The sequence below is a fragment of the Pelophylax lessonae genome (genome assembly GCF_965119305.1).
Source record: "Pelophylax lessonae genome assembly, chromosome: 3".
Classification (NCBI taxonomy): Eukaryota; Metazoa; Chordata; class Amphibia; order Anura; family Ranidae; genus Pelophylax; species Pelophylax lessonae.
The window spans coordinates 44,875,737-45,015,266 of record NC_138770.1 but is presented as its reverse complement, the minus strand read 5'-3'; the positions used below and the strand labels follow the sequence as shown (position 1 = coordinate 45,015,266).

At 45.5% G+C, this 139,530-nt stretch overlaps 1 protein-coding gene across 3 annotated transcripts; it reads right to left on the bottom strand.

The window, feature by feature from the left end:
* Nucleotides 1-51,912: 51,912 nt before the first annotated feature.
* Nucleotides 51,913-127,794, bottom strand: FNDC4 (fibronectin type III domain containing 4). 3 transcript variants are annotated; one of them, XM_082251193.1, is made up of 8 exons: nucleotides 127,670-127,794; nucleotides 94,112-94,416; nucleotides 77,475-77,590; nucleotides 64,393-64,597; nucleotides 61,037-61,129; nucleotides 55,591-55,721; nucleotides 53,724-55,398; nucleotides 51,913-52,731 (listed from the first exon to the last, which is right to left on the bottom strand). In XM_082251193.1, exons 2-7 carry the CDS (start codon nucleotides 94,251-94,253, stop codon nucleotides 55,363-55,365), a joined length of 723 nt encoding a protein of 240 aa, XP_082107319.1. In that variant the 5' UTR covers nucleotides 94,254-94,416; nucleotides 127,670-127,794; the 3' UTR covers nucleotides 51,913-52,731; nucleotides 53,724-55,362. The 3 variants fall into 3 exon arrangements, with proteins under 3 accessions (XP_082107319.1, XP_082107321.1, XP_082107320.1); XM_082251195.1 differs by having other exon boundaries at nucleotides 53,724-55,395; XM_082251194.1 differs by having other exon boundaries at nucleotides 61,037-61,126.
* Between the last annotated feature and the right edge of the window lie 11,736 nt (nucleotides 127,795-139,530).

Here is a 139,530-nt window from a genome sequence, read left to right as displayed (position 1 = left end):
CCATGATGAACTATGGAGTTTTACAGGCCCCAAACTGTGACTGTAAATGGGCCCCCCTATAATGCTGCTTTCACACTGAAGTCCTGCTGTTTACCCACACCCCGGGTGCAGCACAGTGCAGCACAGTGCAGCACAGTGCAGCAGCAGCTTTCCTGTGGCTTAGCTGCACTGAGCCATTCTTCTGACTTCTATTACATTTTGTGGATGTAGTGCACTTTCTGAAAGCTTCTCGGCCTTTTGGATAAGATCAAGTGTGGTATCTGTTCTTATCAGTTGGTATGGACCTCAGCTAGTACCAGTATGACCAAAACCCGGAGCGCTCTAAGTATTGAGGTATGGGGAGTAGGTCATCTGGGAAAGCATGTGGGGACCGCCGCCTTCTGATTCGAATGGGTTGAACTGTCCTAACCAGTTTGAAGGGAGCAGGAAAGCCGGTCTGACTGGGTGGCCGGTGGAACTGCTCCTGGATGTAATGGGCTGAGGAACAGGATGGCGAGGGGAGGGCTTTCTCTCCTGGGTTTTGATCTGGCCTTGCAAAAGGCCTGTCCCCAGTGGAAGGTAAGCTCTCTCTAAGCTGTCCAGGTTCTGAGGTCTGCTGGTGGGGATAGGCTACACTTGGTCTGGCCGGGGGCTGAGATAGAAAAAGCCCGTGGTGTAAGTGCCCCTGGGGTGGCAGCCCAGGGGTGCCTTAATTCTCACTGGTGAGGGGCAGCTCGCCTTGAGTTTTTCGGCACTTTGGTCACTGCACCATGCACACCTTTTTCGCACCTGCCTCTTTGGCCAGGCCTTTTGGCTTAGACCAGAGGAAATTTTTATTCCTGGCCAAAAGGCCTGCCTTGGTACCTCACATGGCACCAGAGCACTTACCTCCACTTCCCCTTCCCCCACCTTTTTGTTTGTGTGTTTTTATTTCTTTGTAGTTTGTCACCTGCACTATCACCTTTTTTCCTTTGCACGACTTGGAGGGTATGGGTCCTCGGGCCCAGCCTTGAGTCTTGGGAGGGGGGTGGATATGGCCTTCTGGCTTAGGTTGCCTTCTCTCATGGGGTCTCCCTTCGGGGGAGCCCCACCTAGTACTTGGGGTGGGCTGTTTCGGCAGTCCCCCTGGAGAACGGGGTCTGTCTGGTTTCGGCCAGACAGACCATAGGAAGTACCTTAAATCCCTGTCAGGAGTCTTGCGCCCCGGGGGATCGAGGTTAGGGTCCTACCTCTTTGGAGGGAAGACCATTTTCGCACACTCTGTGCACTTTTTGTGTTTCCACATTTGCGTGTGTGCACTTTTTTATGCACCGGGTGTAAGTCTTTTGAGTGTGTTTCACACGCCACGGGCTCAAAGAAAAAAAAAAAATTCTGAAAGCTGCATTCAGGAGTTTTGGTGCGCTTTCAGAAAGTGCACCAAACCTGCAGGATATAATAGAAGTCTATGGCCCAGTGCAGGAAACCTGCAGGAAAGCCTGCAAAGCAGCCTGATAACCATTGCAAAAGTATGGCCATTGCTCATATATGCCCATTGCAAAACTATGATAATATGCCCATTGCTAAACTATGATATTTAGGTTTATCAAATTAAATATCTTTAATCAATTATCTTTCACTTTCTGCTGGCTGTTGGAAAGGTTCCTGTCCCAGGCGCAGTGATACCAAATGCACTTCACCTGGGACAAGAGCCGGTGCTAAAGAGCAGTGGTCTCCAAGCTGCGGCCCTTTGCTCGCTTTTATTTGGCCCTTGGGGCACTATTTCATCCACTGATACAAGCAATGGGGCATAATTCCCCCCACTGACCCCAACGAAGGGGCCCAGTTTCTTCCAATGACACCAGCAATTGGGCACAATTCCTTCCAATGACACCAACAATGGGGCACAATTTCTCCCAAAGACACCAATGATGGGGGCACAATTTCTCCCAATGACACCAACATTGGGGACCAATAACCCAAATGATAAGGTACAATTCCTCCCAATGACACCAACAATGGGGCACAATTTCTCCCAAAGACACCAATGATGGGGCACAATTTCTCCCAATGACACCAACATTGGGGACCAATGACACAAATGATAAGGTACAATTCCTTCCAATGACACCAACAATGGGGCACAATTTCTCCCAAAGACACCAATGATGGGGCACAATTTCTCCCAATGACACCAACATTGGGGACCAATGACACAAATGATAAGGTACAATTCCTTCCAATGACACCAACAATGGGGCACAATTTCTCCCAAAGACACCAATGATGGGGGCACAATTTCTCCCAATGACACCAACATTGGGGACCAATGACACAAATGATAAGGTACAATTCCTTCTAATGACACCAACAATGGGGCACAATTTCTCCCAAAGACACCAATGATGGGGCACAATTTCTCCCAATGACACCAACATTGGGGACCAATGACACAAATGATAAGGTACAATTCCTTCCAATGACACCAACAATGGGGCACAATTTCTCCCAAAGACACCAATGATGGGGCACAATTCCTCCCAATGACATCAATGATGGGGCACAATTCCTCCCAATGACATCAACGATGGGGCACAATTCCTCCCAATGACATCAACGATGGGGCACAATTCCTCCCAATGACACCAATGATGGGGCACAATTCCTCCCAATAACATCAATGATGGGCCACTATTCCTCCCATTTACACCAACAATAGGGCACAGTTCCTCTCATTGACACCAAAGATGAGGCATTGTTTTTCCAACTGACTTCAGGAACTTTTCTACTCCCACTAGCCACAGTCCAGCCCCCCCTAAAGTCTGAAGGACAGTAAACTGGCCCTTTGTTTATACATTTTGGAGACCCCTGCTATGGAGAAAGCATTGGCTTATGCGGCTCCTGCTCCCTCAACAGCTACTTGCATCCTCCGGTGTTGGCTTAATCTACTGTGATGCTCTGGGATGGCGGGTTGGGAACCCACGATCTGGGCTTGCTGACCCACCATCCCAGAGCAGGAGGTTGTGGACCACATCAAAGGACCACATGTGGCCCATAGGCCACTCGTTGAGCACCCCTGTTTTAAGCCCAGTTGCACATTTTACGTTTCATTATTGGGATGCAGTCAGACTGCATTAAAAATAAAGCGGGCTGAGATGACCCCTGCAGTGTCACCACTACTGTGCTCCAAATTAACAGTGCTCAAGCTCGTTGCTGTGGGAGTGTGAATGTTGGTTATTGGAGCACAGTAGTTGGTGACTGTTCAGGGGGCATTGGGCCACTGGAGAACCAGTCCAGTACTCTCAGTTACAACAGTCTGGATCTCTAGCATAAGGAGAAAAATATACAGAGCCACTATCCCTTCCCTTTAAGCCCCACTATGTCTACCTGCACACAGCCCTCCCAAGATGTCACCACCATTTAACTTCCACCTACAAAACGTGTCAGCCATACCTGTTGGGGATCTGATGGCTGAACGTTGCATGCCGTGATAGAGCAGCATAGGAATTAACTTCAAACCAACAACGATTGTTTTGGTTTGTCACAAACGATTGGTTTGTCATTGTTAGAAGACAAGCTGGAATATGGTTAGCAATTGCTCCCTTTTCTCCAAGGATGGCACTTTTATCACTGACCCAGACCTAGGAGAAACTCCAGTAGAAAAGTCATGGCAGGTCCTGAGAGGGCGCTGATCAAGGCAGGAAAGATGTTGAAATGTCTTTGTGTGGGTTTCCTTTCAGTGGTTCCTCTACCAGATCTCAGGATGTTCTACCACGATCAATGGGACCTTCACCATTTATGATCTGTGGTCCATTAAGATCTCATGACTTGTGTATACAGATGGCCCTTCTACATGGACTTAAGATGTCCAACCATTATCAGTTAGACCTTCATCAGTTCTAATCTGAGGTTCATCATACTGACTTATGATAGCATGGTAACTTTTGCACTAACGTTTATCTGATCTCTGGATCTGGTGCTATGGTAGCTTATGCTTCTACTTCAGATTTTTATGAGGATAAAAATAATTCTTGTTACTTGAATCAGGAGATACAGGGAATATTTTGCACTTTTTGTATACCTGGCTGTTACCACTGTGAACTATGAATGGGTGGAAGTGGATGATAATGTTTTTGTCCAGCTGAGGGAGGAATCTTAGAAGTTCTGGGCATGATGGGATCTTCTTGCACTCGTTACAATGTATCTAAACCCAAAAACATAATATATTCCACGTCCTTGGATGTGGTGACTGCATTTGATTTCTATTTCAGGCTTTTTAATTTATTCGCTGTCTTCCATTCATAGAGTGCTTTTCATTGATGGAAGCTATAGTAAAGCTTTCGTGCATTTAAGAGGGAGGAGGAAAGGGCAGGCATAGGGGTTAATTTACTAAAGTCAAATAAACTGTGCACTTTGCAAAATGCAGTTGCGCTCTGCACGTACATTTGCTCCCCTGCTTAGTAAATGAGCAGAAGCTCTGCTGACGTCCATCATCCAATCATGTGCAAGCAAAAATTCTGTTTTTTTTTATTTTACCTACTTTAAAATGTTGGATACCAGCTCTGTTGGACAGCATATCTTTGGTTGGACAGGTGTCTTAACCACTTTACCGCTGCTCACTAGAGCTCTACTGTGGCAAAGTGGCTCGTTATCGTCTGGCAACGTAGACCTACGTCGCCAGACACTCCCCTTTCTCGGCGGCGCACGCGCGCCGCCGGAGGCTCGCTCCCGCTGTATTCAGTCACAGCGGGAGTCGGGCGAGGGGAGGAGCGGCGGTGATCACTGCCACTCTTCCCAGATCGTCGGGGAATCGAGTCTGGAGATCCTCCCGCTTGTGTAAACAAAGCGGGCGGATCTCCTAAGTGACAGGCAGGGTCAGATTGCAGGGTTCAGCATAGCTGAACCTGCGATCTGTCCCTGTGTCACTCAGTCCCCTCCCCCCACACACGTCAGTAAGCACCAGGCATACATTTAACCCCTTGATCACCAATAAAAGTTAACCCCTTCCCTGCCAGTGTCATTTTTACAGTAACAGTGCATATTTATAGCACTGATTACTGTAGTAATGTCACTGGTACCCCCAAAAGTGTCAAAAATGTCAGTCAAGGGTCCGATCTGTCCGCCGCAATGTCGCAGTCCCGCAAAAAAAAAAATCGCAGATCGCCGCCATTACTCGTTAAAAAAAAAACACCAAAAACGACAGAAATCTTTCCCTTAGTTAGTAAACGCAATAACTTTTGCGCAAACCAATCAAAATACGCTTATTGTGATTTTTTTTTTTACCAAAAATATGTAGCAGAAAACAAATTGGCCTAAACTGATAAACATTTTTGATTTTTACATTTTTTGGGGGGGAATTTCATATAAAAAAATGTGAAAAATATTGTTATTTTTTCAAAATTGACGCTCTTTTTTTGTTTATAGCGCAAAAAGTAAAAATCGCACAGATGATCAAATACCACCAAAAGAAAGCTCTGTTTGTGGGAATAAAAGGACGTACATTTAGTTTGGGTACGGCGTTGCATGACCGCGCAATTGTCAGTTAAAGTCGCACAGTGCCGAATCGCAAAAAGTGGCCCAGACGTAAGACAGCAAAATCCTCCGGTGGTAAAGTGGTTAAGGGCCAGGAAATAGCCTGGAATAGAATAGAACATGTCCTTGTCCTTTAGTCCAGGAGTTGCCTATCTCTCAGCTATTGCATGAGAATTATGAGTCTGTGGACATCCTTCTAGGCAGCCCCTCTTTTCTGGTCTCTTCCTAGGCTGTCTCAGTGATACACTTTATTTGTGGGACAAGTTGTCCATGTTCCTGGGCACACTGTGATGACCCAATCCTGAACCCCTGAAGATCTAGTAGTTCTGGTATGGTGGTCTTCCACCACTCGAATCAAAGTTCTTACCTTTACACCACAGGAAAATTTACGTCTCCGAGTCGATATCCTGCTGTTTTAATGAAATGTTGTTACTTCTAAATTGTTGGATCAATCCCTTTGTCAGTCCAGGTCTATTTGCATAACAATACAGCAATGGTGTGCTACAAACCTGTAAGAACAGAAGATCTTACTGCATGAAGAGAGGTAGTTCAGATCCTGGCCTGGACAGGACCTTTCATTTCTAGTCCTGTTCCTTATGCTCGATTCAGGTGTATAAAATTGATGGGTAGGCTTCCCCAACTGGTTATATTTGGACTGGGGGAGCATGCTATACACCTGAATGCCTTACAGGACCTGTGTTGCAGGTGGAGGATGGCATATGGGGACCCTCTGATACCCTGGTTCAAATGTCTACTGAACCGGTTTTCTTCCAGGTGCAGGAATTCTCTGACGCTAGCTGTGACGCTAGCTGTGACGCTGTGACGTCAGGAATTCTCTGACGTTAGCTGTGACGCTAGCTGTGACGCTGTGACGTCAGGAATTCTCTGACGCTAGCTCTGGTGAGTCGGGATGCTGGGATCTAGGGTTTTCCACCTTTAACATTTCTTCTTTGCTTCTTCAAGGCTTTCTGGTGATATGGATTGATCCAGGAGAATGTGCTTCACAGACCCAGGGAGGCTCCTGACTGTTGCTTCATGGGCATCAGATCATTTGATGCAAGGAATTGGGAACATCTCTAAATCTTTGCTTTTACAATGCTCATGCATAGGAAGGATATTCCTGAATTTCACCACAAGGGTTTCTTCTCTCTTGCAGATAGCCTTGGATGGAGCTCACGTTATAGCACTATCAAGTCTGGACCATTACTTGCTATTAGATTAGAATGCTTACCTTTTGTCTCTTGTGTCACCTTGCGGTGGGTTCTCGTGTTTTTTTTTCTCATTTGTCCCTTGTGCTTCCATGAGATCCTAACTTTAGTTCACTCCGTATTCTCAACAACTGCCATTTGGACTACTTGGAGGCTTCTTCCTTTCACCTTCAAGGGGTTCTTTGGTAGGTCCTGTCTTTGTAGATGAGAGTCTGACCCACCAGCCTTTCCAGATGTGGTCTCCTATTCCCTTGGGCCTGGGATGGGATCAGATAAGTTAAGGCCTAGGCCTTCATCTGATCTTCTCTTTATCCGGGACATCATTTTTTTGGCTCCTCTTTCTGTCTCCACTTGTCCAATAGGAACTTCTTTTTCTCTGTCAGCGATGTTGGGCCTTTATCCCTCAGCTACTGACACTTTGTGTTGGGCAACCTGAATGGAATCTGTTGAGTCATTCTGTTCTCATTCCACCTTTTGAGTGGTTCAGGTAACCAGCTCAAAGCTGGATCCTATGATCAGTTTGTTCCTTTTCCTATTGAGACTTTGTTCATTGTGAGAGTCTCTTGATCCTCAGTTCTCTATGCTAGGCTGCCACCTTATATTTTTGTTCCACCGTATAGTGGTTGTGGCCTTATCTGATACTTGCTTTGGATGTAGGATCCTGCAGGGGGCTCATTGAGCTGCAGGCAGTCCCCAGTGTCAGTGATGCCTGTACACTGTAGGGGGGAATCCTGCAGACTCTGATGTAAAGGGGAACTCTGAGGACACTAATTTAAGGAGGAATGCCAGGAAAGCTGATGTGGGGGTGGGGGTAGTGGTGACCACAGAACACCTTTCGTAGAGTGGATACATTAAGGTAAGGGGGAGTTACTGATATAAGGGGGAACCTTTATATTAGTGCCCCCCCTTAACTTAGTGTATTCACTTCAAGTCCCCCTTACATCAGTCCCCCCCCCCAGACTTTGTGTGGCCTGGACAGCTGGAGCTGTCCTTAAACTGCCTCCTCCATAGGACTAAACAAAAAAGAGGGGGGGATTTCTGCACTAAAAAATGAATGATGTGAATAAAATAGTGATGAGATAAAATAAAGCTGCTAACACTTGATCAACAGACAGTGATCCCAAATCATAAATAAAACAAAATAGTGTAGCACTAAATCATATAAATATATCACATGTGAATGCAATAAATAATATAAAAATTCAATATACAAAGTATATAATATACACAAAGGTCTATATATACAACCAATAAGCAAATAATGATATGTGATAAAAGTCCAAGGAAATCCAGAAGTGAAGAAAAAAGTCCCAATAAACAATATGTGCAAAATCTAGACGACGTCTATTGATGACGAAACGCGTCAGTGGTACAAGACGCAACGTCAACACGCCCCCTTCCGTGCCAGCCTTTGCTTCTCATCTGCAGTGAAGAAAAAAGTCCCAATAAACAATATGTCCAAAATCATCCAAAAAGAAGCTTGTTTGAAAACACTTCTCTTGTGACAACCATGGGAAAGTGAGTAGGGGACACCACAGTGCGGTAATATATGAGGCTGCTTACCAGAGCGATATGGCCAATCAAATTAATGAAATGGCCTCACAAGCATATGAAACAGGATAAACTCCTGAAGCACCTCGGAAGTCCGGTCCTCACGGTACACTCAAATGGCCAAACAGATGCGGGTATGTGTGGAAAATATATAATAGAGACCATAGCGTAATCCCGTAAACAATCCAACAAAGTTTATTTAAAATACAACTTACAATCTGTCCAAAACAAACAAGCACATATGAGAGATGCAGGGCTGTAGATCAGATCCGCGGCGTCCCGCGTCCTCACTGCAGATGAGGCTGGCACGGAAGGGGGGCGTGTTGACGTTGCGTCTGGTACCACCAACGCGTTTCGTCATCAATAGACGTCGTCTAGATTTTGCACATATTTTTTATTGGGACTTTTTTCTTCACTTCTGGATTTCCTTGGACTTTTATCACATATCATTATTTGCTTATCGGTTGTATATATAGACCTTGGTTATTCACTTTGTATATCGAATTTTTATATTATTTATTGCATTCACATCCTCCATAGGACTGCTCGGGTGCAAGGCAGTGGGGACACTGAGGTCAGGCTCAGTCAGGCCACGGACGCCTCCTTGTCCTAGCACTCCTGCTTCTGCCCCTGAGGCTCAATCAGATCATGGTCCGGGTGATCGTCCTCATCTGCTCGTTAATCCTTCCTCTCCATTCTGGACTCCAGTCAGACAGTCCGCCCCCAACTCGGGAATCCCTCTCTCAGCTCCTCCTCTTACAATTTGTTAAAGGCACCAAGTGGGCGCCAGGATATCACTGTGCCACCGCCCGAACCTGCCCTGCTTCTGAACTGTGCATGTGCAGTTTTGAAGCTGGCCAACAGCCATGTTTTTTACAGGCAGCCGCTGTCCCTAACAAACATTTACAGACAGTGTAGAGAGTGGCCGATTATTACAAACTGTCCGTAAATTCACAGACGGCAGCTCTGCCCATTGTTTTGTTGTTCATGAGCCTATTTGCATTTATTTTTCTCTGTTGCCCACTCCTCAGTTGGACTACTTTTAAAGGTATTGAAGGTGAAGGACTTCTGTGTCCCTTAAAGCGGAGTTCCGGGCACAAAATCGACCTAATCGATTTTGTGCCCATCCGCTGCCTCTTCTTCACCTGAAAAGGAATTGGATAGTTAGGTATATATTTTTTTTTTACTCACCTTGTAATTGTAGATAGAAATACTCACCTATTCTCCACTTCCTCCCTCTGTGGCCGCGGCCCGCGCCGTCACTTCCGGTTTGCAATGATTCCTGGGAGCTGAACGTCATCGCTCCCAGGAATAAATGCGACGGCACCGGCCCTGCTCGTCACTTCCGGGGCGACGCTTCCCTGCTAAACAGTTTCTGGGCATGCCTAGAAGCTGTGGAGGAATGCGGCGCCGCACCGGAAGTGACGAGAGGGGCCAGTGAAGGCGCATTCTGGGAGAAGAAGACACGGAAGAGGTCGCAGAAGAGGATCGCGCTGGCTTCAGCTGCCCACAACAGAGATGGCAACGCTGTAGAAGAAATTTTATAAGTGAGTATTTCTTCTTGCAGGTAAGTGCGAACCGGGACAGATCAGAGGCTATCCATTGTGGAATGTACTAGCCCTGACTGTCCCGGGGGTATGTTTATTGAAAAACTGTTTTTGTGCCCGGAACTCCGCTTTAAGGATGAGAAAGTATTTCGGATTTTTGTACTCACTGTAAAATCCCTTTTCTTGGACTCCATTGAGGGACACAGACACCACCACTCAGCATTTACGATAATGCTTTTGCTGCTGCTTTGCTACAAAATTGAGGCATGTTGGTAGTAGGATAGGTCATCCTGGGCTGGCCTACAATTTTCTTTTGTCAGTGTCCAATCCTTCTGGAGGTGGCAGTATAACCTGACGTTGAATGGCTTCTTGTGTCCCTCAATGGGCTAGAAAGATTATATGGTAATACAAAAAAAAAATCTAGTTTTCTTTATTTTGCGTTAATTATACTAATCCCCTCATTCCACCATGTAATTGAGATGAACAAAGGCAGGCATGTAAAAAGTTCAGCCATGGCTCTCTCCATAGAGACAGTGAGGAAATGAGTGTAGGACATGAAGAGACAAGAAGTGTGTCATTTGCAGGATCATCAGGTGCAAATAAAGGGAAAAACCCAATGCAACCACTACTTCTAATGACGTTAAAATAAATTACATTTCCATTTTTTGGGGTTTACATACAATTTAAAGTACACCTTTACTTCATTTTACATATAAGGCCTGCTTAAGTGGACCTGTCACCCGGGTACACTTTTGGGAACGGACACTACAAGCCGCCTGCTATCTACAATTACTAGGTGCAAAAGCCTCTTCTTTGCACTCCACTGATTTTGTTTCCACCCATGGCTAAGCTGGTTGGAAGTTGACCTTGTGGCTAAGCTCTAACCATTGTCATCTCTGTCAATGAAGGAGGATTTTTCTTAGCTGGAAGAGCGCAACTTTAAAGAAGTATCACATCAGGTTTTTCTTAATCTGCTCTGTTCCCCAATGCACAGACAGAGTGCATGTAGTACTACGTCCCATCTCCCTAGGTGTTGTCCAAGGCTAGCTGTGGGGTCAGAAAGAGCGCCCCTCCTCCCAGGGGCAGACTGGCAACTTTCGGCCCAGGGGGCAAGTACAAACCAGAGGCCCATGGTGCAGTGACTCAGCCCCCCTCCCACTCCCCCTCTGCCCGTTCTGCTCCTTACCCCCATTCCAGGCTGAAGTCCTGCTCGAGGTACTCTCTACTCCCCGCCGGCTGAATCCGGGTTCCAAACCTGGCCAGCAGGGGCGGTTGGGGGGAGCTGGGACATCTCGGTTGGGGCTGGCCAGGGGAGAGGAGTCTCCAGTGGGGCATGGAACCTGGCCTCTGCTCAGACAGTTTAAAACATCTATGCTGGGGAGGGAGGCCTGCGCTCTGTCCTTGTCTTCAACCCGCACTCAGTAGGTCCGTGGCGGGGACTTTTTACTTCTCTTCACCAGAAATCCTTTAGGCATGTCTGGGGCAGAAGTGCAGCCTTTTTACAGGGCATCGGAGAGGCCCAGGGGGCAATTGCCCCCCTGCCCCCTGGCCCAGTCCTCCCCTGCCTCCTCCATTCATGGCCGTCCAACAACAGAGCTAGCAAGGAGACCGCAGTTTTGATGGATGCCGTTTGTTTTGCATCTCCAATCCCTTTCCCGATAGCCTGGAACATTTTTACTGACAAGCTCTCCTGCCCCCTGCATTCCCCATGAGTTGCTTGTCTCGGACAAGTGTCTGAAGCCAGAGAAAAGTGCCCTCTGTCAGAACATCCATCTCCTTGCTAGCTACGTTGTCTGATTGCCATGGAGGGAGGAAAGGAGTTTTGTCTGATCTTAAGACTACCTCTAGACAGCACATACAGTGCATTGCGAAAGTATTCGGCCCCCTTGAACTTTTCGACCTTTTGCCACATTTCAGGCTTCAAACATAAAGATATAAAACTGTAATTTTTTTTGGAAGAATCAACAACAAGTGGGACACAATCATGAAGTGGAACGAAATTTATTGGATATTTCAAACTTTTTTAACAAATAAAAAACTGAAAAATTGGGCGTGCAAAATTATTCAGCCCCTTTACTTTCAGTGCAGCAAACTCTCTCCAGAAGTTCAGTGAGGATCTCTGAATGATCCGATGTTGACCTAAATGACTAATGATGATAAATAGAATCCACCTGTGTGTAATCAAGTCTCCGTATAAATGCACCTGCACTGTGAGTGCCAGTTCACACTACCGTCGTTCCGACTTCGGGGGCGACCTGTGAAGTCGCGTGCAGCGCGACTTCGGCTCGACTTGCACGGACTTCATAAAATGAATGTCCATGCAAGTCGCTCCAGGTCGCCCCGAAGTCGTACAGGACCCTTTTTCTAAGTCGGAGCGACTTGTGTCGCTCCACTCCTATTAGAACGGGTCCTGTAGCAGTCAATGGACCGCGACAGTGCGCGACTTGTCAGGCTGACCAAGTCGCCTGACAAGTCGTTCTAGTGTGAATGGACACTGATAGTCTCAGAGAGCATCATGAAGAACAAGGAACACACCAGGCAGGTCCGAGATACTGTTGTGGAGAAGTTTAAAGCCGGATTTGGATACAAAAAGATTTACCAAGCTTTAAACATCCCAAGGAGCACTGTGCAAGCGATAATATTGAAATGGAAGGAGTATCAGACCACTGCAAATCTACAAAGACCTGGCTTCGTTCAGCTCATACAAGGAGAAGACTGATCAGAGATGAAGCCAAGAGGCCCATGATCACTCTGGATGAACTGCAGAGATCTACAGCTGAGGTGGGAGACTCTGTCCATAGGACAACAATCAGTCGTATACTGCACAAATCTGGCCTTTATGGAAGAGTGGCAAGAAGAAAGCCATTTCTTAACCACTTAAGCCCCGGAAGATTTTACCCCCTTCCTGACCAGGGGGTTTTTTGCGATCTTTTATTGTGTGACTTTAATGGACAATTGCGCGGTCGTGCGACGCTGTACCTAAACAAATTCCACGTCCTTTTTTTCCCACAAACAGAGCTTTCTTTTGGTGGTATTTGATCACCTGTGCGATTTTTTGATCATGCGCTATAAACAAAAAAAGAGCGTAAATTTTGCAAAAATAACAATATTTTTCACTTTTTTTTATATGAAATTCCCCCCCCCCCCCCCAAAAAAAATTTAAAAATCTAAATTTTTTAACATTTTCGGCCAATTTGTTCTATGCTACATATGTTTGGTTAAAAAAAAAAATCTCAAAAAGCGTATTTTGATTGGTTTGCGCAAAAGTTATCGCGTTTACTAACAAAGGGAAAGATTTCTGTCATTTTTGGTGTTTTTTTTTAACGAGTAATGGCGGCGATCTGCGATTTTTTTTTTGCGGGACTGCGACATTGCGGCGGACAGATCGGACCCTTGACTGACATTTTTGACACTTTTGGGGGTACCAGTGACATTACTGCAGTAATCAGTGCTATACATATGCACTGTTACTGTAAAAATGACACTGGCAGGGAAGGGGTTAACCGTATTGGACAGGGAGGGGTTAAGTGTGTCCTAGGGGCGTGATTCTAACTGTAGTGGGACAATGCTATTGGTGTAAAAACAAAGATCAACGGTTCTACATAGTAGAACCGTCTGATCTCCATTTTTACACAGGGGAGAATGACAGGCGGCTTGTTTACATAAGCCGCTCCGCCTTTCTCCCGCTGTACCGGCGATCGTAGTGTGACCGGCGGACATCGGGTCCGCCGGTCACACGCCCGCACTCCTCCGTGAACGAGCCGAGGTGGGCGCGCGCTCGCGCGCTATTGGCTCAAAACCCGGTGACAGGCGAGCAACGTAGATCTACGTCACTCTGCCTGGCCGGGGCTGACTGCCGCAGTAAATATACTGTGCGCAGTCGGCAACTGGTTAAAGATATCCATACTGTAAGTAGATGGAAGAAAGTTCTACATGTAGTTGGTCCTCCTGGGGAACAGAACACATTTATAAAAATTATATTAAGGCTTCTTTAATATTGGAGAAGGTTAGGTCCTAGTAACAAACAAACTAAATCAGAGAGGGGCATGGAAGAGGCTTTCTGGCTTATAAATGTTGTAGTCCAATCTTGGGAAGGACTTTTTAGTAGTTTAAAATGGAGCACAGGTTGACTTTTGCTGGATTTGGGTCACGACTGTATGATATTATGAAAGCATCGGTGTGCATCAGATGGGAATGCCGCCTGAGATTCATATTATCGGATATGGTTTGTTGGTGGGACTGGCAGAACTGAGCAAGTCCAATTATTTGTTTTCCTTTGTTCCCAATCTACTGAATTATACTGATCGTATCTCAATTTCCACTGTAATTATGCTGCAATGTATATTTTATCTTCACCATCATTAATTCTTGTAAACCGTTTTATCTGTATCCCAGAAAATCAATAAATATATTTAAAACTGAGAATAATCGCCTCCTGTGTAATTTTCTGTCTGTGCAGATCATACTGCTGTTATGTCCACATGGTGCTAATTAACAATACTACAGTTCCCTGAAAAAGTATTCATACCCCTTGAAATATTCCACACTTTGTCATGTTACAACCAAAAACGTAAATGTATTTTATTGCGATTTTATGTGTGTGATAAACCAACACAAAGTGGCACATAGTTATGAAGTGGAAGGAAAATGATAAATGGTTTTCAAACATTTTTACAAATAAATATGTGAAAAGTGTGGCTGCATTTGTATTCAGCCCCCGAGTCAATACTTTGTAGAACCACCCTTCGCTGCAATTACAGCTGCAAGTCTTTTTGGGGATGTCTCTACCAGCTTTGCACATCTAGAGAGTTACATTTTGCCCATTCTTCTTTGCAAAATAGCTCAAGATCTGTCAGATTGGATAGAGAGAGCGTCTGTGATCAGCAATTTTCAAGTCTTGCTACAGATTCTCAATTGGATTTAGGTCTGGACTTTGACTGGGCCATTCTAACACATAAATATGCTTTGATCTAAACCATGGGTGTCCAACCTTTTGTCTTCTCTGGGCCACATTGAGTGTAGAGACATTTTCTCGGGCCACATATATACTATAGTTAAGGTATACAAGTAATAAAATGCCGCCGCGCCCTTCCCGCGTGGCCGCACCCCCCGCACTAATTTAACACAACTAGAGGATGATCAAATGGAATCAGTATACGGAGGTTTACTTCTTCTATTAAAGGAACACTCTAACCACCATGACCACTTCAGTGATTTGAAGTGGTCATGGTGTTGGAGTCAGAAACACTGCACATGCTCACATCCCCCCCCCCCCCCTCCGAGGCAGCCTCTGCCTACCGTTAGTTGGAAGCCACTATGGCCATGCCCCGACCTGACTTCCTTCCTCCCCAGCAAAAAAAAAATTGTCAGGGGGCAGTGGGCCGCATTGCCTGTGGTTCCGGGCCGCATGTGGCCCCCGGGCCGCAGGTTGGACATGCCTGATCTAAACCAAGGGTCTTCAAACTATGGCCCTCCAGCTGTTCAGGAACAATAATTCCCATCATGCCTAGTCATGTCTGTGAATCTCAGAGTCTTACAATGCCTCATGGGATGTGTAGTTCCGCAACAGCTGGAGGACCATAGTTTGAGGATCCCTGATCTAAACCATTAAATTTTAGCTCTGGCTGTATATTTAGCGTCGTTGTCCTGCTGGAAGGTGAACCTCCGCCCCAGTCTGAAGTCTTTTGCAGACTCTAACAGGTTTTCTTCTCAGATTGCCCTGTATTTGGCTCCATCCATCTTCCCATCAACTCTGACCAGCTTCCCTGTCCCTGCTGAAGAAGGACATCCCCTCAAGATGATGATGCCGCCACCATGTGTCACGGTGGGGATGGTGTGTTCAGGGTGATGTGCAGTGTTATTTTCCTGCCACACATAATGTTTTGCTTTTAGGCCAAAAATTTCAATTTTGGTCTCATGTGAGCAGAGCGCCTTCTTCTACATGTTTGCTGTGTTCCCCACGTGGCTTCTCACAAAATGCAAACGGGACTTCTTTTGGCTTTCTTTCATCAATGGCTTTCTTCTTGCCACTCTTCCATAAAGGGCAGATTTGTGGAGTGCACGACTAATAGTTGTCCTGTGGACAGATTCTCCCACCTGAGCTGTGGATCTCTGCAGCTCCTCCAGAGTTACCATGAGCCTATTGGCTGCTTCTCTGATGAATGCTCTCCTTGCCTGGCCGGTCAGTTTAGGTGGACGGCCATGTCTTGGTAGGTTTGCAGTTGTGCCATACTCTTTCCATTTTTTGGCTGATGGATTGAACAGTGCTCCATGGGATGTTCAAAGCTTGTCATATTTTTAATAACCTAACCCTGCTTTAAACTTCTCTACAACTTTATCCCTGACCTGTCTGGTGTGTTCCTTGGCCCTTCATGATGCTGTTTGTTTACTAAGGTTCTCTAATAAACCTCGGAGGGCTTCACTAAACAGCTGTATTTATAATGAGATTAAATTACACACAGGTGGACCCCATTTTCTAATTAGGTGACTTCTGAAGGCAATTGGTTCCACTAGATTTTAGTTAGGGGTATCAGAGTAAAGGGGGCTGAATACAAATGTACGCCGCACTTTTCAGATATTTATTTGTAAAAATATTTGAAAACATTTATCATTTTCCTTCCACTTCACAATTATGTGCCACTTTGTGTTGGTTTATCACACAGAATCCCAATAAAATACATTTTTCCTTTTGGGGTGTAACATGACACAATGTGGAAAATTTTAAGGGGTATGAATACTTTTTCAAAGCATTGTATATCTTCACATAATGCAGTGGGGTCTCTGGATAAGCAAAGTAAACCTGTCCCCAGCCAGCATGCTGCTATATCAGTGTTTCTTTCCATTGAACACCAATTTAGGGTGCATTCTTCTCATTGACCACCAATGTAAGGGACATTCTCCCACTCACCTTCAATGTAAGGAGCATTCTTCTCACCGATCCCTAATGCAAGGAGCATTCTTCCCACCGATCCCCAATGTAAGGGACATTCTTCCCAATTTTGTTTATTAAAAGTCTTGCAATCAATAAGCATAAAATCAATATACATAAATATATACATATTTACATGAAAAGGGGGGAAAAAAAAATACATAGCAAATTCTGCTCTCAAATAAAGACTGCCTTTACAGCAAAAACAAAACTCACATCATGAAACACATCATTACCGGGAAAAATAATCTTAATAAGACTCACACCACCACACCAGACATCAAACCTGCGAGGTCAAGAAACAAAACCACTCCCATTATGCATGCAGCCCTTCTTCAAAAATGAAGATATTAACTAACAAAAGCTAAGGGCGTGAAAGAAATAGCATAGGAAAAAAGCTTTTCACCCAGAGATGGACAGTTCACCAAAAGCAGGTCTGATATTCCTCCACGCCCTTATCCAGACCGCTCGAGGCTCCCTGCCCTTCTCAAGACCCCGAATCTTCCCAACCTCACCCAGAATATCGTACACCACCACCTCGACAGGGAGGACTTTCTTCCGCAGGGTAATCTGGCACCGTGCATTCCACGTGAAGTAACGGACAACTATACTAACTAGAAAAAGTGTATCCAAATCAAAATCCCAGCGAGTCGGGAATGCCCCGTACACCCACTCCGCATAACTCATGCGATAGAGAAAGGGGATGCCTAGAGCCCTCCCCACCCTTTTATACACCTCTATGTTAAAGGGACACTGGAGCAAAAAGTGGTCCATAGACTCCACTTTACCAACACACTCCGCTCTAGGACAATCCCGATCATCCACAGGGCGATGCTTCAGGTTCCCTCTCACATAGAGCCTTCCGTGGAAAGCGAGCCAGGCTTGATCCCTAAACTTCAAAGGGATTCTTCCTAAGTTAATTAAACGCAACCCCTCCCTCATTACGGGGCCTGGGCAATCCCTTAAGGTCAGCGACACACTGAAAGCAGAGCCCAAAATCCTCTTCTCCAGAAGCTTTCTGGGGAGGGACTTGATATCCCCCACTGTCACCTGCCACTGCCTAAGTATTTTCAGACACGGGGCAACATAAGCCGGAAGCTTGCCATGTCGGACTCTCAGACTTTTCACTGGCCCGCCATCTTCCCAGCATCGCAGAAAAGGCCTAAACCAAGATTGAAAAATACCCACCCATCCCGGCGGGGTCTCTGCTAACATATTACCAAGATTATACTTTAAAAAAAGCAGAGAAAAGAAAACTATAGGGTTGACCATTCCTAGACCACCCTCCCGCCTGGACAGGTAAGTTACATTGCGTTTGATCAGGTTCAGCCTATTTCCCCATAACAGTTGGAAAAAGCAGCTGTACACCCTTGCATAGAGAGATTCCGGCAAGATACAGACAAAGCTGACATATAAAAAGATTGGGATCAGGTAAGTTTTAATCAAGTCAACCCTTTCCCTCAAGGAAAGTTTCCATTTCTTCCAGCTTGCCACCTTGGCATTGGCATTCAACAACCTGCTTTCCCAATTTCGATGACCATAGTCACCAGGACCAAATTTGATGCCCAACACTTTAATTTCCTGCTGGGGCTCTGGGAAGGCATCCGGAAGTTCGAAGCTTTCACCCTCCTCACCCATCCAGAAAACTTCACTCTTTTCATGATTGATTTTAGAGCCAGAAGCCTCAGTGTACTGCTCTATCACAGAGACCACCTCCTGCGCCTCCTCCATCCCAGAGATAATAACAGACACATCATCGGCATAGGCCACGACCTTCAAAGGCGGCACACCAGCAATGCCCAAAGGCACCCCACACAACGATCCACTCTCTAACCTTCTTATGAAGGGGTCGATTGCGAATACATATAGCAGGGGGCTCAAAGGACACCCCTGGCGCACACCAGAGCCAACCTCAAAAGGCCGTCCAACCCAACCATTAACAAGTGGGAAGCTCTCAGCCCCTTTATATAATGTTTTCAGCCAATCAATAAACCTCCCCTGCAGGCCGTATCTACCAAGTAGCAAATACAGGTACTCATGATTGACTCGATCAAAAGCCTTCGCCTGATCCAATGCCAGCAAGTACTTTCTCCATCCAGCAGCCCTGCATCGCTCCAAAGCCTCCCGGACAGCTAAAATTGCTGAAAAGGTACTTCTGCCCTGGACCGAGCAGTGCTGATGATTGGACAACAAATCGCCTGCTACTGACGACAAGCGCCAAAAAAGAATCTTCGCCAAGATCTTTCTATCAACATTGAGAAGACTGATGGGGCGCCAGTTCTCAATTATTGAGGGGTCTTTACCTTTTGACAGAAGAATCACAGCGGATTGCCTCATGGAGGGAGGGAGAGAACCCTCTTCTAAACAGCTGTTATAAACCTCCGCTAAAAAGGGAGCCAGAATGGACTTAAAACACTTGTAAAATTCAGCTGTCAACCCATCTGGCCCAGGCGACTTTTTGGTAGCCAGCTTCTCTATAGCACGAACTACCTCATCCGCTGAAATTGGTTCTGTCAAATCCATCAAAGGCAATGTATCATTTCCCAATCCTGGAGTAGAATCCAGAAAGCTTTCCATCCTGTCCCGACTAAGGTCCTTTCTTCCCAGAAGGTCTGCGTAATATGACCTGAAGATCTCCAGGATCCCTGATCTGGACTTCACCAGGGAACCCGTACTATCCCTCAGACCTATGACCGTCTTAACTGCTATGCCTTGCTTACAGTTCTGGTAAGGATCAGGCGAGTGATATTTCCCATAATCTCTCTCCAGAACCAAGGAGGCATGCCGGTCGTATTGACACTTCCTAAGAAGAAGCTTTACCTCCGAGATCTCCCCTGGATCTCCTCCATACGAGACAAGACTATCAAGCTTCCTCCGCAAATGCTGGTAGGCAATATACATACCAAGCTGCTTCTTCTTACTTATGGCCTTGAAAAGTCCAATCGCCCTTTGTTTCACAAGCTCCCACCACTCTGACTTACTGCTGCAAAAGTCCAGAATAGAAACCTGTGCCTGAAAAAAATCCTCAAAGGATTGTCTTACCTCTACATCTTCCAGGAGAGCCGAATTCAGTTTCCAGGTACCCCTTCCCCTGGGTGGAGTGTCCGAGGCATTCAGAGTCACAGACAGCATACAGTGGTCAGAGAACTCCACCGCCCTCAACTCAGGAGCCGAGAAAGCAGAGTTCTCCTTTAAAAAAAACCTGTCTATCCTACTCTGACTATTCCCTCTCTGAAACGTGAATCCCGTGCTGCCAGGGCAGTGCTTAATGTGCACATCTACCAGGCCTGCTTGTCTAACCATATCTCTAAGAAAAACGCTATCATAACCCAGCCTGTCTATGGAGACCCCCCTGTCTTCAGGCCTAATTATGGTGTTAAAGTCACCTCCAAAGACAACCTGCTGGGATGTAAAAAGGAAGGGCTTGATCTTTGTGAAGAGGCATTTCCTGTCCCATTTTGACTGCGGTCCATAGATATTGATGAGGCGCAGGTCCTGCCCCCTAACAGAGACGTCTAAGACCATGCATCTCCCCATTTCTACCTCAATTATCCGCCGGCACGTTACCATATCGGTTTTAAAAAGAACCGCAACTCCGCTGCAAGGCTCAGCCGCAAGAGACCAAAAGGAGGGACCACATCTCCACTCCCTTTTTGCTAGATGGACATCGGCCAAAGTATTGAGCCAGGTCTCTTGCAAAAATAAAATCTCAGCATCAAACTCACTGAGCAAAAATAAGGCAATATCACGAGCTCTTGCAGATTTCACGCTGGCGACATTAATGGTCGCCACCTTTATCAGAGCGGGCACTGCCATCAGGATGATTGGGGTAGTCGTTTCTTAACCTCCACCACACTCTCATCACCCGAAACAGCTCTCTTTACACTATGTGACTCCCCCTCATCCATAGATGATAAAGAAGTGGATAAATCGGATACTAACTCCTCCCCTGATAAAACCGAAAATGTGTTGCCAAGAGGAACCCCTCCTGGCTCTAACTGTAAGGAGGAAACGACCGCTTTACTGGTTTTCCTCTTTTTCTTTTTCTTCCTCCTTGTCCTCTCCCACCCCTCCTCATCCGAATCCTCCACAACAGAGGGTGAGACATGGGACATGGACACCCCTCCCTCAACCCCATCGACCCCACCACCATCCAGCACCCCTGCACCCTCTTGGCCGCGTTTGCGGTGTCGAGAGACAGGGACTGGAGGTGGAGTAGGCCGAGGGGGAAGATCCACTATACCCGCCCCCCCAGCAGCTTCCGCTAGTCTGGAGGATCTACGCACAGTAGATGTAGGAACAACAGGAGGGACAGACTCAGGGACCACATCACTAGGGGAAACAAAATCTGACACAACAGACACAGGAAGGACAGACTCAGGGACCACCTCACTAGGGGAAACAGAATCTGACACAACAGACACAGGAGGGGCAACAACAATTTCCTCTCTAACTTCAGCTGCTTCATCTTCTTTATCAAGCCTCTGCAGCTCAGTCTCCAATCCTGGCAAGTTATGCAGTGCCTCTGGGCACTGGCTATATGGATGACCCAGCTGCTGGCACAAATTGCACCGAATCTGGGTGCATTCTCTGGCCAAATGGCCTAAATCCTGGCACAGTGAGCACTTCTTGTGGGTGCAGGACGATGCAAAGTGGCCTTTATCACCACATTTATTGCACACCTTAGGCTGACCTTGGTAGAAAATGGTCAGCCTATCCCTACCCAGAAAGGCTGAGCAGGGAAGGTGCTGAACTACATCGCCCAGCACCCCCAATTTTAGTGACACTGTCCAGGCCCCTGTCCATATCCCATGCTCATCAAGGACCTTCCGCAGTGGAGTGAGGACCTCGCCATATCGGCGTAGCCATACTAATAAATCAGCCTCTGGTATGGATTCGTTACGCACCAAGATGGTCACCGACTTTATCAGAGGCTGTCTTGAAATCACCTTTGGCACCAAACCACTCCACTGCTGAAGGCCCTTGCACCTCCTAAATCTCTCCCAAAAGAGATCCAAACTCTCAGGTTTCACAAACGACAAATCAAATTCATAACTTCCCACCGGGCAAATCAAAGCAAAAATGTCACAGGCTTTAAACCCCATTTCCAAGACCAACTCGGCCACTCTCCCCCTTACTGGCGGCGTTCCATCGCCCTCCCACCGCAACTGAACCACATTCCTCCTCCTATACCCACTAACCAACCCCCCAACAAACCTCCTTGAATTGCGATTACTAACCAAATCCCCACCACCCACCCTGGTGCGACTCCCCAAAGCTGAAGCATAGCTTCCAACATTCCTCCCAGCAGAAAATCCATCAGTTTGTTTTGAAACATCCGACACAGACATAACAGATAACGATTGTACAGATCCGGGATTGATCTGTACAATCGATAAATCTTTCCTCTGCTGAGCAGGGGAAGAAATGTCATTTCTATTTTTCCCAGCAATATTATCCCCTTCACCACCACCCACCACATTCATTGCTTTATGATTATTGTCATTTTTAATACTTGCTGGGATATTTGTTGTCTTCACAGCAGAATCCATAGTTGGTGCTGCACTGGTAAGAGTTTCAGCTGTCATCTTCTCTTCCACTGGGACAGGGTTTTCAGCTGTGGAAATGGAATTCAGTTCTAGCACAGCAGCAGGTAAAACACTGCAGGTAACTTCCATGGCTGCTTCCATTCCAAAAACAGCAGCATGCTGATCCCCTCCCCCACCAGCAATCAGCCCTGAAACACTGGGAAGCTCTGGTGAAAGTGAAACAGACTCCTTGGAGCTGGCAGCCATTTTGCTTTCAGAGGGACTACTGGTCTCAGCCAGACCAGCAAAATCCATGTCTGGGGTGTCAGATGCAGGTCCATCCACATTCACCTGATGGTCCGGGGATTTCACGGTCAGGGATTTTCCCTGCATGTCTGTACTGGTTGTGTTCACAGCAGAATCTCCAATAGGTAGCTGTAGGCAAAGCTCCTTCTCACCTGGGACACCATCCACTACAGCAGGTGGGGCAGACATGTTGGATGGCAGCATGGTATACCGGGATTTCTCCACCAGTACTGGCTTTGCTGGTTTGTATCTCCTCTGCCCATCCACAGGGATTTCTGATGGATCATCAGTGAATGCAAACTTATCTGCTCTCAGGGGGGACTCCATCTCCTGGATAAATGTCAGGGATCCATGCCCACTCTCAACCCCCTGGCTGGTTGCCGCTGGCGATTCCCAGTTCTGGCATGGGGGGAGAGGTGCAGAGGCAGATGGAGCCTGGTCATCCATTAACTGAGGCTGCTGATCCACAGAACTTGCTGATGCTTGGCTGGCAAATCTCCTCTCATTATCAAATTTTTCTTTAAACACTCCGCTTCTATCTTTCAACTTTTCCAGTAATAAAGATTGTTTCTTTACCTTATCTTCCAATTCCTGTAGCTCAGGCTTCATGGCTGTGCGATTTTTACTCCAGGCCTGGCAGTATTTGGCTCTGAAGGATTTATGTTCAGCCTTCAAAACTTTAAGTTTTTCTTCAGCTCTCCCAATCGCCCTAAAACGATTGATAACCTTCTGGCTGAAGACATCCGCATCCTCACCAGGGCCTGGACCCACAGACAGGTCCTCCACCTCCTCCTCACTAGGCCCCGTGTCATCAGGGGGATCCCTCCCAGGGCCTCCCCCAGGATCAGGCATTGTTCCTGGGCCAAGCTAGCAAGCAAGGCCCAGGCTTGAAAAGGGCTGGTTCTCTGAGAGAGCTCTTTGGGTGTGTCCTCCTCCTTCTTCCCACTGACCACCAATGTAAGGGACATTCTCCCACTCACCTTCAATGTAAGGAGCATTCTTCTCACCGATCCCCAATGTAAGGAGCATTCTTCCCACCGATCCCCAATGTAAGGGACATTCTTCCCACCGATCACCAATGTAAGGAACATTCTTCCCACCGATCACCAATGTAAGGGACATTCTTCCCACCGATCACCAATGTAAGGGACATTCTTCCCACTGACCACCAATGTAAGGAACATTCTTCCCACTGACCACCAATGTAAGGAGCATTCCTCCCACTAATCACCAATGTAAGGAACATTCTTCCCACTGACCACCAATGTAAGGGACATTCTTCCCACTGACCACCAATGTAAGGAGCATTCCTCCCACTAATCACCAATGTAAGTAACATTCTTCCCACTGACCACCAATGTAAGGGACATTCTTCCCACTGACCACCAATGTAAGGAGCATTTTCCCCACGACCACCAATGTAAGGAACATTCTTCCCACTGACCACCAATGTAAGGAGCATTCCTCCCACTAATCACCAATGTAAGGAACATTCTTCCCACTAATCACCAATGTAAGGAACATTCTTCCCAATTTTGTTTATTAAAAGTCTTGCAATCAATAAGCATAAAATCAATATACATAAATAAATATATACATATTTACATGAAAAGGGGGGAAAAAAAAAAATACATAGCAAATTCTGCTCTCAAATAAAGACTGCCTTTACAGCAAAAACAAAACTCACATCATGAAACACATCATTACCGGGAAAAATAATCTTAATAAGACTCACACCACCACACCAGACATCAAACCTGCGAGGTCAAGAAACAAAACCACTCCCATTATGCATGCAGCCCTTCTTCAAAAATGAAGATATTAACTAACAAAAGCTAAGGGCGTGAAAGAAATAGCATAGGAAAAAAGCTTTTCACCCAGAGATGGACAGTTCACCAAAAGCAGGTCTGATATTCCTCCACGCCCTTATCCAGACCGCTCGAGGCTCCCTGCCCTTCTCAAGACCCCGAATCTTCCCAACCTCACCCAGAATATCGTACACCACCACCTCGACAGGGAGGACTTTCTTCCGCAGGGTAATCTGGCACCGTGCATTCCACGTGAAGTAACGGACAACTATACTAACTAGAAAAAGTGTATCCAAATCAAAATCCCAGCGAGTCGGGAATGCCCCGTACACCCACTCCGCATAACTCATGCGATAGAGAAAGGGGATGCCTAGAGCCCTCCCCACCCTTTTATACACCTCTATGTTAAAGGGACACTGGAGCAAAAAGTGGTCCATAGACTCCACTTTACCAACACACTCCGCTCTAGGACAATCCCGATCATCCACAGGGCGATGCTTCAGGTTCCCTCTCACATAGAGCCTTCCGTGGAAAGCGAGCCAGGCTTGATCCCTAAACTTCAAAGGGATTCTTCCTAAGTTAATTAAACGCAACCCCTCCCTCATTACGGGGCCTGGGCAATCCCTTAAGGTCAGCGACACACTGAAAGCAGAGCCCAAAATCCTCTTCTCCAGAAGCTTTCTGGGGAGGGACTTGATATCCCCCACTGTCACCTGCCACTGCCTAAGTATTTTCAGACACGGGGCAACATAAGCCGGAAGCTTGCCATGTCGGACTCTCAGACTTTTCACTGGCCCGCCATCTTCCCAGCATCGCAGAAAAGGCCTAAACCAAGATTGAAAAATACCCACCCATCCCGGCGGGGTCTCTGCTAACATATTACCAAGATTATACTTTAAAAAAAGCAGAGAAAAGAAAACTATAGGGTTGACCATTCCTAGACCACCCTCCCGCCTGGACAGGTAAGTTACATTGCGTTTGATCAGGTTCAGCCTATTTCCCCATAACAGTTGGAAAAAGCAGCTGTACACCCTTGCATAGAGAGATTCCGGCAAGATACAGACAAAGCTGACATATAAAAAGATTGGGATCAGGTAAGTTTTAATCAAGTCAACCCTTTCCCTCAAGGAAAGTTTCCATTTCTTCCAGCTTGCCACCTTGGCATTGGCATTCAACAACCTGCTTTCCCAATTTCGATGACCATAGTCACCAGGACCAAATTTGATGCCCAACACTTTAATTTCCTGCTGGGGCTCTGGGAAGGCATCCGGAAGTTCGAAGCTTTCACCCTCCTCACCCATCCAGAAAACTTCACTCTTTTCATGATTGATTTTAGAGCCAGAAGCCTCAGTGTACTGCTCTATCACAGAGACCACCTCCTGCGCCTCCTCCATCCCAGAGATAATAACAGACACATCATCGGCATAGGCCACGACCTTCAAAGGCGGCACACCAGCAATGCCCAAAGGCACCCCACACAACGATCCACTCTCTAACCTTCTTATGAAGGGGTCGATTGCGAATACATATAGCAGGGGGCTCAAAGGACACCCCTGGCGCACACCAGAGCCAACCTCAAAAGGCCGTCCAACCCAACCATTAACAAGTGGGAAGCTCTCAGCCCCTTTATATAATGTTTTCAGCCAATCAATAAACCTCCCCTGCAGGCCGTATCTACCAAGTAGCAAATACAGGTACTCATGATTGACTCGATCAAAAGCCTTCGCCTGATCCAATGCCAGCAAGTACTTTCTCCATCCAGCAGCCCTGCATCGCTCCAAAGCCTCCCGGACAGCTAAAATTGCTGAAAAGGTACTTCTGCCCTGGACCGAGCAGTGCTGATGATTGGACAACAAATCGCCTGCTACTGACGACAAGCGCCAAAAAAGAATCTTCGCCAAGATCTTTCTATCAACATTGAGAAGACTGATGGGGCGCCAGTTCTCAATTATTGAGGGGTCTTTACCTTTTGACAGAAGAATCACAGCGGATTGCCTCATGGAGGGAGGGAGAGAACCCTCTTCTAAACAGCTGTTATAAACCTCCGCTAAAAAGGGAGCCAGAATGGACTTAAAACACTTGTAAAATTCAGCTGTCAACCCATCTGGCCCAGGCGACTTTTTGGTAGCCAGCTTCTCTATAGCACGAACTACCTCATCCGCTGAAATTGGTTCTGTCAAATCCATCAAAGGCAATGTATCATTTCCCAATCCTGGAGTAGAATCCAGAAAGCTTTCCATCCTGTCCCGACTAAGGTCCTTTCTTCCCAGAAGGTCTGCGTAATATGACCTGAAGATCTCCAGGATCCCTGATCTGGACTTCACCAGGGAACCCGTACTATCCCTCAGACCTATGACCGTCTTAACTGCTATGCCTTGCTTACAGTTCTGGTAAGGATCAGGCGAGTGATATTTCCCATAATCTCTCTCCAGAACCAAGGAGGCATGCCGGTCGTATTGACACTTCCTAAGAAGAAGCTTTACCTCCGAGATCTCCCCTGGATCTCCTCCATACGAGACAAGACGATCAAGCTTCCTCCGCAAATGCTGGTAGGCAATATACATACCAAGCTGCTTCTTCTTACTTATGGCCTTGAAAAGTCCAATCGCCCTTTGTTTCACAAGCTCCCACCACTCTGACTTACTGCTGCAAAAGTCCAGAATAGAAACCTGTGCCTGAAAAAAATCCTCAAAGGATTGTCTTACCTCTACATCTTCCAGGAGAGCCGAATTCAGTTTCCAGGTACCCCTTCCCCTGGGTGGAGTGTCCGAGGCATTCAGAGTCACAGACAGCATACAGTGGTCAGAGAACTCCACCGCCCTCAACTCAGGAGCCGAGAAAGCAGAGTTCTCCTTTAAAAAAAACCTGTCTATCCTACTCTGACTATTCCCTCTCTGAAACGTGAATCCCGTGCTGCCAGGGCAGTGCTTAATGTGCACATCTACCAGGCCTGCTTGTCTAACCATATCTCTAAGAAAAACGCTATCATAACCCAGCCTGTCTATGGAGACCCTCCTGTCTTCAGGCCTAATTATGGTGTTAAAGTCACCTCCAAAGACAACCTGCTGGGATGTAAAAAGGAAGGGCTTGATCTTTGTGAAGAGGCATTTCCTGTCCCATTTTGACTGCGGTCCATAGATATTGATGAGGCGCAGGTCCTGCCCCCTAACAGAGACGTCTAAGACCATGCATCTCCCCATTTCTACCTCAATTATCCGCCGGCACGTTACCATATCGGTTTTAAAAAGAACCGCAACTCCGCTGCAAGGCTCAGCCGCAAGAGACCAAAAGGAGGGACCACATCTCCACTCCCTTTTTGCTAGATGGACATCGGCCAAAGTATTGAGCCAGGTCTCTTGCAAAAATAAAATCTCAGCATCAAACTCACTGAGCAAAAATAAGGCAATATCACGAGCTCTTGCAGATTTCACGCTGGCGACATTAATGGTCGCCACCTTTATCAGAGCGGGCACTGCCATCAGGATGATTGGGGTAGTCGTTTCTTAACCTCCACCACACTCTCATCACCCGAAACAGCTCTCTTTACACTATGTGACTCCCCCTCATCCATAGATGATAAAGAAGTGGATAAATCGGATACTAACTCCTCCCCTGATAAAACCGAAAATGTGTTGCCAAGAGGAACCCCTCCTGGCTCTAACTGTAAGGAGGAAACGACCGCTTTACTGGTTTTCCTCTTTTTCTTTTTCTTCCTCCTTGTCCTCTCCCACCCCTCCTCATCCGAATCCTCCACAAAAGAGGGTGAGACATGGGACATGGACACCCCTCCCTCAACCCCATCGACCCCACCACCATCCAGCACCCCTGCACCCTCTTGGCCGCGTTTGCGGTGTCGAGAGACAGGGACTGGAGGTGGAGTAGGCCGAGGGGGAAGATCCACTATACCCGCCCCCCCAGCAGCTTCCGCTAGTCTGGAGGATCTACGCACAGTAGATGTAGGAACAACAGGAGGGACAGACTCAGGGACCACATCACTAGGGGAAACAAAATCTGACACAACAGACACAGGAAGGACAGACTCAGGGACCACCTCACTAGGGGAAACAGAATCTGACACAACAGACACAGGAGGGGCAACAACAATTTCCTCTCTAACTTCAGCTGCTTCATCTTCTTTATCAAGCCTCTGCAGCTCAGTCTCCAATCCTGGCAAGTTATGCAGTGCCTCTGGGCACTGGCTATATGGATGACCCAGCTGCTGGCACAAATTGCACCGAATCTGGGTGCATTCTCTGGCCAAATGGCCTAAATCCTGGCACAGTGAGCACTTCTTGTGGGTGCAGGACGATGCAAAGTGGCCTTTATCACCACATTTATTACATACCTTAGGCTGACCTTGGTAGAAAATGGTCAGCCTATCCCTACCCAGAAAGGCTGAGCAGGGAAGGTGCTGAACTACATCGCCCAGCACCCCCAATTTTAGTGACACTGTCCAGGCCCCTGTCCATATCCCATGCTCATCAAGGACCTTCCGCAGTGGAGTGAGGACCTCGCCATATCGGCGTAGCCATACTAATAAATCAGCCTCTGGTATGGATTCGTTACGCACCAAGATGGTCACCGACTTTATCAGAGGCTGTCTTGAAATCACCTTTGGCACCAAACCACTCCACTGCTGAAGGCCCTTGCACCTCCTAAATCTCTCCCAAAAGAGATCCAAACTCTCAGGTTTCACAAACGACAAATCAAATTCATAACTTCCCACCGGGCAAATCAAAGCAAAAATGTCACAGGCTTTAAACCCCATTTCCAAGACCAACTCGGCCACTCTCCCCCTTACTGGCGGCGTTCCATCGCCCTCCCACCGCAACTGTACCACATTCCTCCTCCTATACCCACTAACCAACCCCCCAACAAACCTCCTTGAATTGCGATTACTAACCAAATCCCCACCACCCACCCTGGTGCGACTCCCCAAAGCTGAAGCATAGCTTCCAACATTCCTCCCAGCAGAAAATCCATCAGTTTGTTTTGAAACATCCGACACAGACATAACAGATAACGATTGTACAGATCCGGGATTGATCTGTACAATCGATAAATCTTTCCTCTGCTGAGCAGGGGGAGAAATGTCATTTCTATTTTTCCCAGCAATATTATCCCCTTCACCACCACCCACCACATTCATTGCTTTATGATTATTGTCATTTTTAATACTTGCTGGGATATTTGTTGTCTTCACAGCAGAATCCATAGTTGGTGCTGCACTGGTAAGAGTTTCAGCTGTCATCTTCTCTTCCACTGGGACAGGGTTTTCAGCTGTGGAAATGGAATTCAGTTCTAGCACAGCAGCAGGTAAAACACTGCAGGTAACTTCCATGGCTGCTTCCATTCCAAAAACAGCAGCATGCTGATCCCCTCCCCCACCAGCAATCAGCCCTGAAACACTGGGAAGCTCTGGTGAAAGTGAAACAGACTCCTTGGAGCTGGCAGCCATTTTGCTTTCAGAGGGACTACTGGTCTCAGCCAGACCAGCAAAATCCATGTCTGGGGTGTCAGATGCAGGTCCATCCACATTCACCTGATGGTCCGGGGATTTCACGGTCAGGGATTTTCCCTGCATGTCTGTACTGGTTGTGTTCACAGCAGAATCTCCAATAGGTAGCTGTAGGCAAAGCTCCTTCTCACCTGGGACACCATCCACTACAGCAGGTGGGGCAGACATGTTGGATGGCAGCATGGTATACTGGGATTTCTCCACCAGTACTGGCTTTGCTGGTTTGTATCTCCTCTGCCCATCCACAGGGATTTCTGATGGATCATCAGTGAATGCAAACTTATCTGCTCTCAGGGGGGACTCCATCTCCTGGATAAATGTCAGGGATCCATGCCCACTCTCAACCCCCTGGCTGGTTGCCGCTGGCGATTCCCAGTTCTGGCATGGGGGGAGAGGTGCAGAGGCAGATGGAGCCTGGTCATCCATTAACTGAGGCTGCTGATCCACAGAACTTGCTGATGCTTGGCTGGCAAATCTCCTCTCATTATCAAATTTTTCTTTAAACACTCCGCTTCTATCTTTCAACTTTTCCAGTAATAAAGATTGTTTCTTTACCTTATCTTCCAATTCCTGTAGCTCAGGCTTCATGGCTGTGCGATTTTTACTCCAGGCCTGGCAGTATTTGGCTCTGAAGGATTTATGTTCAGCCTTCAAAACTTTAAGTTTTTCTTCAGCTCTCCCAATCGCCCTAAAACGATTGATAACCTTCTGGCTGAAGACATCCGCATTCTCACCAGGGCCTGGACCCACAGACAGGTCCTCCACCTCCTCCTCACTAGGCCCCGTGTCATCAGGGGGATCCCTCCCAGGGCCTCCCCCAGGATCAGGCATTGTTCCTGGGCCAAGCTAGCAAGCAAGGCCCAGGCTTGAAAAGGGCTGGTTCTCTGAGAGAGCTCTTTGGGTGTGTCCTCCTCCTTCTTCCCACCGACCACCAATGTAAGGGACATTCTTCCCACTGACCACCAATGTAAGGAGCATTCTTCCCACCGACCACCAATGTAAGGAGCATTCCTCCCACTGACCACCAATGTAAGGGACATTCTTCCCACTGACCACCAATGTAAGGAACATTCTTCCCACTGATCACCAATGTAAGGAACATTCTTCCCACTGACCACCAATGTAAGGAACATTCTTCCCACTGATCACCAATATAAGGAGCATTCTTCTCACTGATCACCAATGTAAGGAGCATTCTTCCCTCTGACCACCAATGTAAGGGACATTCTCCCACTGACCTTCAATGTAAGGAGCATTCCACAAACTGAGGGGAGTATTCTTCCCACTGACCACTAATGTAAGGAAAACATTCTTCTCACTGACCACCAATGTAAGGGACATTCTTCCCACTGATCACCAATGTAAGGGACATTCTTCCCACTGATCACCAATGTAAGGGACATTCTTCCTACTGATCACCAATGTAAGGGACATTCTTCTCACTGACCACCAATGTAAGGAACATTCTTCTCACTGACCACCAATGTAAGGAACATTCTTCCCACTGATCACCAATGTAAGGGACATTCTTCCCACTGATCACCAATGTAAGGGACATTCTTCCTACTGATCACCAATGTAAGGAACATTCTTCCCAATTTTGTTTATTAAAAGTCTTGCAATCAATAAGCATAAAATCAATATACATAAATAAATATATACATATTTACATGAAAAGGGGGGAAAAAAAAAATACATAGCAAATTCTGCTCTCAAATAAAGACTGCCTTTACAGCAAAAACAAAACTCACATCATGAAACACATCATTACCGGAAAAAATTATCTTAATAAGACTCACACCACCACACCAGACATCAAACCTGCGAGGTCAAGAAACAAAACCACTCCCATTATGCATGCAGCCCTTCTTCAAAAATGAAGATATTAACTAACAAAAGCTAAGGGCGTGAAAGAAATAGCATAGGAAAAAAGCTTTTCACCCAGAGATGGACAGTTCACCAAAAGCAGGTCTGATATTCCTCCACGCCCTTATCCAGACCGCTCGAGGCTCCCTGCCCTTCTCAAGACCCCGAATCTTCCCAACCTCACCCAGAATATCGTACACCACCACCTCGACAGGGAGGACTTTCTTCCGCAGGGTAATCTGGCACCGTGCATTCCACGTGAAGTAACGGACAACTATACTAACTAGAAAAAGTGTATCCAAATCAAAATCCCAGCGAGTCGGGAATGCCCCGTACACCCACTCCGCATAACTCATGCGATAGAGAAAGGGGATGCCTAGAGCCCTCCCCACCCTTTTATACACCTCTATGTTAAAGGGACACTGGAGCAAAAAGTGGTCCATAGACTCCACTTTACCAACACACTCCGCTCTAGGACAATCCCGATCATCCACAGGGCGATGCTTCAGGTTCCCTCTCACATAGAGCCTTCCATGGAAAGCGAGCCAGGCTTGATCCCTAAACTTCAAAGGGATTCTTCCTAAGTTAATTAAACGCAACCCCTCCCTCATTACGGGGCCTGGGCAATCCCTTAAGGTCAGCGACACACTGAAAGCAGAGCCCAAAATCCTCTTCTCCAGAAGCTTTCTGGGGAGGGACTTGATATCCCCCACTGTCACCTGCCACTGCCTAAGTATTTTCAGACACGGGGCAACATAAGCCGGAAGCTTGCCATGTCGGACTCTCAGACTTTTCACTGGCCCGCCATCTTCCCAGCATCGCAGAAAAGGCCTAAACCAAGATTGAAAAATACCCACCCATCCCGGCGGGGTCTCTGCTAACATATTACCAAGATTATACTTTAAAAAAAGCAGAGAAAAGAAAACTATAGGGTTGACCATTCCTAGACCACCCTCCCGCCTGGACAGGTAAGTTACATTGCGTTTGATCAGGTTCAGCCTATTTCCCCATAACAGTTGGAAAAAGCAGCTGTACACCCTTGCATAGAGAGATTCCGGCAAGATACAGACAAAGCTGACATATAAAAAGATTGGGATCAGGTAAGTTTTAATCAAGTCAACCCTTTCCCTCAAGGAAAGTTTCCATTTCTTCCAGCTTGCCACCTTGGCATTGGCATTCAACAACCTGCTTTCCCAATTTCGATGACCATAGTCACCAGGACCAAATTTGATGCCCAACACTTTAATTTCCTGCTGGGGCTCTGGGAAGGCATCCGGAAGTTCGAAGCTTTCACCCTCCTCACCCATCCAGAAAACTTCACTCTTTTCATGATTGATTTTAGAGCCAGAAGCCTCAGTGTACTGCTCTATCACAGAGACCACCTCCTGCGCCTCCTCCATCCCAGAGATAATAACAGACACATCATCGGCATAGGCCACGACCTTCAAAGGTGGCACACCAGCAATGCCCAAAGGCACCCCACACAACGATCCACTCTCTAACCTTCTTATGAAGGGGTCGATTGCGAATACATATAGCAGGGGGCTCAAAGGACACCCCTGGCGCACCCCAGAGCCAACCTCAAAAGGCCGTCCAACCCAACCATTAACAAGTGGGAAGCTCTCAGCCCCTTTATATAATGTTTTCAGCCAATCAATAAACCTCCCCTGCAGGCCGTATCTACCAAGTAGCAAATACAGGTACTCATGATTGACTCGATCAAAAGCCTTCGCCTGATCCAATGCCAGCAAGTACTTTCTCCATCCAGCAGCCCTGCATCGCTCCAAAGCCTCCCGGACAGCTAAAATTGCTGAAAAGGTACTTCTGCCCTGGACCGAGCAGTGCTGATGATTGGACAACAAATCGCCTGCTACTGACGACAAGCGCCAAAAAAGAATCTTCGCCAAGATCTTTCTATCAACATTGAGAAGACTGATGGGGCGCCAGTTCTCAATTATTGAGGGGTCTTTACCTTTTGACAGAAGAATCACAGCGGATTGCCTCATGGAGGGAGGGAGAGAACCCTCATCTAAACAGCTGTTATAAACCTCCGTTAAAAAGGGAGCCAGAATGGACTTAAAACACTTGTAAAATTCAGCTGTCAACCCATCTGGCCCAGGCGACTTTTTGGTAGCCAGCTTCTCTATAGCACGAACTACCTCATCCGCTGAAATTGGTTCTGTCAAATCCATCAAAGGCAATGTATCATTTCCCAATCCTGGAGTAGAATCCAGAAAGCTTTCCATCCTGTCCCGACTAAGGTCCTTTCTTCCCAGAAGGTCTGCGTAATATGACCTGAAGATCTCCAGGATCCCTGATCTGGACTTCACCAGGGAACCCGTACTATCCCTCAGACCTATGACCGTCTTAACTGCTATGCCTTGCTTACAGTTCTGGTAAGGATCAGGCGAGTGATATTTCCCATAATCTCTCTCCAGAACCAAGGAGGCATGCCGGTCGTATTGACACTTCCTAAGAAGAAGCTTTACCTCCGAGATCTCCCCTGGATCTCCTCCATACGAGACAAGACGATCAAGCTTCCTCCGCAAATGCTGGTAGGCAATATACATACCAAGCTGCTTCTTCTTACTTATGGCCTTGAAAAGTCCAATCGCCCTTTGTTTCACAAGCTCCCACCACTCTGACTTACTGCTGCAAAAGTCCAGAATAGAAACCTGTGCCTGAAAAAAATCCTCAAAGGATTGTCTTACCTCTTCATCTTCCAGGAGAGCCGAATTCAGTTTCCAGGTACCCCTTCCCCTGGGTGGAGTGTCCGAGGCATTCAGAGTCACAGACAGCATACAGTGGTCAGAGAACTCCACCGCCCTCAACTCAGGAGCCGAGAAAGCAGAGTTCTCCTTTAAAAAAAACCTATCTATCCTACTCTGACTATTCCCTCTCTGAAACGTGAATCCCGTGCTGCCAGGGCAGTGCTTAATGTGCACATCTACCAGGCCTGCTTGTCTAACCATATCTCTAAGAAAAACGCTATCATAACCCAGCCTGTCTATGGAGACCCTCCTGTCTTCAGGCCTAATTATGGTGTTAAAGTCACCTCCAAAGACAACCTGCTGGGATGTAAAAAGGAAGGGCTTGATCTTTGTGAAGAGGCATTTCCTGTCCCATTTTGACTGCGGTCCATAGATATTGATCAGGCGCAGGTCCTGCCCCCTAACAGAGACGTCTAAGACCATGCATCTCCCCATTTCTACCTCAATTATCCGCCGGCACGTTACCATATCGGTTTTAAAAAGAACCGCAACTCCGCTGCAAGGCTCAGCCGCAAGAGACCAAAAGGAGGGACCGCATCTCCACTCCCTTTTTGCTAGATGGACATCGGCCAAAGTATTGAGCCAGGTCTCTTGCAAAAATAAAATCTCAGCATCAAACTCACTGAGCAAAAATAAGGCAATATCACGAGCTCTTGCAGATTTCACGCTGGCGACATTAATGGTCGCCACCTTTATCAGAGCGGGCACTGCCATCAGGATGATTGGGGTAGTCGTTTCTTAACCTCCACCACACTCTCATCACCCGAAACAGCTCTCTTTACACTATGTGACTCCCCCTCATCCATAGATGATAAACAAATAGATAAATCCGACACCAACTCCTCCCCTGATAAAACCGAAAATGTGTTGCCAAGAGGAACCCCTCCTGGCTCTAACTGTAAGGAAGAAACGACCACTTTACTGGTCTTCCTCTTCTTCTTTTTCTTCCTCTTTGTCCTCTCCCACCCCTCCTCATCCGAATCCTCCACAACAGAGGGTGAGACATGGGACATGGACACCCCTCCCTCAACCCCATCGACCCCACCACCATCCAGCACCCCTGCACCCTCTTGGCCGCGTTTGCGGTGTCGAGAGACAGGGACTGGAGGTGGAGTAGGCCGAGGGGGAAGATCCACTATACCCGCCCCCCCAGCAGCTTCCGCTAGTCTGGAGGATCTACGCACAGTAGATGTAGGAACAACCACAGGAGGGACAGACTCAGGGACCACATCACCAGGGGAAACAAAATCTGACACAACAGACACAGGAAGGACAGACTCAGGGACCACATCACCAGGGGAAACAGAATCTGACACAACAGACACAGGAGGGGCAGCAACAATTTCCTCTCTAACTTCAGCTGCTTCATCTTCTTTATCAAGCCTCTGCAGCTCAGTCTCCAATCCTGGCAAGTTATGCAGTGCCTCTGGGCACTGGCTATATGGATGACCCAGCTGCTGGCACAAATTGCACCGAATCTGGGTGCATTCTCTGGCCAAATGGCCTAAATCCTGGCACAGTGAGCACTTCTTGTGGGTGCAGGACGATGCAAAGTGGCCTTTATCACCACATTTATTGCACACCTTAGGCTGACCTTGGTAGAAAATGGTCAGCCTATCCCTACCCAGAAAGGCTGAGCAGGGAAGGTGCTGAACTACATCGCCCAGCACCCCCAATTTTAGTGACACTGTCCAGGCCCCTGTCCATATCCCATGCTCATCAAGGACCTTCCGCAGTGGAGTGAGGACCTCGCCATATCGGCGTAGCCATACTAATAAATCAGCCTCTGGTATGGATTCGTTACGCACCAAAATGGTCACTGATTTTATCAGAGGCTGCCTTGAGATCACTTTTGGCACCAAACCACTCCACTGCTGAAGGCCCTTGCACCTCCTAAATCTCTCCCAGAAGAGATCCAAACTTTCAGGTTTTACAAACGACAAATCAAATTCATAACTCCCCACCGGGCAAATTAAAGCAAAAATATCACAGACTTTAAACCCCATTTCCAAAATCAACTCAGCCACCCTCCCCCTTACTGGTGGAGTTCCATCCCCCACCCACCTCAACTGTACCACATTCCTCCTCCTATACCCACCAAACCTCCCTGAATTTTGACCAATAACAGAATTCCCACCACCCACCCTGGTGTGACTCCCCAAAGCTGAAGCATAGCTTCCAACATTCCTCCCAGCAGAAAATCCATCAGTTTTTTTTAAATTATCTGACACACACTTAGCAGATAACGATTGCACAGATTCGGGATTGATCTGTGCAATCGAATCTTTCCTCTGCTGAGCAGGAGGAGAAATGTCATTTTTATTTTTCCCAGCATTACTAACCCCTTCACCACCACCCACCACATTCATTGCTTTAACATTAATGTCATTTTTTATACTTGCTGGGATATTTATTATTGCTGTTGTCTTCACAGCAGAATCCATAGCTGCTGCACTGGTAAAAACTCCAGCTGTCATCTCCTCTTCCACTAGGACAGGGTTTTCAGCTGTGGAAATAGCATTCTGTTTTAACACAGCAGCAGGTAAAGCATTGCAGGATATTTCCATTGCTACTTCAATTCCACTTCCAGAACCATGTTGATCCCCTCCCCCATCAGCACTCAGCTGGTCAATCAGCACTGGAAGACTGGGAGGCTCAGGTGAACATGAAGCAGGCTCTTTGGAGCTGGCAGCCATTTTGCTTGCCGTGGGACTACTGGTCTCAGCCAGACCAGCAAAATCCATGCCTGGGGTGTTTAATGCAGGTCCATCCACATTCATCTGATGGTCCGGGGATTCCACGGTCAGGGATTTTCCTTGCATGTCTGTCGGTTTCTCCACAGCGGTAACTCCCATAGGTAGCTGTATGCAGAGCTCCTTCTCACCTGGGACACCATCCACTACAGCAGATGGGGCAGACATGTTGGATGGCAGCATGGTGTACTGAGATTTCTCCACCATTACTGGCTTTGCTGGCCTGTATCTCCTCTGCCCATCCTCAGGGATTTCTGATGGATCATCAGAAAAGACAAACTTGTCTGCTTTCAGGGGTGACTCCATCTGCTGGATGAATGTCAGGGATCCATGTCCACTCTCAACCCCCTGGCTGGTTGCCGCTGGTGATTCCCAGTTCTGGCATGGGGGGAGAGGTGCAGAGGCAGATGGAGCCTGGTCATCCATTAACTGAGCCTGCTGATCCACAGAACTTGCTGATGCTTGGCTGGTAAAACGCCTCTCATTGTCAAACTTTTCTTTAAATGCTCCACTTCTATCTTTCAGCCTTTCCAATAATAAAGATTGTTCCTTTACCTTTTCTTCCAATTCCTGTAACTCAGGCTTCATGGCTGTGCGATTTTTACTCCAGGCCTGGAAATACTTGGTTTTGAAGGATTTGTGTTCAGCCTTCAAAACTTTAAGATTTTCTTCCGCTCTCCCAATCGCCCTAAAACGATTGATAACCTTCTGGCTGAAGACATCCGCATTCTCACCAGGGCCTGGACCCACAGACAGGTCCTCCACCTCCTCCTCACTAGGCCCTGTGTCATCAGGGGGATCCCTCCCAGGGCCTCCCCCAGGATCAGGCATTGTTCCTGGGCCAAGCTAGCAAGCAAGGCCCAGGCTTGAAAAAAGGCTGGATCTCACAGAGAGCTCCTTGGGTGTGTCCTCCTCCTTCTTCCCACTGACCACCAATGTAAGGAGCATTCTTCCCACTGACCACCAATGTAAGGAACATTCTTCCTACTCACCACCAAAGTAGGGAGCATTTTTTCCCACAGACCATCAGTCTAAGAGGCATTTTTTCCCACTGACCACCAATGTAAGGAACATTCTTGCCACAGACTACCACTGTAAAATACACTCTTCCCAATGGCCACCAATGTAAGAGGTATTCTTTCAACTGACCACAATGAGCTGTAGATATAGTAATTATTGGCACAAATTCTCTAGGACCTTTTCAGGGGTTCATTAATATTAAAATGGTTGAGAAAGGCCAACCTAGATTAAATGAGCATTAAACCCATAGGGGGAGGGGGGCATGCCAATGTTACTTTTATAGGATGACTGGAGTTTCCATACTCTCTGGATCTCCAGTCTTTTCCTCCCCTAGCTCATTGATCCAGTGATACTGCACCATTCCTCTTTATCGTTCCAGCTACTTCCTGTGAACCCAGGGTGTCATGGCTCCACCACCACTCTAGGCTCACTGGAGGATGCTACAGAGAGCAGTGCCATGTCAATGAGGGCCAGCTCATACCTTTACAGTTTAGGTGCAGTGCAATGTGGTGCATTTTACAAGAATTACCATTGAACTCTATGTAACCAAAATCACACTGGTGTGCTTAGGGTCTAAGTTGTGCCACTCTTTGCAGTAGCTAGGATCCTTCCACCACCAGAGGAGGAAAAGGATGAAAAGCACCTGTGACTTCACTGGACCAAAGACACTCCAGAAAAGCTATGTTTAGAATTCTTTAGGTAGTGCTCCAAGGAGGTTGAAGATCTTGAGCATTAAAAGAAACCTTTACTAAGTTGAGTGCAATTGGCTTACTATGCATCAACCTTTTTTCTTTAGCACCGTCATGGGCCTCATTGGGGCATGGGCAGCCCCCGTATTCCATCATTAATTCAAACCTTATTGGGCATACATTCAGAGGGTAAGTGACACAGCACAGATTTAGGAAGTGGTGCCAACAATCCCACATTGGATGGATTCAGCAGATTCTAGAACATGTGTAGGAGGTTCCCCCTGCCCTCACGACCCTAATAATTTACTAATCTTAAACAAGAAATATGAACTTTTACCTTGCATCCTTCAGGTCCCAGGTAACTTACTCACCAGCTAGTTAGAAATAATGAAGGCCCTGGAACTGCATCAGTGCTGGTATGTTTCAGTCTTTTAAAGTGGACCTAGTGAACGGTTGGCTTTAGCAGTGCTTCTGAATTTCACCCTGAACAATGGATTTGGGTGTTTTTCTAACCGTTCTATGTGTAAACCATCCACACACCAAGGAACACCATCCTCCCCTACACAGCATCTGGTATTTGATGTGGAATATAGCATGGTAGGGGTGACAGCAGGTTACAGCATGGGAAGGTGGAAACTTAAAGCTGTGGCTATGACAATGGGAAGGTTGAAGCCTAGTACGGAACTATGGATGATCATCCATAGTTCCATTTCAGGCTTCCATGTTCCCATCATCAATAGTTCCATACTAAGCTTCCATGTTCCCATCATCAATAGTTCCATACTAAGCTTCCATGTTCCCATCATCAATAGTTCCATACTAAGCTTCCATGTTCCCACGATTTGTAGTTTCATATCAAGCGTCCACCTTCCTATCATTCGTAGTTCCATACCAAGCTTCCACCTTCCCATCATTTGTAGTTCCATAGCAAGCTCCCACCTTCCAAACATCCGTAGTTCCATACCAAGCTCCCACCTTCCCATCATTTGTAGTTCCATAGCAAGCTCCCACCTTCCAAACATCCGTAGTTCCATACCAAGCTCCCACCTTCCCATCATACGTAGTTCCATACCAAGCTCCCACCTTCCCATCATTTGTAGTTCCATACCAAGCTCCCACCTTCCCATCATTTGTAGTTCCATACCAAGCTCCCACCTTCCCATCATTTGTAGTTCCATACCAAGCTCTCACCTTCCCATCATTCGTAGTTCCATACCAAGCTTCCACCTTCCCATCATTTGTAGTTCCATACCAAGCTCTCACCTTCCCATCATTCGTAGTTCCATACCAAGCTTCCACCTTCCCATCATTTGTAGTTCCATAGCAAGCTCCCACCTTCCAAACATCCGTAGTTCCATACCAAGCTCCCACCTTCCCATCATTTGTAGTTCCATACCAAGCTCCCACCTTCCCATCATTTGTAGTTCCATACCAAGCTCTCACCTTCCCATCATTCGTAGTTCCATACCAAGCTTCCACCTTCCCATCATTTGTAGTTCCATACCAAGCTCCCACCTTCCCATCATTTGTAGTTCCATACCAAGCTCCCACCTTCCCATCATTTGTAGTTCCATACCAAGCTCCCACCTTCCCATCATTTGTAGTTCCATACCAAGCTCCCACCTTCCCATCATTTGTAGTTCCATACTAAGCACCCACCTTCCTATCATTCGTAGTTCCATACCAAGCTTTAACCTTCCCATCATTTGGAGTTCCATACCAAGCTCCCACCTTCCCATCATTTATAGTTCCATACCAAGCTCCCACCTTCCCATCATTTATAGTTCCATACCAAGCACCCACCTCCCCATCATTTGTAGTTCCATACCAAGCTCTCACCTTCCCATCATTTATAGTTCCATACCAAGCACCCACCTTCCTATCATTCGTATTTCCATACCAAGCACCCACCTCCCCATCATTTGTAGTTCCATACCAAGCTCTCACCTTCCCATCATTTATAGTTCCATACCAAGCACCCACCTCCCCATCATTTGTAGTTCCATACCAAGCTCTCACCTTCCCATCATTTGGAGTTCCATACCAAGCTCCCACCTTCCTATCATTCGTAGTTCCATACCAAGCACCCACCTTCCCATCATTTATAGTTCCATACCAAGCACCCACCTCCCCATCATTTGTAGTTCCATACCAAGCTCTCACCTTCCCATCATTTATAGTTCCATACCAAGCACCCACCTCCCCATCATTTGTAGTTCCATACCAAGCTCCTACCTTCCCATCATCCGTAGTTCCATACCAAGCTCCTACCAGTGAAATTTCAGTTTCTCTTGGTTCCATAAAGGTTCAGTGTGTTGGCACATTGTACTCCTTCCATGGACTAACAATATTCCAGGACAGTGCCGATATTGCACTTTAATGTTGGAGGGCAGGCAGCACTTCCTACAGCTGTGATAAAGAGACCCTGTCATAACTGCTGCCCTATCCTGACATCCAGTAACATTGCTAGTTCCTGGACAGCCATACCTGTGTTACGCTGCAGAGATAGGGCTCTGCCCTGGAACTAGCACCTCTTTCTGCAGTCAGCCTCCAGTGTTTGGTGGAAGCTCTGTCTGTGACAGATAATGGCTCTTCCGACAAGTTCCCTTAAAACCTTCTGACATATCAGGCTAAGTTGGAGTGTCTGGTGGAATGACAGAGGAGGGAGGAAAAAAGAGTGACATAGACTCCTACCTTTAGCTGTGACAGCGACATATTTCATGCACTGGGTGTCAGGAGTAGGGTAGGCAACTGGAGATCAGACAGTTCAAGTGGCAGGGTTGTGACTTGCATAAAAATAAGTACAAATTCAGAAAATGGAAGTCATATTATTCAGTGCACAGAAGGAGAAAGCCTGCTAGAGGCAGGAAGAAGCTGCCATAAGTGCTTATTATTGCACTGGAATGTCTTTCTAAAGTGAACCTGTCTCTAGAAAGTTACATAGTTAGTGAGGTTGAAAAAAGACATCAGTCCATTCAGTTCAACCTATGATGTGTGTGTGTTTGCTGTTAACCGTACATTGTATACCCCTGTATGTTGTACATTGTATACCCCTGTATGTTGTACATTGTATACCCCTGTATGTTGTGGTCTCTAAGGTGCCCATCTAATAGATTTTTGAAACTATCAATGCTCCCTGCTGATATGACTGCTTGTGGAAGAGAATTCCACATCCTCATCTCACAGTGAAGAACCCCCTGCGTATTTTAAGGTTAAACCGCCTTTCCTCTAGTTTTAGTGAGTGGCCACGTGTCTTATTGTATCTCCTTTCTATGAATAGTTTGTTCCTTATGCTAGGGTCGCCAGTACAGTATTTGTACATTGATATCATATCCCCCCTCAATCGTCTCTTCTCCAGAGAGAATAAGTTTAGTGCTTGTGGTCTTTCCTCATAGCTGATGTCCTCCATTCCCCTTATTATTTTTGTTGCCCTTCTCTGGACTCTTTCCAGTTCCTGAGGACCGGTGCCCAGAACTGGACAGCATACTCCAGATGTGGCCGGACCAGAGTCTTGTAGAGTGGGAGAATAATCTCTTTATTTCTGGAGTGAATCCCCTTTTTTATACATGCCAGTATTCTGTTGGCTTTGCTTGCAGCGGCTTGGCATTGCATGCCACTGCCAAGCCTGTTGTCTACCAGTACCCCCAGGTCCTTTTCCATCGTAGACTCACCCAGAGGTTCCCCCCCTAGTGAGTAGCTTGCTTTCTGGTTTCTGGCACCCAGGTGCATTACTTTACATTTTTCAACATTAAACCTCATCTGCCATGTAGTTGCCCACCCCATTATTAAGGTGTTGTATAAATGAGAAATTGTAGGAATAAAGCTGGCTCTGCACCCTGATGGCTCCCCTTCTTTGTCTGTGGAAAATCCATCATGAGGTGACCCCTTGGCCTTGTATGCAAATACTGACTTGCTTCCAAACAACCCACAATGCAGTGAAGATCCCTCAATTCAGAGTCATCCATGTTGCTTTTGGGCCAGGCCGCTCTGGAACATCTATGGATAGAATCTTGTGATGCTTCTTTATACAACATTGTGAAATGTGTTCTTTTAAGCCAGATCTCCCAGCAAACAACCAGTTGTAGGTGAAGGAAGATATGGTGGTTGACAGGGCCTGCCCTATCTTGGGTCCCACTGGGTCCATTGGACCCAGGCAGCACTTGGAGAGGGGCAGCAAATTGACTCCCAATATTTTTTTTTTCAGCAGTTTTGTGTGTTATCAGTTTGCGGTTATGGGTGGCATTTCCCCATCTTATACTGCCACCCATAGTGCAAACTGATGAGCATGAGGAAGCAGAGTGTCTCCTCCGGGGAACTTCCCTCGGGTGATGACATCAAACATCAGTGCACTCCATCTCATGTAGGGAAGGCTGGATCTTCTAGGCCGGTGGGAACTGCAGACACAGGAGGACTGAGGACAGACAGTTGGTGTTTGGTGGACCGGTCCAGTAGTGAGTTATGGAAGAAGATAACAGTATATATAATATTTTCTAAAGGTTATATTTATATAAAATAATGGACGTGGGGGCCTTTTGTTGGGCGTGACTTTTTTTGAAGGGGGCCAGCATTTCATTCTAAGACCCAGGCAGCACAATGTCTTGGGCCAGCCCTGGTGGTTGAACAATAAAACAGCACGTGGGGTCATCACAAGATTCCGTGTGTGTCTTTAATAATGTGGACTATCTGGTGTGGTCAGTTCTTCTGTGGTAGCTGTAGCAGAAACACCCGTTGGTATGTGGGTGTGATGGCATTTATTCATACTGTTGCATCATTATGCCAAAATGAGGCATAATGGTCCCTTAAGATCAAATTATAGCCTACCTGTTGTGTAGGAGATGGCATCCCTGGCAACATCCTTCAGTTTACCACACTGGGGGGTTCTAGCTTTCGTGAGGCGTGTGGAGGGATGCCAGGGAGGTGCAGTGTTTAGAAGCAATGAGTGTGTGACTAGTGCACGACAGGACAACAAATTCTACACACAAGCTACGTAAAATGTTGTTCGGTTTATAAGACAACAGTCTGACATTATTGTATCATAGAGCATAACAAAGAGGCAAAAATAACACAGAACTGGGCAAAGTTTCAACATCAGACATTTGGCCGTTCCATTAAAACATGAGGGCAGAAGAACAGACACAAAGAAAGCGACTGAAGATTGCATGAACAGAAAGAAGCCGAAAAAAAAAACAAAAAAAACAATCAAAAAGGCTAAACAGATAAGGAAGGAATGGATGATTATGACTGAAAAAAAGTGATGTGGTCTATTATGCCTCGTTTCCACTGAGGGGAACGGTTCGGGTCGGTACAGTTTGGAAGGGTTAGAATGGTCCGGCCTATTCAGGTGAGCGTTTCCACTGCAAGTCGGACCGCCAGGGGCCATGTGGGGCTTACACCAAATGCCTTTTGACGTGAGCATTGAGGTTTTCCTGTCCGCCAATCAGTGGAATGTATCGTGTGATGCCAGTAGCTCCGCCCTACCATTTCCTATGGCCCTACATCTGAAGGAGGACCAGGAATGGTGCGGTTTGGTTCGGTTGTATGGGCCACTTTCATAATGGAAACACTCAAAATAGCGTATCGTACCGAACTGACCCGAACCGATCCACTCAGTGGAAACGAGACATTAGAGGATGAATAGGGAGGAAACCAGAGGTAGAGCTCAGCAGGAGGAGGGGTACAGTGGTGGGGAATGAGTTTCAGACTACAATGAGTAATACTGGTATGGATTTAAGAGAGATCAAAAAAGGGAAGATTACTTTTATAGTGAGACAGTTTTGGAGAACATTGAAGGACAGTATATAGGTATAAGGATGGCGGAAAGATGGACATTTGGTATTGGATTATAGATGATAAGAAGGTGGGAGCTTGGTATGGAACTAGGGATGATAGGAAGGTAAGGGATTAGTACAGAGCTAAATATAATGGGAAGGTGAGGGATTAGTATTGAACTACAGATGGTAGGAAGGTGGGAGCTTGGTAAAGAACTAGGTTTTAACTGGATGGACTGGGGTCTTTATCCAACCTTACCAACTATGTAAATGCGTATGATGAGAAAGTGAAAGCTTGGTATGGAACTACAGATGATAGAAAAGTAGGAGCTTGGTACATAACTACGGAATTATGGGAAGGTGGAAGCTTGTTGTGAAAGTACAGATGACAGGAAGGTGGAAACATGGTATGGAATTACAAAGGATGGGAATATGGAAGCTTAGCATTGGACTATTGATGGTAATAATGAGGCCTGAAATGGAACTATGGATGATCACCTATACTTCCATACCAAGCTTCAACTGTCCCATTGTTTATAGCTCCATTTCAAGTTTACACCTTCCCCCATCTACTAGAGCAGGCATGTCCAACGTGCGGCCCAGAACTGCAGGCAATGCGGCCCACTGTCCCCTGACAATTTTTATTTATTTTTTGCTGGGGAGGAAGGAAGTTGGGTCAGGGGCACGGCCACAGCGGCTTCCAACTAACTGTAGGCAGAGGCTGCCTCGGAAGGGATCATCCTCTAGTTGTGTTAAATTAGTGCTGGGGGGGGGGGGGTGGCGTCAGCGCAGGAAGGGCGCGGCGGCGTTTTATTACTTATATACCTTAACTATAGTATATATTTTATATGCGGCCCAAGAAACTTTCTCTACACTCAATGTGGCCCAGAGAAGCCAAAAGGTTGGACACCCATGTACTAGAGTCTCATGCCAAGCTTTCATCTTCCTATCGTCCATAGTTCCATACCAAGCTTCTACCTTCCCAAGCTCTAATCTTCCCATCATTCATACTGTAGTTCTATATCAAGCTTCCACCTTCCCATCATCTGTAGTTCCATACTAATCCCTCACTTTTCCATCATCCTTAGTTTCATACTAATCCCTCACTTTCCCATCATCGTTAGTTACATACCAAACTTCCATCTTTCCACCATCCTTATACTTATCAATGTTCTCCCAATCTGTCTTACCATACAAGCCATCTTCCCTTGTCTGATCGCTCTTAACCACTTGCCGACCGCCGCAAGTAGATATACTGCGGCGGTCAGCCCCGGCCAGGCAAAGTGACGTATATATACGTCACTAGCCTGTGACCGGCTTGTGAGCCAATAGCGGATGAGCGTGCGCCCGCTGAGGCGCGCGCCCGCCCCGGCTCGTTCACTGAGGAGTCTGCGCGTGTGACCTTCGGACCCGATGTCCGCCGGTCACACTACGATCATCGGTAGAGAGGGAGAAAGGCGGGCGGCTTATGTAACCAAAGCCGCCTGTCATTCTCCCCTGTGTAAAAATGGAGATCAGACGGTTCTACTATGTAGAACCGTTGATCTCTGTTTTTACAATAGTAGACCTGTCCCACTACAGTTAGAAACACGCCCCTAGGACACACTTAACCCCTCCCTCTCCAATACAGTTAACCCCTTCCCTGCCAGTGTCATTTTTACAGTAACAGTGCATATGTATAGCACTGATTACTGCAGTAATGTCACTGGTACCCCCAAAAGTGTCAAAAATGTCAGTCAAGGGTCCGATCTGTCTGCCGCAATGTCACAGTCCCGCAAAAAAAAAAAAAAACGCAGATCGCCGCCATTACTCGTTAAAAAAAAAAAAACACCAAAAATGACAAAAATCTTTCCCTTTGTTAGTAAAACGCGATAACTTTTGCGCAAACCAATCAAAATACGCTTTTTGCGATTTTTTTTTTACCAAACATATGTAGCATAAAACAAATTGGCCGAAAATGTTAAAAAATTTTGATTTTTACATTTTTTATGGGAATTTCATATAAAAAAAAATGTGAAAAATATTGTTATTTTTGCAAAATTTACACTCTTTTTTTGTTTATAGCGCGTGATCAAAAAATCGCACAGGTGATCAAATACCACCAAAAGAAAGCTCTGTTTGTGGGAAAAAAAGGACGTGAAATTCGTATAGGTACAGCGTCGCACGACTGCGCAATTGTCCGTTAAAGTCACGCAGTAAAAAAAAAAAATCGCAAAAAAACCCCTGGTCAGGAAGGGGGGTAAAATCTTCCGGGGCTTAAGTGGTTAAATCATACCAGTTTTACTCATTTCAATTTGATACCAAGCTCCCATATTCCCATCATCTATGGATGAAACTACAGTGTGATGATAAGGTTGATGTTTGGTGTGGAACTATGGATGATGGGAAGGCAGAAGCTTGGAATGAAAACTATGAATGATGAGAAAGTAGAAGTTTGATGTGGAAGTTTTGGAATGTGCAAGCTGGCCATATGAGAACATTAAACTATGGACGATGGGAGGGTGGAAACTTTGGTGTGGAACTATGGATTATGGGAAGGTGGAAGTTTAGCATGCTGCTATAGATAATGAGAAGGTGGAAGCTTGGAGTGGAACTTTGAGCAATGCGAATCTCGAAGCTTGGTATGGAATCATGGATGATGAGAAAATGTAAAGCTTGATATGGAACTATGGTTGATGGCAACATACAGTAAATGCTTGAAATGGAACTATGGATGGTGGGAATGTGGAAGCTTAGTATGGAACTACGAATTATGGGAATGAGGAGGATTAGAGTGGAACTATAAATTATAGGAATGTGCAAGCTTGAAATTAACCTTTGGAAGCTTGGGATGGTTCTGTGGATGATGGGAACATAAGGGCCGGTGCTAGACTATTTTACACCCTAGGCAAGACCAGTTACTTGCCCCCCCCCCCTCCCTCGCCCCCAAAAAAATTAAATAAAAAGGGAAGGGGTTAAAAACTCCCCTATGTCATACCCAGTGACCCTGATCTGATGGCTCCTCTATGTTATGCTGTCATACACAGTGACCCCCATATTCCATGTCACACCTGGGGACCCTAATGTCCCTCTATGCCACACCAAGAGACCCCGATGATCCTCCATGTCACACCAGGGGCACCTGATGTTCCTCCATTGCACACCTGGGGACCTGAGTCCCCCATGGCACACCCAGGGACCCCAATTTCTTATAGCACACCTGGTGACCCGAAACCCTGTTACACCCGGTGACCCCTATCCCCCATGGCACACCTGGTGACCCTGATTCCCTTTCACACCAGGGAACCTCCATGTCACACCCAGGGACCCCGATCCCCTGTTCTGGGGACACTCACTGGGTGGTATGAAGAGAGTGACCCGCACTCTGCCCTCCTTCACCGTGATCCTGCTGATTCCTTCTCCCAGGACGCTCCTCTTCTGGACCACAGTGCTCACCACAGCTCCAACCGGCTCCTGGTGAAGGGAGAAGCAGCAGTCAGAGAACTCCGCACGTCCCTAATCCCCAACCTCCTGAGACCATTCCGGTGCCTCGTCGTTTCTGCTCCAGTAAAGGTGCCGCCCTCCAGTGCCAAGCTTGGGGTCAGGTTCAGCTCTCCTCCGCTCCCTGCTTAATACCGACCCAGGGAAATGAACGGCTGCCCACCAGTTCAGTGCAGAGAGTCACTTTCTGCCCAGGGTTTACACCACTCAGCTCCAGCCAAAGAGGATCATCATGCAGGCAGCACTCCTGTGGGCTACCTTCCTGCATCTTGCCCCCCCCCCCCAAAATTGGTGGAAAGCCAGGGCCTGGTAGTTCAGCCACTGCCCCAGACACCTGGCATCTTCCTCTGTCCATTCTTCCTCCCCCCACTGCCGCCCCCTCCCCTCAGCTCACAAGGATCATTCATGATGGACAGAGAGTGCTGACTCATGGCTGCACCCCTAGGTTGCAATGCGCCCTAGGCGGCTGCCTAGTTTGCCTAGTGGAAGCACCAGCCCTGGGTTTATGTTTAGTCAAAAATAAGAATTTAGAAGGATAGCCTGGTAACCTTCATGATGATAAAAACAACTGAATAGATGAAGAAAATGTAGCTACCTAAAGCTTGTTTAGGAATCGCTGAGGGAATGTAGGGGGATTGATTTGGAACAAAAGGTTTAGTAAATAAAGACTATAATGAAATTACAGGTGATAACGCTTTGTAAGGATGGTACAGGGTCGTTACGTCAGAAATGAAGCGCAACAGGGAGGAGCAGATTATTATTTGTATGAATATGTAAAACATTTTCTCTGAATCTCTTTTTGAAACATAAGGACCAATGAGAAGCAAAGGAGGTGACAAAATAACAAAATCACACAACTGCTGATAACAGGATTGCGGATATTTGGAATGAAGTGGCACGGAGGTGATGAGATGGCAAAATGTTATGGAAGAACATGACTGATGAAAAAAGGTAGCGGGGGGAAGGCGGTATTTGAGCAAAATGTTAAAATGAAGAATATGAGCAGAATTTGAGTTTATTAGTTAAGGAAAAGTGGAGATGGGAACTGAAGGTTACAGATATGTTTGATACATTTGTACATCAAGAAAAAAGTCGTAGTACAGAACATGGCCAACAAAAACATTCCCAATGCCATACAGACAAAGTGGATAAACAACATACATTAGAACATCTGCATATCTCACTGGAACATGTGACGTTTGCAGCGTCATGCCTGGAGCATGTGTCCGCCATGGATTGTGTCAGTACAAATGCTCTGTTGCTTCATTACTGGAAGACTTGCGATTGTTATGGTGCAATAGTATAGGAGTAAATGGTATCTATATACAGTATAATGCACAGCTATACAGCTTTATACAAATCATATACAGGACACAGCAACAACATGCTACTCATATGTACAGGGACAGGACAAGAAGATGCTGTCAGATGCTGGAACATGCAGTGATGGGTCACAGGCTCTCCCATATGTCCACTGACATGACACAGGTAAGCAAGAGGCTCTCCCCATTTGTTAGATAATACTGTTTATTGATGGCAGCCTGGCATAGCATTGTGGACGTACACAGGAGCACCAGCTTTACAATGCCCAGGGCCGATTCTGGTCAGTATGAAGCGCTACACATAACCTGTAAAATCTTCACGACACCCAAATTCCATCAGTTACCAGACTGTGGCCCCCGAAATGCCACTAGGATCCCCTTTCCTGTAAAACCATTTGCTGGGACGTTCTGTGCTGGGTATCCTGGAGGGGCGTCAAAGGAAAGAGGGTGAATGTGGGCATGGAACATGAGAGATTAAACATACTCAAGAGTCTTGCCGTGATTTTAGTCATACATTCTTCATGCATCTCAGGCTGTGAGCGAAACATGCTGTGAATGACATCACTGACTGATGACATCATCTTTTGTGTGACTTCGTGGACAGTGTGCCCGAAGAAAGTGGAAAAAATTTCCCTTGTTTACTCTCATTTTGCACCCCAATGCCTCTGACAGTAACATGTTATCCCTCGTCCTTTCATGTGGCGGTCACCTCCCCACCAATCAGGTACAGCCGATCCAGCCAAGTAATGGGAAACCTAAGCCCAAGCGTATTCTCTGTATACCATTCCATGCAAGGCTGGAGCTTCTGTGGCTGCTTGGCAAGGGAGGACCGTTTTGAAGGCACAAACACAACCATTCTAACAAAGGAGCCGTTGGTTACGCTAGTTATTGAGTTAAGGCAATGTAATAACAAAAACATATAAAAATAGATTTTGGTCCTGAAAACAGATCTGACTTGAATTACGAGAAAGTTGCCTGCCAGCTCTATGGGACCTTCCATACCGTAGACCCATGCTCTTCAGGGTTTTCATCTATCACCTTGATTGGGGCTTAAAACTTACCACGAGTGGTGTCTAAAGACCATTCTAGAGTACATAGAGCCCACTCCATTATCCACTAATTTTTGTATTTCTTCACTTTTCACCTTATAGAGTATGGTGGTGATTTTTCCTTGATAAAGGCTATAAATGCCGAAACGCGTCGGAACCCCAGTACTACAACCGGGAATCACCACTTCAATTCAATAAGTAATATGGTTCATAGTTGATTGTTAAAACCTGCATATGACCTTGTATCATATCACCAACACAATTATCTTCCTTTTTGCCTTGCTTTATCTATGTGTAAAACCTTTTTAATAAAATTGATATAAGTTACTATTGCCTACAAAATCCCACCTTTCTTTCTTTTTTGGCCTGAGGAACCAAACCCCTTTTCCACTCCATTATTGAGACCCCAGCCAAAGGACCTAGGATTTCTAGGAAAGAACCAGTTATTCCACACTGGTAGATCTGAAGAACAACCAGCATAAGATACTGTGGACTTAATAGGTGCTACTTTGTTGTTTTTTTGGAATAATCCCAAGAAATGTAGATGGTTTTCATCAGTTTATTAAGAATTTCTGACTCAATTCTTCATTACATTTAAGGAATTGAGATTACCAGTATATTTGTTTTTTATCTGGGAGTGACTGTAGGTTTAAGTTTGTGGATGGCATGAGGATTACCATTGTTCCTGTGAAAGTAGTAGCCATTTATCTCTTCTGAAAAGCTAAGACCCCCCCCCCCAAATTCTGGCATAATCTATTACTTAGCAAAGGGAGCTGAAGAAAGAATCAACCTCATGGTTGAAAATTGTTTTTAAGTCTTTCCTACTTTATTGCATCTATTAACTGGTGCCAACTATCTGAAACAATATTTAGTCTTTTTTTAAAAAAAAAGCCCACAGATCTCTACTGTAAAGGCCCGTACACACGTACCGATCGTCGGCATACAAACGTCGGTGGACGAAGGATCTGCCGATTGTACACGTGTTAGTATGGTGCCTCCGACAGATGTCTGCGCACAATCCGCGGACAAAAGTCTTTCGTGCAAACATGAAAATATTTGTATGCCGACACCAGAACGGACGATTGTTCGCCTGTCAGTACACAATTCGGCCGACAGACCGCAGATTTGCAAGACTGGGCATGCTCAGAAAATAGAAAACACAGGGAAAGTTAACCATTACATGACATCACTTCTGCAGTCGGCGGACAAAATTCTTGTGCTGTCCTTGTGCTGTCTTTGCACTTTTCAGCAGACACCGACATCCCGGGGAGAAAAGAGGAACATTTGTAAGCCGACCATCGGTACGTGTGTACGGGGCTTTAGGTGAAACCAGTTGGGCCAAAGACTATGGCAGTCAGTAGAGTGTAGTGAAGTACTTTAGAGTATAGGCTCCACTCCGGCTACAATCTCCAATTTCAGGTTAAGCCAAGACAGCATCTTGTGTAAAATGGCTGTGCCATTCAAGTGGATTGCTAGCTCTTTGGGCCAGGTGTTAGATGGCAGTGTTTTTCCTATAATTTGAAAAAAGTAGAGTGGTCCATATTTTGGCAATCGCGGCGTTGTTTTTACCATCTTTCTTCATGATATATACACAGAGATTAATTGTACTCATTTGCTTCCCTGGTCAATCTTGGGAAGAGAATATTACGGACCTTAAATGAACCACCATACAGAGAGCGTAAACCTCTCCCTTCTATGTTCCACAAAGATTTTTATGACAGACCATCTCCAACTGGAACTGTATCTCATAGGTGGCAGGACCTGAGCTCGACTGTAAGCACAGATAAATGGCACAGTAAAATTACGATAGGCTGATTTCTGAGGAGCCCTGGGAGATACTGATCAACCAAGACTTCATCACCTCCCCCCAAACCACCACCACTGTGCATATCAAATGATCGGTTCCCATCATCTGGTAGAGATCAGACTATCCTGCTGCACATCAAATCATAGATGTCCAAGACATGCAACACCACCCATCTGTGCTCAGACACAGATTAACGCCATCACATATTCCTTCCACCCATAATTATCATAATGCTCAGCCTCCATCCAGAAATTAGGTGATTGCAAGGGCAGCCAGTCAACCCAGAGGAATCCGATTTACAAAAGCTGGAACAAAGGTGTAGCTGCTGACCATATCAACCCAGTGGTGTATTTTGGTTTTGTGCTGCCTAGGCAAGACTAAAATTGGGCGCCCCCCCCCCCTTCCTATGTAAAATTGCCCCACTCCTTTTTTAACAGATGTGACTCTCTCCAAAATTGAAGGACTACAAGTCCCAGCATGAACCCCTGAGATCTCACAAGAGGGGGGTGAGAGGGGGTGGGAGAGAGAGAGGGGAGTGGATGAGGGAGAGAGAGAGGGGGTGGAGGAGGGAGGGAGGGAGAGAGGGAGAGAGAGAGGGGGGATGAAAGAGAGAGGGGTGAGAGAGAAGGGGGATGAGAGAGAGAGGGGGGATGAGATAGGGGGATGAGAAAGAGAGAGAAATAGAGGGGGGTGAGAGAGGGGACGAGAGAGGGGGATAAGAGGGGGTGAGAAAGGGTGATGAAAGAGAGGTAGGGAGAGGAAGAGAGAGAGGGATGAGAGAGAGAGAGAGAGAGAGAGAGGGGATGAGAGAGAAAGAGAAAGGGGGGGGAGAGAGAGGAGGGGTGAGAGAGAGAGAGAGAGAGAGGGGGGAATAGAGAGAGAGAGGGAGGATGAGAGAGGGGGATGAGAAAGAGAGAGAAATAGAGGGGGGTGAGAGAGGGGACGAGAGAGGGGGGGATAAGAGGGGGTGAGAAAGGGTGATGAGAGAGAGGTAGGGAGGGGAAGAGAGAGAGGTAGGGAGGGGAAGAGAGAGAGGGATGAGAGAGAGAGAGGGGGGATGAGAGAGAAAGAGAGAGGGAGAGAGAGAGGAGGGGTGAGAGAGAGAGAGAGAGAGAGAGAGGGAGGGGGGTGGGTGAGAGGGGGAGAGTGAGAGAGAGCAAGAGAGAGAGAGAGGGGGGTGATAGAGAGGGGGGTGAGAGAGGCGGCTCTAGCAACCAGTGGCCAATAGAGTCTCAGGTGGAGGGGGGGCAGCTTTTTTGCTGCCCCCCTGCAAAGTGCCGCCCTAGGCCTGGGCCTTGTTGGTCTAGGCCAAAATACAGCACTGTATCAACCAAGTCTGTGTAATATCCAAGGTTAAACCCAATTTGGCTTCCTTGACAACTGATGGGCTTTCTATCTTTGTTACTTTGCTCCAACCTGGAGGCTTCTGATCCCTCAGGCATATTCTATGTCTGCCCCAGCCCTTCCCCACCATCTGGGCTCCAGTATCTCCTGTTCAGCTCAGTTTAAGGGGAATGATCCAGGATGATACTATAAAGAAAACATATCCTAACTGCACTCAACGCACATTGAATCATCCCCGTCACTGTGTAATCCGTCTCACAAAAACAGTATGAGAACTTAAAAAGGCACTGAAAACTAATTAAGCACTAAAGCGGCAGGTAGCCAGGGGCCCATTGCTAGTCTAACTCTGGCCTTGCTGGCCATTGCAGCGTGACCCTGTACTGTACAAAGAATGAGCACTGGCAGTAAGATATCTAGACTATATGAAGCATCTAGACCTTGTTACAGGTACAAAACAACACCGCTGATGAAGACAAAAAATGCTGCAACACTACTGCCAGTGATCCAACATTAATGCCCAATCAAACCTTCTATTACTCTGGAGGAAACTCACCCAATATTATATTCCACTATGGATGAGAATGAATCATTTATTTCAAATTTAGTCATGTATGAACATAACCAAAGTCCTCATTGATAGTAGAGGAAATTAAATTCAACCTCACTATATATTAAACTGCAGACCTAAGACTTGGCCACTATCCAATCAAAATACGCAGTCTCATCATAGACTCCCCTCCCCATTCTTTGGGACGATGTTAGCCTCATCCTTTCCAAGTATAAAAGGAGGCAACCCATCTAATTAATATTTCACCCCAGAGGAAAGTTGATTCATGCTCATCCAGAGAAAGTGGTTCTTAACCATCCATGGCCAGGACCCAGACAAAGTCCTTGAATCCTTTTTGGTCTATGGGTTAGGTTGAACTTGATAACCAGTTCCCTTTGGATAAGTTTACCACCATCACCTAATAAATGCTATTAAAATATGGCAGTACATAAACAATGCAATACTTTTAGAAAATAACATACAGTAATAACTTCATGATATTTGAATATTTGGCACTAAGTGTTGTCAAGAATGTGAACAAAGGTGCACCATAAAGATCATGATGTCCCAATGTTTTAAGTCAGGACCAACAGGTTAAGAACCGCTATTTCAGCCTAAAAGTTAAAGAGAGAACCAAAGACACTCTTCAATATTTTGAATGTCGGGTGGTAGAATGGCTAAAGATCCGAGAATTATCTCCCCACTCATCGTCTTGTGGTCAGTGAATGAGCTCCAACCATGATGCGTGGTTTCATATCATGCCATGATAGAGTACATATATGACCAATGCATGTGCCCGCACTGACCATCTGCTGGACCATTCTGTCTGAAGTGGTGGAGGTGGACATATCAAGGTCTTTAGGCCAGGGCAGAAACTTGTCCCACGGCTGGTGAGATGATACAGTGGATGAGATGAGCCCTTGTGAATCTCCGCAGGTGCAGAGTTCCAGTGGTATTGCTTATAAGAAGTCTTCAGTCCTTTATCTGCTGCCTTTGTGCATTTCATCCAAAAGGCCCAAGAGCTCTGTGCAGAACCTGGGTCATGGACAGGCCACTGGATGAGCACTATACCTCAATAATGTTGACAGACGGAGCCTTCTTCTAAAAGAAACACATAACCAGTGTAAATACAGACAAATGCATTGCAATCAATCTGTTAGTCTAGTAACCAATGATCTCCCCCAATTTATTATATAATCGACATTAGACACTTACAAATGAAGAATCTGGTTGGAAAAATGGGACAACACAGGAAATTCTTCCATTATGTCAAACATCCTGTTAAGAACCTACCTTTCGCAGTAACCCTCCCGTCTGCCGCTCAGGGGTGCTCTGCTCCGAGGATGGTTTGGCCTTTTCCTTGTTATTGTTGGAGTCGTTGTCTTTAATGATGTCATACTGGCGGCAGAACAGAGCGATGACCGCTATACAACAAGACAGAGAGTGTTAGGAAGTGTAGCCGATCATGGTCTACAAACCTATACTGATCGTAATAAAACAAAATCATAAACTCGTGGAGATCTAGAGAAAGGTAAACCCCTTGGACTTTTACTGATACCCAACAGCAACTTGATAAATACCCCAACCAACTTTTCCTTTTGCAATTTATCATTGTGCTTACATTTTGTTCTTGGAGGAAAGCGCGAAATTATGTATTTCACCTGTAAGAATGTGGAAGACAATTTGAGTCTATTTTCTTCCAGGTGCAAGGGGTGTCTTTTGTGGTCAACATAAAGTTAATACAGTTTTACCTAATCTTCAGTTTGGACCAGTTATATTCCTATTTCCCATATTGCTTCTTCTCAGGAGGTGAATATATCCACGACAGTTAGTCATTCCTCCTCCATGTTCTATTATTTATTTAGTCTCTGCACCATTTTCAGTTCCAAAAAATCCTCTGTGAACCAGTCCAAACTGAATATTTAAGATGAGGTCATACTAATGCTTTGTATATGTGATATATGTCATTTAGTTTATGCTTCTTTTAATGAAAGAGAGTATCTTGCTGGCTGATGAATGTGCAGATTGGCACTCATGCTAGTATTGCGTCTTTGGGCTGCAAGGACACTCAAATCGTTCTCCATCGTTGATGAGCCCAGTATTAATTCCCTTTTGATTGATACTTTGATTGAACAATTGTAGTAGTGACGGGCTCATTCAGCACAGAAGCTGGACTGCGCAGAGACCCTGAGCTACGAGGTGTAATTTCTACAAGCAAAAAATCCCACATTCAAGAGTCTACAGGCCAAGAATCCAATTTTCAAGAATCTACAGGCCGGAAAAAAAAAAAAAAAAAAAATCACATATTCATTAGTCTGCAGGCCAAAGATGCCACAAGAGACTACAGGCCACAAATCCTATATTCAGGTGGCCAAAATCCCACATTCAAGTACCTGCAGGCCAAAAATCCCACATTTAAGAGTCTACAAGCAGAAAATCTTACATTCAAGAGTCTACAAGCCAAAAATCCCACATTCAAGAGTCTAAAGGCCAAAAATCCCACATTCAAAAGTCTTCAAGGCAAAAATCCAACATTCAAGAGTCTACAAGCCTCAAATTTCATATTCAAGAATCTACGTGTCAAAAATCCCACATTTAAGAGTCTACAAGCTGAAAATCCCACATTCAAGAGTCTACAAGCCAAAAATCCCACATTCAAGAGTCTACAAGCCAAAAAACCCAACATTCAAGAGTCTACAGGCGTCAAATCTCTCATTCAAGAATCCACATGTCAAAAATCCCACATTTAAGAGTCTAAAGGCCATGAATCCCACTTTCAAGAATCTACAGGCCGAAAAAAAAAAAAAAAAAAAAAAATCACATATTCATAAGTCTGCAGGCCAAAGATGCCACATTCAAGTATCTGCAGGCCAAAAATCCTATATTCAGGTGTCTACAGGCCAAAATCCCACATTCAAGTATCTGCAGGCCAAAAATCCCACATTTAAGAGTCTACAAGCAGAAAATCCTACAATCAAGAGTCTACAAGCCAAAAATCCCACATTCAAGAGTCTACAGGCCAAAAATCTTACATTCAAGAGTCTACAAGCTAAAAATCCCACATTCAAGAGTCTACAGGCCAAAAAATTTTAAATTCAAGAGTCTACAAGCCAAAAATCCCACATTCAAGAGTCTACAAGACAAAAAAATCCAACATTCAAGAGTCTACGAGCCTCAAATCTCATATTCAAGAATCCACATGTCAAAAATCCCACATTTAAGAGTCTACAAGCTGAAAATCCCACATTTAAGAGTCTACAAGCTGAAAATCCCACATTCAAGAGTCTACAAGCCAAAAATACCACATTCAAGAGTCTACAAGCCAAAAAATCCAACATTCAAGAGTCTACAGGCGTCAAATTTCCCATTCAAGAATCTAGGTGTCAAAAATCTCACATTCAAAAATCTACAAGCCAAAAATCCCATGTTCAAAACGTCCACAGGCTCGAAATCTCACATGCAGGAGTCTACAGGCAAAAAAAAAAAAAAGAAAAAAAAAAATCCCATATTCTTGATTTTATGCGTCAATAAAATCCCATATTTAACAGTCTACAGGCCAAAAAAGAAACATATTTATGGCCCCTTTCACACTTGTGCGTCCTGGTACTTGGGACTGCAAAGTCGCATGACTAGTTGTACTCCATGATTTCCAATGAGTAAAGTTCATATCTGTGTGACTTCAAGTCGCAACAATTTCAAAGTAGTCCCTGCACTACTTTGGTCCAACTTTGACGCGTTTAAGGTCCAGAGACCTCAAGATTACACAGGCATTGCTTCAAGTCCAGTCAAAATCTCTGCAAAATCGCGGCAAAAAAAATCACAGCAAAATCGCTCGCCTTTTAGATCGCACAAGTGTGAAAAAGGCCTAAAGCTGAACTCTAGGAATTTAGCCACTTGGTAAAATGTGCTGACATGCTATGCGTTAAGTCCAAAATGGTGCATGCCACCTAAGGGACTTAGTTATCTCTTTTATTTACTTTTCACAGTTTTCTGGAGCTCTGGGAGTACAGCTATCATTACACTCCCAGAGATATGATAGGAGAGACGCTGTCTGTCTTCTTACCCTCAGTATCTCTCCCTGCCCCTTCTGTGTTCATTCACAGAAGCCTTTGTATTTTGTGAATGAGTTGCTCTATAACAGGATGTTTTCACTTAGGGGTGTACTCCAGGGGCGTAACTACAGGGGTTGCAGGGATTGCAATTGCAACCGGGCTTCATGCTCCAGGGGGCCTATGCAGCTCCCCTGTACACCTGGATAGGAGGGGCGGCGGGTGCAGCATGTAGAGAAATCACTGTCCTCCTTTTTCATCTTGTAGCTGCAGAAGGAAAATGGAGGAGATTGGTTCCTCTCTATGCTGCCCCCGCCACCCCTCCTATCCAGTTCACTTGTGTTCTGCTGTCTCTGGGCCCCTGTGTGCTCCCCTGGTCCCCCCCCCCTACTGTGCTGCCCCCCACCCCCCATTTTTCTCCCTTCCCTCTTCTGCCAGCTGCTGCAGGGGATGTGTCACAATAGAGAACCAGGAAGGGGTCGGTAAATATGTAATTTACCAGCTCCTTCCTTTTCTGAATGGACAGAGTCATCGTCAGTCACATTGTGAAAAAATAAAATAAGATGATAAAAAATAATACAATAAAAATACCAAAAAATAAAAACTACTGACACCAGTGGTTGAACTTCAAGGATTGCAAAGGTCACACTTGCGACCAGGCCGTGGCATTCCACCACCATGGGGAGGCCCGAAGATGGCAGGAAGGGGGCCCACTGCAGAACTTGTGAAAGGGTCCCATTGCGGGACCGTAATAAAGGACCCCCCAACTTGAGTAAAGGGCCCCAGGATGAGTGGGAAGAGCCCCAGGCTTGAAAGGATGGGCCTTGTCCAGGGGGCCCTTCATGGTTTCTTGCACTGGGGCCCTGAAGGTTCTAGTTACACCTCTGGTGTACTCACTTTTGTTGCCAGCGGTTTAGACATTAATGGCTGTGTGTTGAGTTATTTTGAGGGGACAGTAAATTTACACTGTTATACAAGCTGTACACTCACTACTTTACATTGTAGCAAAGTATAATTTCTTCAGTGTTGTCACATGAAAAGATAGAATAAAATATTTACTAAAATGTGAGGGGTGTACTCACTTTTGTGAGATACTGTACAGTGTTTCTATATTTTGTATTGTAGTTCCTCCCTCTTTTTGGCGGGGTTTTTCTTCTCAATAGATTTTAAAGTTGTACAATAAAATTGTGTAATTTTTAACATGTCTCCTCTCTGTGGCCGTTATAGTCCGCTACTGTAGGGTACGGGGGGTTGCTCCCTGGTACATACCTAACTTTGGCTTGAGTCTACTAGTCAAAAATCCCACATTCGAAAGTGTACTAGCTAAAAATCCCACATTCGAAAGTGTACTAGCCAAAAATCCCACATTCGAAAGTGTACTAGCCAAAAATCCCACATTCAAAAGTGTACTAGCCAAAAATCCTACATTCAAAAGTGTACTAGCGGTCTACAGGCCATAAATCCAATTCAAGAGTCTACATTCCCCAAATGCCATGTTCAACGGTCTACAGGCCATAAATCCAATTCAAGAGTCTACAGTCCCCAAATGCCATGTTCAACGGTCTACAGGCCATAAATCCAATTCAAGAGTCTACAGTCCCCAAATGCCATGTTCAACGGTCTACAGGCTATAAGTCCAATTCAAGAGTCTACAGTCCACAAATTCCATGTTCAACGGTCTACAGGCCATAAATCCAATTCAAGAGTCTACATTCCCCAAATGCCATGTTCAACGGTCTACAGGCCATAAATCCAATTCAAGAGTCTACAGTCCCCAAATGCCATGTTCAGCGGTCTACAGGCCATAAGTCCAATTCAAGAGTCTACAGTCCCCAAATTCCATGTTCAAGGGTCTACAGGCCATAAATCCAATTCAAGAGTCTACAGTCCCCAAATGCCATGTTCAAGGGTCTACGGGCCATAAATCCAATTCAAGAGTCTACAGTCCCCAAATGCCATGTTCAAGGGTCTACAGGCCATAAATCCAATTCAAGAGCCTACAGTCCCCAAATTCCATGTTCAAGGGTCTACAGGCCATAAGTCCAATTCAAGAGTCTACAGTCCCCAAATTCCATGTTCAAGGGTCTACAGGCCATAAATCCAATTCAAGAGTCTACAGTCCCCAAATGCCATGTTCAAGGGTCTACAGGCCATAAATCCAATTCAAGAGCCTACAGTCCCCAAATTCCATGTTCAAGGGTCTACAGGCCATAAATCCAATTCAAGAGTCTACAGTCCCCAAATGCCATGTTCAAGGGTCTACAGGCCATAAATCCAATTCAAGAGCCTACAGTCCCCCAAGTCCCAGGAGTTTCCCAAGTTTAGGATGTGTGCTGTGACCAGAAGGACTCAGATGTCATCAGACAGATGCTTTTCATGTGTAATCTTAAAGTAATAAAGGGGATACTGGCTCAGTACATGGTCTATAGGTGATCCAGAGTACATACTGTATGCAATACATTGGGAGTGATTTACTAAAACTGGGAAAGTGCAAAATCTGGTGCAGCTCTGCATAAAAACCAATCAGCTTCCAGGTTTTTTTGTCAAAGCTTAATTGAGCAAGCTGAAGTTAGAAGCCGATTGGCTACCAGGCACAGCTGCACCATGTAAGAGGAAACACACTCATCATATCATCCATAGATGATCGGGGGATAGGTTTAGCATGGTATCTATAGGTAATGGTAACTTACCTGCCCACATGAGCAAAACGGCCACAATAATGATAATCTCGCCAGTTTCTAGCTGCCGTTCCTTGTCCACTCCTTGCACAGTGATGTCTCCTGCTTGGACACAGATAGACATGTTACACATACAGTAAATATTAGACAAGCCGCTGTTAACAGAAGAGAACATTTTTAAACTTCAGGATTATATATCACTCATCATTGTACCAAGGTCACCTAACACATAATAACTTTAAAAAGGCACTTAGAGATCCCATTGAAGGTTCCTGCCCAGGTTTGATTGCCTGATTTGGGGAGCAAGGTGAAAGGCTTCCATAATCCATGGCAGATTGTGAAGGTGTGCCATGGCAGAGTCAAGGGTCAGTGCTGCATATCCTTTAAAATGGACAGCCCTAGCATTTCACAGCAGAAAGAAAACATTCAGACACTCGTCCCTCTTGCAGCAGCAACTTGTTGAGTGCATGTATAAAAACAAATTATGTAACTGAGGAGGCCATAATAAAAAAAAAGGCAATCATACAGCTAAAATAGGAAGTTCTATGAGTAACCTATGAAGTAGTGAAAGCCACAGGTAACAATTGAGGTGGAGAAGAGGCTCCAGAAGAACAGAATAGTTCTGTTTTTCATCTTCTAAATGCTCACCTCTGCAAGGTGATAGAAAGGGGTGTGGGCAGTAGGTAGGAGGGGTGACGTAGACAGGTATAAAGAGAAGTGGTGTGGGCAGTAGATTGTAGAAAGGGGTGTGGGCAGTAAGTAGGAGAGGTAATGTAGGCAGGTGTTAGGAAAAGAGGTGTGGGCAGTAGGTGATAAAGAGGGGTGTGGGCAGGTGTTAGGAGAAGTGGTCTGGGCAGTAGGTGATAGAAAGGGAAGTGGGTCGTAGGTAGGAGAGGGGATGTGTGCAGGTGTTAGGAGAAGTGGTGTGGGCAGCAGGTGATATAGAGCGGTGTGGGCAGTAGGTAGGAGAGGGGATGTGGGCAGGTGTTAGGAGAAGTGGTGTGGGCAGCAGGTGATATAGAGCGGTGTGGGCAGTAGGTAGGAGAAGTGATGTGGGCAGGTGATAGGAGAAGTGGTGTGGGCAGTAGGTGACAGAGAGGGGTGTGGGCAGTAGTTAGAAGAGGTGATGTGGGCAGGTGTTAGGAGAAGTGGTCTGGGCAGTAGGTGATAGAAAGGGGTGTGGGCAGGTGTTAGGAGAAGTGGTCTGGGCAGTAGGTGACAGAGAGGGTTGTGGGCAGTAGTTAGAAGAGGTGATGTGGGCAGGTGTTAGGAGAAGTGGTCTGGGCAGTAGGTGATAGAAAGAGGTGTGGGCAGGTGTTAGGAGAAGTGGTCTGGGCAGTAGGTGATAGAAAGGGGAGTGGGTCGTAGGTAGGAGAGGGGATGTGTGCAGGTGTTAGGAGAAGTGGTGTGTGCAGTAGGCGATAGAGAGGGGTGTGGGCAGTAATTAGGAGAGGTGATGTGGGCAGGTGTTAGGAGAAGTGGTGTGGGCAGTAGTTAGAAGAGGTGATGTGGGCAGGTGTTAGGAGAAGTGGTCTGGGCAGTAGGTGGTAGAAAGGGGAGTGGGTCGTAGGTAGGAGAGGGGATGTGTGCAGGTGTTAGGAGAAGTGGTGTGGGCAGTAGGTGACAGAGAGGGGTGTGGGCAGTAGTTAGAAGAGGTGATGTGGGCAGGTGTTAGGAGAAGTGGTCTGGGCAGTAGGTGGTAGAAAGGGGAGTGGGTCGGTGTTAGGAGAAGTGGTGTGTGCATCAGGTGATAGAGAGCGGTGTGGGCAGTAGGTAGGAGAGGTGATGTAGGCAGGTGTTAGGAGAAGTGGTGTGGGCAGTAGGTGATAAAGAGGGGTGTGGGCAGGTGTTAGGAAAAGTGGTCTGGGCAGTAGGTGATAGAAAGGGGAGTGGGCCGTAGGTAGGAGAGGGGATGTGGGCAGGTGTTAGGAGAAGTGGTGTGGGCAGCAGGTGATAGAGAGCGGTGTGGGCAGTAGGTAGGAGAGGTGATGTGGGCAGTAGTTAGAAGAGGTGATGTGGGCAGGTGGTAGGAGAAGTGGTATGGGCAGTGGGTGATAGAGAGGGGTGTGGGTAGGTGGTGGGAGAAGTGGTGTGGGCAGTAGGGTATAGAGAGGGGCGTGGCCAGTAGGTAGGCGAGGTGCTGTGGACAGGTGGTAGGAGAAGTGGTGTGGACAGTAGTTGATAGAGAGGGGTGTGGGCAGTAGGTGATAGAAAGGGGTGTGGGCAGTAGGTAGGAGAAGGGATGTGGGCAGGTGTTAGGAGAAGTTGTGTGGGCAGCAGGTGATATAGAGGGGTGTGGGCAGTAGTTAGGAGAGGTGATGTGGGCAGATGGTAGGAGAAGTGGTGTGGGCAGTAGGTTATAGAGAGGGGCATGGCCAGTAAGTAGGGGAGGTGCTGTGGACAGGTGGTAGGAGAAGTGGCATGGACAGTAGTTGATAGAGAGGGGTGTGGGCAGTAAGTAGGAGAGGTGATGTGGACAGGTGGTTGGAGAAGTGGTATGGGCAGTAGGTGAAAGAGAGGGGTGTGGGTAGGTGTTGGGAGAAGTAGCGTGGGCAGTAGGTGATAGAGAGGGGTGTGGGCAGTAAGTAGGAGAGGTGATGTGGACAGGTGGTTGGAGAAGTGGTATGGGCAGTAGGTGACAAGAGAGGCATGTGGGCAGTAGGTAGGAGAGGTGATGTGGACAGGTGGTAGGAGAAGTGGTATGGGCAGTAGGTGACAGAGAGGGGTGTGGGTAGGTGTTGGGAGAAGTAGCGTGGGAAGTAGGTGATAGAGAGGGGTGTGGGCAGTAATTAGGAGAGGTGATGTGGGCAGGTGGTAGGCGAAGTGGTGTGAGCAGTAGGTTATAGATAGGGGCATGGCCAGTAGGTAGGAGAGGTGATGTGGGCAGGTGGTAGGAGAAGTGGTGTGGACAGTAGGTGATAGAAAGGGGTGTGGGCAGTAGATAGGGGAACCAGTATGGGAAGAAGATAAGTGTAGACTAGAGATTGGCATGAGCAGTAGGCAGGAGAAGTGGTATGTGTAATAGAGTGATGTAGGCTGTAGATAGGACACGCGGTATAGACAGTAGGAAGGTGAAGTGGTGTTACCAGGGGGTAGAGATTGACATGGCCAAGATGTGATAGAGATGTTGGCAGCAGATAGGAGAAGCAGTACAAGGCAGTACATACAGTAGATGAAGTGGTGTAGGCAGGAGGGTAGAGTAGGCTTTGTGCCCCCCCCAGGAAAATATGATACAGCAGCCATTCTCAACCAAGTTTCCATGGACCTCTAGGGGATTCCTCCAGGGTAAAAAGGTTTGGAAAGGTTTCAATACAGTTATGAGGCTGGTATAGTAATGATCAGTCCAGTACATATAGAATTTCACATACCTTGGTTAGAGCTGTTTGATGGCAGCCGATCTGTCTCTTTCAGGGTTCGGAAATGAACTCTCTTACTGGCTTGACTCTCGCTGTACAAACCAATAGACTGCACCTGGATTATATAATCTGTGTCCTCCTCCAGGTCCCACAAGACACAGGCCCGATTTGTTGTGTTCACTTCCCTTATAAACCTGTGGATCTGGCCATCCTGCCTCTGGGGAGAAGGACAGCATTGTGTAGTTATAGGTGAGATTAGCATTGGTGAATGGCTAACATTGCAGATTCAGGCAGCAGAGGGCTTGGTGTTGACAGTGGCAAGTTTGGTGTAGTCCTTGGTGAGTTTGGTGTTGTCAGTGGTGGGATTGGTGTTGGTGGTGGGTTTGGTGTTAGCAGTGGTGGTTTTGGAATTGGCAGTGGTGGGTTTGATGAAGGTGGTGGGTTTAATGTTGGCGGTGGTTGGTCTGGTGTAGTCAGTGCTGGGACTGATGTTAGCAGTGGTGGGTTTGGTGTTGGCAGTGGTGGGTTTAATGATGGTGGTGGGTTTAATGATGGTGGTGGGTTTGATGATAATGGTGGGTTTGTTGTTATAGGATTTGGTCAGAGGTGGGTATGGTGTTGGCAGTGGTGAGACTGGTGTTGGCAGTGGTGAGACTGGTGTTGGCAGTGGGTTTGGTGTAATCAGTGGTGGGTTTGGTCTAGTCAGTGCTGAGTTTAATATTAGCAAGGGTGGGTTTGGTGTAAGCAGTGGTGGGTTTGATGATGGTGGTGGGCTTGTTGTTGTTGGTTTTGGTCTAGTCAGTGGTGGTTATGGTGTTGGCAGAGGTGAGATTGGTGTTGGTGGTGGTTTTGGTGTTGGCAATAGTGGTCAGAGGGCGCACCAGCCTAGCGCATTATCTTTAAAACAATTTATTGAAATAAAAAGACATACACATTATACTCACAAAGCAAATGTGAAACACGGGCAAACATGAGCAATAAAGGACCACCAAGATCTCCACACTGAGCATCCTCTGCTGACGCAGGCCGTGGTAGGATGTGGACCTCCAAAGAACCACTTACGCATTTCGGGGTGTTCCCCCTTCATCAGAGAGGGGGAACACCCTCATCCTACCACGGCCTGCGTCAGCAGAGGATGCTCAGTTGAGACTCTTGGTTGTCCTTTATTGCTTATGTTTGCCCGTGTTTCACATTTGCTTTGGGAGTATAATGTGTATGTCTTTTTATTTCAATAAATTGTTTTAAAGATAATGCGCTAGGCTGGTGCGCCCTCTGTCCATTCCTTTTCTAGAGATGGTTTGGGTTACCACAACCTGTTGAGACCTGAATCGTATTCTTAGGATACCCGCCCCAAGGCTACCCCTCAAGCGCAGGAGTCATTTACTCTTCATTGGCAATAGTGGGTTTGATGGAGGTGGTGGGTTTTGTCTAGTCAATGGTAGGTTTGGTGTTGGTAGTGTGGGTTTGGTGTTGGCAGTGGTGGATTTGATGAAGGTGGTAGGTTCAGTCAGTGGTGGGTTTGGTGTGGTCAGTGTTAGCCTTGGGTTTATTGTTAGCAGTGATGGTTTGATGATGGTGGTGCGTTTGTTGTTGGGTTTGGTGTTGGCAGTGATTGATTTGATGCTGGTGGTGGTGGGTTTGATTTTGTTGTTGCGTTCAGGGTTGGCAGTGGTGGGTTTGATGATGGTGGTGGGTGTGATGTTGTGGTTGGTTTTGGTGTAGTCCATGGTGAGTTTGATATTGGCAGTGTTGAGTTTGTTGTAGGTAGGGGTGGGTTTGGTGTTGGAAGTGGTGGGTTTGGTCTAGTCAGTGGTGGGTTTGGTGTGGTCAGTGTTGGGTTTGATGATGGTGGTGCATTTGTTGTTGGGTTTGGTCTTGGCAGTGATTGATTTGATGTTGGTGGTGGTGGGTTTGATTTTGTTGTTGGGTTCAGGGTTGGCAGTGGTGGGTTTGATGATAGTGGTGGGTGTGATGTTGTGGTTGGTTTTGGTGTAGTCCGTGGTGAGTTTGATATTGGCAGTGTTGAGTTTGTTGTAGGTAGGGGTGGGTTTGGTGTTGGAAGTGGTGGGTTTGGTCTAGTCAGTGGTGGGTTTGGTGTGGTCAGTGTTGGGTTTGATGATGGTGGTGCATTTGTTGTTGGGTTTGGTGTTGGCAGTGATTGATTTGATGCTGGTGGGTTTGATTTTGTTGTTGGGTGCAGGGTTGGCAGTGGTGGGTTTGATGATGGTGGTGGGTGTGATGTTGTGGTTGGGTTTGGTGTAGTGCGTGGTGAGTTTGATATTGGCAGTGTTGAGTTTGTTGTTGGTAGGGGTGGGTTTGGTGTTGGCAGTGGTGGGTTTGATGAAGGTGGTGGGTTTGGTCTAGTCAGTGGTGGGTTTGGTGCTAGTGATGGTGGTTTTGGCAATAATGGGTTTGATGTCGGTGGTGGTGGGTTTGGTGCTGTTGCTGGGTCCGGTGTTAGCAGTGGTGGGTTTGATGATGGGGGTGGGTGTGATTCCGTGGTAAGTTTGTTGTTGGAAGTGGTGGGTTTGGTGTAGTTGGTGGTTATTTACTATTTTGTAACTAGAAGCTCTTGGCTGTGTTGGTTAGTAATGAGTGTTTCTGGGTTTATTCTGTGATGTCAGATTTGTGGATTACCCATGCCAACCTTTCTACACTTGCGACCTACAATGTTATGAGGGAATAGATTGCCAGTTCTTGTACTCAACCTGACATTTTAGCCAGGAAAACTTAATAAAAAAATATATAGTTTACGCCTGACTCTGTTTGAAAACCATTCTAAGTGAAAGAGCAAAGTATTCTGGGGAAAAATTGGCAATCCCTTTACCCAAACAAATGAGGAATTTAATCAAAAAGGCTTTTTTTGCAAATAAATGGAGCATTTATTACATCGACTCCGGTAAAAGATTGTTAGCTCCTGGAACTAAAATGCAATGAATTCTGTGTAATTGAAACTTGGTAATTTTCCTAAATAAATGTAACTTTAATTACATTGCGTGTGGAAAGAGATAATCTGTGATTAATGAATTCCATGATTGTCTGCACTGTCGCAAATAGATTCAGAAGAATATAAAAAAAAGTGCAATTCTCAGATTCCCCAATCCATCTGCTTTTTCAGAATTATTTTGCACATCGCTAATCAGACTGCAGGTTTTCCAGACGGTGCCGGTCTCTGCAGTATGCAGCGCGGTGCAACCCAGGGGACCATCTGGGCAATAAAAACACCCGCTGATTTGTGTTAAGCACTTTGGAATGGTGTCTCCGCTGAGAACCCTTTATTTCTGTGGTGAACGCAGGTGTCAATACCGATTATTAACATTTGTGCTTTCACAAAAATTGCCTTAAGCACCTGCGCAACTGATGGTGGCCTTCGTACCCTGTGTGTTTTATCTTCCTATACTATGCTCTGTAATCCCTTCCATACATAGTGTAGCTGTAAAAGACCCCTTCCATCAAAATAAGGCTTTTACTGTAAAGAATCCTTTTCATTTACTAATGGGAAATCTTCTTCCCATACAGAATTAATCATCCCTTTTTCTTTGTAAAGTTCTTGGAAAAATAGTAATTTTTCCAAATCAAAGGATCTATCTATCTATCCACTGTATCTCTCTCTCATATTTTATATATATATATATATATATATATATATATATATATATATATATATATATATATATATATATATATATATATATATATATATATATATATATATATATATATATATATATATATATATATATATATATATATACATACATATACACACACACACACCCATACATACATACATACATACATACATACACACACACATACTATATTACCAAAAGTTTTGGAACGCCTGCCTTTACACGCACATGAACTTTAATGGCATCCCAGTCTTAGTCCATAGGGTTCAATATTGAGTTGGCCCACCCTTTGCAGCTATCACAGCTTCAACACTTCTGGGAAGGCTGTCCACAAGGTTTAGGAGTGTGTCTATGGGAATGTTCGACCATTCTTCCAGAAGCACCTTTGTGAGATCAGTCACTGATGTTGAATGAGAAGGCCTGGCTCGCAGTCTCCGCTCTAATTCTTCTATTGGGTTGAGGTCAGTACTTTGGTCAAGTTCTTTCACCCCAAACTTGCTCATCCATGTCTTTATGGACCTTGCTTTGTGCACTGGTGCTCAGTAACGTTGGAACAGGAAAGGGGAAATCCCCAAACTGTTCCCACAAAGTTGGGAGCATGAAATTGTCCAAAATGTCTTGGTATTCTGACACCTTAAGTGTTCCCTCCGCTGGACTAGAGGACCAACCCAACCCCTGAAAAACAACCCCACACTATAACCCCCCCTCCACCCCACCAAATTATTTGGACCAGTGCACAAAGCAAGGTCCATAAAGACATAGATGAGAGAGTTTGGGGTGGAGGAACTTGACTGGCCTGCACCGAGTCCTAACCTCAACCTGATAGGACACCTTTGGGATGAATTAGAGTGGAGACTGCGAGCCAGGGCTTCTCCTCCATCATCAGTGCCTGACCTCACAAATGTAATGCGCTTCTGGAAGAATGGTCAAACATTCCCATAGACACACTCCATAACCTTGTGGACAGCCTTCCCAGAAGAGTTGAAGCTGTTATAGCTGCAAAGGGTGGGCCAACTCAATATTGGACCCTACGGACTAAGACTAGGAAGCCATTAAAGTTCATGTGCAAGGCAGGTGTCCCAATACTTTTGACAATATAGTATATATATATATATATATATATATATATATATATATATATATATATATATATATATATATATATATATATATATATAATTTCTGAGGTCACGTTTTTTAATGCTTCCTTAAAAATAACTTCCTATTTAAAATTACTATATTAACTGAATATCCACCTCTGAACCGAACCCTGTCTGAATTCTGAATGTACATTTTATACTGTGGTCCCCCCATTCCTCATATTGCAGTTGTGGCCTTATCAGAGATTTATACCAGGGGTGTTTTTATAAATATATTCCTTATACTGGAACAGTATCATTGCTCAGAAAAGCTCCTTTTGTCATTAAAAAGCCATCCTTGAACTCCCGTTAGTGACTTTGCCTAGGCTAGGATGATGTCATCAGTCTGCTGTATGCAGGAGGAAGCATTTCCTCAGTCTTCCCTCCACCACATTCAAGAATCTACTAGCCAAAAATCAATCCCACAATTAAGAGCCTATAAGTTGAATATTTCACATTCAAAAATCTACAGGTTAAAAAAAATCATACATTCAAGAGTCTACTAGCCAAAAATCCCACATCGAGAGTCTATTAGCTAAAAATGCCACATTCAAGAGCCTACAGGTCAAAAATTTCATCCCACATCAAGAGTCTAATAGCCAAAAATCCCACATTCAAGAGTCTACTAGCCAAAAATCCCAAATAAGAGTCTACTACACCAAAATCACACATGAAGAGTCTACAGCTCAAAAACCCCACATTCAACAGCCTACAGGTCACAAATCCCACATCAAAGAGCCTACAGGTCAAAAATTCCACATTCGAAAGTGTGCTAGCCCAAAATCTCACGTCAAAAGTACACTACACAAAAATCCCACGTTCAAGAGCCTACAGGTCACAAATCCTACATTTTTTTTCTTTACAGGTTTTTGGCCTGTAGACTATTAAATCTGGGATTTTTGACCTGTAGACTTATCATGTGGGATTTTTTTTTAAGAGTCTGCGGGTCAGAAATTCCACATTCAAAAGTCTACTAGCCAAATATCCTACATCAAGAGTCCACTACACAAAAATCACACATGAAGAGTCTACAGCTCAAATAGCCCACATTCAACAGCCTACGGGTCAAAAATTCCACATTCAAGAGCCTATGGGTAAAAAATCCAGCATTCAAGAGTTTACCAGCCAAAAATCTCACATTAAGCGTCCACTACACAAAAATCACACATGAAGAGTCTATGGCTCTAAAATCCCACATTCAAAAGCCTACAGGTCAAAAATTCCACATTTAAGAGCCTACAGTTCAAACATCCCACATTCAGGAGTCAACTAGCCAAATATCCCACATTCAAGAGTCTACCAGCCAAAAATCCCACATTCAAGAGCCTAAAGGTAAAAAATCCCACATCAAGAGTCCAGTACACAAAAATCACACATGAATAATCTACAGTTTAAAAATCCCACATTCAAGAGTCTACTAGCCACAAATCCCACATTCAAGATGCCACATGAAGAGTCTGCAGCTCAAAAATCCGACATTCAACAGCCTACAGGTCAAAAATCCCACATTTAAAGGGCCTACAGCTCAAAAATCCCACATTCAAGAGTCTACCAGCCCAAAAATCCCGCATTCAAGAGCCTATAGGTCAGAAATCCCACATTCAAGAGCCTACAGGTAAAAATAATCCCACATTCAAGAGTGTACCAGCCAAAAATCCCACATTCAAGAGCCTACGGGTCAAAAATCCCACATTCAAGAGTTCTACTAGCCCAAAATCCCACATCAAGAGCCTACAGGTCAAAAATCCCACATTCAAGCGTCTACTAGCCAAATATCCCAAATTCAGGAGTCTACTAGCCAAATATCCCACATTCAAGAGTCTACCAGCCAAAAATCCCACATCAAGAGTCCAGTACACAAAAATCACACATGAATAGTCTACAGTTTAAAAATCCCACATTCAAGAGTCTACTAGCCACAAATCCCATATTCAAGAGTCTACTAGCCACAAATCCCACATTCAAGATCCCACATGAAGAGTCTGCAGCTCAAAAATCCCACATTCAAGAGCCTACAAGTCAAAAATCCCACATTCAAGAGTCTACCAGCCCAAAAATCCCACATTCAAGAGCCAACAGGTCATAAATCCCACATTCAAGAGCCTACAGGTAAAAATAATCCCACATTCAAGAGTGTACCAGCCAAAAATCCCACATTCAAGAGCCTACAGGCCAAAAATCCCACATTCAAGAGTCTACTAGCAAAAAATCCTACATTCAAAAGTCTACAGGTAAAAAAAATCACATTCAATAGTCTACAGGCCAAAATTCCCACATTCAAGAGTCCAGTACACAAAAATCCCACATGAAGAGTCTTCAGCTCAAAAATTCCACATTTAAGAGTCTACTAGCCTAATAACATAGAAAATGTTTCTATACATGTGGGATTTTTGGCTAGTGGACTCATGAATTTTTGACCTGTAGACTCTTCATGTGGGATTTTTTTTCAAGAGTCTGCAGGTCAAAAATCCCACATTCAAGCACCTACTAGCCAAATATCCCACATTCAGGAATCTACTAGCCAAATATCCCACATTCAGGAGTCTACTAGCCAAATATCCCACATTCAGGAGTCTACTAGCCAAATATCCCACATTCAGGAGTCTACTAGCCAAATATCCCACATTCAGGAGTCTACTAGCCAAATATCCCACATTCAGGAGTCTACTAGCCAAATATCTCACATTCAGGAGTCTACTAGCCAAATATCTCACATTCAGGAGTCTACTAGCCAAATATCTTACATTCAGGAGTCTACTAGCCAAATATCCCACGTTCAGGAGTCTACTAGCCAAATATCTCACATTCAGGAGTCTACTAGCCAAATATCCCACATTCAGGAGTCTACTAGTAAAATATCCCACATTCAGGAGTCTACTAGCAAAATATCCCACATTCAGGAGTCTACTAGTAAAATATCTCACATTCAGGAGTCTACTAGCCAAATATCCCACATTCAGGAGTCTACTAGCCAAATATCCCACATTCAGGAGTCTACTAGCCAAATATCCCACATTCAGGAGTCTACTAGCCAAATATCCCACATTCAGGAATCTACTAGCCAAATATCCCACATTCAGGAGTCTACTAGCCAAATATCCCACATTCAGGAGTCTACTAGTAAAATATCTCACATTCAGGAGTCTACTAGCCAAATATCCCACATTCAGGAGTCTACTAGTAAAATATCTCACATTCAGGAGTCTACTAGCCAAATATCCCACATTCAGGAGTCTACTAGCCAAATATCTCACATTCAGGAGTCTACTAGCCAAATATCTCACATTCAGGAGTCTACTAGCCAAATATCCCACATTCAGGAGTCTACTAGCCAAATATCTCACATTCAGGAGTCTACTAGCCAAATATCTCACATTCAGGAGTCTACTAGCCAAATATCCCACATTCAGGAGTCTACTAGTAAAATATCTCACATTCAAGAGTCTACTAGCCAAATATCCCACATTCAGGAGTCTACTAGCCAAATATCCCACGTTCAGGAGTCTACTAGCAAAATATCTCACATTCAGGAGTCTACTAGCCAAATATCCCACATTCAGGAGTCTACTAGCCAAATATCCTACATTCAGGAGTCTACTAGCCAAATATCTCACATTCAGGAGTCTACTAGCCAAATAGCCCACATTCAGGAGTCTACTAGCCAAATATCTCACATTCAGGAGTCTACTAGCCAAATATCCCACATTCAGGAGTCTACTAGTAAAATATCTCACATTCAAGAGTCTACTAGCCAAATATCCCACATTCAGGAGTCTTCTAGCCAAATATCTCACGTTCAGGAGCCTACTAGCCAAATATCCCACGTTCAGGAGTCTACTAGCCAAATATCCCACGTTCAGGAGTCTACCAATCAAAAATCCCACATTCAAGAGTCTACCAGCCCAAAAATCCCACATTCAAGAGCCAACAGGTCATAAATCCCACATTCAAGAGCCTACAGGTAAAAATAATCCCACATTCAAGAGTGTACCAGCCAAAAATCCCACATTCAAGAGTCTACTAGCAAAAAATCCTACATTCAAAAGTCTACAGGTAAAAAAAATCACATTCAATAGTCTACAGGCCAAAATTCCCACATTCAAGAGTCCAGTACACAAAAATCCCACATGAAGAGTCTTCAGCTCAAAAATTCCACATTTAAGAGTCTACTAGCCTAATAACATAGAAAATGTTTCTATACATGTGGGATTTTTGGCTAGTGGACTCATGAATTTTTGACCTGTAGACTCTTCATGTGGGATTTTTTTTCAAGAGTCTGCAGGTCAAAAATCCCACATTCAAGCACCTACTAGCCAAATATCCCACATTCAGGAATCTACTAGCCAAATATCCCACATTCAGGAGTCTACTAGCCAAATATCCCACATTCAGGAGTCTACTAGCCAAATATCCCACATTCAGGAGTCTACTAGCCAAATATCCCACATTCAGGAGTCTACTAGCCAAATATCCCACATTCAGGAGTCTACTAGCCAAATATCTCACATTCAGGAGTCTACTAGCCAAATATCTCACATTCAGGAGTCTACTAGCCAAATATCTTACATTCAGGAGTCTACTAGCCAAATATCCCACGTTCAGGAGTCTACTAGCCAAATATCTCACATTCAGGAGTCTACTAGCCAAATATCCCACATTCAGGAGTCTACTAGTAAAATATCCCACATTCAGGAGTCTACTAGCAAAATATCCCACATTCAGGAGTCTACTAGTAAAATATCTCACATTCAGGAGTCTACTAGCCAAATATCCCACATTCAGGAGTCTACTAGCCAAATATCCCACATTCAGGAGTCTACTAGCCAAATATCCCACATTCAGGAGTCTACTAGCCAAATATCCCACATTCAGGAGTCTACTAGCCAAATATCCCACATTCAGGAGTCTACTAGCCAAATATCCCACATTCAGGAGTCTACTAGCCAAATATCTCACATTCAGGAGTCTACTAGCCAAATATCCCACATTCAGGAGTCTACTAGCCAAATATCCCACGTTCAGGAGTCTACTAGCCAAATATCTCACATTCAGGAGTCTACTAGCCAAATATCCCACATTCAGGAGTCTACTAGTAAAATATCCCACATTCAGGAGTCTACTAGCCAAATATCCCACATTCAGGAGTCTACTAGCCAAATATCCCACGTTCAGGAGTCTACTAGCAAAATATCTCACATTCAGGAGTCTACTAGCCAAATATCCCACATTCAGGAATCTACTAGCCAAATATCCCACATTCAGGAGTCTACTAGCCAAATATCCCACATTCAGGAGTCTACTAGTAAAATATCTCACATTCAGGAGTCTACTAGCCAAATATCCCACATTCAGGAGTCTACTAGTAAAATATCTCACATTCAGGAGTCTACTAGCCAAATATCCCACATTCAGGAGTCTACTAGCCAAATATCTCACATTCAGGAGTCTACTAGCCAAATATCTCACATTCAGGAGTCTACTAGCCAAATATCCCACATTCAGGAGTCTACTAGCCAAATATCTCACATTCAGGAGTCTACTAGCCAAATATCTCACATTCAGGAGTCTACTAGCCAAATATCCCACATTCAGGAGTCTACTAGTAAAATATCTCACATTCAAGAGTCTACTAGCCAAATATCCCACATTCAGGAGTCTACTAGTAAAATATCTCACATTCAGGAGTCTACTAGCCAAATATCCCACATTCAGGAGTCTACTAGCCAAATATCTCACATTCAGGAGTCTACTAGCCAAATATCTCACATTCAGGAGTCTACTAGCCAAATATCCCACATTCAGGAGTCTACTAGCCAAATATCTCACATTCAGGAGTCTACTAGCCAAATATCTCACATTCAGGAGTCTACTAGCCAAATATCCCACATTCAGGAGTCTACTAGTAAAATATCTCACATTCAAGAGTCTACTAGCCAAATATCCCACATTCAGGAGTCTACTAGCCAAATATCCCACGTTCAGGAGTCTACTAGCAAAATATCTCACATTCAGGAGTCTACTAGCCAAATATCCCACATTCAGGAGTCTACTAGCCAAATATCCTACATTCAGGAGTCTACTAGCCAAATATCTCACATTCAGGAGTCTACTAGCCAAATAGCCCACATTCAGGAGTCTACTAGCCAAATATCTCACATTCAGGAGTCTACTAGCCAAATATCCCACATTCAGGAGTCTACTAGTAAAATATCTCACATTCAAGAGTCTACTAGCCAAATATCCCACATTCAGGAGTCTTCTAGCCAAATATCTCACGTTCAGGAGCCTACTAGCCAAATATCCCACGTTCAGGAGTCTACTAGCCAAATATCCCACGTTCAGGAGTCTACCAATCAAAAATCCCACATTCAAGAGTCTACTAGACAAAAAAAACAGTCACTTTGCCTAGGCTCAGCGGTGACCCAGCGGCTCATGCGGGCTGTCAGCGGCGTAGTCCCATTCAATACTTGCTCCAGCCTCGTCTCCAAACAGTGACTGACGGGTCCGAAGTGGCCGGCGTCACGTCACATCCGGTAGTGGCGAGCAGCGTAACCAGGGAAGCCCGATGAAAGCTCCGATGAAACTGACGTAGAGTCGGTGAAACACGTCAGCCTTTACCAGTTGGACTGCATCACCCCGACCAACCTCCCTGGAGTGTGTAGGTGACCCCTATAGCCTTTGCTTGGCTGCGGCTTCCCTGGTTACGCTGCTCGCCACTACCGGATGTGACGTGACGCCGGCCACTTCGGACCCGTCCGTCACTGTTTGGAGACGAGGCTGGAGCAAGTATTGAATGGGACTACGCCGCTGACAGCCCGCACGAGCCGCTGGGTCACCGCTGATCTACACACGGAGGTACGAACTTTCACTACATTAATTAACCATCGCATGGTGTACTTGCTCTTCCTACAGCCGGCACGGAGGATCTACCCGCCCGCTTCCCCATCACTATTGGGATATGCTATACAATACTGAGCGGTTAGCTTGCAACTTCTCCATTTGTGCTCACGATACACAAAGAAGAGACTTACACCTGCTTTCTGGTCGGTTTAGATTTTCATGAACAGCAGGAGAATTTTTTGGAGCCCACACCATCCAGCCAGAAATATCCCCTGCACAGCAGCAATGTACACACCATCCCAATTCCTTTACTAGGACTGGAATCGATTCAAGTGGATTTTCTGCTTTATCTACTTCCTGCAGGTTGTTTCTACACTCATTACGCTATACAACCATCCTGTCCTTTAGGATCATCTGTGGTGTATATATAGGAACACTGCAGGCAGTGCACGTCTAACTATATGGACTGGGCCCAGCATCTCTGTTCCAACCTTTTGAAACTCCTATTCCCAATACCAATTTCCCCAATTGTGGTCGGGTGTTCATGCAATCCACTGTATGTACATGTTTTTAATGGTTTTATCATGTATTGTGTCTACATGTGTTCACAGTTCATCCACCAGGCAGGGGCGTAACTACAGGGGTTGCAGGGGTTGCAATCGCTACCGGGCCCCATGCTCCAGGGGGCCCGGTAGCAAACCAGTGGGTGAACTTCCAGGATCGCAAAGGTCACACTTGCAACCGGACCCTGCCATTGCACCACTGTGGGGAGGCCCCAAGATTGCAGGAAGGGGGCCCACTGCAGAACTTGTGAAAGAATCCTGCTGCGGGACCGTAATAAAAGGCCATGCAACGAGTGTAAAGAGCCCCAGGATTAGTGGGAAGAGCCCTGGGCTTGAAGGTAAGGGCCCCGGCCAGGGGTCTGGGGGGCCCTTCATGGTTTCTTGCATCAGGGCCCTGAAGGTTCTAGTTACGCCTCTGCCACCAGGCATAAGTGCCTTAATAAATTGTTTATATATTTTTTCACAATCACTCAGTCATCATAGTGTATTTGTGGTGCCTATATCTGATCTTTCTTGTTTTGTGAAGAGTCTTGGAAGCAACTCTTGTTTTCATCACATTCACAGACTTTCTTTATTTATGCTATTTTTGATCAATAGGCACTAGTTAGACACGTCTCAATCTGAGTGCTCTTGTTTTTGATATTTACTACGAGGCCTCTATAGGAACCAACTTCCTTTATTTTTGCTCTTCTGGTGACCCTGAATGATGCCTGAACAAAAATGGTGCTGTCCTTCTGGAGAGAAAAGCAGATGAAGGCATTGTCAGGGGTAGCACTGTGATCTGTATGAGAGATAACAATTGGAAGTCTTACACTGGCATTCTGTTGATAATATATGTATATTTATATGACAGGTCCACTTTAACATTATTGTGACGTGGTACAAATATCATGTGATGACAACCGCAGTCACACACCTACCTGCTGAGATATGGCATATCCAATGATGATGTCACCCTCGGGGACATCCCACGAGACTGTGGCGGAGTTGGCCTTCAGCTGTGTGACCGTGACATTGACCGGAGAAGGGGGTCTATCTGGAAGGAGACATAGAGAGAGTGACAATGAGCGAAGATTACAAGCTGCCTCCTCACCCTCCACCTCGCGGTGACATGGCGCCCTATGCTTGCCAACTGACACCATCCTGCGGCAGAGTCAGCGTGGGGAATATCGGTGACAGATGGGACACCTCGCCGTGGATGACACCCAAGAGGGAGAGGTGTCAGAGTCTGGCAGGAGGAGACGGCCATCTGTCACCCAGCTCTGTACATCTATGCGTTCCAGGAACGCCGAATGTCACCAGTGATGCGGCTCGCCGACCTCGCCGCTTGGAAAACACGGAAAAAATAACTCATCTTCCTTTCGTTGGGTTTGCTGAAAAATCCTCCAGAGTTTATAAAAATGAGAAACATGGACAGATGGCAATAATAAAAAACAATGACGCGGCTACAAGAGAAGATCCTTCTCCACGTGCAAGTGATAAGGAAAGAGGCAAAGTAAAATAAAGGATAGAAAGCAGAACAATGAACAATGCGGAGAGCTCAGAGTGAGTGAAGCAAGACATGAGCCAATAAAGCTCCAATCCTGGACAGTCGCCATGTAGGACCACCCCAAACATAATCATTTTATATGTTATAAATAGTACATAAAACGTTATATTATAAATCATTCACCCAAGAGTTTTATACAAGGAACACATCATTAATTACAAGAGACATTCATTTCTGGTATTTTGGAACACTGTATCAGCCCTCAAATACCTTGTTATATTATACCTTGCCATAGAACAATGTATCCCAAACTGCGGCCTGGGGGCCAGATGTGGCCCTTTTCTTGCTTTTATTTGGCGCTTGAAGCACTGATTCATCCACTGATACCAACAATGGGGCATAGTTCCCCCCACTGACACCAATGAAGGGGCGCAGCTCCTCCAAATGACAGCAACGATGGGGCACAATTCCTCCCAATGACACCAACCATGGGGCACAATTTCTCCCAATGACATCAACCATGGGGCACAATTTCTCCCAATGACATCAACCATGGGGCACAACTTCTCCCAATGACACCAACAATGGGGCACAATTTCTCCCAATGACACCAACATTGGGGCCTAAAAACGCCAAGGATAATGCACAATTCCTCCCAAAGACACCAACAATGGGGCACTATTCCTCCCATTGACACCAACAATGGGGCACTATTCCTCCCATTGACACCAATGATGGGGCACTATTCCTCCCATTGACACCAATGATGGGGCACTATTCCTCCCATTGACACCAATGATGGGGCATTATTCCTTCCATTGACATCAATGATGGGTCACTATTCCTCCCATCGACACCAATGATGGGGCACTATTCCTCCCATTGACACCAATGATGGGGCATTATTCCTTCCATTAACACCAACAATGGGGCACAATTCCTTCCAATAACATCAATGATGGGGGCATAATTTCCCCCAATGACACCAACGGTGGGCACAATTCCTCCCAAAGACAACAACGATGGGGCACAATTTCTCCCACTGACACCAACATTGGGGCCCAAAGACACCAATGATAAGGCACAATTCCTCCTGAAGACACCAATGATGAGGCACTATTCCAGTCTAGAGGAGTGATGTGGGGACTTATTGACCCGAGATCTCGCCATAAAGAGGACCTGTCATGCCCTATTCCTATTACAAGGGATGTTAACATTCCTTGTAATAGGAAGAAAATTAAAAGGCAAAGTGTAAAAATTTGAAAAATTTTAATTTAATAAACAATAAAAAAAAAAAAAATGTAAAAGGGCCTTGTCCCCTCGTGCTTACACGCAGAAGTGAACGCATACGTAAGTCGCGCCCACGTATGTAAACGACGTTCAAACCATACATGTGAGGTATCGCCGTAAACGGAGTGAGAGCAATAATTCAAGAGCAAGACCTCCTCTGTAACTCTAAACTAGTAACCTGTAAAAAATGTTAAAGCATTGCCTATGGAGATTTTTGAGTACCGAAATTTGGCGCCATTCCAAGAGTGTGCGCAATTTTAAAGCACGACATGTTAGGTATCTATTTACTCGACATGACATCTTTCACATTATAGAAAAAAAAAATGATAATTTTTGTGTTTTTTTTTTTTTAATTCTGAAAGTGTTTTAGTTATTTTTTTTAATTGCATTTGAAAAATTTCTGCGCATATACCATGGGACATAAAAAATTGCAATGACCACCATTTTTTTTGCTAGTGTCTCTGCTAAAAAAAATAAAAATAAAAACAAAATAATTAATAAATAATATTATATATATATATATATATATATATATACAGGGAGTGCAGAATTATTAGGCAAATGAGTATTTTGACCACATCATCCTCTTTATGCATGTTGTCTTACTCCAAGCTGTATAGGCTCGAAAGCCTACTACCAATTAAGCATATTAGGTGATGTGCATCTCTGTAATGAGAAGGGGTGTGGTCTAATGACATCATCACCCTATATCAGGTGTGCATAATTATTAGGCAACTTCCTTTCCTTGGGCAAAATGGGTCAAAAGAAGGACTTGACAGGGTCAGAAAAGTCAAAAATAGTGAGATATCTTGCAGAGGGATGCAGCACTCTTAAAATTGCAAAGCTTCTGAAGCGTGATCATCGAACAATCAAGCATTTCATTCAAAATAGTCAACAGGGTCGCAAGAAGCGTGTGGAAAAACCAAGGCGCAAAATAACAGCCCATGAACTGAGAAAAGTCAAGCGTGCAGCTGCCAAGATGCCACTTGCCACCAGTTTGGCCATATTTCAGAGCTGCAACATCACTGGAGTGCCCAAAAGCACAAGGTGTGCAATAATCAGAGACATGGCCAAGGTAAGAAAGGCTGAAAGACGACCACCACTGAACAAGACACACAAGCTGAAACGTCAAGACTGGGCCAAGAAATATCTCAAAGGTTTTATGGACTGATGAAATGAGAGTGAGTCTTGATGGGCCAGATGGATGGGCCCGTGGCTGGATTGGTAAAGGGCAGAGAGCTCCAGTCCGACTCAGACGCCAGCAAGGTGGAGGTGGAGTACTGGTTTGGGCTGGTATCATCAAAGATGAGCTTGTGGGGCCTTTTCGGGTTGAGGATGGAGTCAAGCTCAACTCCCAGTCCTACTTCCAGTTTCTGGAAGACACCTTCTTCAAGCAGTGGTACAGGAAGAAGTCTGCATCCTTCAAGAAAAACATGATTTTCATGCAGGACAATGCTCCATCACACGCGTCCAAGTAGTCCACAGCGTGGTTGGCAAGAAAGCGTATAAAAGAAGAAAAGCTAATGACATGGCCTTCTTGTTCACCTGATCTGAACCCCATTGAGAACCTGTGGTCCATCATCAAATGTGAGATTTACAAGGAGGGAAAACAGTACACCTCTCTGAACAGTGTCTGGGAGGCTGTGGTTGCTGCTGCACGCAATGTTGATGGTGAACAGATCAAAACACTGACAGAATCCATGGATGGCAGGCTTTTGAGTGTCCTTGCAAAGAAAGGTGGCTATATTGGTCACTGATTTGTTTTTGAATGTCAGAAATGTATATGTGTGAATGTTGAGATGTTATATTGGTTTCACTGGTAAAAATAAATAATTGAAATGGGTATACTGTATATTTGATTTTTGTTAAGTTGCCTAATAATTATGCACAGTAATAGTCACCTGCACACACAGATATCCCCCTAAAATAGCTAAAACTAAAAACAAACTAAAAACTACTTCCAAAAATAGTCAGCTTTGATATTAATGAGTTTTTTGGGTTCATTGAGAACATGGTTGTTGTTCAATAATAAAATTAATCCACAAAAATACTCATTTGCCTAATAATTCTGCACTCCCTGTATATTATATATATATATATATATGGGTATACTGGTAAACACTTCATTAAAGACCATTGCATACCAACAGGTAGAGTTTGGGCAAAGGATTCCCAAACCTCAAAATATTTTTTGACCCGTAATTCAGCTCTGGAGGGCTTTACCCCTTTCTTGAGTAGGCCATTTTCTGCTATTTAGCACTGCACTATTTTAACTGACAATTGCATGGTCATACAACGCTGTACCCGAACTAAATGTATATCATTTTTTTTTCTCACACAAATAGAGCTTTTATTTTGGTGGCATTTGATCACCACTGAGTTTTTTTATTTTTTCTATTTAAAACGAACAAAGACAAAAAAATTTTTTATATATATATATATTTTTTTTTTGCTCTAAAACATACAGTGCTTCAGGAAAGTATTCACTACACTTCACCTTTTTCACATTTTGTTATGTTACAGCTTTATTCCAAAATTGATTAAATTCATTATTTTCCTCAAAATTCTACAAACAATTCCCCATAATGACAACGTGAAAGAAGTTTGTTTGAAATCTTTGCAAATTTTTTTAAAAATAAAAAAGGAAACAAATCCCATGTGTAATGGATCCACGACCCACACTGTGTTTGTGGGCTTCTGTCAGTATATGACTTCCTCCAGTCTTGAACATAGATATCAGATATTCTAGCCACCCCCCCATACAAAACTAGACAGAATTTGGCTTGTAGAGAACTGGAATCTCTATTGAACAACTCACACAGAATATATACAGGATGGACATCCCCCTCCTGATCAGATTACCCCATCAGGTCAGGTGCCTGATTACATTATCATATGCAGATGAAATTGTGTATAGAAATATAATTAACTTGAACTAATCATCTAAAGAACAACCAACACAAGCAGTATTCTACTTTTCCACCAGTAACTAATAGCTGACAATGATTCAATCAACCTGAACCAATTAACTAGCAGACTGCCATCTTCGAGCGCCTGAATTACAATACAAATTATCATAAGTGTAAACACAGAACCCACAGTAGATAACAGGTGAGTAAATCAGCATATTCAACAATATCAGGAAGACAGGTGGTTGAGCTGATGATATTAGCATCTGCTATGAGTCTTACTGTCTTGGGGAGACATGGACTTGAATCCAAAGTAACATTACTCCAAAGGCCCCACATATAGTGTCTGTCTTTCACTCCTAGTGATGGTGAGTACCGTCACACCATGTATATAAGTATCACAGCCTTTGTTCAATACTTTGAACTCAAATTTCAGCCTCAAGTCTTTTTGAGTATGATGCTACAAGCTTGGCACACCTATTTTTGGGCAGTTTCTCCCATTCGTCTTTGCAGGACCTCTCATGCTCCATCAGGTTGGATGGGGAGAGTCAGTGCACAGCCATTTTCAGATCTCCCCAGAGATGTTGGGTCACATTCAAGTCTGGGCTCTGGCTGGGCCACTCAAGGACATTCACATAGTTGTCCACTCCTTTGTTATCATGGCTGTGTGGTTAGGGTCATTGTCCCATTGGTAGATGAGCCTTCGCCCCACTCCAGAGCGCTCTGGAGCAGGTTTTCATCAAGGATATCTCTGCATTGCTGCATTCATCTTTCACTCAATCCTGACTAGTCTCCCAGTTCCTGCTGCTGAAAAACATCCCCACAGAATGATACTGCCACCACCATGCTTCACTGTAGGGATGGTATTGGCCAGGTGATGAGCAGTGCCTGGTTTCCTCCAGATATGACACTTGCCATTCAGGCCAAAGAGTTCAATCTTTGTTTCATCAGACCACAGTATTTTGTTTCTCATGGCCTGAGAGTCCTTCAGGTGCATTTTGGCAAACATCAGGTGGGCTGTCATGTGCCTTTTACTGAGGAGTGGCTTCAATCTGGCCACTCTACCATACAGGCCTGATTGGTGGAGTGCTGCAGAGATGGTTGTTCTTCTAGAAGGTTCTCCTCTTTCCACAGAAAAACGCTGGAGCACTGTCCAAGTGACCATCGGGTTTTTGGCCACCTCCCTGACTAAGGCCCTTCTCCCTCGATCTCTCAGTTTGGCCGGGCAGCCCGCTCTAGGAAGAGTCCTGGTGGTTCCACACTTCTTCCATTTATGGATGATGGAGGCCACTGTGCTCATTGGGACCGTCAATGCTGCAGAATTTTACCCTTCCCCAGATCTGTGCCTCCATATAATCCTGTCTCAGAGGTCTACAGACAATTCCTTGGACTTCGTGGCTTGGTTTGTGCTCTGACATGTACTGTTACCTGTGGGACCTTATATAGACAGGTGTGTGTCTTTCCAAATCATGTCCAATCAACTGAATTTACCACAGGTGAACTCCAATCAAGTTATAGAAACATCTCAAGGATGATCAGTGGAAACAGGATGCCCCTGAGCTCAATTTTGAGTGTCATGGCAAAGGCTGTCAATACTTATGTACATGGGATTTTTTATATTTTTTTTATTTTTAATACATTTTGCAATGATTTTAAACAAACGTCTTTCATGTTGTCATTATTTGGAGGAAAAAAATGAATTGAATCTATTTTGGAACAAGGCTTTAACATAAAATGTGGAAAAAGTGAAGCGCTGTGAATACTTTCCGGATGCACTTTAGCTAATAAAAAACTTTAAAAAATCGAATTTCTTCCTTAAATTTTTACCAAAATATATTCTGCTACATATAAGTGTCACTCACAAGGGAAAGATGAGATGTCTAAGCAACATGAGGTCACCCAACATATCAGTGTCACCCACAAGGTAATGAGATGACTAGACACACATGAGGTTACCAAACATATTAGTGTCACCCACAAGGTAAAGAATAGATGTCTAGGCACACATGAGGTCACCCAACATATCAGTGTCACCCACAAGGTAAAGAATAGATGTCTAGGCACACATGAGGTCATCCAACATATCTGTGTCACCCACAAGGTAATGATGAGATGACTAGACACACATGGGGTTACCAAACATATTAGTGTCACCCACAAGGTAATGGTGAGATGTCTAGGCACACATGAGGTAACCCAACATATCAGTGTCACCCTCAAGGTAATGAGATGACTAGACACACATGAGGTTACCAAACATATTAGTGTCACGCACAAGGTAATGGTGAGATGTCTAGGCACACATGAGGTCACCCAACATATCAGTGTCACCCACAAGGTAAAGATGAGATGTCTAGGCACACATGGGGTCACCCAACATATCAGTATTACTCACAAAGTAATGATGAGATGTCTGGGCACACATGAGACCATCCAACATATCAGTGTCACCCACAAGGTATTGATGAGATGACTAGTCACACATGAGGTCACCCAACATATCAGTGTCACCTGAAAGGTAAGGATGAGATATGTAGGCGCACATGAGGTCACCCAACATATCAGTGTCACCTGAAAGGTAAGGATGAGATATGTAGGCGCACATGAGGTCACCCAACATATCAGTGTCAACCACAAGATAAAGATAAGATGTCTAGGCACATATGAGGTCACCCAACATATTCATTAATGTCCTCAACAAGGTAAAGATGAGATTTCTAGGCACACATGGGGTCACTTAACATACATCAGTATCACTCACAAATGAGGTCACCTAACATATCAGTGTCACACACAAGGTAATCATGAGATGTCTAGGCACACATAAGGTCACCTAACATATCAGTGTCACACACAAGGTAATCATGAGATGTCTAGGCACACACAAGGTCACTTAACCTATCAGTGTCACATAAAAGGTAAAGATGAGATACCTGGTCACCCAGCATATCACTGTCAACCACAGGGTAAAGATAAGATGTCTAGGCAAACATGAGGTCACCCAACATATCAGTGTCACCAAAAAGGTAAAAGGTAATGATGAGATACCTATGCACACATGAGGTCGCCCAACATATTAATGTCCCCCACAAGGTAAAGATGAGATGTCTAGGCACACATGGGGTCACCAAACATACATCAGTATCATTCACAAAGTAACAATGAGATGTCTGGGCACACATGAGGTCACCCAACATATCATTATCACCCACAAGGTATTGAAGAGATGTCTAGGTACACATGAGGTCATCCAACATATCAGTGTCCCCCCACAAGGTAAAGATGAGATGTCTAGGCACACATGAGGTCAACCCAACATATCTGTGTCACCTAAAAGGTAATGATGAGATACTTGGTCACACATGAGGTCATCCAACATATTAGTGTCCCCCACAATGTAAAAAAGAGATATCTAGGCACACATGAGGTCACCCAACATATTGGTGTCCCCCACAAAGGTAAAGATGAGATGTCTAGGCACACATGAGTTAACTCAACATACTGGTGTCCTCCACAAGGTAAGGATGAGATGTCTAGGCACACATGGGGTCACCCAACATACATCAATATCACCCACAAATTAACAATGAGATGTCTAGGCACATATGAGGTCATCCAATATATCATTGTCACCCACAAGGTAAAGACGAGAGATGTCTAGGCACACATGAGGTCATCCAACATATCAGTGTCCCCCCACAAGGTAAAGATGAGATGTCTAGGCACACATGAGGTCATCCAACATATCAGTGTCACCTAAAAGGTAATGATGAGATACCTAGGCACACATGAGGTCACCCAACATATCAGTGTCCCCCACAAGGTAAAGATGAGATTTCTAGGCACACATGAGGTCACCCAACATATTAGTGTCCCCCACAAGGTAAAGATGAGATTTCTAGGCACACATGAGGTCACCCAACATATTAGTGTCCCCCACAAGGTAAAGATGAAATTTCTAGGCACACATGAGGTCACCCAACATATTAGTGTCCCCCACAAGGTAAAGATGAGATTTCTAGGCACACATGAGGTCACCCAACATATTAGTGTCCCCCACAAGGTAAAGATGACATGTCTAGGCACACATGAGGTCACCCAACATATTAGTGTCATCCACAAAGTAAGAATGAGATGCATAGTGTGATAAATCGGCATTGTTAGTTCAGTGGGAGAAGCATTTAATTGAGTCTGAACCGTGTTTTAGGGCTTGTCAGGCCATTTTTATTAAACAAATTCAAAGATCAACAGAAAAACAGTTGCCCACGCAGGGGATTTTACCATCAAAACAGGCACACTAAAATTAATACTGAGCCATCTGGTTCTCTCTTCAGCAGCACCACTGCTGAGGCCCCACCTTGGCCTTTGACTGGTCCCTCAGACCATCTTACATAGTACCTCTTTTCCTGTGGCCCTCCTGGCTGTCTGGGCTCTCTCAGTTCTCTGGGCACTCTCAGTCCCCATAGACCCATAGATTACCTTAGTCTGATGGACTTGCCTAGTTGTCTCGGCTTTCTCAGTTCTCCAGACTTGCTTAGTCACCTCAATTCTCTTCTGAAGCCTTCTGAACAGGGAATCTCCCGTCTCCATCATGGAGTCCTGTTTCTCGAGTGGAGCACGCCTGTCTCCTAACAGGAGCCCTGACTTGTTGTCAGGCCTTTGATTATAATGGCTGGGGTCACCTTCACACACACACCCTGCTGGTCTCCAGCAAGACCTGGACACTGTTTTAAGGCAGTGTTCCCCAACCTTTTTATCGCCGGGGACCAGTCAACGTTTGATAATTTTTCCGTGGCCCGCTGAGGGGGTGGGACATCAAAGCAGAGTGACCAGTGTGCCCCCAATCAATGCAGAGTGCCACAGCATGCCCCCAATCAATGCAGAGGGCCACAGCGTGCCCCCAATCAATGCAGAGTGCCACAGCGTGCCCCCAATCAATGCAGAGTGCCACAGCATGCCCCCAATCAATGCAGAGGGCCACAGCATGCCCCCAATCAATGCAGAGTGCCACAGCGTGCCCCCAATCAATGCACAGTGACCAGCGTGCCCCCAATCAATGCACAGTGACCAGTGCACTTACCTGATTTGCAGCGGCGTCTTCTCCTCAGTCTCCCCGCGTCTCCTTGAGTCCTCCCTCCTCCTCCTCCTTGGCCAATGGCATGGGTTCGCCTTTCGGCCAATCAGGAAACGGGTCTCGGACCCGCTTCCTGATTGGCCAGGAGGAGGATCCGTGTGACAATAGCGAATATTTATTCGCTATTGTCACACAAATGGGTGGGCTCAGGGTGCACTGCTCTGCCCCCCGGGTCCACCATTTTCTGAAAAAAATTATTTTTTCTAAAATGGAAATAATGTAATGTTCTTTGGGCGGACCGGTACCGGTCCGCGGCCCGGTGGTTGGGGATCACTGTTTTAAGGGGTTTGTCCCACCCACGACTTTTTGAAGCCTTTGGACTCCGGATCCCAATCCTGGAATTACAAAAGCTAACAAAAACCTGTTTTCTCCACTCAAAATCAATATTCTGAGGCCCCATGCTCTGTATTTGTGGGAAGCCTACTTTTACACAGTGGCAGAGCCTTGCACTGTCACAATAGGCACACATTAGTTCACTCAACATATCAATGTCACTTACAAGGTAATGATGAGATGCCTAGGCACACATGAGGTCACCCAACATATCAGTGTCACCCACATGATATTGATGAGATGCCTAGTCACACATAAGGTCACCCAACATATCATTGTCACCCACAAGATATTGATAAGATGCCTAGGCATGCATAAAGATCACCCAACATATCAGTGTCTCCCACAAAATATTGAGGATATGCCTAGGCACACATAAGGTCACTCAACATATTAATGCCTCCTGTAAGGTATTGCTAAATATGCCCAGGCCAAATAAGGTCACCCAACATATCAGTATCACTCAAAAAGTAACGATGAGATGTCTAGGCACACAGGAGATCACCCAACATATCATTGTCATCCACAGGGTAATGAAGAGATCATGTCTAGGCACACATGAGGTCACCTAACATATCAGTGTCACCCACAAAATATTGAGGAGATGCCTAGACAAACATAAGGTCACCCAACATATTAATGTCTCCTGTAAGGTATTGCTAAATGTGCCTAGGCACACATGAGATCACCCAACATATCAGTGTCACCCACAAGGTAAAGATGGGATATCTAGGCACATGAAGTCACCCAACATATCAGTATCACCCACATGATATTGATGAGATGCCTAGTCACACATAAGGTCACCCAACATATCATTGTCACCTTCAAGATATTGATGAGATGCCTAGGCATGCATAAAGATCACCCAACATATCAGTGTCTCCCACAAAATATTGAGGATATGCCTAGGCACACATAAGGTCACTCAACATATTAATGCCTCCTGTAAGGTATTGCTAAATATGCCCAGGCCAAATAAGGTCACCCAACATATCAGTATCACTCAAAAAGTAACGATGAGATGTCTAGGCACACAGGAGATCACCCAACATATCATTGTCATCCACAGGGTAATGAAGAGATCATGTCTAGGCACACATGAGGTCACCTAACATATCAGTGTCACCCACAGGGTATTGATGAGATGCCTAGTCACCCATAAGGTCAATCAACATATCATTGCCATCCACAAGATATTGATAAGATGCCTAGGCATGCATAAAGATCACCCAACATATCAGTGTCCCCCACAAAATATTGAGGAGTTGCCAAGACACACATAAGGTCATCCAACATATTAATGTCTCCTGTAAGGTATTGCTAAATGTGCCTAGGCACACATGAGGTCACCCAACATATCAGTGTCACCCACAAGGTAAAGATGGGATATCTAGGCATATGAAGTCACCCAACATATCAATGTCTTCCATAAAGTATTAATGAGATGCCTATGCACACATAAAACAATACAATTCAAGACAAAGAAAAGGCACACTGTCAATTTAACTACATACATGCTTTGCATCTTATCTACCCCAGCCGGTAAAGCATTGGCATATATTTTTTTTTTGGGGGGGGCAGAGGGGCAAGTAGCTTTTTTTTTGGTACCCCCTCCCACTTCTTTGTTCCTTGTCCAGGTGAAAATGATGTCGCATTGGTCCACCAATAGTTGATGTTACCCGATGAGCCTATGTAATTACGTTTATTGTATGACACGGCTAGACTTTCAGTTTTCTCTGGGTTTTGTAGTTCATGATCAGGGGCTGGAGCTTGGAGGCTTCAAAGAGTTTTGGGTGGGATGAAGCCTCCAATCCTATGTCCAGGTCTTACTGGAGTACTGCAGGCTGTGTGGGTGTTCTGGGTGCTCACCCATTATTAGCGAGTCCTCGCCAGACTCAGGACTACCTTCAGGGGACAGATGTATGCTCCATCCAGGAGACAGGCATACTCCTGTCTGGGGACAGATATGGCTTCCCATTAGGAGAGGTGTGCCATCCGAAAGACGGCACTCCATGCTGAAGGAGAGTTTCTTTGCCACAGGACTGAGAGGGTCGAGCTGGCTAAGTAAGTCCAGATGAGTCCAGGGGATTGCAGGAATCTGGATGTCTTGGAGGAGTGAGAGAGCCCTGGATGCCAGGAGATCCCCTACTTAGAGGCCAGGGTGCTCTAATTACAGGCCGAGTGAGCCAAGAGAGCCCGGAGAGCCAGGGAGCTGGGCGAGTTCCTGAAAACCAATGAAAACCTGCTTCAGGTGAGCAAAAAAGCCAACCCATCACTACTCTTCCAGTGGGTTCCAGCCCAGCTCGGCACTGAAACAGACCAGAAAATTAGAAGATATGGCCACACACCACAGGGGGATACCCTGTATTGCTTCTTTATTCCAAAAGTGACAAGTAAAACAGCACAGGGATCAAGGGACGTTGACGCATTTCACACGATATAGTACTTAATCATTATAAGGAGCCACTGACAGATTTCCTGCTTAAAAGGAAAAACACACCTGTTACGCAGTCGGAGGGGACAGTATCGGCTTTTCAGCATTACAAGGAATCAAATATGAAATGTAAATATGAAATCAGAAAGGCAAAAATTAACTTTGAGAGACAAATAGCGGAGGAAAGCAAAAACCCTAAAAAATTATTTAAATACATTAACAGCAAAAGAATGCAGACAGAGCATGTTGCACACATAATGAACAATGAGGGGAGGATGGTTACAGAGGACACAGAGAAGGCAGCTGTGCTAAATGCTTTCTTCTCCTCAGTTTTTACACAGGAAAAGGAGGGGTACATTGACCTTGACCGTATGGGTAACAGTACTGCACTGGACATGTCGCTATGGCTAACAGAGGGTGAAATCAGGAAAAGGCTGGATAAAGATAAGACTAGTAAATCGCCAGGCCCGGATGGCGTACATCCGAGAGTACTCAAAGAACTCAGTAAAGTTATATCTAGACCACTGTTCCTGATCTTTGCTGACAGTATTATGACAGGAAAGGTACCAGGGGATTGGAGGAAAGCTAACGTGATACCTATATATTTATAGGCCAGTCAGCCTGACATCGATAGTATGTAAACTTCTGGAGGGGATGATAAGGGACTATATCCAAGAGTTTTTTTCAAAGACAACAACATCATCAGCAGTAATCAGCATGGGTTTACAAAAGGGCGTTCTTGTCAAACCAATCTATTAACATTCTACGAGGAGGTGAGCTGTGAGCTAGATGGGGGGAGACCTGTGGATGTGGTGTACCTTGACTTTGCTAAGGTGTTTGATACAGTCCCCCACAAACGCTTAATATATAAAATAAGGTCTGCAGGCATCGACCACAAGGTCTGCTCTTGGATAAAGAACTGGTTAAGGGGGCGTGTCCAAAGGGTGGCACTAAATAATGTATACTCAGACTGGTCTGGGGTGAAAAGTGGGGTCCCCCAAGGCTCAGTCCTGGGACCAATCTTGTTCAATTTATTTATAAAAAGCATTGAGGTCGGGATCAGTAGCGCAATATCAGATTTTGCAGATGACACTAAATTGAGCAGGGCAATAACTTCACATAGTGAGGCAGGAATTCTACAGAGCGACCTGAAAATCGCAGAGTGGGCAACTACATGGCAAATGAGGTTTAATGTGGAGAAGTGTAAGGTTTTGCAATTGGGGACAAAAAACATAAAAGCACAATACACTTTAGGGGGGGAACCTCTGGGGGAATCAAAAATTGAGAAAAATCTGGGAGTCTTAGTAGAAGATAGACTTAACAATAGCATGTAAAGTCAAGCTGCCAAAGCCGGCAGAATATTGGCATGCATAAGGAAGGGGATGTTTTCCAGAGACAAAGCTATAATCCTGCCACTTTATAAAACTCTGGTCCGACCGCATCTGGAGTATTCTGTCCAGTTCTGGTCGCCACTCGCCAGTCCTCAGAAGGGATGTGTTGGAGCTGGAGAGAGTCCAGAGAAGGGCAACTAAACTGATTAGGGGATTGGAGGACCTAAATTATGAAAAGCGCTTACAACCACTTGATTTATTCTCTCTGGAGAAGAGACACCTGAGAGGGACATGATAGCAATTTATAAATACCTCAATGGTGACATCAGCATAGAAAAAAAACGATTCAGTCGCAAAGAATGTATGATGACACGAGGACATACAATGCGATTAGAGGAGAAGCGATTTAACCTCAGACTACGCAGGGGGTTCTTTACAGTAAGGGCTACAAGACTGTGGAATTCTCTACCACAAATGGTAGTTACTGCAGGGAGTATGGCTACTTTTAAAAGACTCTTGGATGTACATCTCAAGGATAAAAACATTCAGGGGTATGGGAAATTAATACGTCCACGCACACCAACACAGGTTGAACTGGATGGACTATTGTCTTTATTCAACCTTAATTACTATGTAACTATGTAATTTAATCAATTTAATTAACCCCTGCTCAACAAGCATTGTAATGCATGTCATTAAGGTACTATTACAATGGTAATAAAAATCATACAAAAACATAAAACATTTATGTTGCTTTTGCATGATCCTAATTACTATTGTAATGCTTAAGTGGCTCCTTGTTATGATGAAGCACTATAACGTGTGAAACACGTTAACGTCCCTTGAAGCACTAAAACAGTGTTCAGACTAGCAAGATCCCACTAAGATTGCCACTACCTAGGGGCATACCTACAGGGATTGCAGGGTTTGCAATTACGACCCGGCCCCATGCTGTAGGGGGCCCCTTCAGCCCCCCTGTACACCTGGATATGAGAAGCAGTGGGGGCGGCCTCATATAGAGGAACCGATCTCTACATTTTCCACCTGCAGCCGCTGAATGCCTGTGGAAGGGTGAGGAGGAGAAGAGGGCATTCAGCAGCTGCAGGAGGAAAATGGAGATATTGGTTCCACCGCTGCTCCCACCACTCCTCCTATCCAGATTTCTTCTGCTGCCCCCCTGTGTGCTCTCCAGCCACCTGAGCTCCTTCCTGGCTCCTCTGCTCTCTCCTACCCCTCCCCAATACCCTGCACCTGTGACGGGTTCCCCCTCCTCTCTCCCACCATCTCCCGCAGGGATCTGTCAGAAGGCAGAGCGGGGAAGGGGCCGGTAAATGTGTCATTTACTGGCCCCTTCCTTGTCTGTATGGAGAGTCAGTGATCCGTACTGATCACTGACTCTGTCCATTCATAACTGAAATATAGTAAACTGTGTTGACTATGTTTCAGTTTGTGAATGGAGGGTAAGCTCTGTACAGAGCTATTCCTGTCCATTCATTCAGTACTGCTGAGGCTGCAGCAGTGGCATATAATTCATGGGTGCAGGGTGTTCACTTAGCACATGGGCCTTGGGGGGGGAGGGGGCCCACTGTGCTCTGACGCACGGATGATCAGTCCCTGGTTGACAGTCGGGGTGATCAGTGCGGTGGTGGGGGCAGTTACAGTCACCGATCTCCTGTATAGGTCTCCTGACCTCTATAGTTTTCAATGAAGCAGCTGACAGCCGTGGGAGGTAGAGGAGGAGAAGCGGAGAGGGAGGAGCTTCTTTTCTCCCTCCCATGGCTGTCAGCTGCTTAATTGAAAGCTATACAGGGGGATTGGTGCCTGTAACTGCCCCCACCACGACACAGATCATCCCCAATTGTTCCCGTGTCCTCCTCCGACCACGCTGTGTCCCCCATTAGTCCTCCTCCGGCCCCTTGTGTCCTCCTCCAGCCCCTACGCATTACCCCAGTGCCGGCTTCCCTCCTCTACCAGTGGATGTTGCTGGGAACTGTCAGGATAGAGAATGGAGGAAGGGGCCGGTAAATATGTAATTTACTGGCCCCTTCCTTTTCTGAATGAACAAAGTCAGCCACTGCAGACATGGAGATTGAGGGCTGTTGAGGGCTGTATCCTTAATCTCCTTTCCCTGTCTCAAAGGTGGAACATCAGAGGTCTAGACCCCTGATATCCTACCATAGCCCCTCAACGAGCTCCTAAAAAATAGTTAAAAAATAATATTGTAAAAGAAATTTAAAAAAAAGGTAAAAAAAAGAAATACAAAATTAACTATCCTGGCTGAACTACCAGGGTCACAAAGGTCGCACTTGGGACCGGGCTCTGGCGTTCCTCCACTGGGGCCCTGAAAGCTTTGGTTACGCCACTGCAACTACCACTGAGCTAATAATTCCCCAAGATCGCAGTTCCTTCTTGAAAACTTTTAAAAGGTGTCTTGCGGTTCTTAGAAAAGATTCCCAGTCTGGAGAAAGCTGCAAAACCTTAATCACCACTTCTTTCCATAAGATAAAGAACATTTCTACCAAGAATCAAGAACAAGTTTCCTTGTAGCAGAATTGTATCCTTGCCTTGGATTATCATCACTTTGTTATATTGATGAAGATACATTGTATATATTGTATACTCAGAGATACTTACTTGCTCTCACCAAGCAGAGGTCACAGCTGAACAGAACCAGCACGGCTGGGCTGAGATAGACAGGTATATGAGCCATCTCCACCACACTCCTGCCCCACACGCTGCCCTTGTATTGCAGGCTCAGGAGGGAGACACAAGTCATTGGAACTTCAGGTCTGGACAGTCAGCTCCAGATATTCCCTAGATGGTATAGGGGGGGACACAGCGAACATCTGCACGGGGCCCCATCCACAGCTGGGGGAGATGAAGGCTCCACACATAGGATCTCGACAAAGCCCTCCTGGGATCCTGGTCTCTGGGGGTTCCTGAGGATAAAACACAGAGAGGTGTTGGTGTTAGTTGTTGTCCTCTGGTCACAGATTTCAAATGTGGCCTAAAATTCGTATGCAATAATCCGACCTGATCGAACCACTGCAAACTTCCCAATCTTCCTCCATTAAGGATCACGTAGCAGAACAGATCTAAACTAATCAATACAGCCATTGCCTTCTAATCTGCTTCATATATAAGAATAAAATATTACACAACAGGGAGATGTCACCGAGGCAGACTGGCAACCAGGGGCGTAACTACAGGGGTTGCAGGGGTTGCAATTGCAACCAGGCCCCATGCTCCAGGTGGCCTGTGCGGCTCCCCTGTACACCTGGATAGGAGGGGCGGCGGGGGCAGCATGTAGAGAAATCACTGTCCTCCTTTTTCCTCCTGTAGCTGCAGGAGGAAAGTGGAGGAGATTGGTTCCTTGGTTCCTCTGTATGCTGCCCCCGCCACTCCTATCCAGTTCACTTATGTTCTGCTGTCTCTGCCCCCCCCCCCCCTCCACTGTGCTTCCTCCCCTCTCCTGCGGCTGCTGCGGGGGATGTGTCACAATAGGGAACCAGGAAGGGGTCAGTGAATATGTAATTTACCAGCTCCTTCCTTTTCGGAATGGACAGAGTCATAGTCAGTGACATTGTAAAAAAATAAAATAAAATGATAAAAAATAATACAATTAAAATACAAAAAAATAAAAAAATTACTGACACCAGTGGGTGAACTTCCAGGATTGCAAAGGTCACACTTGCGACCGGGCCCTGGCATTCCACCACCATGGGAAGGCCGCCAAGATGGCAGGAAGGGGGCCTACTGCAGAACTTGTGAAAGGGTCCCGCTGCGAGACTGTAATAAAAGGGCCCTGCAATGAGATTAAAGGGCCCCAGGATCAGTGGGAAGAGCCCCAGGCTTGAAGGAAAGGGCCCCAGCCAGGGGTCCGGGGGGCCCTTCATGGTTTCTTGCACCAGGGCCCTGAAGGTTCTAGTTAAGCCTCTGCTGGCAACTTTTGGCCCAGGGGGCAAGTACAAACCAGAGGCCCATGGTGCAGCAACTCGGTCCCCCTCCCACTTTCCCTCACCCCCCTCCCACTCTCCCAATCCTCCTCCTGACCCCCATTCCAAGCTGAGGCCCTGATCCAGATACTCCCTACTTAATGGCAGAATCTGGGTTCCCGACGCGGCCAGCAGGTGGCAATTGGGGGGAGCCAGGACAGCTCGTTTGGGGCTGGCCGCGGCAGAGAGTCTCCAGTGGGGCATGGAACCAGCCTCTGCTCAGACACAGTTTACACCATCCATGCTGGGGGGGAGGCCTGCGCTCTGTCCTAGTCTTCATCCCACACTCAGTAGGTCAGCGGCAGGGACTTTTTACTTCTCTTCACTTGGAATCCTTGAGGCTTGACTGTAGCAGAAGTGGCGCAGTCCTTTTACGGGGCATCAGAGCGGCCCAGGGTGCAATTGCCCCCCCTGCCCAGTCCTCCCCTGGATGTCACTTTTATTTAACTACTTGTCGACCAGGGCAAAAGTTTTAATTTTTCCGCATTTTTTTTTGCTAGAAAATTACTTTAAACTCCCCAAACGATTATATATTTTTATGCTTTCTATTTCTATTTATTATGCATTCAAATGAATTTTGATCCTCACAGACACAATAAAATACCCTTTTTTTTTTTTTTGTAAAATATGAAACGGAAGGTTGTGTTGAGTTAACCGGTTGCCGACCGCCGCACGACTATATACTGCGGCGGTCAGCCCTGGCCAGGCAGAGTGACGTAGGGGTACGTCACTCGCCTGTCACTGACTTGTGAGCCAATTGCGGGCGGGCGCGCGCCCGCAGAGGCACGCGCCCTCCCCGGCTCGTTCACTGACAAGTCAGTGCATGTGATCGGCGGACCCGATCGGTGAAGGGAGAAAGTCAGGCGGCTTATGTAAACAAGCCGCCTGTCATTCTCCCTGGTGTAAAAATGAAGATCAGATGGTTCTACTATGTAGGACCGTTGATCTTTGTTTTTACACCAATAGCCATGTCCCTTTACAGTTAGAAACACGCCCCTAGGACACACTTAACCCCTCCCTCTCCAATACAGTTAACCCCTTCCCTGCCATTGTCATTTTTGCAGTAACAGTGCATATGTATAGCACTGATTACAGCAGTAATGTCACTGGTAACCCCAAAAGTGTCAAAAATGTCAGTCAAGGGTCCGATCTGTCCGCTGCAATGTCGCAGTCCCGCAAAAAAAAACAAAAAAAAAAAAAACGCAGATCGCCGCCATTACGCGTTAAAAAAAAAAAACACCAAAAATCACAGAAATCTTTCCCTTTGTTAGTAAACGCGATAACTTTTGCGCAAACCAATCAAAATACGCTTTTTGAGATTTTTTTTACCAAACATATGTAGCATAAAACAAATTGGCCGAAAATGTTAAAAAATTTTGATTTTTACATTTTTTTGGGGGGAATTTCATATAAAAAAATGTGAAAAATATTGTTATTTTTGCAAAATTGACGCTCTTTTTTTGTTTATAGCGCATGATAAAAAAAAAAAAAAAAAAATCGCACAGGTGATCAAATACCACCAAAAGAAAGCTCTGTTTGTGGGAAAAAAAGGACGTCAAATTCGTTTAAGTACAGCGTCGCACGACTGCGCAATTGCCCGTTAAACTCACGCAGTAAAAAAATCGCAAAAAACCCCCTGGTCTTTTAGCAGCCAAATCCTCCGGGGCTTAAGTGGTTAATAGATACCAAACATGTCAAGCCTTCAAACTGAAATTATTAAAAAAGAAAAAAAAAAAATGAACCATAGGAGCCAATTTAACCACTTGCGACCACCTAACTGTAAATATGCGTCATGTTTTTGACGTTAAAGGCCAGGGTATGGTGGCAGCTAGATGCCATAACCCCTGTATCTTTTTTTTTTTTGCGTAGACAGCCAGCTTTTAATAAAAGTGATCCCAGCAGCGGATTTGCTGTAAAATCACTTAAGCAGTGGGAGAGGTGATTCCCCCACCCCCCTCCCCACCTCGGGGCTAACCTTAGTGATTGCTGAGCCCAGGAACCATCCGGTGTCGGCTGTGTTTTCGCCTAGAGATGAGTGATGGCTAGATGGCCACTGCTCATCTCTATGCCCTTGGAGGACCAGAGCAACGATGACGTCACTTCCAGCCATGTAAACATGTTTTTTTTTTCTTAAAAAAAAATAATCATGTTTATCTTTTGCTTTATTACAATACATGCTGTAGTTATTGCAAGGGAAGTTTACTTTCCTTGCAATAGCAATAAAAGTGATAAAAAATGTTTTTTTAAAAAAGGGACAGTGTAAAAATTGTAAAAATATAATAAAATAAAACGTTTTTAAGCACTCCCGTCCCCGCATGCTCATGCGCAGTAGTGAACGCATACATAGCTCACGACCACATAGGTAAATGGTGTTAAAAAAAAATAATCATGTTTATCTTTTGCTTTATTATAATACATGCTGTATGTTTATTGCAAGCAATGTTTACATTCCTTGCGATAGCAATAAAAGTGATCAAAATAATTTTTTTTTTTTAAAAAGGGACAGTGTAAAAATTGTAAAGAATTAAATAAATAAAAAATGTTAAGTGCTCCCGTCCCCGCATGCTTGTGGGCAGTAGTGAACACATACGTAGCTCACGTCCACATATGAAAACGGTGTTTGCGACACACGTGTGAGTTTAGAAGTTCTTAAATTATCTTATTATTGAGATATTTAAGTACCGTAGTTTGGGGCCATTCCATGAGTCCATGCAATTTTAAAGCATGACATGTTAGGTATCTATTTACTCGGTGTAACATCGTCTTTCATAATATATGAAAAAATTGGGGTACATATTATGTTTTTTTTTTTTAATCATTAAATATATATTTTTTAAAAACCGCTGTGCAAAAACCGCATGACATAAAAAATGTTGACAACCGCCATTTTATTCTCAAAGCAATTGTCTAGTAGTATATATGGATTTTAACTTGTAAGCAACAAATGTCAAAAAATGGCCTGAGTCAGCCTTTGATAGGTCATCCGTTTAGAGTTATTCAGGAATTATTGCTCTCACTCTGATTTTTGTAGCGATGCTTCAATGGCGCAATTGCTGATTACATACACATGTGTGCCCCACAAGTGTGCATGCATTCACATGTATGTGTGGGATGGTGAGGGTACTTTTTTTTTTTTTTTAACTTTATTGCTTTTACAAGGATACTAACAACCCCCCTATGAGATAGCATTGGAAGAGGACTGGTCTTCTTTATGGTTCTAGCATTAACCCCTGAAATCTAAGGGGTTACATCCTTAGATCTCAGGGGTTCATGTTGGGACTTGTAGTCCTTCACTTTTAGGGGGGGGTCACATCCTTGGATCTCAGGGGTTAATGCTGGGACCCTCCCAAAAGTGGGAGCCAGTCCCAGCATGAACCTCTCAGAGTTTAGGAAGTGACACCCCCCAACTAGTGAAAGACTACAAATCCAAGCTTGAACTCCTGAGATCTAAGCATGTGACCGTTTAGATCTCAGGACTCAGGGTTCATTCATCACCACACAGTCCACCAGAGACCCAACACAGTCCACCAGAGACCCAACACAGTCCACCAGAGACCCAACACATTCCACCAGAGACCCCACATAGCAACTAGAGACCCTGAATAGCCACTTGACAAGGAAGGGGTGGGACAAATTTAGATGGGGGAGGGGCACCCAATTTTAGTCTTGCCTAGGGCAGCACAAAACCAAAATACGCCACTGGTCCAATGTCTCCCCTGCCCTTTATGCAACTAATCAAGTACAAATCATGCTTGATTAGCTGCTTCCCCAGCTGCAGAAGCTGTGTAATGACAACTGGGAACCAGGAAGTGATGTAATATATGTTACTTCAGGGTTTATTAGTTACAGAGGGATGGTGGAAATGAAGTTCCTCTTGAACAATGGGGATATTTTACTGTGGTCCGCTTGGGGAAAGCACAGAAACAATGTGGCCAGTTGTGTTGATATGACTATTTCAGTGATTTATATAGCATAAGTATGGAATAACATTTTAAGACCATGTATTGTATTTAGAAGCTAGGCTTCTCCTATTTATATGCTAATAAACTTGTTGGATTGGTTCATGAAGTCAGGACAGGAACTGGAGGATTGTGTCCTCTACAGCTGCCCGGATCAATTTCACATGAAAGCCGATTGCCGAGTTAAAAAATAATACCAATGCAGTTGATTTGAGCTGGTTTTAATTTAACCCCCTAAATACCAGGCCATTTATAAACCTATCTTGGTAGACAGGAGGTTTAGGGAGATAGAGAAAAAAAACACTTAAAACTACATGTAAACCCCAATCCATTTTATTTTTATTTGGCATCATGTAAATTATTTTATGTGAATCTGTTGCGTTTTTTCTTTCCTGGACATTCTCCCAGTTACTGTACCAACACTGCTGAAATGACAGGCTGACAACACTAAGCCACTATGACATGGAGTGCCATGTGAGCTCCTTCAGTTGATTATTGGGCTACATTGCCTCTATCAGTTAGGCGGGCCAATGCACAAAAGCAAAAATGTGGGAACAGTCAGTTCTGGTTGCAATATTCCTGGATCCTCTCTGAAGTTATCCCCTGCAGTACCTCTTCTCTGCCTCACAATGTCCTCGGTCTTCCAGGTTGCATGATACCTAACGGAAGACTTAGGGCACTGTGAATGCAGGGTGTCAAGGATTCCCCCTTCCAAGGAGGAGGCATCACCATGGTGTCCTGTGTTGAGAGCTCCTCTTATTAACATGGTGATACTGTATCCAATGATTTTAAACTAATACCTAAAATGTATCATCCTGGTCATAATGGATCACTAATAATACAGACTTTAAATCCTAAAAGCAGAACTTCTCTCTCTCTCTCTCTCTCTCTCTCTCAAATAGCATTCACTATTTTAAGTCCTGTGCTGCTAGCATTAGTAAATAGATAGAAATGTAGATTACATTTACTTGTTTTAAAAAGTTTTTTTTTTATTTTTTACATCAGCTACTTCCTGGTTTCTGGCCTAGGCCAAAATGATGTCATGCATCCCAGGAGTCCTCAGGAGGGGTGAAAATTCCTAGAAACACACTCCAAAACCTTGTGAAAAGCTTGAACACCTTTGGTCCCTATTGAACACCTTTGGCCTCAAGCCTACTAAACACCTTTAGACCTCAACCCTACTAAACACCTTTGGACCTCAACTCTACTAAACACCTTTGGACCTCAACCCTACTAAACGCCTTTGGACCTCAACCCTACTAAACGCCTTTGGACCTCAACCCTACTAAACGCCTATGGACCTCAACCCTACTAAACACCTTTGGACCTCAACCCTACTAAACACCCTTGGGCCTCAACCCTACTAAACACCCTTGGGCCTCAACCCTACTAAACACCTTTGGACCTCAACCCTACTAAACACCCTTGGGCCTCATCTCTACTGAACACCCTTGGGCCTCATCCCTACTGAACACCTCTGGGCCTCAACCCTACTGAACACCTCTTGGCCTCAACCCTACTGAACACCTCTTGGCCTCAACACTACTGAACACCTCTGGGCCTCAACACTACTGAACACCTCTGGTCCTCAACCCTACTGAACACCTCTGGTCCTCAACCCTACTGAACACCTCTGGTCCTCAACCCTACTGAACACATCCGGGCCTCAACCCTACTGAACACCCTTGGACCTCAACCCTACTGAATACCTTTGGGATGAAGTGGAACGCTGATTGTGAGCCAGGTCTTCTCATCTAACATTGGTTCCTGACCTGACAAATGCAGACGCAATGCTCCCCACACACACAGTCAAGAAAACCAGTTGTTCAGTGATGCTGGGTGCTGTAATGACCATTCTTCAGGCAAGTGACTTGCCCCTTCGTCAGGCAAGTCACTTACCTGATGAAGGGGCCCTACGTGCCTCGGAAACGTTGCTGTATATTTATCATGTGACCACGGAATAACGTTTTGGACCCTTTTGATGAATCACTTTGACCTCACAAATGGGTGCAAAAGTCCCACAGACACAATCCAAAATCTTATGGAAAGCTTCCCTAGAGGAGTGAAGAATGTTATACTCATAATGAGGGGCCAACTCCATTTTAATGCCCATTTTTTGGAATGGGATTTCCAGCACCAATAACATATATAGATGAGATGGTCGGGGTCCTCAAAACTTTGGTTATATATTGTAGCAATAACCAAATCAATGGGAAAGGTCTTGGACAAGCATTTATCATTTGCAATGCATATTTTTAAGCAGAAACTCTGTTAATAGTTATACAGTCAGCTATCTCTGGGTTTTTCCAAAGCAGCTGTGGCTGGATAGTGTGACAGATGGCAATAGGGCTGCATACAGATAAATAAAGTCCCAAGATGTGAAGATAATTAGCATTTCATCTGAAACATTCTGAGATCCACACCAGCAACAATCACATCACAAGATGGGCCCCATCACCACAGCGAGCTGTATCTCCAACATGACTCCATAGCCAAGTTAGGAACATCATGTGAAAGGTAGACATGTGCAATTCGTTTCATTATGAATTCATTTTCAGATGAAATTTGGCATATTCATTCCTTTAGAAGCATCCGAATGAATGAAAGACTCTTAATGAATGTGTACAAAAATGAATTGTCAGAAAGAACGAAAATATGAAAAAAGTTACATCTGAAAGAACGAAAAATGATTCAACCTACAAGTTTGAGGAATCAATTACATTCAAATAATTTTGTTTTCGTATTTTTCTTCTTTCTGACTTTTCGTTATTGCCGAATATAAAGAAATAGTTGATGAATGCATTCGTATTTCTTTTGAATATATTTGGATTCATTCGATTTTCGGATGGGCAGTGTTAGTGTGTTATCTCTGCCTGATGAGCCTCATGCCCTTGTGTGTTTGTTGGATTTCTGAGTCTCTTGTGACACAATGAGTGAGAGATAAATTATTACGAATGCATCCGAAATTACAAATTTTTGGAAGTAATGAATGCCGCATCTAAATGAATGGAACGGAACAAATAGAATGCATCTGAAGTTACGAATGATCCGAAGTAACGAATTCCAATCATAATGAATGATCCGATAAACGAAAAAAAAAAAAAAAAAAAAAGACGAATGAAACGAAAAGGAAACAAAACAAATTTTGTTTGGCAGTGCACTTGTCTAATGAAAGGCTCATGGACATGTGCTCACAACGGTGTGCAGACGGATGAACAGGCACATCCACCCCAAATACTGGTGCCTACTGGGCTATCTAAACCCGGTCCTGCATGAGATCATTGCTGAATAATCTTTCTTCTTGAGATCAGTGGCGGCTGGTGCTCCATGGGCTGAGGGGGGAGGCAGACGGACCGCACCATACACCCCCAGTCCCCCCTGGACCACACCAGGCCGCATGCCCACGGACCACAGCATGACAGTACAGGACCCCCCCAGCATGACAGTACAGGACCCCTCCCAACATGACAGCACAGGACCCCCAGCTCACTCACCCATCTGCAGCAGGCGACGGCCTCTTCCCCGTCTTCTGCGTCTCCTCCCTCCTCCTCCATGCCCAATGGCATGGCTTTTCCTTTTGGCCAATCGGGAAACAGGTCTCAGGACCTGCTTCCTGATTGGCCAGGAGGAGGATCCATGTGACAATGGCGAATTTTCATTCGCTATTGTCACACAACTGGGTGGGCTGAGGGCGCAGTGCTCTGCGCCCCGAGCCCACCCTTTTTTTTTAGCCTATTAGAGCCTATGGCTCTAATCACATGGCTTAAAAAAAAAAAAGCCCCATTGAAGTCCATGCGTCCGGCACCCCGCATGTAGATTAGGGGGCCGGACGTATGGATGGGGGGGCGGCTCCCCTGTGCCCCTAATGCACCAGCCGCCACTGCTTGAGATCCTGTTAACCCTGATCTTGAGCCTGCTTGATTTACTGACCTTGCTTTCGTCTGACCTGTGTCTGGATAATCCTCACCCACCTATGTTTGTCATCAACCTCAGCCTGGACTCTTGACCAAGATTTTACCTATTGATTATGCACCTTGTCCCAAACATGTTGCCAACCTCTGCCCATCCTTGACCTTGATCCTGCTCACGATTTGGTGCCTTTCTGCTCAACTGTTACTGAACTCAGCTTGTGACCTAGCCCTACTCTCTGCTGGACTTGATGAATTTTAGGTGCCCCGCCACCTGTGCTTAGTTGACAGTCCAGCGCTCAAGTGCCAGTCTTGGGTTTCTGCTTCTTGGCACCTGCACCATTCCATTGTTCTTGCTATGGAGTCCCTGTCCCAGGGAATCTTAGATAGGAACTTTGCGAGAGGTCACCCTCATCATCTCAAGCTCCTTATACAGATACGTGGGCCATTCCGTTGCTCTTGCTATTGCAGCCCCTGTTCCGACTTTCATGGACGTTCAGACAGGAACTGTGTGAGTGGTAACCTTCATCATCTGGAGGTCCTCATACAGATATGTGACAAGCCATTTGCTCTCCTCACCTATCCATTACAGCCGTCTGCGCTCAGCGCTCCTCATCTATCAATTACACCCAGGACTGCAGAGATGCTATTCTCTCCTATGGCTAGGCTGCCTCCCTCCGGCGTCTGTTGTTGCCATGGAAACTACTACACCATCGGTGTCATTGGTTGCTTTTCATGGTCTTATTCTTTTCAGGCCAGAGAGCTTTGTCAGATAACGTGTTATGGTACAAAATGAAACACACCTACCAAAAGAGATTTACGAGCATACAGTAGATGTGCCGTGGCTACAGGTATCTTCGGATGATCAACAGCTCTAGGTACAGCAAAATATGAAATATCAAGAGGACAGCAAAGGAGGAGGTAATGGAGAGGTACCGCCAAAGGGAACCTTGATTAAAATACATGACTTTGGCATTTTCTGACCTCTCCTTCTGAAAATGTAGATTTGTGTCATGTTTATCCTGTAGGTTCACTTAATCAGCAATAAAAGTATTCTCATTACAGCAATGATCTGCACAGATATGTGACTTCATTTCCTACGTTTAACATATACTTTATGTCCAGACATATGTGGACCCCTTTAACCACTTAAGCCCCGGAAGATTTTACCCCCTTCCTGACCAGGGGGTTTTTTGCGATTTTTTACTGCGTGATTTAACGGACAATTGCGCGGTCGTACGACGCTGTACCTAAACAAATTTCACATCCTTTTTTTCCCCACAAACAGAGCTTTCTTTTGGTGGTATTTGATCACCTGTGCGATTTTTTGATCATGCGCTATAAACAAAAAAAGAGCGTAAATTTTGCAAAAAATAACAATATTTTTCACTTTTTTTTATATGAAATCCCCCCCCCCCCCCAAAAAATGTCAAAATCTAAATTTTTTAACATTTTCGGCCAATTTGTTTTATGCTACATATGTTTGGTAAAAAAAAAAAAGTCGCAAAAAGCGTATTTTGATTGGTTTGCGCAAAAGTTATCGCGTTTACTAACAAAGGGAAAGATTTTTGTCATTTTTGGTGTTTTTTTTTTTTTTAACGAGTAATGGCGGCGATCTGCGATTTTTTTTGCGGTACTGCGACGGACAGATCGGACCCTTGACTGACATTTTTGACACTTTTGGGGGTACCAGTGACATTACTGCAGTAATCAGTGCTATACATATGCACTGTTACTGTAAAAATGACACTGGCAGGGAAGGGGTTAACTGTATTGGACAGGGAGGGGTTAAGTGTGTCCTAGGGGCGTGTTTCTAACTGTAGTGGGACATGGCTACTAGTGTAAAAACAGAGATCAACGGTCCTACATAGTAGAACCGTCTGATCTCCATTTTTACACCAGGGAGAATGACAGGCGGCTTGTTTACATAAGCCGCTCCGCCTTTCTCCCGCTCTACCGACGATCGTAGTGTGACCGGCGGACATCGGGTCTGCCGGTCACACGCCCGCACTCCTCCGTGAACGAGCCGAGGCGGGCGCGCACCTCAGCGGGCGCGCGCTCGCCCGCTATTGGCTCAAAACCCCGTGACAGGCGAGCGACGTAGATCTACGTCACTCTGCCTGGCCGGGGCTGACTGCCGCAGTAAATATACTGTGCGCAGTCGGCAACTGGTTAAATGATGGAGTGTCCAGTAGTGGTGGAAAAGTTTATCTAAACCCCAAAACAAAAATGTAATATATTGCAGTGTACCAATTCTTAAATGTGGTGGCTGCATTCGTTTTATTTTTAATACTTTTTCCCCCCTTTTTTTCACCTGGTGATCCTGCCAGTAACACACTTCCGGTCTTGATTTGGTTACACTCTGGATGGAGGAGAAAGAAGATTACCTTGGACAGCAGCATTGCCAATCTGAAGGGAGGGTAGTGTTAGCTTTTCTAGCACATTTAGGTGGACTTGACTAACAAATTGGAAGCAGTTGCAGGCATCTTTGGGATAAAGATTTCACATAAATAAATGGTGACAGGTGAAAAAAAAAAAATTAAAAAAGAAAACGAATGCAGCTACTACATCTAAGAATAAGCAAGCTGCAATATATTTCATTTTTGGTTTTGGGTTTAGATACAGTCTGCAGCATACAAAGACATTGTAGACAACCGTGCTCTTCTAACCTTATGGTAACAGTTTGCGGAAAACCCTTTTCTCTTTCAGCACAACTGTGCCCCTGTGTAGTTACATAGTTACATATAGTTACATAGTAGGTGAGGTTGAATAAAGACAATAGTCCATCCAGTTCAACCTGTGTAGGTGTGTGTGGCCGTAATCATCTCGCATACCCTGAGATGCATAGATGTACGTCTAAGAGTCTTTTGAAAGCCACCATACTTCCCACAGAAACCACCTCTTGTGGTAGAGAATTCCACAATCTTGTAGCCCTAACAGTAAAGAACCCCCCCACGTTGCCTGAGGTTAAAACGCTTCTCCTCCAGTCGCATTGTATGCCCTCTAGTCCTCATGCAATCCTTCCGACTGAATAGCTTTTTTTTCTATGCGTACAAAGCTATAAAGACACGGTTTGAAGAGAGTGGTGTGGGGGAACTTGAGTGTCCTGCACAGAGCCTTGACCTCAACCCCACTGAACACCTTTGGGCCTCAGCCCTACTGAACACCTTTGGGCCTCAGCCCTACTGAACACCTTTGGGCCTCAGCCCTACTGAACACCTTTGGGCCTCAGCCCTACTGAACACCTTTGGACCTCAGCCCTACTGAACACCTTTGGACCTCAGCCCTACTCAACACCTTTGGGCCTCAGCCCTACTCAACACCTTTGGACCTCAGCCCTACTCAACACCTTTGGACCTCAGCCCCACTGAACACCTTTGGACCTCAGCCCCACTGAACACCTTTGGACCTCAGCCCTACTGAACACCTTTGGACCTCAGGCCTACTGAACACCTTTGGACCTCAGCCCTACTGAACACCTTTGGACCTCAGCCCCACTGAACACCTTTGGACCTCAGCCCCACTGAACACCTTTGGACCTCAGCCCCACCGAACACCTTTGGACCTCAGCCCCACCGAACACCTTCACATAAATAAATGGTGACAGGTGGAAAAAAAATATTAAAAAAGAAAACGAATGCAACTACTACATCTAAGAATAAGCAAGCTGCAATATATTTCATTTTTGGTTTTGGGTTTAGATACAGTCTGCAGCATACAAAGACATTGTAGACAACCATGCTCTTCTAACCTTATGGTAACAGTTTGCGGAAAACCCTTTTCTCTTCCAGCACGACTGTGCCCCTGTGTAAAAAGCTATAAAGACATGGTTTGAAGAGTTTGGTGTGGGGGAACTTGAGTGTCCTGCACAGAGCCTTGACCTCAGCCCTACTCAACACCTTTGGACCTCAGCCCTACTCAACACCTTTGGACCTCAGCCCTACTCAACACCTTTGGACCTCAGCCCCCACTGAACACCTTTGGACCTCAGCCCCCACTGAACACCTTTGGACCTCAGCCCCCACTGAACACCTTTGGACCTCAGCCCCCACTGAACACCTTTGGACCTCAGCCCTACTCAACACCTTTGGACCTCAGCCCCCACTGAACACCTTTGGACCTCAGCCCCCACTGAACACCTTTGGACCTCAGCCCCCACTGAACACCTTTGGACCTCAGCCCCACTGAACACCTTTGGACCTCAGCCCCACTGAACACCTTTGGACCTCAGCCCCGCTGAACACCTTTGGACCTCAGCCCCACTGAACACCTTTGGACCTCAGCCCTACTGAACACCTTTGGACCTCAGCCCTACTGAACAACTTTGGACCTCAGCCCCACTGAACACCTTTGGACCTCAGCCCTACTGAACACCTTTGGACCTCAGCCCTACTGAACACCTTTGGACCTCAGCCCCACCGAACACCTTTGGACTTCAATCCTACTGACCACCCATGGACCTCAACCCTACTGAACATCTTTAGACCTCAACCCTACTAAACACCATTAGACCTCAACTGTACTGAACACCTTTGAAACACGACCCTACTGAACACCTTTGGAACACAACCCTATTGAACACCTTTGGACCCCAACTCTAATGAAAACAGACCTCAACTCTAATGAACACCCTTGGCTTTCAACCCTACTGAGCATCTCTGGACCTCAACCCTACTGAACACCTTTGGGATGAATTGGAACGCTGATTGTGAGTCAGGTATTCCCATCCAACATCATTACCTGAGTTCACAAATGGGTACAATTTCCCAGAAACACCCACCAAAATCTCGTGGAAAGCCTTCCCAGAAGAGTGCATGATGTTATAATCAAAAAAAACAGGTCAGCTCCATTTAAATACCCATTTTTTGGAATGAGATATCCAACAAGCATATGTAGATGTGATGGTCAGGGGCCTCAGAAATTTGGTTATATAGTGTAGCATTAACCAAGTCTATTGGAAAGGTCCCAGACAAGCATAAACATTTGCTACACATATTTTTAAGCAGAAACTCTGTTAATAGTTATACAGTCAGCGAACTCTGGCTTTTTCCAAAGCAGCTGTGGCTGGATAGTGTGACAGATGGCAATGGGGCTGCATACAGATAAATAAAGCAATAAATAAAGATGTGAAGATAAATCAGAGAGATAAGCAACACTGACACATGTCTTCCTCAGGGACAGGAAGGTCTCCCTGATGACACGCTGCTAATTTACATTTTGTTCCCAGAAAATAGAGCACTGAAAAGATTTGGGAATACTGGTTAGCAGCAAGCCAAGCCAAGACACTCAATACCAAGCAGTGGAGGCAAAAGCAAATAAAATCTTGGGTAAAACTTGATACTAATATGCTATAAACCATGGAGGAACCCTTGAATTAACCTATTGGGCTTAGGGAACACGTGCTAATAATTACTCTTATCTACAGCTCATCAGTATGATGGTCACTGGGAAGAATTATCCTTAAATTTGTGGCCATTGTGATTGTATCCTTACATATAGTGAAAAAGACTTATGTGTCAATGGTTACTCATCTGAGTGTCGGGGGTTGCATATTGCTCAAGGAACCCTTAGCAACCACTGGAAGAACCTTAGGGTTCCACTGAATCCTGCTTAACCACTTGCCGACCGCCGCAAGTACATATACTGCGGCGGTCAGCCCCTGTGCAGGCATAGTGACGTACCGATACGTCACTCGCCTGTGAGCCAATAGGGGGCGAGTGCGTGCCGCCGGAGGCGCGCTCCCGCCCGTTCACGGACATCTCCGCGCGAGTGACCAGCGGACCCGATGTCCGCCGGTCACTTGCGATCGTCAGTTACAGAGGGAGAAAGGCAGGCGGCTAATGTAAACACAGCCGCCTGTCATTCTCCCCTGTGTAACAGCAGAGATCATACGGTCCTGCTATGTAGGACCGTAGATCTCTGCTGTTACATGAAAAACAACATCCCTGCACAGTTAGAAACACGCCCCTAGGGACACACTTAACCCCTCCCTCTCCAATAAAGTTAACCCCTTCCCTGCCAGTGTCATTTTTACAGTAACAGTGCATATTTATAGCACTGATTACTGTAGTAATGTCACTGGTAACCCCAAAAGTGTCAAAAATGTCAGTCAGGGGTCCAATCTGTCCGCTGCAATGTCGCAGTCACGCAAAAAAAAAAAAAATCACTGATCGCCGCCATTACTCATTAAAAAACAAAAAACAAAACAACAAAAATGACATAAATCTTTCCCGTAGTTAGTAAACGCAATAACTTTTGCGCAAACCAATCAAAATACGCTTATTGCGATTTTTTTTTTACCAAACATATGTAGCAGAAAACAAATTGGCCTAAAATGTTAAAAAATTTTGATTTTTACATTTTTGTTTTTGGGAATTTCATATAAAAAAAATGTGAAAAATATTGTTATTTTTTCAAAATTGTCGCTCTTTTTTTGTTTATAGCGCATGATCAAAAAAAAAAAAAAAAATGGCACAGGTGATCAAATACCACCAAAAGAAAGCTCTGTTTGTGGGGAAAAAAAGGACGTCAAATTCGTTTAGGTACAGCGTCGCACGACCGCGCAATTGTCCGTTAAAGTCACGCAGTGCCGAATCGCAAAATAGGACCTGGTCAGGAAGGGGGTAAAATCTTCCGGGGCTTAAGTGGTTAAGAAAGGCTGCTATAAACACAGAAATCTAGATCTAAATTGCCACCATGTAAAACGATTGCAGGAGATTTGGAGGAGGTTTAAATGGCTAGCAACTAAAAAAAAATGAAAATATTTGCAGGTCCACTAAGCCTGAAGAAAACAGCTATCTATAAAGGAAAGGAAATATTCTGATCAGTATAGGAAGTGTCCTTTGTAGTAAAATTTATAAAGAGAATATAAAAAAAAAAAAAGACCAACTAAAGGTAGCCACAGTTGTAAAAACTAAAAGGACAGCGTTGGGATATTCTGATACAAGACTCAGGACCAGTGGTGTATTTTGGTTTTGTGCTGCCTTAGGCAAGACAAAAATTGGGCACCCCTGTCTAAATTTGTCACACCCCTTCCTGTTTAGGATCCATCCCTTCAGCTGTAAACTCCACCCCTTACTTTTTAGTCTCCACCTCTACCTATGAGAGCTCCACCTCTTCAGAGGTGGGGGGGAAAGAGAAAAAGGGGGGTGAGAAAAGAAAAGGGGGGGGGGGGAGAGAAAAAAGGGGGGGTGGGTGAGAAAAAAAGGGGGGCGAGAGAGAAAAAAAAGGGGGTGAGAGAGAGAGAAGGGGTGAGAGAGGAGGGGTGAGGAGAGAGAGAAAAAAAGAGGGGGGTGAGAGAGATTGAGAGAGAGAGAGGGGGGGCACCCCTGTCCCCCCATAGTACATCAGGAGGTTTACTCTCAAAAAAATAACAACACTGGACTCTCGCCTTTCTGCAGCCCGCTGACGCTTTTTTACTAGTTGTGTGTAGCGAGCCTGCCGAGGCATGATCATAGCCGACCTACCTGCTCTGCCAGGGGAGCTACTTCCGGGATCAGAGGCTGCAGCCACCGCAGCCTCCTGTTTCCGCTTTGCTCATGTCATCGAATGGTCAGTCCTTGGCCACCACTAAAGTCATCCCTCTGCGGGTGTCACCTGGGTGTGGTCCGCACACTCATAGTGATGCCACTGCTTAGTGTCCATTCTACCTGGAGGCGGTGCTGCCCCCCTGAAAAATGCTGGGGAGGTCAAGAAGGGATCCTCCCTGTAAAGGCAAATGCTACAGTGTCCCTGAGGAAGGTTTTTTTAAGACTAAAATGACTAAAATGCTGGAATGTATGGAAGTCTAGCCTCTAGACTACAATGTTGGAGTGTACGGAAGGCTAGCCTCTAGACTACAATGCTGGAGTGTACGGAAGGCTAGCCTCTAGACTACAATGCTGGAGTGTACGGAAGGCTAGCCTCTAGACTACAATGCTAGAGTGTACGGAAGGCTAGCCTCTAGGCTACAATGCTGGAGTGTACGGAAGGCTAGGCTCTAGACTACAATGCTAGAGTGTATGGAATGCTAGGCTCTAGACTACAATGCTGGAGTGTATGGAAGGCTAGCCCCTAGACTACAATGCTGGAGTGTATGGAAGGCTAGACTCTAGACTACAATGCTGGAGTGTATGGAATGCTAGCCTCTAGACTACAATGCTGGAGTGTATGGAAGGCTAGCCCCTAGACTACAATGCTGGAGTGTATGGAAGGCTAGCCTCTAGACTACAATGCTGGAGTGTATGGAATGCTAGCCCCTAGACTACAATGCTGGAGTGAATGGAAGGCTAGCCTCTACATCAGGGGTCTCCAAACTTACTAAACAAATGGCCTGTGGCCATTGGAAGAAGAAATTGTCCTAGCATCAGTGGAAGTAAACAATACGTCTTTGGTATTAAGGGGAGGAATAGTGCCCTATCATTGGTGTCAGTGGGAGGAAGAGTGTCTCATTGTTGGGGTCAGTGGAAGAAATAGTGCCCCATCATTGGTATCAGTTTGAGGAATAGTGCCCCATCATTGGTATCAGTGGAAGGAATAGTGCCCCATCATTGGTATCAGTTTGAGGAATAGTGCCCCATCATTGGTATCAGTTTGAGGAATAGTGCCCTATCATTGGTATCAGTTTGAGGAATAGTGCCCCATCATTGGTGTTAGTGGAAGGAATAGTGCCCCATCATTGGTGTCAGTTTGAGGAATAGTGCCCTATCATTGGTATCAGTTTGAGGAATAGTGCCCCATCATTGGTATCAGTTTGAGGAATAGTGCCCCATCATTGGTGTCAGTGGGAGGAATAGTGTAACGCTCCTGCGTTTTATGTATGATGTGGATTTTCAGCTGCAGAAATATTCCACTTCAGTAGTCATGTAGAGAAACACTGAGACACCAATCCCAACTCCCAATGACTCATCATGTGTGGATGATCTCAATTCAGCAAGTAAATACACACACTCAATAAGATGTTTCCTAGAGTGACTTATGTATATAGTAACACAGTGATGATAGGCTGAAGAGACAGGTTGGGTAGAGATGGTAGATGACAGACACTTGAAAGGAAATGTTCTTGAAAGTAAGATAGTAGCAGATGGGATGCAGATAGGTTTAGCAATCATGTATGGTAGCAGATGACAGAGTAGCAGGTGGACATACAAGAGAGATCAACCCAGTGCAAGAACAGGTGGTAGTAGGCTCAAGAGCTAGCAATCTTAGATAATGCAGATGTAGTAATAGTCCTTAGTATGCAGAGCTAGATAGTGTAAGCTTTAGTATGAAGGTTATAGAGGTTTCCCCTGTGGGGTACTTATCACTAATAGCAATGTAGCAGAGGAGAGGTTCGGCAAGAGCGGATGATCCGGTAGCGGGATACAGGGATCAGCGCAGCGTGGTTCCGACAGCGAGGTATGCTTGCAAGCATGAGAGCTTCAAGACAGGTTAGCATCAAGGCACAAAGCAGTTTGAACGAAAACATGTGAGTGAGAGCCTGCGAACTAAATAGCCATCCAGTCCGGCGCTCAGTGATGACAGCATCAGTCTTAAAGGTGTATGCGCACCTTACCAAAAGAGAATGGTGGGGCGCATACACTTATGAAAGAGTAATTAGGGTACCCAAAGGTACCAGAACATTACAGTACCCCCCCCCCCTAAGGCCGGCTCCTGAAGGCCTCTGGAGCTGGTTTGTCTGGGTACTTCGCATGAAAATTGCGGATTAATCTAGGGGCATGTATGTCAGAGGTGTTTAGCCAGGTGTCGTCTTGGGGCCCATAGTTCTTCCATCGAACCAAGTACTGAAGTCTTCCTCTGTGGACACGAGAATCCAGAATCTCTTTTATCTCATATTCTTCTCCACCTTCAACTTGTACAGGAGGAGGAGGTGGGATAGTAGGCCTTATTCCTTGGTCAGGAACATGGGGCTTCAGTAGCGACACATGGAAAATGGGATGTATTTTGAGGTATATTGGCAATGTAAGCTGTACTGCAGCTTTTCCAATAAGTTTCTTGATTGGGAAAGGTCCCAAGAACAGAGGTCCAAGCTTTTTGCTAGGGATTTTCAGTCTTAAATTTTTTGTTGAGAGCCAAACGAGGTCCCCGATAGCGTACTGAGGAGAAGGTCTTCTGCGAAGATCATAGTACTTCTTTTGTTGACTATGAGCGTGTGCAATGGTAGTATTAAGCAAACCCAGAGAGTCCTTTATTTGGGTAAGATAGTCTGAGGCTACTGGGTTATTTGAAGGAAGGATGCGTGGTGGAAGAATAGAGGGATGAAACCCATAGTTCAAGTAGAACGGACTCTGCTTGGTCGTACTGTGGGTTGCGTTGTTGTAGGCAAATTCTGCCAGAGGGAGAAGATCCACCCAATCATCCTGTTGGTAAGAAGTGTAACAACGTAAATATTGCTCGATGCATTGGTTGACTCTTTCAGTCTGTCCGTTGGTCTGCGGATGGTAAGGAGAAGTGAGCTTCCGCTCGATCCGTAGTATGTGACATAGTTCTTGCCAGAACTTGGAAATAAATTGTGATCCACGGTCAGACAGAAGAGTTTTTGGGATACCATGTAACTTAAAGACATGTTTCATCAGGAGTTCTGCCGTTTGTTTGGACGAAGGTAGTGGTCTCCATATGAGACCCGTTAGTAGTGACTAGGAGTGCCTGTGTCTGATCAGTGATCGGACCAGAGGATAAAGGAACACCGTTAATAAGACTCACTGAGACAGGTTTAAGTTTAGAAATAATAGGAACTTTATTTAAAGCAGCAAAACGTATGTCAATATAATTTCCACAAGATCCTGTGTCAATCATGGCCTTAGTAGTAATCCTGTTCTGGTCCCACTGTAATGTTAAGCAAACAGAAAGGTAAGGGTTAGTGATTGAAGTTGTCAATCCCCTTAGGAGGACATGTGAACACTCACCCTTCTTTTTGTAGACTAGGGGACAGACGTTTATCTTGTGATCCGGGGATGCACAGTACAAGCAGAGATTACCAGATCGTCTTTTGGCTCTTTCCATAGTTGATAGAGGTGGGCGTATGGTTCCTACCTCCATAGGAACGGGGTCAACGGCCGAAATCCGAGAAGAACTGGATAATGGCATTCCCATTTTCTCAGCCTTTCTTTCTCGTAGTCTTCTATCTATGGTGATACTGAGTTGTATCAATGCATCCAGGGTTTTTGGCAGATCCACTCGGGCGAGCTCGTCTTTAACGGCCTCTGATAGGCCAAGCCTAAATTGGGTTTTCAGAGATGCATCATTCCATTCTGAATCAAGGGTCCATCTCTTGAATTCTGCGACAAAGTCTTCTACAGGTCTCCCACCTTGTTTCAAGGATCTTAATTGAAGATCGGCAGTACTCTGCCTATTGGGATCATCATATAGGCTAGTGAGTTCTGCTAGGAACAAGGCATAGGAGTTGAGAAGCTGATCGCTTTTCTCAAAAAGAGAGTCTGCCCAGGCCCGAGGATGGCCTGTTAGGTAAGAAATAATAGTACAAACCTTAATGTGATCAGTAAGGTAGGTACGGGGTTTTAGCAAGAAAAGTAACTCACATGAGTTTTTAAATTCGCGAATTTTTTTGCGATCGCCTGTAAATACCAAAGGAGGATTTATTTTGGGTTCAGGGGACTGAGCAGTGGTAAGTTGTGTCAGTCTAATTACCTGCTGCGACAGAGCCTGATTGTCTTCTTTTAATTCAGCAAGTGCGTGTATTAACGCAGTTACTTGCTGTTTTAATTGTGTCATCTGAGTGGTTATTTCTGCTGAATCCATTTGTGGTTCGTTCAATCTGTAACGCTCCTGCGTTTTATGTATGATGTGGATTTTCAGCTGCAGAAATATTCCACTTCGGTAGTCATGTAGAGAAACGCTGAGACACCAATCCCAACTCCCAATGACTCATCATGTGTGGATGATCTCAATTCAGCAAGTAAATACACACACTCAATAAGATGTTTCCTAGAGTGACTTATGTATATAGTAACACAGTGATGATAGGCTGAAGAGACTAGGTAGAGATGGTAGATGACAGACACTTGAAAGGAAATGTTCTTGAAAGTAAGATAGTAGCAGATGGGATGCAGATAGGTTTAGCAATCATGTATGGTAGCAGATGACAGAGTAGCAGGTGGACATACAAGAGAGATCAACCCAGTGCAAGAACAGGTGGTAGTAGGCTCAAGAGCTAGCAATCTTAGATAATGCAGATGTAGTAATAGTCCTTAGTATGCAGAGCTAGATAGTGTAAGCTTTAGTATGAAGGTTATAGAGGTTTCCCCTGTGGGGTACTTATCACTAATAGCAATGTAGCAGAGGAGAGGTTCGGCAAGAGCGGATGATCCGGTAGCGGGATACAGGGATCAGCGCAGCGTGGTTCCGACAGCGAGGTATGCTTGCAAGCATGAGAGCTTCAAGACAGGTTAGCATCAAGGCACAAAGCAGTTTGAACGAACACATGTGAGTGAGAGCCGGCGATCTAAATAGCCATCCAGTCCGGCACTCAGTGATGACAGCATCAGTCTTAAAGGTGTATGCGCACCTTACCAAAAGAGAATGGTGGGGCGCATACACTTATGAAAGAGTAATTAGGGTACCCAAAGGTACCAGAACATTACAAATAGTGCCCCATCATTGGTGTCAGTGGGAGGAATAGTGCCACATCATTGGTGTCAGTGGGAGGAATAGTGCCCCATCATTGGCATCAATGGGAAAAATAGTGCCCCATTATTGATGTCAGTAGCAGGAATAATGCCCCATTGTTGGTGTCAGTGGGAGGAATAGTGCCCCATCATTGGTGTCAGTGGGAGGAATAGTGCCCCATCATTGGCGTCAGTGGGAGGAATAGTGCTCCATCATTGGCGTCAATGGGGAAAATAGTGCCTCATTATTGATGTCAGTAGCAGGAATAATGCCCCATTGTTGGTGTCAGTGGGAGGAATAGTCTCTTGTATCAGTGAAAGGAACACTGCCCCAAGGCCAGATAAAGGCAAGCACAGGGCCACATCTGACCCCCAGGCTGCAGTTTAGAGACTGCTGCTCTAGAATAAATGACTGGAGTGTATGTAAGACTTTACATTTCTCATTGCAATGGACTAAAGCAGGGTTTCCCAACCAGGGTTCCTTTTAGCTATCTGTAAGGGGGTAATTCTTCCCAATGAAATTTATTTCAAGGGTTCCTCTGTGTTGAAATGTCATAAATATATGGAATGCTGACATTCATCACAACACAAAAAAATGAGGGGCTGCAAAGTCCCCATACAACTAAACATGACACAGGAGGGGAATCACACACCTCTTATTAGCACTGGACAGCTCCCAGTATTGTTACATTGTATCTACACACCTCATATTGTATCAGACCTCAGATCAGCACTGGACAGCTCCCAGTATTGTTACATTGTATCTACACACCTCATATTGTATCAGACCTCAGATCAGCACTGGACAGCTCCCTGTATTGTTACATTGTATCTACACACCTCATATTGTATCAGACCTCAGATCAGCACTGGACAGCTCCCTGTATTGTTACATTGTATCTACACAACTCATATTAGCACTGAACAGCTCCTAGTATTGTTACATTGTATCTACACACCTCATATTGTATCAGACATCAGATCAGTACTGGACAGCTCCCAGTATTGTTACATTGTAATGATCCAAAAAAATGGTAACAATAGTGACTAAATATACAAATAAATAAAACGTGCAATAGCTCCACAAATATGAGAATAATGAATGCCTGAAAGGTAAATATTGTGATACAAATCTTCCAATAAAAAAACTGAAAGCAAATAAATAATAAAATGTCAGTGAGTCTCCTGTGACACGCAGTGCTTCTTAAAGTTCGAAAAATGTCCGTGCTCGGTGTGCAAGGGGAAAACCATCCACCTATGAGTGCAATGCACGCTCACCTGCAGCACAATAGTAATGTGTAGATGGAATCCACATGGAGGGGGTCCTATAATCTCCCTGGAGTCCTCCTCCAATCCAACCAGCAATGCTGTAATTCCGAGCTAATATGCAATAATAATAAGCCAATCCACCTATGTGAGGTCTTTAGACTTTCCCTGGTATTCTCCTCTTATATGGACTGGGAATGCTCCACGATTATATATATAGGCAAACAAACAATTGCATAGTGAGCCCACCCTGAAGAAGTCACGTCACCAGTGACGCAACGCGTAGGAGGAGCCAGTGATGTCACTTTTGCTTGTTCACAATGCGTGCTGAACGGCTGGGGACCTGTCAGCTGCATACGGAGCACATGACTTTGTCACTTATGTTACTGTTTACCTGCCAAAATAGCGCGTTCTGGATAAAGTCTTTTTAACCAGTTCTGGACCGGAAGGATTTGCCCCCTTAATGACCAGGCCATTTTTTGCGATTCGAGACTGCGTTACTTTAACGGACAATTGTGCGGTCTGTACCGAAATAAAATTGATGTCCTTTTTTTCCCCCACAAATAGAGCTTTCTTTTGGTGGTATTTGATCACCTGTGCGATTTCTATTTTTTGCGCTATAAACAAAAAAAGCTACAATTCTGAAAAAAGAAAAAATACTTTTCACATTCTGCTATATAACATCCCTCCCCCACCCCCCCCCCCCAAAAAAAAAATTAACAAATCAAAAATTTTCATGCTTTAAGGCCAATTTGTATTCTGCTACATATTTTTGGTTAAACAAAATACCAATAAGCGTATTTTAATTGGTTTGCGCAAAAATTGTCGAGTCTACTAACTAAGGGAAAGATTAATGTAGTTTTTATTCATTTATTTTTTTTTTACTAGTAATGGTGGTGATCTGCGATTTTTAGCAGGACTGCGACATTGCGGCGGACAAATCGGACCCCTAACTGACATATTTGACACTTTTGGGGGGACCAGTGACATTACTACAATAATCAGTGCTAAAAATATGCACTGTTACTGTAATAATGACACTGACAGGAACAGTGGCGGCTAGTGCGTTGGGGCGCAGGGGCGCCGGCCACCCTATTAATGCGTCTGCCCCCCTAATCTGCATGCAGGAGCGCCGGACGCATGGAGTTCAATGGGGCTTTTTTTTTTTTGCATCACCTGATTAGAGCCAGAGGCTCTAATAGGGCGATGCAAAGGGTGGACCCGGGGCGCAGAGCAGTGCGTCCTGAGCCCACCCATTGTGTGACAATAGGGAATGAAAATTCGCTATTGTCACACGGATCCTCCTCCTGGCCAATCAGAGAGTGGGTCCGATACATGCTTCCTGATTGGCAGCAAGGCAAACCCCATGCCATTGGCCAAGGAGGAGGCGGGAGCGGGAGGACTCGAGGAGACGCACTGCCGGGGGATTGAAGAGAAGCCGGCCGCCGGGACACTGAGGAGAAGGTGCCGCCGCGGCGTCTCCAGGGCTCCAGGTAAGTGCACTGGTCTGGGGGGGGGGGCACACTGCATTGAAAGGGGGCATGTACGCTGGTCACTACATTGAAAGGGGGCCTGTACGCTGGTCACTACATTGAAAGGGGGCATGTACGCTGGTCACTACATTGAAAGGGGGCCTGTACGCTGGTCACTACATTGAAAGGGGGCATGTATGCTGGTCACTGCATTGAAAGGGGGCATGTACGCTGGTCACTGCATTGAAAGGGGGCATGTACGCTGGTCACTACATTGAAAGGGGGCATGTACGCTGGTCACTGCATTGAAAGGGGGCATGTACGCTGGTCACTGCATTGAAAGGGGGCATGTACGCTGGTCACTGCATTGAAAGGGGGCCTGTACGCTGGTCACTACATTGAAAGGGGGCCTGTACGCTGGTCACTACATTGAAATGGGCATGTACGCTGGTCTCTGCATTGAAAGGGGGCATGTACGCTGGTCACTGCATTGAAAGGGGCACGCTGGTCTCTCTGCATTGAAAGGGGGCACGCTGGTCTCTCTGCATTGCAAGGGGGCACACTACTGTATACCTTAATTACTGAAGGCCCCTTTCACACTTTTGCGACCTCAAAGTCACGCAATTTTTTACAGCGTTTTTTGCCGCAAAGCAATGCCTATCATATTTTTCTTTTTGCGCCCCCCCCAAAAAAATTTGAACACCAGCCGCCACTGGGCAGGAAAGGGGTTAGCCAAGGGGTGATCAAAGGGTTAATTGTGAGCCTAGGGGGTGTTTTCTAACTGTATGGGGGAGGGACTTGTGAAATAATCATAGAGACCTGTGATCCTATATAGAAGGATCACAGGCGCTCTGTGATAATTTCAGAGAGAACAACGGTCGGCTGTGTTTACAACAGCTGCCCGTCCTCTCTCAGCGGGGAGCGATCGTGGGTGCTTGGCGGCCATTGCGGCCACTGGTCCCATGAATCGGCATTCCCGCTGCCTAGTGGGGGCAGGAGCATGCCACTAGCAGAGCAAGCTCGCCCCTCAGCACCACTCCTGTGACCGATGTACCCCTACGTCGTTTTGTGCAGACGAGCCAGCCTGCCGCATTGAAACTGCAACGGGCGGTCGGCAAGGGGTTAAATGTATAAACGTTTTAAATTAATTAAACTATGAAATTGTTTTTGTTTGCCTATATACAGTATCTCACAAAAGTAAGTACACCCCTCACATTTCTGTAAATATTTTATTCTATCTTTTCATGTGACAACACTGAAGAAATGAAACTTTGCTACAATGTAAAGTAGTGAGTGTACAGCTTGTATAACAGTGTAAATTTGCTGTCCCCTCAAAATAACTCAACACACAGCCAATAATGTCTAAACCGCTGGCAACAAAAGTGAGTACACCCCTAAGTGACAAGGTCCAAATTGGGCCCAATTAGCCATTTTCCCTCCCCGGTGTCATGTTACCCATTAGTGATACAAGGTCTCAGATGTGAATGGGGAGCAGGTGTGTTAAATTTGGTGTTATCGCTCTCACTCTCTCATACTGGTCACTGGAAGTTCAATGTGGCACCTCATGGCAAAGAACTCTCTGAGGGTCTGAAAATAAGAATTGTTGCTCTACATAAAGATAGCATAGGCTATAAGAAGATTGCCAAGACCCTGAAACTGAGCTGCAGCACAGTGGCCAAGACCATACAGAGGTTTAACAGGACAGGTTCCACTCAGAACAGGCCTCACCATAGTTGACCAAAGAAGTTGAGTGCACATGCTCAGCGTCATATCCAGAGGTTGTCTTTGGGAAATAGATGTATGAGTGCTGCCATCATTGCTGCAGAAGTTGAAGGAGCGGGTGTGTGTGTGTGTGTGTGTGTGTGTGTGTGTGTGTGTGTGTGTGTGTGTGTGTGTGTGTGTGTGTGTGGGGGGCAGCCTCTTAGTGCTCAGACCATACGCCGCACACTGCATCAAATTGGTCTGCATGGCTGTCGTCCCAGAAGGAAGCCTCTTCTAAAGATGATGCACAAGAAAGCCCGCAAACAGTTTGCTGAAGACAAGCAGACTAAGGACATGGATTACTGGAACCATGTCATGTGGTCTGATGGGACCAAGATAAACTGATTTGGTTCAGATGGTGTCATGCGTGTGTGGCGGCAACCAGGTGAGGAGTACAAAGACAAGTGTGTCTTACCTACAGTCAGCATGGTAGTGGGATTGTCATGGTCTGGGGCTGCATGAGTGCTGCCGGCACTGGGGAGCTACAGATCATTGAGGGAACCATGAATGCCAACATGTACTGTGACATACTGAAGCAGAGCATGATCTCCTCCCTTCGGAGACTGGGCCACAGGGCAGTATTCCAACATGATAACGACCCCAAACACACCTCCAAGACGACCACTGCCTTGCTAAAGAAGCTGAGGGTAAAGGTGATGGACTGGCCAAGCATGTCTCCAGACCTAAACCCTATTCAGCATCTGTGGGACATCCTCAAAGGGAAGGTGGAGGAGCGCAAGGTCTCTAACATCCACCAGCTCTGCTGTGTTGTAATTTACTATTCTCCGGCTATATTTCCGTTAGCCAACCATAGCAGTGCATCAGTAGCTATTCATTAATATCCCCTGTATTGTTACATTGTATCTACACACCTCATATTGTATCAGACCTCAGATCAGCACTGGACACACACACACACACACACACACACAAACACTGGAATACACACACACACACACACACACACACACACACACACTGGAATAAACACACACACACACACACAAACACTGGAATATACACACACACACACACACACACACACACACAAACACTGGAATACACACACACACAGAAACACTGGAATATACACACACACACACACACACACACACTGGAATAAACACACACACACACACACACACAGAAACACTGGAATATACACACACACACACACACACACACACACTGGAATAAACACACACACAAACACTGGAATATACACACACACACACACACACACACACACTGGAATAAACACACACACAAACACTGGAATACACACACACACACATATTGGAATAGACAGGCACACACATACTGGAATACACACACACACTGGAATACACAAACATACTCACTGGAATACACCCACACACACATTGGAATACACACACACACACACACACACACACACACACACACACACACTGGAATACACAAACATACTCACTGGAATACACCCACACACACAGGAATACACCCACACCGGAAACCACACATACACATATTGGAATAGACACACACACACACACACATATTGGAATAGACACACACACACATATTGGAATAGACACACACATATTGGAATAGACACACACATATTGGAATAGACACACATAAATATTGGGACACACACACACACACACACACACACACACTGGAATACACACACTGGAATACACACAAATACACACTGGAATACACCCACACTGGAATACACCCACACACTGGAAATCACACGCATATTGGAATAGACACACACACACACACATATTGGAATAGACACACGCACATATATTGGAATAGACACACACACACACACACACACACTGGAATACACCCCCACACGCACACACTGAAATACACAAACATACTCACTGGAATACACCCACACCGGAAACCACACATACACACACACACTGGAATACACACACTGGAATACACAAACATACACACTGGAATACACCCACACACTGGAAAACACACACATATTGGAATAGACACACACACACGCGCATATTGGAATAGACACACACACACATATTGGAATAGACACACACACACACATATTGGAATAGACACACACACATATTGGGACACACACACTGGAATACACAAACATACACACTGGAATACACCCACACACATATTGGAATAGACACACACACACACACACACGCGCATATTGGAATAGACACACACATATTGGAATAGACACACACGCACATATATTGGAATAGACACACATACACACACACTGGAATACACAAACATACACACTGGAATACACCCACACACACACACTGGAATACACCCACACACTGGAAAACACACACATATTGGAATAGACACACACACACACATATTGGAACACACACACACAGATATTGGAATAGACACGCACACACACATATTGGAACACACACACATATTGGAATAGACACGCACACACACATATTGGAACACACACACATATTGGAATAGACAAGCACACACACATATTGGAACACACACACAGATTGGAATAAACACACACACACCCACATATTGGAACACACACACATATTGGAATAGACACACACACACACACACACACACACACACACACACATTGGAACACACACACAGATTGGAATAGACACACACACACCCACATATTGGAACACACACACATATTGGAACACACACACCTAATGGAACAAACACTCAAACAATGAAATACACACACACACCAAAATATACACATGTAATAGAAAATTTACACACACATAATGGAATACACACACCACACATGCACACACACACACACATAAACTGGAAGTGATGAGTGCCCAGGCAGTGTGGAGTGTGCTTCCATATGGCGGGAGGTGTACAGATGTACAGAGAGTAGTACAAATGTCTGATGGGCTGTACAAGGCACAGGCCTGGAGATCTTGTGCAAATCCCCTACAGCTGTGTGTACACCCTGCACTGTGCACAGCAATACCATCAGATCATACACACCAACCTCTATACCCGGGGTCCTCAATAGGCGGACTCCGGGCCGCCTCCGGATCCACACGGACTTCATTCTGGACCGCCGAAGCGGTCTCCTTCCTTCTGTTATCAGCGGGGGTCAGAATGGAGAGGATCGGAGTGGCTGTGTGTTACACTGGCAGCGCCGCATGATTACAAAAAGCCGAGTTCCTCTGCTTACCGGCGGAGAGGCTGTCCTACAAAGTCCCGCCTCCTGCGCCGGCTCTTACCTATGATAGACAGAACACTGGTGACGTCTATCATAGCAGCCGGTCCAGGAGGCGGGACTTCGAATGACATCCTCTCCGCCGGTAAGCAGAAGAACTCGGCTTTTTGTAATAATCATGCGGCGCTGCCAGTGTAACACACAGCCACTCCGATCCTCTCCATTCTGCCCCCCCGCTTATGTCACTGGTCACTCTTCATTAATGGGGACACGCACATGGTCACTCTGCATTCATGGGGACACGCACATGGTCACTCTTCATTAATGGGGACACACACAATGGTCATTCTGCATTCATGGGGACACGCACAATGGTCACTCTGCATTCATGGGGACACGCACAATGGTCACTCTGCATTCATAGGGACACACACAATGGTCACTCTGCATTAATGGGGACACACACAATGGTCACTCTTCATTAATGGGGACACGCACATGGTCACTCTGCATTCATGGGGACACGCACATGGTCACTCTTCATTAATGGGGACACACACAATGGTCATTCTGCATTCATGGGGACACGCACAATGGTCACTCTGCATTCATGGGGACACGCACAATGGTCACTCTGCATTCATGGGGACACGCACAATGGTCACTCTGCATTCATAGGGACACACACAATGGTCACTCTGCATTAATGGGGACACGCACAATGGTCACTCTGCATTCATGGGGACACGCACAATGGTCACTCTGCATTCATGGGGACACGCACAATGGTCACTCTGCATTCATGGGGACACGCACAATGGTCACTCTGCATTCATGGGGACACGCACATGGTCACTCTGCATTCATGGGGACACACACAATGGTCACTCTGCATTAATGGGGACACGCACAATGGTCACTCTGCATTCATGGGGACACGCACAATGGTCACTCTGCATTCATGGGGACACGCACAATGGTCACTCTGCATTCATGGGGACACGCACAATGGTCACTCTGCATTCATGGGGACACGCACATGGTCACTCTGCATTCATGGGGACACGCACAATGGTCACTCTGCATTCATGGGGACCAGAGTTGTATAAAGTACTCGAAACCCATACTTGAGTAAAAGTACAAGTGCTCGATCAAAAAATGACTTGAGTAGAAGTGGAAGTGCTCGATCAAAAAGTGACTTAAGTAGAAGTACTAAAGTATTCAACATTTTTTTGTACTTAAGTATTGCAAGTAGTTTTTTTAAAAAATTTTGCTACTCAAGTACTGAAAGTAAAAGTACAAGTACTGTGTTATGTAGTTATTAAAGAAAGAAGTCAAAAGTTTGAACATCATATTGTTTTTTATTATTTCAAATGCAGCTTTTATTTATACATACAGTAGCATTTATTTTCATTTGCGCTGATAATACACATGTTTTGAGCTTCATGAAACCTGCCATCTACTGTTCTGGCAGTGGTAATTTTTATAATAGTAACGAGTAACTATGCAACACAAAAAAAAAAAATATCGGAGTAGAAGTATTGAAATCATCGAAAAAATGTAGTGAAGTAAAAGTGGAAGTAGGAGAAAAAAATTCTACTCTAGGAAAGTACAGATACCGCCTTTCGGTACTGAAGTACAGTAGTGAAGTAGTTCTACTTAGTTACTATACATCTCTGATGGGGACACACACAATGGTCACTCTGCAATAATGGGGGCACGCACAATGGTCACTCTGCAATAATGGGGGCACGCACAATGGTCACTCTGCAATAATGGGGGCACGCACAATGGTCACTCTGCATTAATGGGGACACGCACAATGGTCACTCTGCATTAATGGGGGCACGCACAATGGTCACTCTGCATTAATGGGGACACGCACAATGGTCACTCTGCATTAATGGGGACACGCACAATGGTCACTCTGCATTAATGGGGACACGCACAATGGTCACTCTGCATTAATGGGGACACGCACAATGGTCACTCTGCATTAATGGGGGCACGCACAATGGTCACTCTGCATTAATGGGGACACGCACAATGGTCACTCTGCATTAATGGGGGCACGCACAATGGTCACTCTGCATTAATGGGGACACGCACAATGGTCACTCTGCATTAATGGGGACACGCACAATGGTCACTCTGCATTAATGGGGACACGCACAATGGTCACTCTGCATTCATGGGGACACGCACAATGGTCACTCTGCATTCATGGGGACACGCACAATGGTCACTCTGCATTCATGGGGACACGCACAATGGTCACTCTGCATTCATGGGGACACGCACAATGGTCACTCTGCATTAATGGGGGCACGCACAATGGTCACTCTGCATTCATGGGGACACGCACAATGGTCACTCTGCATTCATGGGGACACACACAATGGTCACTCTGCATTAATGGGGACACACACAATGGTCACTCTGCATTAATGGGGACACGCACAATGGTCACTCTGCATTAATGGGGACATGCACAATGGTCGCTCTGCATTGGATGGGGGCAAGTTTTGGGGAATGCCTTTTTTTGTTGTTGGCGTTCTGTATTTGGAATTTGACGGTCACTTTTCCGGACCTCGGACTGAATGGAAAATTTGTAAGTGGACCTTTCAAGTTTACATTTGAGTACCCCTGGTCTATACCGACCCTTCTATACAGAGGAAGCTCTGCCTTATATCTGGTGACATTCCTATACATTAATATCCAGATGGGGAATGCAGTATAATCACATATCATTGTATACACACATTGCCCTTACATTGTATACACACACATCATACATTGTATACACACATCCCCCATACATTGTATACACACACACATCATACATTGTATACACACACCCCCCATACATTGTATACACACACACATCCCCTATACATTGTATACACACACATCCCCTATACATTGTATATACACACATCCCCTATACATTGTACACACACACACATCCCCTATACATTGTACACACACACACATCCCCTATACATTGTATATACACACACATCCCCTATACATTGTACACACACATCCCCTATACATTGTATATACACACACATCCCCTATACATTGTATATACACACACATCCCCTATACATTGTACACACACATCCCCTATACATTGTATATACACACATCCCCTATACATTGTATATACACACACATCCCCTATACATTGTACACACACATCCCCTATACATTGTATATACACACACATCCCCTATACATTGTACACACACACATCCCCCATACATTGTACACACACATCCCCTATACATTGTATATACACACACATCCCCTATACATTGTATATACACACACATCCCCTATACATTGTACACACACATCCCCCATACATTGTACACACACATCCCCTATACATTGTACACACACATCCTCTATACATTGTATACACACACATCCCCTATACATTGTACACACACATCCCCTATACATTGTATATACACACATCCCCTATACATTGTATATACACATCCCCTATACATTGTATATACACACACATCCCCTATACATTGTATATACACACACATCCCCTATACATTGTATATACACATCCCCTATACATTGTATATACACACACATCCCCTATACATTGTACACACACATCCCCCATACATTGTACACACACATCCCCTATACATTGTACACACACATCCTCTATACATTGTATACACACACATCCCCTATACATTGTACACACACATCCCCTATACATTGTATATACACACATCCCCTATACATTGTACACACACATCCCCTATACATTGTATATACACACATCCCCTATACATTGTATATACACATCCCCTATACATTGTATATACACACACATCCCCTATACATTGTATATACACACACATCCCCTATACATTGTATATACACACATCCCCCATACATTGTACACACACATCCTCTATACATTGTACACACACATCCCCTATACATTGTACACACACATCCCCTATACATTGTATACAGATGATGGGAGGTATGCAGTAGCTGTACTCACCCTGTGATGTTGCAGTGATTTCACCTTTTGGGGGTCACACCGCCCCCAGATCCTCCATCACCAGAGAGGAGCAGACAGCTGACATGCTGAGTGCAGGGGGGAGGGGGGGATGCAGAGATCCCAGGTGCAGTTTGAGGAGGATGAGGATGATGGTGATGATGAGGATGGTGCAGTGATAGAGAGAGATCAGGCTGCAGTGTACTGTGTGTGATCTTCTCTGTATGTGTGATGTCACTACCTGAGGGGGCGGAGCCAAGACAAATCCTACAACCCTTCAACTGCCAGATCCTTCATAACCCTTCAACTGCCAGATCCTCATTACCCATAACCCTTCAACTGCCAGATCCTTCATTACCCATAACCCTTCAACTGCCATATCCTTCATAACCCTTCAACTGCCAGATCCTTCATTACCCATAACCCTTCAACTGCCAGAACCTTCATAACCCTTCAACTGCCAGAACCTTCATAACCCTTCAACTGCCAGATCCTCATTACCCATAACCCTTCAACTGCCAGATCCTCATAACTCTTCAACTGCCAGATCATCCTTACCCATAACCCTTCAACTGCCAGATCCTTCATTACCCATAACCCTTCAACTGCCAGATCCTCATTACCCATAACCCTTCAACTGCCAGATCCTCATAACCCTTCAACTGCCAGATCATCCTTACCCATAACCCTTCAACTGCCATATCCTTCATAACCCTTCAACTGCCAGATCATCCTTACCCATAACCCTTCAACTGCCAGATCCTTCATTACCCATAACCCTTCAACTGCCAGATCCTTATTACCCATAACCCTTCAACTGCCATATCCTTCATAACCCTTCAACTGCCAGATCCTCATTACCCATAACCCTTCAACTGCCAGATCCTCATTACCCATAACCCTTCAACTGCCAGATCCTCATAACCCTTCAACTGCCAGATCATCCTTACCCATAACCCTTCAACTGCCAGATCCTTCATTACCCATAACCCTTCAACTGCCAGATCCTCATTACCCATAACCCTTCAACTGCCAGATCCTCATAACCCTTCAACTGCCAGATCCTCATTACCCATAACCCTTCAACTGCCAGATCCTCATAACCCTTCAACTGCCAGATAATCCTTACCCATAACCCTTCAACTGCCAGATCCTTCATTACCCATAACCCTTCAACTGCCAGATCCTCCTTACCCATAACCCTTCAACTGCCAGATCATCCTTACCCATAACCCTTCAACTGCCATATCCTTCATAACCCTTCAACTGCCAGATCCTTATTACCCATAACCCTTCAACTGCCATATCCTTCATAACCCTTCAACTGCCAGATCCTCATTACCCATAACCCTTCAACTGCCAGATCCTCATTACCCATAACCCTTCAACTGCCAGATCCTTATTACCCATAACCCTTCAACTGCCATATCCTTCATAACCCTTCAACTGCCAGATCCTCATTACCCATAACCCCTCAACTGCCAGATCCTCCTTACCCATAACCCTTCAACTGCCAGATCCTTCATTACCAATAACCCTTCAACTGCCAGATCCTTCATTACCCATAACCCTTCAACTGCCAGATCCTTCATTACACATAACCCTTCAACTGCCAGATCCTCATTACCCATAACCCTTAAACTGCCAGATCGTTCATAACCCTTCAACTGCCAGATCCTCATTAACCATAACACTTCAACTGTCAGATCCTTCATTACCCATAACCCTTCAACTGTCAGATCCTCCTTACCCATAACCCTTCAACTGCCAGATCCTTCATAACCCTTCAACTGCCAGATCCTCATTACCCATAACCCTTCAACTGCCATATCCTTCATAACCCTTCAACTGCCAGATCCTTCATTACCCATAACCCTTCAACTGCCAGAACCTTCATAACCCTTCAACTGCAAGATCCTCATTACCCATAACCCTTCAACTGCCATATCCTTCATAACCCTTCAACTGCCAGATCATCCTTACCCATAACCCTTCAACTGCCAGATCCTTCATTACCCATAACCCTTCAACTGCCAGATCCTTATTACCCATAACCCTTCAACTGCCATATCCTTCATAACCCTTCAACTGCCAGATCCTCATTACCCATAACCCTTCAACTGCCAGATCCTCATTACCCATAACCCTTCAACTGCCAGATCCTTATTACCCATAACCCTTCAACTGCCATATCCTTCATAACCCTTCAACTGCCAGATCCTCATTACCCATAACCCTTCAACTGCCAGATCCTCCTTACCCATAACCCTTCAACTGCCAGATCCTTCATTACCCATAACCCTTCAACTGCCAGATCCTTCATTACCCATAACCCTTCAACTGCCAGATCCTTCATTACACTTAACCCTTTAACTGCCAGATCCTCATTACCCACAACCCTTCAACTGCCAGATCGTTCATAACCCTTCAACTGCCAGATCCTTCATTACACATAACCCTTCAACTGCCAGATCCTCATTAACCATAACCCTTCAACTGTCAGATCCTTCATTACCCATAACCCTTCAACTGTCAGATCCTCCTTACCCATAACCCTTCAACTGCCAGATCCTTCATTACCCATAACCCTTCAACTGCCAGATCCTTCATTACCCATAACCCTTCAACTGCCAGATGCTTCATAACCCTTCAACTGCCAGATCCTTCATAACCCTTCAACTGCCAGATCCTTTATAACCCTTCAACTGCCAGATCCTCATTACCCATAACCCTTCAACTGTCAGATCCTCCTTACCCATAACCCTTCAACTGCCAAATCCTCCTTACCCATAACCCTTCAACTGCCAGATCCTCCTTACCCATAACCCTTCAACTGCCAGACCCTTCATTACCCATAACCCTTCAACTGCCAGATCCTTCATTACCCATAACCCTTCAACTGCCAGACCCTTCATTACACATAACCCATCAACTGCCAGATCCTCATAACCCTTCAACTGCCAGATCCTTCATAACCCTTCAACTGCCAGATCCTTCATAACCCTTCAACTGCTAGACCCTTCATAACCCTTCAACTGCCAGATCCTTCATTACCCATAACCCTTCAACTGCCAGACCCTTCATTACCCATAACCCTTCAACTGCCAGATCCTCATAACCCTTCAACTGCGAGATCCTTCATAACCCATCAACTGCCAGATCCTTCATAACCCTTCAACTGCCAGATCCTCCTTACCCATAGCCCTTCAACTGCCAGATCCTTCATAACCCTTCAACTGCCAGATCCTCCTTACCCATAGCCCTTTAACTGCCAGATCCTCATAACCCTTCAACTGCCAGATCCTCATAACCCTTCAACTGCCAGATCCTTCATTACCCATAACCCTTCAACTGCCAGATCCTTCATAACCCTTCAACTGCCAGATCCTCATAACCCTTCAACTGCCAGATCCTTCATAACCCTTCAACTGCCAGATCCTCCTTACCCATAACCCTTCAACTGCCAGATCCTCATTACCCATAACCCTTCAACTGCCAGACCCTTCATTACCCATAACCCTTCAACTGCCAGATCGTTCATAACCCTTCAACTGCCAGATCCTCATTAACCATAACCCTTCAACTGTCAGATCCTTCATTACCCATAACCCTTCAACTGTCAGATCCTCCTTACCCATAACCCTTCAACTGCCAGATCCTTCATTACCCATAACCCTTCAACTGCCAGATCCTTCATTACCCATAACCCTTCAACTGCCAGACCCTTCATTACCCATAACCCTTCAACTGCCAGATGCTTCATAACCCTTCAACTGCCAGATCCTTCATAACCCTTCAACTGCCAGATCCTTCATAACCCTTCAACTGCCAGATCCTCATTACCCATAACCCTTCAACTGTCAGATCCTCCTTACCCATAACCCTTCAACTGCCAAATCCTCCTTACCCATAACCCTTCAACTGCCAGATCCTCCTTACCCATAACCCTTCAACTGCCAGACCCTTCATTACCCATAACCCTTCAACTGCCAGATCCTTCATTACCCATAACCCTTCAACTGCCAGACCCTTCATTACACATAACCCATCAACTGCCAGATCCTCATAACCCTTCAACTGCCAGATCCTTCATAACCCTTCAACTGCCAGATCCTTCATAACCCTTCAACTGCTAGACCCTTCATAACCCTTCAACTGCCAGATCCTTCATTACCCATAACCCTTCAACTGCCAGGTCCTCCTTACCCATAACCCTTCAACTGCCAGATCCTTCATTACCCATAACCCTTCAACTGCCAGACCCTTCATTACACATAACCCATCAACTGCCAGATCCTCATAACCCTTCAACTGCCAGATCCTTCATAACCCTTCAACTGCCACATCCTCCTTACTCATAACCCTTCAACTGCCAGATCCTTCATTACCCATAACCCTTCAACTGCCAGATCCTCATAACCCTTCAACTGCGAGATCCTTCATAACCCATCAACTGCCAGATCCTTCATAACCCTTCAACTGCCAGATCCTCCTTACCCATAGCCCTTCAACTGCCAGATCCTTCATAACCCTTCAACTGCCAGATCCTCCTTACCCATAGCCCTTTAACTGCCAGATCCTCATAACCCTTCAACTGCCAGATCCTCATAACCCTTCAACTGCCAGATCCTTCATAACCCATCAACTGCCAGATCCTTCATAACCCTTCAACTGCCAGATCCTTCATAAACCTTCAACTGCCAGATCCTCATAACCCTTCAACTGCCAGATCCTTCATAACCCTTCAACTGCCAGATCCTCCTTACCCATAACCCTTCAACTGCCAGATCCTCATTACCCATAACCCTTCAACTGCCAGATCCTTCATTACCCATAACCTTTCAACTGCCAGATCCTTCATAACACTTCAACTGCCAGATCCTCCTTACCCATAACCCTTCAACTGCCAGACCCTTCATTACCCATAACCCTTCAACTGCCAGATCCTTCATAACCTTTCAACTGCCAGATCCTCCTTACCCATAACCCTTCAACTGCCAGACCCTTCATTACCCATAACCTTTCAACTGCCAGATCCATCATAACCCTTCAACTGCCAGATCCTTCATAACCCTTAAACTGCCAGATCCTTCATTACCCATAACCCTTCAACTGCCAGATCCTTCAAAACCCTTCAACTGCCAGATCCTCTTTACCCATAACCCTTCAACTGCCAGACCCTTCATTAACCATAACCCTTCAACTGCCAGACCCTTCATTACCCATAACCCTTCAACTGCCAGACCCTTCATTACCCATAACCTTTCAACTGCCAGATCATTCATAACCCTTCAACTGCCAGATCCTTCATAACCCTTCAACTGCCAGATCATCCTTTCCCATAACCCTTCAACTGCCAGACCCTTCATTACACATAACCCTTCAACTGCCAGACCCTTCATTACACATAACCCTTCAACTGCCAGATCCTTCATAACCCTTCAACTGCCAGATCCTTCATTACCCATAACCCTTCAACTGTCAGATCCTTCATAACCCTTCAACTGCCAGATCCTTCATAACCCTTCAACTGCCAGATCCTTCATTACCCTTAACTCTTCAACTGCCAGATCCTTCATGACCCATAACCCTTCAACTGCCAGATCCTCATAACCCTTCAACTGCCAGATCCTTCATTACCCATAACCCTTCAACTGCCAGATCCTCATAACCCTTCAACTGCCAGATCCTCATTACCCATAACCCTTCAACTGCCAGATCCTTCATGACCCATAACCCTTCAACTGCCAGATCCTCATAACCCTTCAACTGCCAGATCCTTCACTACCCATAACCCTTCAACTGCCAGATCCTCATAACCCTTCAACTGCCAGATCCTCATTACCCATAACCCTTCAACTGCCAGATTCTCCACTACACATAACCCTTCAACTACCAGATCCTTCATTACCCATAACCCTTCAACTGTCAGATCCCCATTACCCATAAACCTTCAACTGCCAGATCCTCATTACCCATAACCCTTCAACTGCCAGACCCTCCATTACCCATAACCCTTCAACTGCCAGATCCTCATTACCCATAACCCTTCAACTCCCAGACCCTTCATTACCCATAACCCTTCAAACTGCCAGTTCCCCATTACCCATAACCCTTCAACTGTCAGACCCTCCATTACTCATAACCCTTTAACTGCCAGACCCTTCATTACCTATAACCCTTTAACTGCCAGATCCTCCATTACCCATAACCCTTCGACTGCCAGACCCTTCATCACCCATAACCCTTCAACTGCCAGATCCTCCACTAACCATAACCCTTAAACTGCCAGATCCCTCATTACCCATAACCATTCAATTGCCAGATCCTCCATTACTCATAACCCTTCAACTGCTAGACCCTCCATGACCTGTAACGGATCAACCGGCACCCCGACTGGGTACCTCCATTGACGGATGCTCCTAGTGTTTCCCATGGGCTTCAAGCACTCCACCAGACACCATAAGCACCTCAGACCCCACAAACCACCGCAGCTTGGTTGGGGTCTTGCCGTCTCCTACCCATTCTGGACCTACGACAAGGCTTCAGATTCCAGTGGGTGAACCTCTCTTTCCCCAGAGAATGCAGCAGGAATAGGAACAAGCTCTTACAAGAGTTTAGTGAAGAGCATAGTATTTCCTTATAGCAGATCCCCCCCCCCCCATAACAAACAGGACTCTAGATTGAGGGTGAAGTAGAACTCTTTATTGAACAGTCACACAGAATTTATATACAGCATGGACCTCCCCCTCCTGATCATATTACCACACACAGGTGAGGGGTTGCCTGATTAGATTATCATATGCCGATGAAATTGTATACAGAATTAAACTGAACTAATTACCTAGCCATCTGGACAGAACAATGTGAGGTCATTAACATTTAACAATGTAGCAGACAGGCTTAACACAATCCACATTATCTCAATACACAAACAATAGGGCAAGACTGCCAATGACAGTCAATGTGTTAGACTTCATGGCAACAGGCTATAGGACTCACAGTGTAAAGTGGGATTAAATCTTCATATTCCCTGAGATATTGCTGACAAATATTACTGTCCCATCTGAAGCCATCCAAACCATTCTCCAAGCATCCCCCAAGTATCTGTCCCTCACTCCCAGTGACTGTGAGCACCATCACATATCTTCCCCCCAAAGGTAGACTAAGCAGGTACCAGACCTTCAACTGGTCTGTGCCTGAGTTAGTCGGGCAACAAGTCCCAAAGAGTCAATCCATCATGGCAGCTTCCTTGACAAAGTTCCACATAGTTTGTAAGTTTGTCCTGGCAAGGCACATGGAGCTCTCATAGCCGATCAGTCTGTGGAAGTCCCTAATAGACACAGTGTGACTTAGACATAAGAGGGGCCTAGAGGGCTAAGAGAGCAATTTTCCAACCTCTCTAAGGTAGGTTGTGTTCCACGGGCCCACTCAATGTCTGCACCCACACAGTACCCCAAACAAATTGTCTGTAAAACAGCGTTACTCACCCAGCCAACCTCTGCCTCTCTCGTAGCACATACCCGCAGCTGGGGATAAGCGTGGACTGGCCCTTCTCCCGGGAGTCCTTTCAGCTACTGGAGAGAAGACAGGGTGGTGGGGCTCACTTCATCAGGCTGTTGGGGATCTGGGCTGACTGTCCAGCATCCCTGGGGTATACAAGTGAAGACTGTAGTCCCATCCATTACCACAGGAACCCCATATTTCGTACATTGAGGGCAGAGGCCAGCCACACTCTGCTCTGTTGCCAGCTCTTCTGCTGGGTTGGGGTCGGCGAATACAACCCCCAGGACCTGGTTGGGGGTCTGCTGTAGAGAGGAGGGATCCCATACCTCCTCCTTCTGGTATTTCTGCGGGGTAGGTAGGGGATCTGGACTGGCAGTCCAGCATCCTTGTAGGTCTGGTGCAGAGACTGCAGTCCCATCTGCACTATTGGGGTCAGGGCTGCTGTCTCCCTGTGGTTGGGGAGAAGGATTATATGTCTTCACTCCCTGGAAGGTACACTGTCGATGGGGGGGAAGGACAACACTTTCAGTTCCCTGTAACACATACTGCCGCTGGGGAGGAAGGACGACATCTTCGGCTCCCTCTGACTTTGTCTGCAGCTGGGGAGTAGAACCGACTGTCTCTATTTCCAGTAACTCCTGCTGTAGCCCACCTTGTAGGGCCAGTAGAGAGACCTCGGTCCCATCTCCACCTGCCATCGGTGGGTCATATCTCTCCAACTGAAGGGTTGTAGGTCTGGATCTGCCACCCAGCACTCTGGCTTTGCTTGCAGGGTAGATTGAGGCGGAATGGAGCGGAGCAGGCGTTGGTAGTCCTGCTCCAGTTCCAACTCCATTCTGACCAGATGAATCAGGTCTGACCCAAGGTCGTCCACTCTGGGGAGATCAAGTAGGGTTTCCCTGGTGTCGTGGATGTCCCAGAGCCTACACTCTGGAGATCCAAAGTCATTGCTCTCCTCAAAGGTCTCCCACAGTAAGCCCGGGCCATTATAGTTCTCACCTTCCGACATATTGTCGTCAGCCATCCAGTGGTTGCGCCGGGTGGCGTACCACTTTAGTGCCCAGTAAGCTTTATTCAGCCACAACTCCTTCCGAATCAGGTCCCACAGCTCCGTCATCCACTAATCCAGGGGTTGCTCTCCTAGGAAAGGTAACTGCAGGGCAACGTATACCTGGAACCGCTGTTCTTTACTGGGAAGGTTCTCTCCCTGCCTCGCTGCACATCCTCTAAGGCCTCATACCACAGTTCCTTTCGAGTGGCATCTCTCCAGTCCAGTAAACCTTCCTCTGATACAGGCCCATCCTGTTGGGCTTAGTGTTGCTGCAACCTCCAGAGAAACTCCTCCTCATATGGGGACGCTGCACGGGTGTTAGCCCGCTCCATAAGGTTACCAGCGTCTCCGAGAGCTGCTTCTCTTTACACTAGGACGCCATCCCACCGCTTGCCACCAATGTAACGGATCGACCGCCACCCCAACTGGGTACCTCCATTGACGGATGCTCCTAGTGCTTCCCAAGGGCTCCAAGCACTCCACCAGACACCATAACCACCTCAGACCCCATGAACCGCTTGGTTGGGGTCTCGCCGTCTCCTACCCACCCTGGAACTACAACAAGGCTCCAGGTTCCAGTGGGTGAACCTCTCTTTCCCCAGAGAGTGCAGTAGGAACAAGAACAAGCTCCTACAAGAGCTTAGTGATTATTCAAGGGAGTATGAAGCGCATAGCAATCCTTTATAGCAGATCCCCCCAATAACAGACAGGACTCTAGATTGAGGGTGAAGTAGAACTCTTTATTGAACAGTCACACAGAATTTATGTACAGCATGGACCTCCCCCTCCTGATCATATTACCACACAAAGGTGAGGGGTTGCCTGATTACATTATCATATGCAGATGAAATTGTATACAGAAACAGAATTAACCTGAACTAATAACCTAGCCATCTGGACAGAACAATGTGAGGTCATTAACATTTAACAATGGAACAGACCGACTTAACACAATCCACATTATCTCAATACACATACAATAGGGCAAGACTGCCAATGACAGTCAATGAGTTAGACTTCATGGCAACTCATATTCCCTGAGAGATATTGCTGACAAATATTACTGTCCCATCTGAAGCCATCCAAACCATTCTCTCAGCGTCCCCCAAATATCTGTCCCTCACTCCCAGTGACGGTGGGCACCATCGCATATAACCTTTCAGCTGACAGATCCTCATTACCCATAACCCTTTAACTGCCAGACCCTTCATTTCCCATAACCCTTCAACTGCCAGACCCTTCATTACCCATAACCCTTCAACTGCCAGACCCTTCACTACCGATAACCCTTCAACTGCTAGACCCTTCATTACCCATAACCCTTCAACTGCCAGACCCTTCATTACCCATAACCCTTCAACTACCAGAACCTTCATTACCCATAACCCTTCAACAGCCAGATCCTCACTACCCATAACCCTTCAACTGCCAAACCCTTCACTACCCATAACCCTTCAACTGCCAGATCCTCACTACCCATAACCCTTCAACTGCCAAACCCCTCATTACCCATAACCCTTCAACGGACAGACCCTTCATTTCCCATAACCCTTCAACTGCCAGATCCTCACTACCCATAACCCTTCAACTGCCAAACCCCTCATTACCCATAACCCTTCAACGGACAGACCCTTCATTTCCCATAACCTTTCAACTGCCAGACCCTTCATTACCCATAACCTTTTAACGACCAGACCCTTCATTTCCCATAACCCTTCAACGGACAGACCCTTCATTACCCATAACCCTTCAACTGCCAGACCCTTCATTACCCATAACCCTTCAACTGCCAAATACTCATCTACATGTAACCCTTCAACTACCAGACACGTCATTACCCATAACCCTTCAACTGCCAGATACTCATCTACATGTAACCCTTCAACTGCCAGACACGTCATTACCCATAACCCTTCAACTGTCAGATATTCATCTACATGTAACCCTTCAACTGCCAAATCCTTATCCACATGTAACCCTTCAACTGCCAGACACTCCATTACCCATAACCCTTTAACTGCCAGATACTTCATTACCCATAACCCTTCAACTGCCAGACCCTTCATTACCCATAACCCTTCAACTGCCAGATCCTTCATTTCCCATAACCCTTCAACTGCCAGACCCTTCATTACCCATAACCCTATAACTGCCTGAACCTTCACTACCCATAACCCTTCAAACTGCCAGATGTTTCATTACCCATAACCCTTCAACTGCCAGACCCTTCAATACCCATAACCCTTCAACTGCCAGATCCTTATCAACATGTAACCCTTCATTTGCCAGACCCTTCATTACCCATAATCCTTCAACTTCCAGATTCTCATCCACATATAACACTTCAACTGCCAGACTGTTCAATACCCATAACCCTTTATCTGCCAGATCCTTATCCAATGTAACCCTTCAACTGCCAGACACTTCATTACCCATAACCCTTCAACTGCCAGATCCTCATCCACATGTAACCCTTCAACTACCAGATCATCATTAACATGTAACCCTATAACTGCCAGATCCTCATCCACATGTAACCATTCAACTGCCAGACACTTTATTGCTCACAACCATTCAACTGCCAGATCCTCATCCACATGTAACCCTTTAACTGCCAGACCCTTCATTACCCATAACCCTTTAGCTGCCAGATCCTCTTCCACATGTAACCCTTCAACTACCAGCTCCTTTATAATAGTGTAACCCTTCAACTTCCAGATCCTTCATAATACTTTACCCCTTCAACTACCAGGTCTTTCATAATACTGTAACTCTTCATTACCCACTTTATCATGTGATCCTTCAACTGCTGGATTCCTTATTAATATGTAACTCTGCAACTGCCAGATCCCTAATCTGTAACCCTTCAGCTACCAAAACTCGTGTTTACCTGTAACCCTTTACCCAACGCATCCCAAATTATCCTGCAGGTCTTAAACAGCCAGATTCCTCATAATCCTGTAACCCTTCGACTTCCGAATTCCCGACAGTCCTGTAAATCCTGTAACCCTTCAGCTAATGGATCCCTCATCATTTTATAAACCTCTGACTACTGGATCCCTCATAATCCTATAACCAATTTAGCATTGGATCCCTCATTATCCTACCACCCCCAATCTGCTGGACTGTGCCATCAGCTGCTGGATCCCCTGTAATCCTGTATTCCCTTTTATTGGTAAATCACTCATAATTCTGTAACTCATCACTTGATGGATCTATCATATTTCTGTAATCATTTGACTATGGGATTATTTACAATCCTGTAACTCTCCATCTTCTGGATCCCACACAATACTGTAATCCTTTA

Bases quoted from the DNA above. Each gene is read 5' to 3' on its own strand.
- FNDC4 (XM_082251193.1), bottom strand. From the start codon at position 94,253: ATGACTTGTGTCTCCCTCCTGAGCCTGCAATACAAGGGCAGCGTGTGG. The intron at 77,591-94,111 runs GTAAGTATCTCT...GTCTCCTTCCAG, and splicing joins CCTCTGCTTGGTGAGAGCAA to ATAGACCCCCTTCTCCGGTC. The intron at 55,722-61,036 runs GTAAGTTACCAT...CTTGTTGTATAG, and splicing joins CGTTTTGCTCATGTGGGCAG to CGGTCATCGCTCTGTTCTGC.